Raw genomic sequence first — 144,179 nt, forward strand, 5'->3', positions numbered from 1 at the left:
GGTATTTTTTTTGTAAGATGAGGTTTTACTTCTATTAACAGTCCCAAGTCACCACTACAGCTGACAGCACTGTCAGTGGCCAGATGTCTGCACCACCCATTTTCCAAACTCTAGTCTCTCTCTGCCTCACTCCCTTTTTCTCTACTGCTCATCCTTTCTGGGTTATCTTTCTGTCACCAACTGTCTGCTTTTACAAGTTCATTGCACTTTTATGAAGCTACTGAAAACGATAATTGAAAAAACACATTACTATAATTTCTTTAATAATTTGAATTTTAAATCTGATTTGTATGGAAACCATTTTTTCTCCCTTCATAATCTAAAGAAGACAGTAAAGAAGAACCACATTTTACTTCAGTTCTTAATCTGGTGAGACTAGGTTTCCGTTTCATCTTCCAGGACAGTGAATTTTACAATGACATATTGGACATGCAGAATACTTTTCCAATTTAGGCTACTTCAGAATGGGTTTCTGCTACCTTTTCAATAGAGTACTTTTTGTATCAGATCTCTAAGATCTTCTTAGAAAAATTTTGTTACATAAAAACACATTGAATAATAACAGTAATGAGTAAGAGACTAAATGTTTGACGTGCTTAAAGGAGTTTGCTTTTTCAAGGTAATATTTTATATAAACTGGGATTTTCACGCAGTTTTCTGACTTAGCATTGTAAGGAGTAAGCTATAGTAGTCTAACAGAGAAATAAATATGTGCATACTGCAAATCAGTACTTCTTTTAAAGGAACAACAGAATTTTGGAATGAAAAGAGGTAGGGGTAGGAACAAACTTGGTACTATTTAGCAGGGATGATGAGAATGGTGTCTCTGATAGGAAAAAGAGTAAACATTCTTGCTAGTCCACTAGAGTTTTTTCCTTTTCAGCTAAGAACAAACCAGTTTCACATCTTTGAAGTATTTTGACATTAATGTGAGGATAATAAGGTTTCACAGAGTTACACTCTCTGGTATACTGACGGAAGAAGAACATGTGAAAGCTCAGAAGTTCTTTATAAACCTTTATGCATTTGCTGAGCATTGCAAAAATCGGTGTTACAGATTTTGTTTGTGCCCGATCCAAGAAAAGATTATATGCCATTACTCATCATACGTTTCAGAAATCTCTCACAGAAGAAAGAGTATAGAAGTTACTTGGATTTCCTGGCATACAGTAGGCATAGTGTCCTTAGACACCTAAATTTCTTGAAACTGAATGCTTCTCTAAAAGCATAACTTTCACTTACAAATTAAAAAATCCAAGTACAAATTTCATCATGGCTAAGCTTTGCGAATGAAGATTTGGGGGAGGGCTCAGATTGAAGCAATGTCTTATATAAAAAAGTTTTAAAAAAATAACACAGTCCTTACTGTTGACCTTACTGTCTGACAGACAGACATTCTTTTTAAAAATGTCAGCACATTCCAACTGAATGGTTATAAAATATTATCTACTAAGATGGTATTTTCACTGTTGGGCACCAGAGACTGCAGAGAACACTATTGTTTCTGATAAACTAAGAACATCACTTTAAAAGAAATAACATGGACTCCTAACTTTTGCTTACAGTCTTGTCTTTCATTTCGGGATATTTTCCCTAGTTCTATGTCATCTACACTTCAGCTCAGAAAAGAGAACTTGATTAAAGATTTTTCATTTAGAAAAGGTAGTTTTAAATTACACTGAATTCTTTCTGGCAACAAGTTTAAAAGCTTTATAAATTTCATTTGATAATATGACAATGCATATAATTTTGAGATATCTGAACTTCTGCATACTGGAAATTTGTATAAACTATTACACTACATACAAGAAATTTTACTAGAACTTCAAGATATGAATATGAATCTGTCTGTGTTTTGCGTCAAACCGGTGCAATGAAAATCAATAAAAGCAGGTTAGCCGATGCTTGGTGAACTGCTAAACTGCTGTAGCAAAGCTTTCTAGCTAAGCTTTTAGACTGGTTTAGCATTTTCATTTTACCACTGATCAGTCAACAGAAATTACATACAGTCAGAGAATAAAAGTAGTAAAAACTGTGCATTTACATCTGCATGCATAGTAGCCCAGAGGAGATTTTACATGCTTTTAATTTTTATTGGTGCATTATAGGTATATTGTTTTATTAATTTCTCCTGTATCTGGAAAATACTTAAAGGATGATGAAAGTACAAGAATATATGCATGAGATACAACATTGCAAAAGGGTCTGGCATCAAAAGGTATGGATTGGTATTGGATTTGCTGCATACTATATACACCAGATTTAACATAACATAAATATTTGTTTCTGCTGCTAAGAAAGCTGAATATGTTTAAGATAAATAATAAATGATGTTGAATAAGTTATAATCCATATTTACTATATGTAACATTTTTCATTTCAGAAAAGATCTTGAAGCACTACACAATGATATGCAGTAAACACAGGAGCACACTCATCTCCCTTATGCTGTAAATAAACCCAAAAAGTCAGTGGGAACACACCATGCCTCACAATGATAAAACCATGATACAACCGAAGATACATGATTATTTGCATGCTATTTCTCATTCTTTAAAGTGAGTTCTACTGAATAAAACATAGCATAAAATGTTTTTCAAGCGACAAGAAATTACAGAGTTTCTGGACTGCCTGTGAAGGAAGTCACTCTGTTTTCAAAGAGGAACTACTGAAAATACATTATACTTTCTGTACAACAGAGAATGTTTGTGGCAGTAAAGGAAAGGGAAACACTCTCTTCTTGATATAGCACATAATATTTTGTCATTATGCTCTGATGTCAGGTACTATGTAGACACAAAACCATTTAGTATATAATCATTACATTCTATAATTGTTCAGGCCATAACACAAGGCTTGTAGTACAGAATATAGTCTTAATGTACTCTTTTTTCTACATCTGCTGATTGTAGCCTTATACATCCTCCTTTGGAAAACTAACACATGTAAAATATTTTTTTGTCCCTCAGCAATTCTGTTCTTTGTGGGTCGTGACTGGAGTGCAGCCAGAAAACTCTTCCTAGGCAGATGGGTCTATGGACAGCTCTGGTGGTGCCACTTTTGAGATCTGTTGAAGCTTCTAGTAAAACCATGTATTTCATCCTCATGGAGCTGGAGAGTGTCTATCCAATATACAGCTGGACAACCAACTTCCAAATTGTGTTTTTATCTCTGTTATAACAAGCAAGTAAACTTGTTGCAATAAACTGGAGAGAAAGTAAAACATTGCTTTTCCTGTTCAGAAGATAGGCTTACATTCAGAGTGTTCAGTGACCTTGTACTCTCTGGGTGCAGTTGTGGCTCAGACCCCCTACATGCATTCAGAATCAACAGCACTTTTCTGCCACTTAAATAGGAAATTAAAACATTTTTTATTTGGTGGCATGTCATACCACAGTTAAAAGAGATAAGGAACCCGATTCTGTTTGCTCATAGTTGAAAACTTTGGCGGAAAACAAGCTGTAACAGCACAGTGGGGGATAGACAACTGAGAGCCTCTAATGACTTTCAAGTGAAAACAGTAGGCAAAAAATGCAATAACACATATGCATTGTCAAACCCCAGACTAAGTTTGTGTTTATATTTGATTCGGAAATAATTCTAAATTAATAAATATAGTCACATATTTATTTGCTATTCTGCAGTATCATTTTTGGAAGTGAAAATTCTTAACAGAAGTCTCTCTGAGAAAAAAACAATATTTGAAAAAAATAGAACAATAAGTTTATTTATCTATGTTCTTAAGCATTTATTAATAGTTCCATACTTCTTGGAGACAGTGGATAAAATCTATGTTAACATACAACAAAAAGATATTTTCTTGTCCTAAAGAGTGCTCAAGCTAGATCATATAATAAATATTTAGTGTGGTTACAGCTTCAACTGCTTCCCAGTCATCATTTTTTATTTTCCACAAAATTATTTGAAGTATATATCAGTACTGCCGCTCTAAAATATCAAGGAGGAACTAATTCAGTCTCATCCAAAATATTTAAATTCAGTTGTAGTTCCTTGACGTCAAACTCATAAATCGTCAATTGATCCAGAGGAATGATGGCATCACCTTGGCCAGTAGTTGAGTTCAGTGCAAATAGGCTAAGTGTGGTGAGTCAGGTTGAAGAGAAAATTACAAACAAGAGCAAAGAATAAGGAGCCTTGTTGTGGACCACATGTCGACAATTAACCAAAGACTTAAAACCAAAAATGCTGGAAAGGTAAATCACAGAATCACTGTGGACTGACCTGGCTGATGGCTTGTGCTGACACTTGCCTTGAAAGCCCCTCTGAGAAAGAAGCCAAAGGCATATGGTGACACAGATATGGAAGCACAAAGTGGGTGCTTGGGTGCTTGAGGTGGACCCATTGGGTGTCAGAGTCAGACATGGAGTCTGGTCAGGGTATCCCATGAGGTCACTGGAGTGGCCACTGGGGAGGTATCAGCAGATGGTGCACGCTTGTGTGGGACAGGAGTTGGTGGGGGGAAGCTTTTTGCTGATACAGACCCTGTCACCTAGTTGTCTACTTAGTAACAGTCATACTATTTGATCTTCAAATCTTCAACTCTAGCTCAGACAAAATTAATTCTACTTCATGTGTTTAAAATAACCTGGTTAATTTTTTTCCCATTCTTTGCGGTTTTTGAACACCTGTGAAATGAGAAGCAGAAATTATGAAACGCTTTGACATGTGGTAATTGTGTGTTGTTGATATTCTACAGCAACCAGATTCCTCCCCAATCAGAAAATTATTTCTAGATTAAAAACAACAGTTCTCAAATTATTCTTTTTCAAAAGGAATTGAAATCTTCTTTACAGTTTTAGAGAACTGTATCTTGTATTGGTGAAGTAAGACAAAATTTTACTATGAGCGTTACCAGAAACAGACTGAAATAGCCTCAAATGAAGTAGCTTACTTTTGTTAAACTTACACTTGAATATCGGACTATCATGCTAAATATGAGCATTCTTATCACAGCATCAAGACATTTGGAGCCTGATACAGTGCAATTTTCCTTGATTTTGAAAGGAAAATAACATCTGCTACTTCTTCATTAGGGTTTGCTGGGAATTGTTGTGTTAGCTTAAAGCATTTTGATTTCAATTAATTCATATTTTCTAGTTTAAAACAACAACAACAAACTTCTTGACTGTCTCACATAATTGAACACTGTGTAATACACAAATTTCAACTACACACTTGTGTAAGTACTGCTTGAAAAAAACATATGCTAGAAAATACAAGAAGTCTTCTGGAAGAGACTGTTCATACAGCATTAAAATTTATCATAGGTTTCAGAAAAAAACATTCAGATAATTTCACATCCATCACTGTGGCTGTGGCTGTTTTATGCTTTTTTGAGGTGATTAGTGTTTACAGAGATATCTCACTGGTCTATAAGCCTGTTTTGGATAGTGGTAGCAGGATATATCGTTTTGGAAAAGACACAACTCTTGATACCTAAAAGAGGTCTGTAGCAGTTGCACCTATCTGGCATTCACAATAGCTGAAATAAAACACTACAGAGTGAATTCTGCCAATTCCCTTTGAATAATTTAGTGTACCTCAATTCAGTGATATTTAAACTTGCAGAAATTTAGTTCTGAGCTATATTTTTTTCTAAAACTTACATTAGAAATGTTCATTTATTTATTTTATGCATATACATACGTATGTGGTAGCATTCTCCATGTCTTTTCCAGTGACAACTTGTACTATTTTGGATTTGCCTTCACCTGTCAGAACTTCTCTTATCTTCTCCTATTATAAGACATCAAACAGAAACAATATGAAGATTGTAGGGAAAAGAAAAGTGGGGTCTATGAAAATATTTGGCTCTTGTCAAGGATTATTATAGAGTAGAATTACTGTTTAGTGCTTTGTCTGGATGTCATGTCATGGTTTGGTTTCGTGAACAAAGATTTAGGGAGGTCTCTACTCACGTTTGTTACAAGTGCGCTTGTGGCTAAATAGGCCAATATGAGATAGACGTGACCGGTTGCAAAAGGCACAGCAGAAAGACTCCTTAGGTGGTATATTCTGCAAGACATGATTATTTCTGTGTTGTCTTTTCTCCTCAAGAGTGATCCTGCGTGCTTTCTCAAAGGCATCAGCAGTGTTATAGATTGTGTGTCTCCAGACCTTCCGATTGGAGGCCAGAGTAGACCAGTTGTGTTTGTCTGGATAACATTATGAATAAGTATATATTTTACAGTCTTTGCTTTATCTTATGAAACCATGTTTTGTATGTGGTTAGAACTACCTTTTGCAGCAGAAGACTTCTGTCTGTTCTTGCTTGCATGAACACAGCCCAACTGACATATGTTTGTACTGTTGCTATTCAGTGATGATGAAGAGATATGAAATCTTTCTTTGTAGATTGGAGTCAGTACAAAGATATCATTTTTTGGCCTCTGCATGCTGTTATCTTTTTGCACTCTTATCTTTTTCAAAGTTTCATTAAGTCAACAGGAGAAATATAATTATGTTACTTTATAGTTACTTTTGAAAAAGAAATATAAATAATATTTTAATTGAGCTTGTTCATTTGACAAGGTTTTTTGTTTGATTTTTTTTTCTTTCCATGTTTTGCAATAAAAGTGACATTTACATATATATGAAATCTTTGTTTGTAAATTTCCATGCCTTACTCTGGAAGATAACACAGTCAATCATACATATAACTGGTGATCTTAGAAGGGGTAAATTATGGTGCAAGAATATCCTGGTCTATGGTAGGATCTCCCACATAACAAATAAAAGTTGGTAATTAAAACCAATAATACAACCCTTAAACAACCCTATATTTTTTTTCCTGTATTTTAATAATGAAGAGAACACACAATAATACACACAGTTCTACAGATTTTTTTTTTCAAATCAGTGTGACTATACAATTCCCTTTGAGAAAAAGTAATTTTTCAGAAATATTCTTAGGTAATGTTATATATATATATATATAAAGGAACTATATGCTATGAATTAGGTTTATATGTTTTTAAATTGCAAAGAATATAATGTATATTTGGTATACAATTTGTATGATATGTAAAATATAATTTTAAGACAATGAAAAGCCTTCACAATGGAGCAAAATACAGAGCTGGATCTAAACCAAAATGCTGAACTTAAACCTTGAAAGCAGTTTGAATGCTTGAGAGGGATTTAAAATTTATACATTAAAAAATGTTAGCTTTTAGATATCTTAAACAATAAGATGGATATATTGTGATGAAAATGATTGAATTATGATCTTTTTCAAATTTCACTGGCTGGATGTAAACAGTAACCTAACACTGGTTGTAAACCTAACACTTTATCAGACATATAATTGACAAACACTGGTTGATTAGATTTATTATGAATTCTCTGATAGTCCATATTTACATATAATTTTTACCATATATGTAAAATAAAGGACTAGAAAAGTAATTTTTAAGACCCTAAGCAGGGTCTTAAACAAGCTTCTGAAATTTGTATATATTTATTTGTTTTTTTTTCGTCACTGTCAAGTTCAAACCAATCTTGGACATTGGATAGAAAAGTAAAGAAAACATTCTGTTTTCCAAAAGTTTACGGAGAAGTAAAGATTGAGAAGCTGGAAAAATCTCTTGTGTAGTACATAATCTATGTCAGGTATACTTTGTAAGCAACTACAAGCAAATGCATATATGTATACACATTTCAATGAGGTGAATTTTCAGCGTATTCTCTTTTTCTATTTATATGTAAATATCTATACACAAGAAAATTTGTAACTTACTATTTACCCTAAAAACTATTATTTATCTTAACTCCAGAACATGTTCTTAGAACTATGGATTTTTAAAATAGACAACATATAATATTATATCTTAAAAGACATTAGGATTGCTTTTTTATGAGGTTATTAGTTATTCCAAAGACTACTTTAAGGAACATGACATTACCTTGGTGCTCTAGAAATAACTTTCTCCCCTTTCACTGGTTTTTGCTGCCAGATAGGGAATAGAAAAACAAAAAAATTACAGTAAATGAAAAGAATGTAAGCAGACTGTCCTAAGAAAACATGGGAAAATCAACCTGAGTAGATCCCAAGACTGAAAATGAAGAATGCACCAAGGTCTTGGACCTTGCCCTAAAGGGAAGGAAAAAGTCCTCCTCCTTAGTGATGTCACAACTCTACTGGAAATCTTTCAGGGTGGTGCAGTAAATGTTTCTCAGCAGATACAGAGCGTCTCGGCAGTACACTACTGTAGTGCCAGTAGTCTTGGCACTACACTACTCCACAATGGAGCAGGTACTAGAAAAGCTTTTGTTCAATATTTTAAGCTGTTTCATCGAGGCCTGTCTGTGTTGATTTGGACTGTGAATATATGTTAGTGGTAAGTGGACTGATACGTCAGACTACAAGACTGATAAAACATTAATTGGACTAACAATAAATTTTTGGTTTCACATATGAGGTGTTTTTCTGTTTGTAGAAAGACTGTGTTTAACATTTTATATAAATAGAAGAACGTGATTTTTGTCTTTATATTATGCAGTAAAGAGGTCCAAATGAGCTATACTATAACATAAAAATATTTCTGCTGTTGTATTTTAAAGATCTGTGTTGAATTTTAGCTACTCCCTGCCATTTGGAAGGATTGTTCAATAAAACTTACTAACTCTGATTAGATGTGGTTGTGAGTTGGGCAGCTCTTTTAATGTTACTTGAACACCTTGTAGAAATGGACATTCAGGAGACGCACCAGTGTATAAAAGTATAGAAAAAAAGAAGTGTAATTTTTAAAAGGTTTGAAAAGATTAAGTGCTAAGAGTTTCCATTAAGCAGGAGAAGGATCCCAGAGATACTGAAACCCATTTGTTTTTAAACAAAACTTGAAGGTGGATTGCCAGATTTGCCAACTAAGCATTTGCACCTGGCTGACAGTATGTTGATGCAGATGGTAGTTAATGCAACATTTGGCCACGTTCTACATTGGCTGGAATAAAATATTTTTCTTTTGAACATCAAGTTAATATTTTAGCTTCAATATATTTAGGATATAGCCCATAATGTTAAAGAAATTAATTGACAAAAAAGATCCATCTATGCACATCTTTCCTTTACTGGAGATCACAAAGAATTCATCCAGCCAAGAAAAAGAAGATATTTGACTAAGGTTACCAAGGATGACTCCTTCATGTATGAGGAAAGCCTTTGTTTCCCATGCAATAAATGTATTAAATTATTATAAAATAGACAGAAAAACCAGCAGACTTGTGTGGGTTTTTTCTTCAGTTTACTAGGTCTGGCTGGTATGGAGTTAAATTTCTTCATAGCAGCCTGTGCTATGTTTTAGATTTATGACCAAAGTGGTGTTGATAACAAACTAGTGTTTTATCCATTGCTGAAGTGTGTTTGCACAGCACCAAGGGTTTCTCTGTTTCTTTCTCTATCTTGCCTTCTCCCCCTGCCTCTGCCAAGTGAGTAGGTTGAAGGAGGGCAGGAAGTTGAGAGGGGGCACAGCTGTGACAACTGACTCCATCTGACCAAAGGGATACTCCACACCATATGACACTGCATTGAGGGTACTGCTTTTCCTCAGTAACCTTTGCTCAGACACTGGCTGGGCATCAGCCTGCAAATGCAGGTGGTAAGCGATTCCTTTTGAATCTCTTTTTTTTTTTTTTTTAATTGTCTTTACTTATAAAACTGTCTTTATCTTGATCCATGTTTCTTTCTTGATTTTTACCCTTTTGATTCTCACCCTCTGTCCTGTTAAAGGCAGAGAGAGCGAAAGAGAGACTGGTTGGTACCTAGTTGTCAAGGTTCAAACCACCACACTAACCAGATATTTTTATATTTACTGCATATATATGTAAGATTTTTATGCAATTTTTCGATCTTTTATTTTAATAAATATGGATTTTCTTAACTCTAGGTTCATCATACTTAAACACGTTCTACTGTTATGTCAACTCCAGGTTTTTAATTGATCCATTTCTCTGAGGTCTTAAACCCAGCATAGCATTATCTGCCATTTGCTATACAGTTGTTCATACTGAATAAATTATATTAAATTACTGAAATTTCACCTACATATAGCAACAATTTAATGGTCCTACTGCAAAATGATTTAGCCTTCTCTCCCTTATGCAGATTCTTCTCCTGAAGTAAATCCAGTGGATCCATAACATACAGGGCCAATTTTTTGTCAATTGTTTGATATGTCAGATGTAAGATGAATTTTCTTTTATACATCAATTGTGGTGTCAACAGACAAGAATGTCAATAAATTAAGTTTTAGGTTTGCAACAGATAAATAAAATTACCAAGGAAGTGCTAATTTTTTTGAGTTTCTAGGACTTATTCTGGTTTGACAGGTGAGGTAGTTTGAATATTCAATTATATTGATGATAAATTCTTGGTGTGATATATAAGGTATGTTTTCCCTTGCCCAGAAAAAAGATTTTGAGTAAAGCAAATAGACCAGCTTAAAATACTGCTAAACTGATTTGCACCACAAGGTGTACTTGTGTGGGATGGACATCCGAAGAATAGCCTAACAATTGGTTGCTCACTACCTCTTTCTTGTTAGTTCATTTCTACTTGAATTTTCTTCTGATTTTCATTGAAAAGCATAGCTCAGATTCATTCAGTGAGACAAAGAGGCCATTTGGGAACTAAAGAGATTTTTTTTCTATTGTTGAAAATATTGATAAAGTCTATATACTGAGGTTTTACATGTACGTATCTGTGTAAATCACAGCTCTTTTCTATCACCCTCTTCTTCACTACTGCTGTATTCCTGCTGTTTCTGTATTCAGAAGTCTATTGTATTTTAAAGCTATGAAGTATATTGACAAAAGCAATCTAAATGTTTCTTTGGATAATTCAGAAAACTGAGTAAGGAGTGAGAAGAGACATAAACTACCTCCTTCAGATGTAGTGTGGCAGGACAGACGCATCCTGATAAGACCTAAAATCTAATCAAGTTATCATGTAAGATAATTGCTGGAGCCAAGGTGTTGTCTTGGTGTTAATTGTGCTAAAATCATCCTAGTTCACCAGACTTTGAATACACATCCTGCTTTTTGAAGTCTGATTTGACAGGTAAGCTGGTAGCGGGCCTGTAAAGGTATGACTAGCAAGTCCAGTCCCCTCTCATGCAGTCAGGTTCTTCTGACATAACCTTTCTTGGGCGGTCTGTGTGGAGATTCCTCCCTTGGCCGAGGTCACCCCTCAAGGTTACTCCTGGAGACTGAGAGAAAGAGATCTCCCCACGAGTATGGGTGAGTTACACCAGATCTCTACTTAATAATTATTTCTTTTCTCTAGCTTTAATATAACTGCTTCAATGATTGCCTTATTACAGCACACTATACTACTTTATGCTATATTATACTCAACTAGTACATTTTTAGTGTTTATATTGTGTAGTCAATAACTCTGATTAGGATCTGATCATTTGTATAAAATAAGTTCTTAATTTTATACAAATATTCTTTTTTTACCAATCATTAAAAACCTGCAGGACAAAGTGGTTTAATCACACCTCTATAATTCATTTAAATTTAAACTGTTAACACAGTCCAAGGTTAAGATAGGATTCAATCACACCTAAATCCTTCTCTGAGAAGGAGTTTAGAAAGCAAGGGAGTTCTTTCTGTACTTCAAGACTCACCAGCAAGGCTTTGCTTTTCAATAATTTCGTCTAAGCCTTCCACTCCCACCTGCGACATGTAGCAAGTGCTACCACTATGAAACTAATGAGCTAGCCAAATGCATTAGTCTGAAGAAAAACCTTGAAGACATATTTAGTATTTATGTTTGTTTCAGGATATTTCAGGAACTGACAAGCACTTCTATTAGAACTGGAAAAAAGTTAGCAGAAAGCAGGGAGCACTTCAAAGAACCTGTGCACTCAGAAGAGCTACAGCAGGAAGAATTAAAGTTTTGTTTTCCATTTCTTTACATAATGCATTGATAGAAAAAGAAACAGTTGTGTAACAGAAGTATAACTGCCCTCTCTGAACACAGTCAGTACAGCACCTGAGGCAGGAATCATCCTTCTATTTCAGTGCATGCATTTTTAAAATGTCTGGGTTAGATTCTACATTTGAAATATATTATCTTACTTTGAAGGAAATACTTCTTTTTAATTTCCACCTTTTTTAATGACAAAAATAGACATGCCTAGACTGGAGGGGAACTGTGTTATTTTCCCTATCACTCCTCCTCTCCTCAGGTAACAGTAAAAAACCGTTTGCCTTGTGTTTTAGTCTCTTCATATTCTAGTCTTCATATATGAACCACAATTTCTCATGATGTCAGGGGTAAAAAATGTTTACTTGAAAAAACAAACTGCAGAATCTGTCAGGTATGATACACGATATAAAGCATGAGACCTTATAGAGACCAAGATGAGGTTAATTGCAAAAGAAAAATTTCTGTGCTAATATAAATTTGAACATCTACAAAGATTTCCGTGGAACTGAATTCTCCACTGAAATTTTACTTACACATGGCAAGATTCCACAGAAGAGAAGATAAATTGATGTCTAAGCTAAACTCTGCACACAAGAGAATTTAAACAGCTCAGCAAAAGGAAAACCATTTAGTAGTATTTAATTCTCAACATGGCTCAGGCTAGAGATTGTTCCCAAGGTAGGTCAGTTGTGATAATCCTGTTTTAGAAGGTAAGAGAACTCAATAGGATGGGTAAGGCCTATTCTGTGTTCTTTTTTTCTAGACAGGTATTCTGGAATTGGTTATTAGATATCCTACTATGACATGTTCACATATGTGTCCTATACACTGTTCTCAAACCTCATCATATCCACTCTTTTCTGGTAATGAAATCTACACAATTAAAATCTAATTTTATTTTAGGAGAAGGAAGAAGGAAGAAAAGGATTTGGTTGTAATGTACTTATTGAAGATATTTACAGGTGTACAGAAATGTATTTTTAAAACATTTTAGAAAATTTGTCTCATGATAGATCAAATTCATTACTGGTGCAGTTACACGATGAATTTACTGACTAGGTCACCCCAATGTGCCAAGAGCATGACTAATTTTTCTCAGGAGAGGCCATGCAGTTAATTCAATTCATAGATGTGATATTTGAGATACTTGAAGGTATTTCAGGCATCCATGTGGGAGTGTCTCATTTAACACAAAATCTATGGGAGATTCTTACCTTGTGGGACTATCAAGCAGTTATGGGCTATGGCAAAACATCTTAGGTGGTACTAGATGTATGTGTTTGAGGTCTTGTCCTATGCCTTTTGATAATACTATCACTAAAGTGCAATTCAGTTGATCAAATCTTAGCATCTATTTAGTGAATTAACTCCTTAGACCCCATTGCATTGACTGTTTGATACTGATAGGAGCTTGGATACCATATACGGACACTTAATTGACTTGTCTTAATCTGGAGCCAAATAACTGGTAAAAGCAGAACTGTTTTACTTGTTCCTGAATATGGATTTAATTAACAGTGAATACAAGCTAATGTGATTTAATGTAAGGTATAGTTAAACAGTTTAAAGTTATGTCACCTTACACAAGTTAAGAGTAAAATAAATTAAAAGCTGTACATGAGACTCAGATTCAGCTTTTGAAGCTGTAACAACTTGAATGTGAGTCAGTACCCTCAATGTTCTCAAAATAATATGTAAGTAGCACTTCAGTGGTTTTACATTGACCTTCTGTGCACAGAAAAAAACCACACAGAAAATAGAAATACTCACTTTCACAGGAAAACAGCTTGTGCAAGAATCTTAAAATAATCACAAATACTAATTAATTAATAAACCAATACTTTTTTGCACACTTTTCATCTACCCACTAGTCAATACTTTCTTGTTTGGTTATATTTTGGTTTTGCTTTTTTTTTCTGTCTGTTTCTTAGGTAATTTTTAGTTAAGAAAGCAGCAGAAACAACTGAAGTTGGTGAATAAGTAGGATATCTAGTTGAAATAGAAGAGGTGTCCTTTATCTCTCATATACAGAATCACAGAATGGTTTGGGTTGGAAGGAACCTTAAAGACCATCTTGTTCCAACCCCCTGCCCTGGTCAGGTGCACCTTCCATTAGACCAGGTTGCTCAAAGTCCTGTCCAACCTGGCCTTGAACCCTTCCAGGCATGGAACAACCATATACATTCAATGCTATTTGTAAAGAAGACTTCTCAGAATCCTGAAATGTACTCTTCCAATCAATTAAAACTGTTATCTTAGGGTTTCAGCTTTGGTATAAACGTATGAAGTCATATAAGAGTGCACAGACATTCTTGGTGTGACATCTTTACCTATATTTCTGTACAGGTACAGTTTCTGTAAGGAATAAATTCATTCTATTTTGTCTTTCTATTTGTTAGCTCAAGACCTTTCCCAAATTTAAGTGCCTTAGGCTCTTAAACTTCATTAACTCCAGGAAAAATTGCTGAAATTTCCGTTTGTTATAAGCATCCTCTCATGTTTGTTAGCATTAATGAAGTTGTAGTCTAATAAACAAGTTTCCAGTGTGATAAACTATCTGTCATATATCTTTAAAATCCAAAGAAACTGAAGGTCTTGCAGAAATCCTTGCTTGTGAGGTGAGACTGTTTACTATCCTCTGTTCTATCTCATAATCTAAAATAGGATCTGTATGTTGTTTGTTTCTCAAACATCCTTTATAACTCTGACCTTATTTCTATCAGCTCTCAAACACAATAACATTTCAGAGGGGGTCTGGTTAATCAGTATTTTATCTGTATTTTTAGTGCCTTTGCAACAAGCAGCATCCCCAAGTCAGGGAGTAGATTCCCTTTATATAGCTAGAACTAAGAGTGAGAGCCTTCTTCCCACTGCTAAACTCAGGTTAATCTGAACCTGTTGTCCATAAAAGGACTTTCTGTATGTGTGCACAAAATTTTCTTTGTGCAAGAAAGAAGAAACTGTGCACACTTTATGACTCTATCGTGTGCTATTTCTTTCTTGGCACAGAAGTACTGATGTGAAAATATTATTCATGAGGTACCAATAATAGTCATGCTATCTTTTCAAATCATCATCAGAATGAATCACATAAATGAATTTTTCAGTCTCATAAGATAGAATAATTTTAGATGTGTTACTTGGACTGGATAGCTTGCTGCATTGCCAGTTGAAACCTCAAAACCAAGTACCAAGGCACACATGGATAAGCAAGCTGAACAGCTGTCCCTGCAGCATGGAAAAAGGGGAAAAGATCATTATTACCCTTTACCTTATTTTGTTATCATAACACATGCTACAGGATTATTGGATGATATTGGCGGCATTCTACATTACGAAACTTCATAATAGAACCAGAGGGTTTGAAAATTCTAACTATTTCAGTGGATTATAAAGGAGACAAACTATTTTTAAATAATCTGAACAAAGGATATGATTTTTACTTAAAAATTACAAGGGAAAAGTGGAATGAACTACATAAGCAGGGTGACAGAATAGGGTGAAAAGCCTGGAAAACAAAGAGAGAAAAAAAAATCCAATATGAATCAAAATCTAAAATGCCAGCAGAGAAAGAAATGAGAGATGAAGAAGTAGAAAGACCTGAAAAGGGAATGCAAAGAATGTAAAATGAAGTACCCATTATATATTAATCATAATACAAATTGTAATAATTTGGGATTTATGCAAAAATATTAGAAGAACGCCTGATCAAAATATTCAGAACTTTACAGTACAAGTCACCGAAGAACTTGATCTAACTGCACCAGCTCAGAAATGGGGATTTGACTAGATATTGCCTGGAGGTCAGTCCTAATCTCTATGATTCAATGATCTAATAGAAACATTCATAGAATCATAGAATGTTAAGGGGTTTTGTTGTTGATTTGTTTCTGTTATGAAAAGGTTGATACTTAAAATGTGATCCCTAAAAAACCTTGTCAATTCTACTTACTTTCTCCTTCCTCCATCACTTTTTATCTCTTCAGGTGTTAATCAAAGTATCTCCATGTGCTAGACCTGTTTATTCTCATTGACCTATGACAATTGCTTCATATTCCCTAATGACATCTAATTCTGTTTTTCTTAGTACTGATTTCCTGGGAAAAAAAAAATTGCACTTAGTTTTTTTAAAATTTTCTCCCAGATTTGGAATGATAGATAAAAGCCAATCCTGATCCAACACTGGCACGTTTCAGGACAGGATCCAATAATCACAGAAAAAAAATCATAGTTTTCATATAGAATTATTCCTTTGATATCATGCCTACTATTCTTGCTCCATCATGTTAACATTCTGATTTCTGCCTGGTTCCCATGAAACAGTTGTATATGAAACAACCTAAAAGTCAACCAAATACAGAACCAGAGGAAAACTCATCCTGAGAAAGTCAGATTTTGATTTTAATGTATTAATTTTTTAATGTATCCCTTATACATTCTTTTTTTCTTGGATCTTTCTAATAGTACTTTTCCTATTAAGCTTTATGCATACTGTGCCTCTCATACATAATTTTTAGATATCTAGTTTATTTAGTAATATATTATATTCTATTATATTGTAATAAATAATATTTTTATCTTTGTTTTGCCTTTGATCTCTAAGAAAATTTGATCTTGCCATTCAACAAGAGAATAAACTACATGTCTTCCAAAGATAGTTTCAATTTCTACTTTTATGGATCTCTAATTCTTTCCTACTAAGATGAAAGACAAGACAGAATTTTAAATAAATATTTTAGTAGTATTTATTTAAGATTTTTTAGTAGTTGTATTTTATTTTTTGGGGGAGGGAAAGTTTTTTTGTTTTTTGGAAAGTTTGGGTAGGGTTTTTCTTGTTAACCCATAATGAAACCTAAACCTGTCTAGTCTTACAGTTTATTGTGAGTTTTATATGATTAACTGGAGTCCCAGTCTGTGCTATGATTATGCTAAAATGTTTGGATCTTAAAGATTTCTTGACTGTACCCTTTACAAAAGAATTTAATGTGTGTTTAGAACACAGTCATGTTTTTCATGGCTGTGATTCATAAAATATAGAATGGACTACTCTCTTTTATTAAGATGATAATTACAGTGTACATTGACTTGTCATTCTTCTTGTACAAAATGCACCTCTTTAACACAGTCTAATATTAACTTTAATATTGCCCTTGTTTATTAGCATGGTAACAATCATTCTTACTCATATTCATCAATAATAAAACAAATTTTCTTACAGATCTGCTACACTCATTCCAAATGTTTCTGACTAAAATGGCTTAGTAATAATAAATCAGTGTTCTTGTTTATATTTTAATATGAAAAAGAATTAAAGAGCAATAAAAAGCAACCTACCATAAACACACTCTGTAAAGTTTAAAGACCATTTAGCTTAAAAATCTGATACAGCCATCCTGCACAAGCATTTGGAACATAAACTTAATGCAAAATATGTCTAGAACTCTCCTAGACTATAGATATGAGAATATGTCATGGGAAGTAATTCTGGTTTGAAATTTTTTCCCTATTTTTTTGAATGGTAAATCAGCAAGACTTCACGAAATCTAACAAACTAACCATAGTTTGGAAAAGAGAATTTTGAACAGGAAAAAGAAAGGGAAAAAGAACCAACTGTGTTCTACAGCGCATCACCAAGAGCACTGCCAGCTGGGAGGAGATTGCTTCATTTTACACTGCACTAGTGCTGCCCAGCTCAAGTACTGTGTTCAGTTTTGGGCACCTCAGTGTCTGAGGGACTTACTGTAAGCTATTGGGGTGTATTCAGAGGAGGATGACCAAGATGGTGAAACATGTCAGGGACAAGACTTATAAGGAATGGCTGAGGTCACTTGGCTTGTTCAGCTTGAAGAAGAGAAGGCTGAGGCATGATCTCGTCACAATTTACAACTTCTTTAAGGGGGTCAGCAGAGGAGCATGTGCTGATGTCCTCTCTCTGGCAACAAGCAACAGGACACTAGGAAATGGAATCAAGCTGTGTCAAGGGAAGTTCAGTTTGGCCATTAGAAAAAGTTTCTTCACTGAGAGGGTATTCAGTCACTGGAACAGGTTCCCCAGTGGAGTGGTCATAGCATCAAGCCTGTCAGATTTCAAGGAGTATGTGGACAATGCTCTCCGTCATATACTTTAGTTTTAGGTAGTTCTGCATTTGATTTCATCCGAACTAAAGAATTTACTTACAAAATATTTTATTGAAAAAAGAAAAGAAGAAAATAAAAAAAGAAAAAGGAGCTTGATTATAGCAGACTTGGATATCTGTCCCTTCATATGTTTGCTAAATCTATTTGAAGTATACTAGAAGTACACTACTTTCACATAAGTGTATTCAGGCATGAAATAGAATCATGCATTTTTAAGTAAATTGCTTTCTAACAAATTTATTTCAGAATATGCACATAATTAGAGTCACAGCTCTGCATAGTAGTCAGTCAGTGTTATATCACTATTTGCCAACCAGCACTTTGTAAACAGGATGTGCCATCTCAGGATGTGCATTCCATTTCTAAATTTTACTGGTGCTCACTCAGAGATAAGAGGTATTTCAAAGTGAGACATTTTATTGACTAACCTGCTGTCAGACTTTGATCAAGGAATCATGTTAACAGTAGGATGTTTATTTCTATGTAGCCTGATTAAAATAATAAAATTTTAGAAAAAATCGGAATTGTGTCATTGTGTATCAGATAAGATGGTGCATTTGTCTTGTTCTGGTGATGTGAACTTATCAAGACTTCAGTGTATTTTTTTTTTCCTGAAGCTCTGTTACACAGCAGATGGGATGTCTAACATCCTTCTCTATTTGAAACATGCAAGTTCTAATCAACAAGAGGGTTTAGAATGTTAAAGCAGCCAGCCATAAGAAATGTGTCACAGTTTGTTGTCATCCTAATTAATTAGATAGCATTATTTGTTGTCCCCAATGAACTCTGATGAGCTCAATGACTGATAATAGCCTCACTCTTTTCAGGGATTTTCTTTTAATTTTATTCACTTTGATTTAAGAAAGAATGTTTAAAGAGGGAAAAAACAACCTACCACTATGAAGGGTTATTCAGAAATACATACTTCTGACTTATTAATGTGAGGGAACATTTGGTCTGTTACTAAGGTCATTTTAATTTTAAATCTTTCAGGATAACATTTCTTGAATAATTACTAATTCTGTAATTATCTTGCATTTTCACAACACATTTCTGGACATATTTGGTAATAGAGTTCTTGCCCTTCAGACTGTACAAAGACTCAATAAAATTATGTGACCATCATTTATAAAGCAGGACAAATAAAATCTAAGGGTTAACACAACACACATATCTTCAAATCAATCTTAAATAGAAAAGTTAATGGGCTGTTTTCAGTCAGGAAAACATAATTATTTGTGATTTTTTTTAACTTTAACGTTCAGATTTACATTAGAACAAATAGTTTGATGAATACAGAATTTAATGACACAGTGTTGACATAACACAAAGGACTAATCTTGCAATATTTACCTTTCTCTGTGCCTGAAGAAAATTAAAAGTTGGTCAATATAAAAATCTATAGATAATAAAGGTAATAATAGAAAGTTAATAAAACAAATGGCAATTTTGTTATTTTTTTCTGGTAGAAATATTGCACTTAAGTAAGGTTATAAATTCCTCAGTAGAAGAGGAGACAAAGAATTGAATAAACTGATCCTGGAAAAGTACATGTCCACAAATGCAGATGATTCCTTCAAAATACATGTGCTGTTTCTGAATTTTTATGTGTTTAGATTTTATTATTTAGGTGCTATTATTTAGGTGTTATTTTTATTTTTGTCTGTATGACTTCAATAGCACCATTTTATCTGTTTTGCATTTATGATTTTTTTTAATTAATATGGCATATTTTTAAAATTTGTAAGTTTGCATGGCATTTAACTAACTAACGTACATTCTAGTGCACTCCTGAATGTTGACATGCAAATAGTTTTGCATAAACCATCAGAAACTCTAAAAAGGGTTAAACTAATTTATATCCTCTTCAGTTATACCTTTTACAACTATAGCAGTAAATGTGAAGAAAGAGAGTGCAAGAACAAATACCTTTCTGAGGGAGGTAACACTTCCTAGTCTTTAATAAATCACTCCTCTGTACAGGGTTCAGTCTTACGCATCATACCATAGCAATATGTTCTATTAAGCATCCATGGAGAAATGTTTTTTCAAGTTTAACATGCTTAATAGTTTCATTGGGTCTTGCTGTTAAGAGAAATACCTACTTCTCTAGGATTTATTGACAGTTATTTCAGTTTTTCCTTTTTTTTTTTTTTTTCAGACTGAAGAATCAGAGGAGTGTTTTTGCCTATTTCACAGGGTATTTTTTGCCTATTCTTCAGATACACAGTTATCCTTCCATGTACATTTATTCGTCTGTGTATGTTTATGGAATCACACAGCAAAAACTTTATAAAGGGTTGAATCTGAAGTTATATATCTTTAACAAATTTATTTTCAAACTCTTTCTTATAATTATTTTTTGAAAGCTCATTTTTTATGTTATATTTAACAACCTGACTGTCTCTTTCTTTTGCCTTTGTTTAGGCTCTTTATTTTTTTTTCAAGAGTGATTGAAAGCTTTCATTCTTTTATTCTGTGTCCTTATGTTCTCCCTGATTTTTTGGGGCAGTTGGTGGTCTATCACCATGGTCAGTGATGGCATAGCTCCAACAGCATGTGCTTTGCATCAGATAATAAATAAAAATCTATAGAGAGACTAAAGTTCTAATAATGCAATTAACTTCGACTCAATATATTTTTAAACCTATAACATCATTTGTCCATTGGCTCATTAAAATATGAATGAAATTTCAGTGGTAATTTGTGTGCTTTTATTCTAGCTTTTTACATTATGTTTTCTACTAAAGTGGGTACCTGAAATACACATAATTCTAAATTGTACTCGTCTTCATCTTCAGTCCTTTTCCCTGCTCCAGCTTACTCTATTTGAGCAAGTTTACCTTGGGTGCTACTTCCTTTCAAGTCCATAGATGCTTATTCAGAAAGTAAAATGCACCTGTGACTTTTATTAAAGAACTTCAGTGAATGAGTGGGCCATACATAAAAGTTAAAAAACAAGATTAAAGTATCTCACTTTATATAACTCTTTGTTTGTATCAGATATGAAAACTGATGTTGATATTGTCTTCATTTCACGTATAATGACACAACTTTTCTGGTTTTTAAGCATTACAAAACTGTTAGAGTAAAACAATCAGAACTTAAATATTTTTTTTCCAAAGAATAATTGTACATTCAGGGTACAGTTCAAAGTTTGGCTTAAGAGCTATGAGACATATTTTAAAAAAATAGAAACTCCACAGATAATTTTGTGAAAAGCTTAAGTAAGCTTCAGTCTGATGGAAAAGTTGTTTTCAGTATAAATCCTCATTAAATGTAAAAGCTCTGTAAATATTTTTATTATAGTTTACTAGGGAAGATCTCAGAAAAAGTGCGTTAAAAATATGAGGATATATGTCCTACATTTTTCATTAAAAATCGCTGATATAGGTCAACCAAAATATTTTATAATTTTCCAACAGGTGTTGGAACAGCTGTCTGTACCAGGGCACAGGCTTCAACCCAGACAGATCTTCAGATGATAGATAGAACCCTGCAAGTTGCAGTCTGCAGGGAGTGTCTGGGACCTCTCCCTGAGTAGAAGAGTTACAGGAGGAAGTCCACAGGATGTGCAGCATCAGCAAGAATGAAAGAAGGGCAGACAACACCTTCCTAAAGGCCTGTGGTTCCACATAACATCCTTTTTTCTAAATTGAAGAAGTATGTGTTTCATGGACAGACTGTTAAATGGAAATGTTGAACAGCTACATCCAGAGCTCAATGTCTAAATGGAGATCAATTGAGCTTCAATCTAAATGGAAATCAATTGAGTTCAATTGAGCTTCAATCAACAGCTCAATGTCTAAACGGAGATCTGTAGCAAGAACTGTCTCTCAGGGGTCCCTGTTGGATACAGTACTGCTGAGTATCTTAATCAGTGACACAGACAATGGGATTGAGTGTATCCTCAGTAAGCTGAGTGGTGCAGTTGATGCACTGTAGGGAAGGGATGCCATTCAGAGTGACTTTGACAGGAGTGGGACAATGTGAACCTTTATTTTTTCATATTGTGGGTCCACTTTCAACCACTACTTCATAGGAAGAGTTTTCATACCAAGTTAATTTCCATCTTTTATCTTAATGGTTCAGTGTTATGTCAAACATACAATGGCATGGCCTAAATTGAACTGCTAAATTAGATCTTTTAAAATGTTTATAATTTTCAGACAGTGGCATTTTCATTTTTTTATGATGAAAATATTTTAACTCCTACGATCAACAGCCTCAAAATTACTTCACTAATTCTAAAAATTGACAGAACAACATGCATTCTTTTAATTTTTTTAATCAACTTCAGCATATTACAAAATGATAAACATCTAGGTAATCTAGATAATTATTCCATAACTTTATTGAAGGCCTGAGAAACTTTCTGGGAAACATAAAAAAAAATTGTAAAAAGTATTCCTTAGACATTGCATGTCATAATGTTTTAATTTCTTCTTCTGGATCTGTACTTGGATGAAAGGACCTTATTAATTTGAAAAAACATTATTCTACAAATATATTGCTGCTAAAATGAAAGGAAAAACAAAAGTGGTAGAGGAACTGCAGAACATATAGAGGAGGTACTCAAGGGTCATAAAGCTAAAAAGGATAAGTTCTATGAATTCAGTGACCATTTTGGGAGGATCCAACACTTCACACATTCTCTATAGCAGACAAATTAAAAGAATGAAATCAGTTGGAATCAGGGAAATATAAGAGTAACTAAAGAAATTGGAAACCATTAATTTCACTAAATCCAGAGGCCATTCACACAGTATTTTAGATGGGATCTCACAGACTTGCCAGTCAAGATGCTAGAAATATAGCAAGAACTATGGCAGAGGACTAGTGGGTTCCCAGTTTAACTCCTATAGACATAAAAGGCTTTAGAAGACTGGGAACTGTGTATTAATATGGTAAGGTTTATAACAGAGTGAAATCACTGATGAAACAGGTAAACACAGTCTTTGTGAAGGTGTCAGCATGTTTTCTGAAAATCCTGTCTCATTAACCTGTATTATGATTGACAAGCATGTTTATGAAGGGAATCGTGTGGACTTAATATATATTTTCAAAGCTCTTTTGACCTAATTTCCACAACAGCCTACAGAAAAAACAAAATTGCCACACAATTGGATGAAAGGTTCTTCTATGGACTAAAACCTGGTTTAAAAATAGAAAGGAGATGATCAGGTTTAATGGTTTATCTTCAGATGGAAGTGATTGAGAAATACTTGCCAGTGTCAGAAATACCTTCTCACATTCGTAATACAAGGGTACCTGATACTGATAAAAAGTACAAGAGCAGTAGACTACATTCAGCAGCCCAAATAACACACTGTTCCTAAACAGTAGTACCTCTACTACTTTTGAAGACAGAAGACTGAATTAGATAAACCCCTGATTACAACCTATAGAGTATTTCTATTGTCAGAAATCTGAGTGGGTTCAGATAGGAAAAATGTTTGTTTACAGTTAAACCTTTCAGTTTCATAACAAAAAACATAATGCAACTTTATTTTCTAATTTCATTCAGTAATATATACACTTTTAAATCCATCTAATAGATCATATGGTAAAGATGTAAATGAAAAAAAGAGTTACTGTTAAAAATTAAATGTAAACACACTCCCTGTTGAGGAATACATTCAGGACAGGTATCTCGGGGTGCAGCTGCAGTGCGATCTGTGGCCAAAGCCCCAGGCAAGAGGCCATGAACTGTCACCCTTTGTGAAACAAAGAGCATGGACCCCTGTGGTCCAACCAGGTGAATAGACACCCAGAGACAGGGCAGGAGCTGAGAACTCAGGAGGGAAAGTTGAGACTTTTGTGCACTTGGACCGTGAGGGTACAAAAGCCCAGGGGTTCCTCTTTTGGGGGTCTCCTGGGAGGCACGAGCTTGAGCTGTTTCTGTTCCTGCGCCGTGAATAAATGGTTTTGTGGAACGAGACATATGAGACTCTGCCATGGGAAACTTAGCGTTGAACCAGTATGGAAACCTGGTCTGACTGTGTGAAAGTGGAGTGTGTGGGGAGTCAGGTGGGACACCCACCACTCACTGGAGCCGCCCGCTGTGGAGGGCCTTCGGTCCCAGCAGATAAAGGCCTTGGTGATGGGAGTGTGGCTGCCATAGTGGGCCCTCAATGGGCAGACAAGGAAATTTCCTTAACACTCACTGTAATATACAGAGTAAGATATATATTTTATTATTTTTAATTAAGGTTTAATTTTTCAGCTTTCCTTCCTTAATGAAAGGGATGTTTCAAAAATACTGTGAATATTTTAGCTGTTTTAAAAAGTCAACTAAGGTACAGTGTAAGATTTTTATTTAATTTAAAACTTTGTTTGAACATTTTTGAATTGTAAGCAAACTTTTACTGTGAGCTAGAATGAAGTAAGATGTTACTGTTTTTCTTTTCAAATGAAATAATATACCCATAGTCTACCTTGGAAATCTCTAGTGACATTCTCCTTTGAATGCTTTTGGATTGTTGCCTGGAATTTTGGATACAAGACTGCAGCTATTTATTCAGTTTCTTTGCATTGCTAATTTATCCAAATCTTAAGTGTGAACAACTGTTGAAACAGTAACCAGATGTTAGATAGCAGGGTACAACAAAAACACAGGGTCAAGGAGAAACACTTGATTCTTCCAATTTTTGCTGCTGGCAGTATCTTGGATGAAGAGTTATGGTCAGCCTAGTCAGACCTCTCTCATCTCAGCACATCATATCTCTCAGTGCCAAGCATACCTTTACATTAAACAGGAAAAAAAAAATAAAAATACATTTAAAACCCCCCACATAATATGGGTGATTACATAAAAATATTCCTTTTTTTCTGTAGTCAATTTCTTAAGGTATGTTATAGATGGCTTTTTTGACACCACAATTACCTCAGCCTCCCATAAAATAAGTTTTGACTTTATGAAACTAATAATGGTTACTCCTTGTTTTGGGGTAGAGTTCCATGCAAGTTTTTACATCAGAGGTGTAAAGGTATCCTCTTCACACTTCTTTACTAGACTGAAGCTATTTTCCTTCTAGCTGTCTTCCTCACTTTTCTTGTCTCATTCAGCTGGCTAAATATGAGCCAGTAGTGTGCCCAGGTGGCCAAGAAGGCCAATGGCATCCTGGATTGTATCAGAAATAATGTGGCCAGCAGGACTAAGGCAGTGATTTTCCCCCTGTACTTGGCACTGGTGAGGCTGCACCTCAAATTCTGTGTTCAGTTTTGGGCCCCTCACTACAGGAAAATGTTGGAACATGTCCAAAGAAGGGCAGCAAAGCTAGTGAAGGGTCTGGAGAACAAGTTGTATAAGGAGATGAGAGAGCTGGTGGTGTTTAGCGTAGAGGAAAGCAGGTTGAGGGAAGACTCTATTGCTCACTACAACTACCTGAAAGAAGATGGTAGGTAGATAGAAGTCAATCTCTTTTCCAAGTAACAAGTGATAGGTCAAGAAGAAAAGGTCTCAAGTCGTGCCAGGGGAGGTTTAGATTGGATATTAGAAAAAATATCTTTCCTGAAAGGGTTATCAAGCACTGGAAGGACTGTACAGAGGAGTAATTGAGTCACCATCCTTGGAGGTATTTGAAACCCAAGATGCTGTGCACTTAGGGACATGCTTTAGTGGTGGACTTGGCAGTGTCAGATTTATGATTAGACTTTATGATCTTGGAGGTATTTTCTAACATAAATGATTCTGTATTTCTATTAACCTTGAATTTTTAGTAGAAATTCAGTAAGGACAGTGGTTTCCACTTTGTCTAATTGGCAACAGTGAGAACATATTAGCAGTGTTTTTAAAGTCTTCAGGTTCTGAGGGAACTGGAGCCCACTTCCTCAGTAGAAGCCCTGTAAAATGCAGGAACAGTGAATCCTTCAAGTGATAGTGACTGCTGTGTTTTGGGGTGAGTTCGATAGCTGGTGTTTGCTAGACGGGCTTTATATATACCAGTGAGAGGCATCTTGAGAAACTAGAGAAACAGGGCATCTGGTCTGTGACTTCCAAATGGCTTCTGTTTGAGATAAATGCTGGACCTAAGTAGTAAAATTTCTGTGAATTAACAGATACAGGGTCTGATGTTCAGAATTAAGTCAAGATGGAGACAAATGCCAATCTTGAAAGTGCTCTACAAACCAGTTTCTGGAAAATATAGATAAATATGTTCTAGTATCAGAATTAAAAAAAAAAAAAACAACCAAACAAAAAACAACAAAGCCAAAACAAAACAAAAACCCAACCAAACAAAAAACCTCAAACCAAAACAAACAAAAACCCAAGCCCAACACACAAAAAAACCCCAATGAACTAAAACTGAAAGAAAAACAGAACAAAAATCCTAGCTTGGATTTCTCTGTGTTTTATTCTTTTTTTTACTTTATTATATTTCTGTGTTTAGAAAATACGTCACTATCTCATATATTTCATAAAACTTTTAAGGTTCTTTCCATGAGTCTGGAATGCATTTTTCAGTCATTTCAGTAAAATTTGAAATACTGCTTTATCACTGTCTTTATTATTTTATCTTGTAAACTCTAAGACAACTCTAAACATTGCTAAATCTCATTCTAAATCCAGGAAGAAAAAAAGAAAATAATTTTTCTACTGTCATTGAAAATTCAGGTCAAAGCTTCCTGACACATAGATTTTCTTTAAGGATATACAGTTAAGATCAATATAGTGCCATTAGAAAATACATTTCTGCTGAGTCATCTGAAAGTAGCTTGTGAGTCTTTGTTTTTAACAAACACACTTAATTATAGAGTCTGGACATACTCAGTGATCTGTGAAGGTTAATATCTATCCATAAAAGTGATGTGCTAAGTTTTATCTCTTTGCCCACATGTTAACAGGAATTTTCAAATAGAATTGAATACTTCACCTTATTATAAAACTAATATTGACTATAAACTTTTACTTGTGGTTCAATGGAAGGATACCTAATGATTTTCAGAAGCTACTTCAGCTTCCCTTGGATGTCCTTATGACACAAATCTGCACAGCTGACGCACTTAGAGACAGATTTTCAAAGGTGTTTCCTTTTTTTAAGAGCTATGGTAGTATTTTTGTAAATGGCTACCTGCTAGCTCTCAGTATAGATAGTCAATAATAATAAATAATAATAAATCTTTTTTTAATCATAGCAAAAAAATGTTATACATATGTATGTATATGCCTTCACACACATGTATATACATATATGCGTGTAATAAAATACATTTTATATATAAATTGAAGAATAACATGTGTGCAATTATTATTTTTTTTCCATGACTAATTCCTTTCCTTTAATATGTCCACACAGTTCTACCTGTACAACGTAGAAACAAAACACAGGGAAAAAACCCATACAAATCAACACTACCACACCTTCCTCCTTCCCTTGCAAAAAAAAAAAACAAACCCCCAAATCAAACCAAAAAGTGCTAGACTTTTGTCCTCAAAGGAATCTGCACTACAAATAATTATTATTTTACATATCTTAAAGAAACATACGACAAGGAAACTTCTTAGAGTCAACTGATACTTTTTCCTCCCTCTCCCTAAAGAGTGTATTATGTGAAAAAGACATGTTTTTAATAATCTGAAACTGTCATTGTTAATAGAATTTAGCTGATGTAGGAAAAATGCCAACTTTTACAGATTTCTTGGAGGAACACTGCCATTACAATTGAAAAATACACGGTTTAGAACAATTTTATAATGAATTTATCTATCTGTTTATGGATATGAAAGCTTACCAAAACACTAGTATTATCATAGAGACAAAAAGACTTTCCCTGGACAAACCTGAAAAGTGCTGTTAGAAAAATGCTTCAGGTTACATGAAGTAATAGTGATTTGCTACTGTGAAAGAAAGGGAATGAAAAAAGAAATAAACCACCAAAATTTCATAAAATTTGAGGAAAGAAAAAAAGGTTCAAAGATCCTTGCTGCATGAGACAAGTTTGTAAGAAAATAACAAGGACAGAAACAATCCTAAGAGAAAGTATTATACTGTATAAAATTATATTATGTTTTATATATATTACTCAAATTTAAGTATTTTTCATATTTTGAGTATAATTTAAAAGAATTAGCTTTGTTCTTATACCACCTCTAGGGCCATTATCATGAATTGAAAGAAAAACAAATTTATTTTGTCAATAAATAAATGTAATACAAATAAGAAATCTCAGAAGTCATCATTTTATTTTAGTATTGTCTCTTAAGTTAGGCTGTAGAGTGGTTGTCAGTACCAAATGACATTATTTGATGTACAGTCCATTAATATTTATCTATTGAGTAGAAACCATCATTAGTCATGGGTCAGTTTGGGTTGTTTGGGTGAAAACATGTCCAGAAGGACAAGAAAGACCTATCCCCAACATTAGAAGATTTTTTTGATAGGAAGACCTATTTACTATTCCAGCAATCAGGAAAGCTGATTTCTCTGAATATGGGATTAGATACGTGGGTAAGAGGAAACAGTCACTTAGCAGACTAAATTGAAAGTGAACACTTGGTCATTTTTATGTCAAGGAGACTTTTGCCGCTGAATTTAGAAGTTTGGTCTTTTCCAAACCTGGAGGAAAGGTGCAATAGTCAGATATAGTAGCATTAAAGTAAGAGAAAAATACATTTATGTTCTACATAAAATCTAACACAAACTCCAAAGAATATCTGAACTGAAGAATAGCCTCTCAATAGAAATTGAAATGTTCATGGTCTGGGTCTTTAAAATCTAGACTTGATTAGTTACATTTATTGTACTCATGTTGGCAAGGAGAGGGACAGATGACTTAAATAGATCCTTTTCAGCTCTAATATCTATTAGAGCATGGATGCATTCCAGGATTGAACTGACTGGGTTCAGAGAAGTTCAATAGCTCCCAACATGGAAGCACCTGCCTGCCTTGCTACCTCAGGGACATGCAGTTCAAAGTAATTTGCAAATCTGTTCTTCACAAAGCTGCTGATTAAATGAGCTAAGTCATTCATATCAATGCTTTCTTTTTTTCTGAAAGAGGAAGTCTGACAAAAATAATGTGAAAAAATAGACGCAGAGGCACATAATGAAATTAAAGTATTAGGAGTACTGCAGTGCTAGCATGTTTTCCACCTGCTCCTCTTGTGCATGTGCAGTTTTTTGCCAATACGTTCACTGGAAACGAGAGAGACTTTGTATATTAAAATAGAACCTTGTTTTGTGAAACAAATTGTCAATAAGATTTTAATCCAGGTTTATCTAAGGCTTGTACGCTTTCATGATTTTTAAAAGCAGATCTAGAACAGGCATAGTAGTGTTAGTGGATATTTCTCTCCAATATTTAGTATAACGGGCCAGGTTAAAATGAATTAATAAGTTCCTGTGACTGCCTCAGAGACCTTTTAACTTTAAAAGGTTAAATAAGCAGGCAAATCAGACATCAAGTAAATGATAGATATGCAAAATCTAGGTAAAGCTGCAGGGTGCTTTAATTTTCATTATGAACTTGCTTTAAACAGTGGAAAAAGGTTTTATAGAAGGTTGTAAATGAAAATAGTCTGGGCTGTTTGGGTAAACTCTGGAACTGTTTTTCCTTCCATAAGAAATTAAATAGGAGATAATTGCTGTGTGATTCCCCCTCTACTCTGCTCTTGTGAGACCCCACCTGGAATACTGCAACCATTCTGGTGCCCCAAGATAAAAAGGACATATAATTTTGCAGGAAGTCCAGAAGGTAACCACAAAGTTGATAAGGGGACTAGAACACCTTCCCTGTGAAGACAGGTTGAGAAAGTTGGAACTGTTCAACCTGGAGAAGAGAAGGCTGTGTGGAGACCTCGAAGTAACTTTCCAATATCTGAAGGGAGCCTACAAGGAAGCTGGAAAGAGACTCTTCATAAGGAACTGTAGTGATAGAACAAGGAGTAATGGGTTCAAACTGAAAGAAGGGACATTTAATTTAGATATATGGAAGAAATTTTACATTTTTTTTCATATGAAGGTGGTGAGACACTGGAATAGGTTACTCAGAGACACTGTGGATGAACCATCTCCGGCAGTGTTCAAGGCCAGTTGGGATGGGGTATTGAGTAACCTGGTGTAGTGGAAAGTGTCCCTGCCCATTGTAAGGGGCTTGGAACCAGATGATCTTCAAGGTCCCTTCCAACCCAAACCATTCTATGATTCTACATTGTAAGTGTACTAGAAAAATATTACAAAATTTAAACTTGTATTTTTTGTAAAGACCTGCCTTTCCACTTTGCTTTTTAATATTGAGAGTGTCTTCAAGGAGAATTATACTTTTTTTTTTTAAACAAGTAAACGCATATATTATTCCTTTAGTCTTCCTTAGTGATTGAAAAAACTTAATGCTCCACTTAATGAATACTTGTTCTCCTTAAATTGTGTTCCTTATTAAAAGAGACTGAAAAATACTAATGAAATGAATAGCTGCAAAGAGTAGGATAATACTAGAATTAAAATTATTTTGACCGATAGATTTTAAATGGTGATCGCCTGCATGTATAGTTAAATTACAAACTGTCAAAAGGAAGGTCACACCAGTTGACAATGCAGCGTGTAATAACACAGAATATGGAAAAGGTCCGTGTTTTATAATAGTGAATATAGGTGATTTTCAGAGTTTTTTAATGATAAACACTTGAATTCATAATTAAATCAGACACTGTTGAGGGAAAATGTCAAAACACCTGAAATTAATGTCCAGAGTACTACTTATAATGGAGCACAGAATTTTGGATATAGTTTTGAATTTCTCAGCCATCCTTTTACCATACTGGTGGAAACTCCAGACTGTACACCTTCATCTTTCAATAATCCCCCCTTTATGGTTAATTGATGTGGGTTATGATGTGAGTACTCCTCCAGAACCTCTAAAAAATCATATCACCTATTTTTGATCAATTGCAGTATCTAGTAATATTTATATATACATATATTTTATATACATCGCTGAAGAATGACAATTACCTGTTGTTGTCATCACTTTTGTTCTAATCCAGCAAGTAGGAGTTTTACTGCTGACTGAAGTGAGGTCAAATTATTTGATGTAGTCAAAACCAGTTTGCTTTTAACAAGTTGTCAGACAAGAGAAGAGCAGAGCAATGTTATGTGATTACATTTGTGCTGTCTACTCTATTTTACTTTACAACCGGTGTGCTAGGTGACTTTCACATACAGCTAAGGAAGATTCTACCTTTCAGCGAAGGAAATATGTTTGCTAACAATATTTTGATCATACTGTAGGTGATATGGAGAAGAATAGAGAATTTGCTCTGGGATGACCACAGAAAAGAAAAAAAAAATTAATTTCTGTCACAAAATAATTTTACAGTAACAGTCAAGTATTGACCTGGTAGTGAAATAAAAATGAAAGATGAGTTTAGATCTTTGTGATTAGAATGCTACCAAAAGTGAGAAATCTGAGACTTCTAAATATACTAACAGGTTTATATTTGCCTGCATATAATCAGCACTGTATTGAAATAATGCTTCTTGAAGAACTAAGAAAAAAATTAGTTTTGACTCCCTCCAGTCCTGAAAAATTCAAGATTAGCACATCAGAGGGTCAACTAAAAAGTCTGGTCTAGAACAATAAGTAAGCAAGAATCAGTCAGTCAGTCTTTGATGATTTCAATTTTCTTTGCTTATTCCTCCAATGGATATCACCTTTTGGTGTTACCATCTCCTGTGACTTTTTTTGCTGATTGCTGTGGTATAGAGAAGTGTTTTTGAGAAAATAATTTTCTTAATGGGGTGAAATAAAAACCAGTTAGCTCTGGCCTCTTCTCAGGAAAATGAGAATTCCAAAGTTAGTGTAGAGGTCAGTCACTTCTGGCAACGGGAACAGAGAAAAACATAGCAAGTAGTAATTTGGACAGTAAAATATCTTGTTTTCATGACTCTTTATGAAAGAAAGTTGAAGAGTTTGAAATCTCAGTCTGGGTTTTTCTGTTGACATGGTGAAATTGCCAGCAGATTTTGTGAAGGAGGGATTAAAGTCCATGAAATAAACACAACCAAAACTGGGCAGAAACCAATTTCAGACATCCTTACAACTTCATCAATTCATAGTGCCTCTTCTGTGATCGGTTACAAATGTGAAAATCCAAATATCAAAGAAAATATGGCTTATAAAATATAATAAATTTATAAAATATAAACCTATACTTTAAAGTGAAAATTGTAGACCATAATCAATAACAATATACTTGCTATTACTACAGAAAAAAAACCCCACATACAACAACAAAAAAATCAGAAACGTGGCAGAAATAATAAAAAATACTTTACAATTATTATCAGACACAACCTTAATGTACCTGTAGTTACTGGAGCTGAATTCATTATACAGTTTTTTTCAGTCATATTACAAAAGTTCTGCTCAGAACATACTTTCTTGGTTGCACTTTTCACCTCTAGATAACTTCCCCAACCCGTTACTTTAACAGTATCTTTCTTCAAAGATTCTGTACACTGCTTATGCCACTCTCAGAATTTTAATGCGAATTTCTGACAATATGGAGTGTTATGAAGCATTAACACTTAAACCCACTGCTAATCCCCACATGGTTTGCTTTATTCTTTTATATCTGTGTATTGTATGAGCTACAGAGAGCAATAAAGCTAAATAAGTACCTTGGAGAGAGAGCAAGAGCCTGTGTGTGAAACATGCTAAGTAATTATAGTGGTGTTATTTGAAGAACTATAGCCAAGGCTGTTTTAAATATAGAACATTTTCAATCAAATGATTAGTGACACTTCACTGTCAAAGTTTGCCTTGAGGCCTTCTGTTTCTCAGGGGTTAATTTGGATACAAAGTGAATATCAAGTTTGCTTCAAGAAGCAAAAATATGTAGGTTTTCAGCATATTCGCATGCAATTTTGAAATAGTAACACAGGCAAAGGAGTTTTATAGCAACTCACGTTTCCCAATCCTGTAACTCCAACTTGGAGTTTTTAAAAAAATTTAAAAGCTTTTCATTCATAATACACACTGAAACTTAATATTGCTTTTCTAAAACGAGAAATATGTATTTTAATAATTCAAACCTAATATGGGAAATAAAAATATAACCTGTTGAGGATATTTACACAGAAATTGCATATTTCTTCTGTTTAATTGTTCTTCTCTTTCTGTTCTGATGTGCGAATCTTCAGATTTTGTGAAGCGACCAGAAAGTGTCATAGTAGATTTTTCATATTCCCTTTATCTTAATGTCATAATTTTTTTAAGTTGATGACTAGAGATCATATCACTAAGAAGAAATAATAGCTATATGACATAAAAATTCATTAGGAGCAAAACAACACAGAATCCTTCTGCTATTATTGTCCCATTCTGAGTTTACACTACAATTCAGATAAATCCAAATCCAGTGCTGCAAATGTAACTGAAATGCTTTAGAATAAAGTGTGAAAAATGCTTATTTATATAACTTCTGGTACTAATGTGTTAATTTACACACATTGTGCATATAAATCTACACTCCTAACATGTATTTCATAATGCATTTTTTAGCTTTTCAACTCTGTTGACTGGTGGGGGTTTTAGCTTTCTCAAATGAAGAAGGAAAATTAACTTGGCTTTGTGCAAAAGAAGTACTTGCCTAAATATATTTTAAAAATTATACAAACAAATAAGTACTATCTTCAATAAAAAATGTACATTAATCATGTCCTAATTTCTCAATTTTAACTTCATCTTGAAAAGGAAGGAAATAATGTACGTAAGTCTTATAACTAGTGGAAGAAGGAGATCTCTAGTTTAATGATGGTAAGCAGAGTTTGGAAAAAAACACAAAGCAAAAAACAACAAAGCCATAAAAAAAATTAGTCAGCAAAGAGAAAGAAAAAAAATTTACAATTATAGAAAAGAAGCACTTTTAAAAGGATAATCAAATGAAAATTTGAGAGAAACCACATAACCTAGAAAAGCTGTCTCTACTGCAACCTATTAGTTATTTTTCCTTCTACATTTCCTAGTGCTTAAGAAGTATTTAAAATGCTTTTTTTTGTAGTGAAAAGCAAATAGTTTTAAATATGTACATATATACAGAGCAGACATAAACTGTAAAACATAAACTGTAAAAGACCTCTTAACAGCATAGATCTCAAAAAAAATGTAGACAAGAGATTGAGAAAAGCAAATTAATGTTGCTAGTTCTTTGTAGATCAGTACAGTACTGAGTATACAGGCTCACAGTAAGCTGTCTCATTTGAGTACAAAGTGTTACAGATAAATGAAGAAAAGAGCTCTAAGCAAATAATATGTGAATAATTTACATGAGCTGTTTAACTGAGCTTTTGACAAGAAATAAAAACAAAGGAGGATGAAGTTAACTTTCAGTAAGGTCATGGACTACCAGAGAAGTAGTTAGATAACACGAGATATTCCCCTGACACCAATCAGAGACATAACTTGTTATAAGTATTTTTAAAGGATGTCAATGCATAAAAGGTTAGTTAGGTTAAAGTTAAGGCCAGAAATTAACAAGGAGAAATCATGTTTGAAAAGGATATTTTATGTGTATCTTAAGTTTTTAGAGTTGAGGCTTTGTGTGCTACCTATTCTACATGGAATAGTACAGAAACTTTTTTATCTAATATTTCTAGGCATGAAGTCCTTTTTCAGACTATGGGGAAAGAAAACAAAATTTTCAACCTGAAAAAAAAGTTATTTAAAAAATTGAAATACTGAAGTAGAGCTGGCAAAACATCCAAACCATATTTGAGTCAAAACCAAAAGTACAACGTTATGATCTGTTGTGTATAAGCTAGCTTATTTTATACTATGTTATTTTAAAATCTATTTTAAACTTGATTTCATAGGCAATACAGAGGCTATGGAAGTCTTTCAGAGTTCTAGATACTTTGGCTTTTTTCACAGATACCTTACTTGAGTTTTAAATAGCAAGTCAAAATGTTGTTACAGTTCCTTTGTGTTATAAGTCCCTACAAGCGTGTTTTTCCAAGGAAAAGTAAAGAGAGTTCCCATCTCCCTGTAATGCCTTTCATTTACCAGGAAAGTATTTGCCATGAGTGAAACAGCTGCAGTCCTCATTTATATTTTTCAACACTGACAAAGAGGTTTTACCCATTTTGTAGAATTAGATCCTGCATATCTATAAAAAGATAAAAAAATACATATGCTGTCTTTCATAGAATTACTACTCAAGAACTCATACTAAGGGAATACATTAACAGATAATTTTTCTTCTATAAAATTTTCTTCTTTGCCATTGCAAGTACTTACAATCACTCAACTACCATAATGCCACCTTCCCTTTTCTAACTAGACTTCCTTATGCACGGGTGAATATTTAGAACTGTGACAAGCCATTACCTACTCGTTGTTTCTAACCTCATATACCTTTCTGGGTTCTGTCCTCTTAATTCTTGGCTGGTGTTTTTCAAGACACAGCCTCCAACATCACCAACATACTTAACCACTAGCTCATATTGATGATGTGTGAGGACTGCCCCTAAGTGTTCACCTGGGCTCCTAGGTGTTCTTCTCCAGTGAGCAAAGTTCTTTAACTTTGTCTGCAACACAGTACTGCTGATTGCAGTGTAGTTTAAGTGGTTCAGTGTAGAATTACAAAAACGCTTATCTTCAAACTTCTCTGCTGCTATGACATGCAATCCTTTTCTTACAGACTGGCATTTCCTACCAATTCACAGTCACATGTAATCATTAAAGCCCCTGATTGAACCTCAAATCTTTAATTGGGCTGTTGAAGTGCAGGCAGCTCAAGCCTCAAGTGACTATTTCTTTTATAATTTTGGCATCTGTTGTAGAGATATCTGACTGCACAGAATGTTAAAGGACATCCTGACAGGATCTGTGTATAGTTAATCCACTCAATCACAGTTATCTTATCTTTTATAACTGTAATTACTTTTGTTCATTAAACCAGATGAAAATTTGTAAGCTTGAAATGGGATTCAACTTGTGAAATGGAATTTGAGTCTATATTCTCAATTTAAAAGTCATTAAGTATACAACAAAAAATGATGCAATATGCAAACCCTCACAAAAACTGAAGTTTTCCAACTTGTTCCTACTTTCCAGAAGTATGAGCGTAGCTAAATATCTACTTGTGAAGGGACATATCCTTGATAACTCTGATATTTAATTACTCTTGCCTTCTGACTATAAGCTTCCAAGGAGTGAACTTCTACAGAATAGAAAATAAATTAATTAAGGGCATGGTTTCTGAAGTTATTAAATGCTTTGCTAGATCAGGATCTGAATTATCTTCCTTGCCTGAAGCATGCTTATTCTAATTGATAGATGTATCTCTTAGAACCTGAAAGTTCCTTTTATTTTACAGTCGTGTTATCCAAGCGAATCCAGAGGTAATGGCAGAAATTACAACTGTAGAGGGAGGAAATAATTGCAGATCAGTCTGCATTCCTGCTAATTTATAGATGTGTTCTGGGAAGTCTTTGTGAAAATATGTCCTTAAAATCATATTGTATCGGCCAAGAGAACTCCTACTTATTCTTAAATCTGTTCCAAAGAGAAGGTGAAGCAGTGGTTATGGACTAGAATGTGGGAAATAAAAGTTAGTGTCGGTCTTTCTAAGGAGTTTGTTATTTTAATAACTTGTTATTTTAATAACAAGTGATTACATCTACATTTTCTCCCTGATAGGATCTGATAAACTTAGATGACTTTAGATGTTCACCTCTTAAATTATTGTTTATAAGAGTAATCCTGAGCATCTACCACTTCTGAATATCTCACAACATGCTTATGATCTGAAAGCTTACAGTACTCCAGTACTTTCCAGATTGTTCTAGTTTACCCTAATCAACAAGATATCTAGCTCCCAAATTCCACAGATGAACAAAGGAATGACTGAGTCATGTTTAAACCACTTCAGCTAATATTTTGTAGCAAAACTGTCACATCACAAAATTAATTTACATTTTAAACAGAAGAAGGAAAAAATTTCAGATTACACCCATTATTAGGTCTCTGTTTTCTAACTGCACTTAACAATGCACTCATATATAGTCTGAGGAGTAAAGATCTCCAGTTCTCAAATACATGCATTAATTATTGTGTTTTAGTTTCATATAATTCCTGTCTGGCTTTCTGTTTAAAAAAGCCTCTTTCAACTCTTGTAAAAGCGCTGAAAGAGGTTCCACCATAAATAACTCATTGCTTGGTGTACAGGAAATGTATGTGAAAGTTGAGGGTATTATGGTTTTTTTTCTAGAAATTAAATATTGTTTTTCTTTGGCGTGTGTGAGTGAATGCAACATCAATAGCAATCAGTGAGTTAACCTCAGTAAATGCTGTATATTTCTGAGGCTGTGTATGGAGTTGTTTTTCTTTGAACATAATTCCCTGTATTGTATATACAGCAAAATTCAGATCTATATGCTTAGTGTTCCCTGACTGTTTTACTCAAATTTCATTAATTTATGTGTTTTATAGATCAGATTTCTAAGGCACACTGTGGGCTGCTCCTGAAATGTAGATACTTATCTGATATTTTTGGAACTTTCTTGGTGACAAGGAACTTGGGACTTAAGTAGGTGTTGCACCTACTACATTTTTAGTTATAGTTTTTAATTTATTTTTGTTTTCACTAATTAGTTCACTTTTAATTTATAGTTCTTTAATTTTTGCCTCCGTGCATCTCTAAGGCAACATAGGACTTAATAAAGCTATTTGTTGCTATAGGCAACAGAATTGTTTTTCAACATATTGTCAGATTGATGGTATCATTTGAATTTTGATGGTTTGCTGCAATAATATTTTTATGATTGTTGTCATGAAAGGAAATAAAAATATTTTGATTGGTTGGCGCACTATACATGTGAGCTATCACTGCTTCCTGTACTGCTTTCTAAGATGGAAATGATAAATAATGAACTAGTCCAATCTCAGACGATCTCTGGGGAGAGATAATCTTTCAGTTTGATGAAAAATGGTCCTGTTTAGAAGAACTTCATGGGACTTTAAAATGCCAGTGGTCATGCTGTATTTTATAACATGAGTGCATGCAAACACTAGCATATTTCACTGATTTAAGTAGTGAGAATACGGAGTAAAACCCTAGGATTTATTTTTCAAGTTGTTATTTGTATGTACAGTTATCAACAGAAATATCACTCTGAGTATTATTAATACATATTTGGGTTAGTTGCAAGAATAGATGTGTAAAAGCATGTCATAAAATTAAAAAGGATGTTACTGATGTGAAATTTTTTACTCCTTTTGTACCTCAAACCTTTGTTTTCTCAAATTGTACCATCAATGACAAGTATGATCACTGACAAAACCTCAGTACTAACCATTCAGTGAATTTTTTTTTCACTTTGAGTAGGGCTCATATATACTAGAACTGTTTCTCTGTTTGCTCTTCTATTGCATGCATTTTATTTTTTTTAATTTTCCCCCTGAGATGTAAATTAATGTTACCTTATCAATGGCTGTTGCTAACAGTAGTATAGAAAATAATCATAATATGGAAAGTAAATTGAGTGTTAGATAAGTATCTCTCCTTTTGCATCAAATCAGTGAATTGCAAATCATTAATACTATCTGTAAAACCAGATTAATGGAGAAGGCTTGGAATCACAGAATCAGAGAATCATTAAAGTTGAAAAAGACCTCTAAGTCTCTAGTACCTCCATGTTCACCACTAAACAGTGTCCCCAGGTGCCACATTCATGTGCCTTCTGAACACTTCCAGGAATGCTGTTTCTACCACTTCCCTGGGCAGCCTGTTCCAATACTCTCCCTTTCAATGAAGATATTTTTCCTAATATCCAATCTAAACCTACCCTGGGGCAACTTGAGACCATTTCCTCTGATCCTGTTAGTTGTTAGCTGGGAGAAGAGATTGGTCCCCATCTGGCTACAGTTTCCTTTCAGGTAATTGTGGAGAGTGATGAGGTCACCCCTGAGCCACCTTCTTTCTGGGCTGAACAACTCCAGCTCCCTCAGTTACCCTTAAAAAAGTCTTGAGCTTCAGATATTCCATCAGTTTCTTTGCCCCTCTCTTGACATGCTCCAGCACCTCAATGTCTTTCTTGAACTGAGGAACCCAAAACTGGGCACGGGATCCAAAGTGGGCCTCAAGAGTGTCCAGTACAACAAGATGATCACTACCTAGTCCTGCTGGCTACACTATTGCTGATACAAGGATGCCATTGTCATTCTTGGGCACCAAGGTACACTACTGGCTCACGTTCAGCCATCTGTTGGCTGACACTGCCAGGTCCCTTTCCTCAAGGCAGTTTTCCAGCCACTCTTTCCCATCCCTGCATGGGATTTTTGGAACCTAAATGCAGGAACTGGAGTTTTATACAACTGGTCTCAGCCCACGCATCCAGTCTGTCCAGATCTCTCTGCAGATCTTTTCTACCCTGCAGCAGATCAACACTCCTTCCCAGCTTATTTGACTTCATGGACTTCCACTGGAGGTTCCATTTCTTTCATCTGCATTTACAGTTACTAATGAAATAAATTATTCTTGTGTCTTTGCTCAACCAAATACAAATGGGGAATTATAGTAAAAAATTTTAACCTAATTTTTACAATAACTATAAATTTACTTTTCTTCCCATAGTAAGTAAAGTAATTCCAAGTATTCACTTTATAATTTAACTTTCTGAATTTTCTAGGGTTAGAAACTTACAATTCTGATAAATACAATTTAAGCAATCCATTTCTTAATAATGTGATTTCAGCAATAATTCCTTTATAATTTATTTTTTTGATTCCCCTAGAGTTCGCATAGTTATTGAAGTGATAGTATCTTGGGGTAGAGTCTTCTGCTGAATAAAGTCAAAGTATAATTTCTTATTAATCTAGAGTTGCATTATAAATAATGTAGGTATGTATTAAAATCAAAACAGTTTTTATGGTTTTGGTAGATTTAGCCAGAATGTGTAAAGAGAGTAATAGATAGAGTTCAGTTTACTAAACAAATCCATCTAAAGTATAATGACAAGATTGGGTGATTTAACTCTTGTTTTAAAGCTCGTTACTGTCTTAGTTGCTAAATGTGAATGATTTGCTGGCTATGGTGAAACTGGGCCGCCAAAAGCCTCAAGAAATCAAAGCCTTCATTAAAAAATAAAACGGACTACAGAAAGTTATAACTCTTTTTTTCCTTGCAGATATAAATTATAATAATCAAAAAGCACTCATTACGAGGAGCTTGTAAATGATAAATAAATCAGTGAACCAAAACTGAAGCACCCAAATGTTCCTTTTGTAAATTACACTGTGATAGACTGGAAGGAAATAAAAGAAGGTCCAAACAACTACATTATTTTCATTTTTCTCTAGTTTCAACAAAGAAGGAGAGAATTAGGATTTTAGGAATTGCTCAGTGAATTGTGAAGCTCAGCAACTAGGTTGAAGCAGCATTGTGCTCAACAGATGTTACAAAGGGGGAATGGAAAGGCTAGAACAAAAACTATCAGTGTAGCCTCTTAAAATTGAAGACGTTAATCTGTGATCTCCAATTGAAAAGACTGGGTTTGTAATGAGTTTTCCTAGAGATTATAGTACATATCAGAGGGAAATTATCATTACACACCATTTCTAAGGTTTGGGATGAGAAGATAACTCTAGTTTCTAAGGAAATCAGTAAAAAATGAGTTTTCCCCTGAACTATCCACCTGTGCTATGTTATTAAGAAAGCTTAAAGAAATTCAAAAGCAGAATGCATCAGTTACTCAAAGCTGAGAGTTAATATATATATAAATATTAGATAGATATATATAAACACACACATATATTGAAAACAAATGTTTACAAGTATTAAGAAATTGTCTAAAGAGGAAAACGTAAATAAAACTGTGAAATCCAAAAATATAAAATTTAGCACAACAATCTTGCTACGTGGAGATCTTACATCCATAAGGAAGCGGATATATATCCGGGTAACTTCTCTTTACTCGTTATTTGGGGTAATAACAAGTAAAACCAATAAGGTCAAAATGGGATTTAGATCTTTTATTCTCAAAAATAATCTATCATCCACACGTTCCAAATGAAATTAAAAAAAAATCAATATTGACTAAAAAGGTATGGTGAGAAAAAAGTTGATCAAAGGCATGAAAAGTAATAATGCCAAGAATCATTAGAAGATAAAAATGGACTTTTGTATAAACAAATTGTGAGCTCCATATTCATTAGCAGAGAGATCAGATAGGTTTCTCAGACCTCACCTTCTCAGAGCTTTTTACTTTTTTTTTGTAATTTCCTGTTTATTTATTGTCTTAAGTGTACCTGTAACACTAGATGCTCCTGATACCTTTTTTACTATTGATCTGCAATCAAATCTGAGCAAATTGAAGTAGTGATTTCCACAAATTTTTCTAGAATAATACTGAACTGTGAGGTCTCAAAAATGCCTGAGAATTATAAACTACTCTGAATAATAAACTTTACCTCTATGCATGGTCAGCATAACAAGGCAATAGAACTATCTTTTTTCACCTCTTTATGTCATCTGTGGAAAGTCACCAGGAGTAGATAATACTTAACTGCAAGAATAATAATTGTGTTTGTTCACAAAATAAGAACAGTCTCTATGTATTCTCCTTGAGCATCTGTTCAAGAAAGGCCAGAAGCAAGTCTTTCATTAATCACTGAATGTCATGTGCAATAAATCTACCTAAACTCAGTATGATATAGTTTTCCCAAGTACTCAATTCATTTGTAAATGTTATGGGTGCGTCAATCCAATTTGTGGTAGCTCTTTCCTTCATCGTGCTGCTTAAGACTTTATTCAGCTCTGCCAGAGTTGCCAGAACACTATCAAGACATTATTAACAAGCTAATTAGTAGTGACCGTGCTATGTTTACATACCAGTAACTATTTTGTAGATATACCCCTTATATCTGCCATCCACAACTTGGCACCTATAAGAAAATAATGTGGGTTTCCTCTTTCCTTCTTTTTTCCTTCTTGCTTTTTTTTTTTTCCTCTCTAGATACAATTAGTAAGAATATCTTGTATTGTGAGCTGAAAAACTGTGGAAAAAACCAAAAGGATTGTCATGTTTTCCATAATGTTAGGCGTAACAGATGAATAACTGAAATGAGCAAGATAACATAGGACTACAAGAATCTCTCTTTCCTCTCCGCTTTTCAATTTCCTTGTGCTGAATTCAGTGAATAATTAACAACCTTTGAACTTCATGGTACGAAACCACAACAAAAAGAAATTATTAAAGCAATCTGGGAGCTAGATTACATTTTAAATGATAGAACTTCAAGTACAGACTTCTTCAAATTCTAAATGTAGACCTTTCTCAACCCAGACACAGCAGACAACAACCAATTTTATCAAGTTGTAGAGTATCATATAGCTGCCACACAATATTCAAACACAGGGAAAAGCCTTGCTCAGTAGAGCTAATACCCTATGCTTCTCCCCAACTAAAGCACGAGGTCTTGTACTGCCAAATCCTTGAGGATCATAAATTTGAACATGAGGTTTATCTGACCAAAAACTCAAGATTCTGTAGGGATCCTCAGTGGGCATCTTTGACTCCTGTAAAATCTGCAGTATAGTACTGCTGAGGTCAAGTTACCCCTTATTATCACAGGTTACCTAATAAACTAGATTTAGAAAGTTTATGATAACACAATAAAGAGAAAATAATAATTATGAATAGAACTCTTCTCTTTACAACAAAAATTTGTTTTTGTGATTGCCAAAAAAAATAAAAATATTATAATGAAGTTTTTGTAGATCTTCTGTCTACATCTGATTTGAAACTTAAAACTATATTCTAGACTTCCCATTACTATGAAAAGGAGTCATCAAAATAAATTAAAAACAGGATAACACAATAAAAATTATATGGATATTATAGAATCTTTTACTATTACAACAGCTAGTAATATGTTCCAGCATCATGCCTCTGTTTTATTTGGAAGAGTTGTTGGTGGTCGAGAAAATATAATGACAAAATTTATTTGCATTTGTATTTTTTTTTTATTTGTATTTGTGTTGGATTTAGCTTAAATAATTCTTCTCTGATCTGAAAGCTCATTTATACATTTTTTTTTGAATTCAGAGGTTATTAGAGAATAAGGTAGGGTGTCATATGGTAAAACATTACAGTTATGAGTAAAATAAATAAATAGTTTCAATATTTTTCATGGTTTTACTTGGTTTTTCTGGTTAAAAAAAAAGTTTCCTACATAATTTACTCCTTGGGAAAAGAATGGTATTTGAATTTCAAAAGGCATTTTCATTTTTCTTTAAAGTTTTGTGATCTCCTGAGTTATTACAATTCCCTCACTTGCCTAGAGTTAGAGATGTTTGTGGTGTCCTTGTCCCTTTTAACTTTGGTCAGTGTTAGCTGGAGTCAAACACAAATTACATCCTGTTCTGTGTTCAATAAAATCTTATACATAACCTCTCTAATTGTAAAACTGAGCTTTTTCTTAGTTAATTTCTAAGGCTCATATTAAACATTCTGATATTTCTGTTATTCTGATAAATTTTAATTATTTATATGGTTTATTTTTGTTCTGTTAAGCAGTTACAACTCAGCTACTGCATGTTGTACTGCAATGTAACTGTAAATAAGTCACAAAAACATTTGCTGAGAAAAATGCTTGATGCGTTAAGATAGATTTGTAGAAATCCATCATACACTCACATCTGGATTTGTAAAGTAGTGAAACTAATACCTGAAACCTTGACTGTAAGTTAAATCCATTGATATATTTTAAAAAAAAAATTGTTGCTTTCCAAACAAAATAATAAGTTCATCTGCTTTCTACCCATAATAAATTACATGGGGGGAAGACATCTTTAGAAAACTAAGAGTTTCACTATGCATATTAATACCTACTTCCACTGGACTTGTACTGTTCCTGCTTGCAATACTCTATTATGCGCATTCCCTGCTAACACAATAATGTTAACAGAGTTACACTGATACTAGAATTTACCCTATTTGTTAAATGACCCAAAAAATGAATCTTATAACATAAATTACAAGCAATGAAATTACCTTCCCTCTTTGAGAAATGTAAACACGCAGGTATTACTTATATTTTCAGTGTATTGTGATCATTACTAAAATTTCAGAAATAGCAGCTTGTCCAGATTTTAATATCTCTTTAATTAACAACTGGATCTGGAATGTCAGATCTTCAGTGTATGAGTGATGGATATTAAATGCTAATTACCAAATGCTACTTTAAGATTATTAATTTATTTATTTATTTATTCTGGTAAGTCTGAAATTTAAGGATATTATTTGAGTGATAAAATGACAGCACAACAAGGAATCATTCAAATTCAATTTAAATAACAGAGTAGGATATTTCTTGTCAATATCAAACTAGATTTATAAACTAAAAATTTCTCCTCCTATTTTTCAAAATCTCCATTCCAAAATTACAGAGGTTGTGTTTTTTGCTTTGAAAAAGAGTAACTTAATGAACAGAAAATTTTACTTGTAAGCTGAAATTGTGCAAAAATTGTGCTCTACTGCTGCCAATCTTGCATTCCTTGAATATAATAATACTTGCCTGGTAACAATAGGAGTGGGTACAGTTTTATGTATACAGTATTCCACAACAAAAAAAGACTCAAACAAATTGTTATTTTTTGAATTGTGAAAGTCCTTAACTTTTTAATTATGTGCACTACATAAAAGGTTATACTTCTAATAAAATACACATTATATTTTTCTGACTAAACATTGGGACTTTTTTTTAATCAGTCTATCTCTTCATAAATATGCCCATGGCTTGGTCATCTCTTAGACTATATACATGTGTTTTGCATATGTCTAATGGAACCTGACATAATTGCAAATAGTTTAGAATCCAGTCTCTAAATCCTTATTTAATCCTAACTTTGTAGCTTAGATAGTAACTTCTGTACTTCTGGACATAGTTTTCACAGAGTTATTAACAAATCAACTGATAAACAAGTTTTCAACCTCTTGTGATTATTGAAAAAAAAGACCACCACAAAAGAGAAGAATTATTGCTCATCCCGTTTTATTGGACTTGTTCCTTTTCAGAAAATCTCATGCATATAGTATCAATATCTACTCATTATCTGTTTTTGTCCAGTTAAATTTCCTGATGGTACACAAAAAGCTTTATCCTTGAACTCATGTTGTGGACAGGAAGATATTTTCTGAATAATCTCAAGTCTTCTCATCATTGAAGGAAAGGAAAAAAAAAGGGAAACAGCTCCCCAGGATGAAAAGCTGAAATGAGATAGTGTTATGGCAGAAGACATTAGGTAAAAGGAAAGGCTGATGACGGGAAAGGTGGCTCAGATTTCATGATGTGGAACAGACTGGAAATATTCTCTTAGCAGTAGCTGTCAACTGATACATCTCAATTGACACCTTTGGTAGGATCCTAATAACACAAGTCTTATCTCTTCAGTGCTTCAAACCCTCCAGACCATAAAAAATAGATGATAAGAAAACATTATCAATATCTTCAGAATCTAAGCCCTAAATACTTATTTTCGAATAAGATATTTACTGCAAGGAAAAGACTGGAGTGAAATAAAGTATAGGGATAAAAGATACAATATAATGACAATATGTCTTAATCCAAGTATTTAACTCATTGGTTTTAACTTTACTATTAATTTTGGTGAGTTTTTGTCTTTTGAGATAGTTAGCAGCACCATTGTCTATATTATGTGTTTTTTATTTTTTTTTAAAATATATATCATACATACTGAGCCATGACATTTTTTACAAAATTGAAAAGTAAAGTTATTAACATGACTATTTATTTATTTATTTATTTATTTATTTATTTATCGTTTTCCTTTTGGCTTCTGAATCATTCTTCTTCATGTTCTTCATGTCTTCAAGTTCCTTTATGAGAACTGGAAGTACACTTTTTGTGAAAGTTGAGATTCTGATATATTTGGTTTTCTTCAAGCACTGGACTTTGTGAAAAATAACCAATATTATATTTGTGAAGAATAGGAAGAATCAACAGCAGTGATGGGAGAATCTTCTGAGTGGTTTTTCTTCTCCTTCTATTGTGCCAGTTAAATGGATGAATTAAAAAAAGAGGGAACATAATATTTTAGTTGTGGCTGACATGACCTAGTTAAATCTTGTATCCTCAATAAGATAGATGAAACATTTCATCAACATGAGCTGGAAATTTCTCTAGACTTTAAAATATTTTTAAGAAGATCCTGACCAGTGCCAGTGTGCTGCTGACCAGATGTAGTTAGCATCAACTCCAAAGGTATTATAGCTGCTGCAATATAGAGTTATGTAAGTTATTTAGTTTTTATAGAAGCAAAGTAAAGCAACATACAGGATGCAGTGAACTGCAGCAGTTATGTTGTATGATGTACTGAAACATGTTTGAAGTAGCCTATGATTTATTACACTAGATTAGAATTGGAGGCAAGCTTATACCATATTTCCTATTCCACATGTAGAAAAAAAAATGAAATGGTACAAAGACACAGTACTTTGGGTTTACCTCAAAAACGTTACTTAGAAACATCACTCAGATGTTTCGTTAGAGATTCAGGCATAAAAGTGGAAATCTGCTATGAAACATAGTGAATATAATGGTATACAGGAAAATGAAGTTATGGAGTTTGCATACTTCTTAAATAGGTGGGGAAAAATTAAAAATTCTATCAATTAAATTAAAATACAATATTTTTTCCTTCACATTTTGAGAGGATTCCCAAGACCTTTAGGCTTCCATCAACATCTTGCATGTGGTATTTTGTGCCAACCTTGTGGCTTGTTTCTCAAGACAGGCGACAATCTGAACACCTGTGAAGGTGAATGTCTGTATATTTATCTTCATGGTTTGGAAATTATTCTCAGACACACCTTTTCTTGCTTTCTTGACTCAGAATCTTTTCTGATGCCCACAGATTCTCCTGTTTTAAAAATCCTATGTGATATCCTGCCTGAATTTTGTGTTTCTCTGTCAAATTATTAAGTATACACAAGAACTACAAAATGGCTGGTTAGATGTTATCTTTGTTAAAAATTCATTTTTCGTTCCATAGAGACATAAAAAAAAATGAACAAAACTGAAACACTTTTCATCCTTTTCACTCATGTTTTGGTTTTTAAACCTTAAGGTGATGCATTCACTATCACATAAGGTATCTGTTGCTGATGTTATGTAAAGGTAAACCATACAATATATTTTGTACGAGGTTTATCCATATAGTATTATAGTAGTACAATGTCTACAACGTTCTATACAATATGCTATTAGTTTGATTCATTGCCTGGTATAAAGTGAATTAAGTAGTGTGAAAATTTTTATGCCTGAATATGTCCCGAGTTATCTGTTAGCAAATATGTCTTTATTGGTAAAAGAGTGCTAATGGTTCCTACTAATACCTTGTGTTTTCTTGAGATTACATTGCCATTGTCATTTAGACCAACACTTACAATATGCCTTATATGGCTTGTACCTTAATAAAATTATCTAATAGGTTTCATTTTACCAGATTTAATTACTATAAACTCACAAGAGTTTTAATACTATTATTTTTTTAATTAGTTCTGGACAATTACATGGAAAACAAAAGCTGAAAAACACAACAAAAAAAATCTTCAGTTAGACTTACCCAATTTTCTTTTCCATTGCTTGTTGTTTCCATCATTTTCATTATTATTAACCTTTAAACTCTGCATAAAAATAATGTCACACAACTGGCAACTAATTTCTCTGACTGTTCATTACTAAAAAAATTGGTATTTTTCTTCAACTTAAATTTTATAGATTAATTCCAAGTTTCTCTGAATCTAAGGAATACTATTGAATACTAAGGAACAAACATTGATAATAAAAAAGTATTTACACCATATTTTTTCTCTAAATGTTTTATACCACAATTACTTGGATTACAGGAGTGAATTTTAGTGCAAACAAGAATATTTTTTTTATTTAATTTTGAGTTCATTTTGGTAGAGTGAAAATGCAGTCACAAGTTACACTTATTAAAATGAAGATAGACCTGAAATATTGCATCAAAAAAGTATGTAATGAGTGACATCTTTCCAGGTAAACCTGCAGATCAAGACATTATCTGAAAAATAACTTCAGTCTCTCCATTTAATATTAATTTGCATGTTATTCTCTTCCACACAAAATTGGATTGTTCCTTGAGGCAATAGCCACAAGAATTCACAATTGCATTTTCAGTACAGGAATATCAAAGGTATTATGAAAAAGTTGTTTAAAATATTGACATTTTTTAGAAAAACATAAATGATTGTCCTTGGAATCAGTCATGTAATGTGAATTACTTAATATTTCTTATTATATTATTTCTTATCACTTATTATCATTTATTCTCCAGAGAAATGGTTCTATATTCCCCAGACAGATGAAATCCGGAATTTTTGGTGCAATTATATGTACTAAATAGTTTTAAAATGTGTATGAGAAGAAGAAGAAGAGCATGAGTTCAAGTAAATCACTGGTCAAGACAGATCTGTATGTGAAATAGTTCAGAAGAAAGTGTAGATGTCTAACAGCGGTTACAATGGCAGTATTTGAACACACTGTCCTTCAAATCAAGATACTAGCAATTATCCAAAGTCAAGAAATTAATTAATGAGATTGAGATAAAAAACCAAAGTAGTTACTGAAAAACGACACAAGCTGCTCTTTTTTTTGTTTGTTTTTTCTCATTCATCCCCTGTGAAAAGATTCTGAGCTGTAGTTTTTCCAAAACTCAAGTTTGAGAAAAAACATTCACCGTTCACACCTGTTAGGGCACTACCAAGCCTAACCATCCCTACCCAGCCTCCCCAGGGCTCTGCCCAGCTCTGTCCACAGCTTAGGATCCCATTGCAGCCCTGCTGAAGTCCATCAGTCCTTATTCCAGTGATGTCATAGGAGTGCTTGATTCCATTCCTGTCCCTGAACTGTTTCCTGGCTGGGCCTCAAACCTGACTTGTGATTTTGCTTTTACCTAACAATCTCTGGGCTTTTGACAGGAGGTCACCAGGTCTGTGGTGTCCTGGTCTGTGCACCTCCATCTCTTCCCAACTCTCTTGGGGAGTAGTCCAGCTCACACTGGTTTTTCACTCAGAAAATTAGAGATAGTGACCTATCCAGTGATTACTATGACTGGCAGTCATGTAAGTATCTAAAAACAAACAAATAAGAAAAACACACAAAAAAAATCCCCAACTCTACTGCCCCAAACTGGAATGCTGAATATATAGTTAATAGCAGATGTCTTGGTTTTCCTTCCACATAAACATAGTATATCATAACTAGCTCTATGAGAAGCACTGTAGTTCTAACAACGTGGGTATATGCAGGTTACACTTAAAATAGCACATAAATCTCATGCCTGCCTTAAAAATATACACAGTTCATTGATATGGCTAAATACACTCGATTCGTTACATTGTCCTTGTTCATTATTATTTCTAAGTTTTAGAGACACAGTATCCCAGCTGAAGGCTTTAGAGCACAAGTGACCTGCACAATAAGTGATGCCCTCTCTTCATAGTCCACCCACTACTCTGAATCATGAGGTGTTCAGTCAATCTAGTTCCAGGTCCACTTCAGTTCTTTCGTGTTGTTTTCATTGATGTCAGATGTTGTGTAAGCAAACAAACATATTTCAGACTGATGGTGCAGAGTTCGGGAGCTTGTATACTCAAAAAATTGAGCAGGAGATGAGTATCATTATACTTCCTAATTATTTTACCATAGCTTCTTAATTGCTGCTAGATAGGTGGAAAATCCCTAATGACTTCTTGAGTGGGGGCCTTTCATCTTCCTCTAAACTTTATTTTTAACCTAGTGGTTGATTAGAAAAAAAAGTAAATAATGTGACAAAATCAGGCATTGTCGAGGATTTTTTTCTGTTTGCATTCACATTTCTTCAGGTCACTGTGACTCTGCTGTGAAATGACAAGGTGCATTCTAAAGCTGAAAACCAGAAGAAAGATAAAACAGGACATCCAGAGGGGCATGGGAACTAGCTGAGATAGTGCATACTGTTATATTTGAACTTTACATTTGGCTCCAGTTTCTTTTTCTCTGAACTACAATGTTCAGCTGAAATATTCTTTGGCACCAAGGCAGTCTTTTTTTTTCATTGTTTGTGTGATGCCTAGTACAGTGGGGTGTTGGCTTGTGACACTGGCTGTCAGGCAGCCCACAACACAATAAAAACAATAAAGCTAATTTAGCATTGCTTCTGGCTCAGGGTATAGACAGAAGTGGCACATTTTTGGGGTTTAATTATGAGTATTAGGAGGAAAGAATCTTTACTTCTTTAAAATAAAATCTGTTGTTCTCAACATTTTTAGTGTAAGATCCTGAGGAGAAACTCAAATTCTAAGGACAAACAAGAACTGTCATCTCCCCCTCCTCTCTCTCTACATTGTGCAGGGCTGCCAAAGTAAAAGTATTTTCCATTTTCCTTCAAGATCTGTGATGTTAACACAAGCAGAGAAGAACAGCAGGTAGACTTAGAGCTGCCTCTGCCACTGGTCACGTATCCAAACACCTAAGCCATCACTTCTGGAGAATAGGGTTGATCATTCTTTCCTACATTTAAGAATCCTGTCTAGACACACACACTAGGTTTTGTGTGTTTCTGTCTTCTTATGAGTGTAGTATTTTCCCAGTGCTTTTATTGAGAAACATTTGTGCTGCAAAAATGAAGAATTATATAATAGTTCTGTATTGTGCTTAATAGTACACGCCTGTGTAATGACAAGGCTGTAGGTTTTGAATAGATAAGCAGGGTGGTGATGCAGATAGCAGAAGCACATCACCAAAGGAGAGCTCCAGTACTCAAATTTAATCATCCCTAATGCCTCTGGTCTGCTGTGGGGGTTGCACACTGTAATTAGTTGCAAAGCACTTTACTGCAGGGACATAGTGTGGGAGCCAAGGATTAACATCACTACAGAAGCATTTGGCTCCATTTTTCTATTGACTGTTTGGAAGTATTGCTTCTAACAACTAGTTCATCAGAGGAAAAAGCTTTTCTGATTAAGCAATTGCAGCACCGGATTTAAACAGTTTTTAGAGCTAATGTATTTTCATCTCACAGAAAGGAAAGCACAAAGGGTCAAATTAATCTGTTCTTCTTTACCCCTTAAGTGTGCAAAGACAGAGGCTGTAGATCAGAATTTGCCCCTAACAAAGCACAAAGTGTGCCATAAGGATGAAGGTAAGTGTTTCTGCAAAATCATCCTTTGACCTCGTTGCAGGTAGTATTATTTGTATCTTCTTCTCTATCTGTATTTTCAGTATCACAGTAGTGTCCAATGTGTGCTCAATAGTGTTGTACAAATAGTGTTCTAAAAACACGTCCTAATCTGATGAAATACTTTTAGCTTCAAGTTCATATTGGTTTGTCCAATACAATTTTTTTCTTCTACCACTCAGTCCTGTGACTTAGTATAAGCTACTTCATGACCTTGGTTCATTTATCTCTTCTACTACCCTTCTAAGTTCACTTTTTCCCTTTTGGCTAGAATGGCACACAATCTAAAGTTCTGTAAATAATATATGAATATCATCAAAATTCTGTAGTGTCTGGACTTACTAATGTCTGTGAGACTAGATCCTAAGGACCTGTCCCCTTTATTTAACAGAGAATTTTGTGTATCCCTACATGGATTTCCAGAGGGCAGATTTTGACCTATTCAGAAGTCTAGTCCAGAGCATACCCTGGGAAACAACCCTTAAAAACAAGGGGGTCCAGGAGGGATGGACGTGCTTCAAGCAAGAAGTTTTGAGTGCACAGGAACAGGTCGTACCAGTGTGCCGAAAGGCAAGCCGGCGGGGAAGACAACCAGCTTGGTTAAACTGGGAGATTCTGAAGGAAATCAGGGATAAAAAGAGAACTTACCGACTGTGGAAGAAAGGGCTGGCTACTTACGAAGAATTCAGGAAGACAGCTAGATCATGCAGAAAGAAAATCAGGGATACAAAAGCGCAATTTGAAGTTAAATTAGCCACTTCTGTTAGGGATAACAAAAAGTCCTTCTATAAATACATTAATAACAAAAGGAGGAGCAAAGAAAACCTTCATTCTTTGAGGGACTTGGAGGGAAACATAGTTAATAGAGATGAGGAGAAGGCTGAGGTACTTAACATTTACTTTGCCTCAGTTTTTACCAGTAGGACAGGTGGCCCTCAAGGCAACCGGCCTCTGGAGCTGGTAGACAGAGATAGGAAACCAAATAGCCCCCTTGTATTCCAGGAGGAAATTGTTAGTGACTTACTGAGTCATCTGGATCCTCACAAGTCTATGGGACCAGATGGGATCCATCCTAGGGTAATGAGGGAGCTGGCAGAAGAGCTTGCCAAGCCGCTCTCCATCATCTTCCAACAATCCTGGCTCACTGGGGAGGTCCCATATGACTGGAAGTTGGCAAATATCACCCCAATCCATAAAAAAGGCTGCAAGGCTGACCCTGGTAACTACAGGCCTGTCAGCCTGACCTCGGTGCCTGGCAGAGTTATGGAGCAGATCATCCTGTGTGAAATCACACAGCAGCTACAGGATGGACAAGGGATCAGACCCAGCCAACATGGGTTTAGGAAGGGCAGATCCTGTTTGACCAACCTGATCTCCTTTTACGATCAGGTGACCCACCTGGTGGATGAGGGAAAGGCTGTGGATGTGGTCTATCTGGACTTCAGCAAAGCCTTTGACACTGTCTCCCATAGCATACTCCTGGAAAAGCTGGTAGCCCACGGCTTGGACAGGGGCACTCTGTGCTGGGTCAGGAACTGGCTCAAGGGCCGGGCCCAGAGAGTGCTGGTGAACGGAGCTGCATCCAATTGGCGACCGGTCACCAGTGGTGTTCCCCAGGGGTCAGTGCTGGGCCCAGTCCTTTTTAACATCTTTATCGATGATTTAGATGAGGGGATTGAGTCCATCATCAGCAAATTTGCTGATGACACCAAATTGGGAGGGAGTGTCGACCTGCCGGAAGGCAGGAGGGCTCTGCAGAGGGATCTGGATAGACTGGAGAGATGGGCTGACTCCAATGGAATGAAGTTCAACAAGGCCAAGTGCCGGGTCCTGCACTTTGGCCACAACAACCCCCTGCAGCGCTATAGGCTGGGCACAGAGTGGCTAGAGAGCAGCCAGGCGGAAAGGGACCTGGGGGTGCTGATCGACAGGAGGCTGAACATGAGCCAGCAGTGTGCTCAGGTGGCCAAGAAGGCCAATGGCATCCTGGCCTGCATCAAGAACAGTGTGGCCAGCAGGAGCAGGGAAGTGATCCTTCCCCTGTACTCTGCATTGGTGAGGCCACACCTGGAGTATTGTGTTCAGCTCTGGGCCCCTCAGTTCAGGAAGGATATTGAGGTGCTGGAGCGGGTCCAAAGAAGAGCAACGAGGCTGGTGAAGGGACTGGAGCACAAGTCCTATGAGGAGAGGCTGAGAGAGCTGGGGTTGTTCAGTCTGGAGAAGAGAAGGCTTAGAGGCGACCTCATCACTCTCTTCAACTACCTGAAGGGAGGTTATAGCCAGGTGGGGGTTGGTCTCTTCTCCCAGGCAACCAACAATAGGACAAGGGGACATGGGCTCAAGCTCTACCAGGGGAGGTTTAGGTTAGATGTTAGGAAGAAATTCTTTACAGAGAGGGTTATCAGGCATTGGAACGGCCTACCCAGAGAGGTGGTGGATTCACCATCCCTGGAGGTTTTTAAGAAGAGATTGGACGTGGCCCTTAGTGCCATGATATAGTAACTGGAGTTGGATCAGGGGTTGGACTTGATGATCTTGGAGGTCTTTTCCAACCCAATCTATTCTATGATTCTATGATTCTATGATTCTATGTGATTAAGAGTCCTTGGATGTGGGGTGAAAAAAGCAGAAATAAAAAGTCCTGCTACTCACCATCGCACTGCAGTAGGCTTTTGACACCTTCTTAAAGGCATATGGTCAGAACCTAATGGTGTGGAGTGCTTCTTACAGTCTCCTCATATAATTTGAAAGGGCATTTCAAGTCTTCAGTATCTTTCAGAAGGTGGTACTTTTCAAGATTGGTTTCAACACTACACTTGTTTTAAACTGAAATAGTCTATACTCAAATTTTAGTTCTTTACACTTGCTCTTCATGGTTCAAAACAGCAAGTCTGTACTTGGGTACATCTTACACAGTTCCAAGGTGTTCATTCAATGTAACTATACACCTAAGAAAGTAGTTCCCATGCATTTTAAGGTACTGTAAAACAACACTGCAACCGGTGGAATGACCAGTCCTGTTTCCTCCCTGGTCTGTCCCTCGTGTCTTTGCAAGTTTTCATTAGGAGAACCTAAGGAATAGCTGCAAATTAAACTACCACAGATAAAAAAATTATTTCTGATCAATTTCCTACTCTGAAGAAAATAAAATGGGTAGGGTAGGATGGAGCACAGGGAGTAAAGAACTGCATCTCTCAGAGGGAATTATGAATTCATTTTGAAAGATCAGCTTTTTAAAGTGAACTAGACAGAAAAGTGAGTAAAACCAATTTTACACTACCATGGATTTATGATATTCAACAGAATTGTTTTTCTTCCTGTATGTATCTCTAATATCTAAGTGCCACAGCTCGTGGGGAAAGGGGATAGGATAGGGCACTGCAGAAAGGACTAGGACACAGTTGAGGGCGAGGAAGCAATGCCAGCTTTATTGAGGGGAACACGGGCTTATATAGGATAGGATCAGGGGCTGGGCTCAGGCAAGGGGAGGAGAGAAGGATTGACAGGTCAGGGAAAGCAGGGATTGGACTTAAGGAGGAGAATGGGTGGTAACTTTTGGGTATCTAGGGGAAAGGACCAATAACAGCTGCCTCTGTACTGCACCAAACAGCGGCCAATCACAGGCAGAGGAGCGGGAAAGCAAGGGAGAGCAACAGGCTCTGGCGGGAAAATCATGAGGGGAGATAAAGGCAATATGGAGAATGGGATTTTTAAAACAACAACCAGGGGTACACTTAACATCAGAACTGTATAAGCACAAACTGGGGGTAACTGGGGATAACAGGGGTGAACTGTCCATTCGGTATAATGTCCTTTTCAGTGTTTGATGTTCATCTTAGTAATAAAAGTCTTTATCAGGGATTATATATTCTTCTCCAAGCCTCATATCTTTCCCAGTCATCTCTATTTTCCGCAACATCTAAGACTTTATTTTTATTTTAAAGTATATTAGAATATTAGCAACACTAAATGGAAGAAAACCGTGTGAACATTGTTTATACCTTAATAAATAAATAAGTGGTTAATATCTGTATGACTAAAACTAGGAAAGTCTCTACAAGTATGTATTTCATCTGCTAAATACTGCTGCAATTTGAATTTGAAAAGGATCTTTAGAAAAATAAAGACTCTTCCCCACGTGATCAATTTAATACATCCTCTTGAAAATATTATGCAGAAACAAACTTTCAGATATAGAAAGGTCATTTTAGTTTTCTCAAGGAATTTAAAAATTAGGAAACTTTCTTTTTTTACAGCCTACAGTGGTAAAATTACATAAGGTGCAGACTTCATAACAAAGCTGGATGAAGGACTGACTTTGATGGAGTATACTATCATGTGCTACTGAGAACATACTGAGAAACAGAATTAGTGCTTCCATGAAATTAATAGTGGCTTAAAGGAATGAAAAACTCCCTTTTGTCCCTTATCAAACACACTTGTAGCCAATAAAAGAACACTACCTCTATTTTCCACCCATGTGATCTCTTCTCTTCATCATCTTCTTAAGTAGACAATACTGAGATAACACTAGGACAACAAATCTTATGTCATTTTCAGTTAGCTGATGCCATTGGATTATTTTACTTTAGCATCCTGTCTCCCTCTGTTCAAAATATAATTTCTGAAATTTTACTAACATCTACAATTTAATAGTCTACATTTCTTGTAGAAACGTAACATTGTTGTTGGTTTTATTAAATATAACTGAAATTGTTCCCTGGATTAAGTAATTTACTTTCAGTATACTTACTATATTGTTTATAATGAAATACATGCTTTCTGGTGTGATAATTTTTAGAAAAATGTCATAATTCATCACAGCATTCTACCACATTTGGTCTGTCCTCCTGTATCTTTGATGTAGATAGGCCTAGCCATTTGTAATTTGGGGATGTGGTTGCTTTTCCTTGTAATGAGTGAATTGTCTTTTTTCTTCTACTTCCCACACAAAATCCATGGAGATTCATAAGAAGGAACTTTTAGATGGCATGAGATGTGACTTCAGGTAAAATCCAGGGATTATTTACACCAAACCAGCAAGTTGTATTGTATTTTATGGTGGTTTAGGACTGGGAATCACCATATTGAAGCTATTGTAAAAGGAAACTACTTGTCGTCATTGCACTACTAGAGATCCAGTCTTCCACTGTATTAGCTGTACAGACAAATCCATCTGCACTGGGCTGAATATTTCCTTTTAACATCTGTGTGATGTTCATAGACCATTTACAGGTTTATTTTATTTGAGTAAACGTACCATCATTTATCTCATCTTGTGTAAGACTTGCATGTCCTGTGACAGTTTCCATTTAGATGGTTATTATTCACTTCTTTTTTGACTCCCTGTTCTTTGTAGTCCAGTCTGGTGATGGAATTTCTCCATATAGTCGTACCTTTCCCTTTTGTAGAGATTCTATTCCTCTGCATGGCTGAATTCATTCTGTTTATATCCAGACTAATCTTGGCAGGTTAACTCCTTGATTACTTGTATCTGTAGACACCCAAAGTCTGCAAGCTTTTGCTTGTTATCCATTTCCAAACACTTTATTGGGTATGTGAAAAGGGAAATATTGCCATTTTTATTCTGGACAGGTATAACTTACAAACACAGAACATTAAAACTGATGACCCTCCTTGTTAGTTTTGGAAATTAAATGACTATTTTCTGACAGCGTTTTTTCTTTTGAGATGCACCACTAGCTCCTTTATATATGGGCAGTGCATTTAAATTATTGAGCTTCATATAACTTTTACAATTCTTGTGTTTATATGCAACTAGGAAGTAAAGTAATTAAAACATCCACCTCTGAAATAAGAGACATCATAGTCTTTTACATTTGATTCAAACTTTTAAGCCTTAATTTTTTGTTTTTATTCTGTTTGTTTTCTTTAAGTTCCTGGCTTAGTTTTGTTTATGTAACCTGAGATAAACTTACTCTTTTTTTCAAATACTCTTGTAAAAACACAGCAAGTCTTTCCTTTCACTGTGAATTTACTTGATGTTATACCAGTAGCACTTTCAAAATGCTGTTGGTATTATTATTTTTCTTGTGTGAATTCATCCATATGGTAGGTGGTCAGAACAGGTTCTCCATAAGATTTGGACCACTTACCTGCAAGGTAAACTGTGAGCAAGTTGGTAAACAGAGGAAAGTGACTCAGCTTTGGCTCTGTAAAGAGACTGGATAAATCAATGAAGAGGTGCTGTAGATGTATGAAAGCATGGGATGGGCTTCACTCCATGCTTTCTCTTTTGCTATTTCTCAAAACTGATTTTTCCTCACCCCACTTCCATCTATCCCTGCACTATAATGCATTAATTGAACTCTGTTATGAATAGCTCTAATTTTGCATATTAAGCAAACCTTGTGGTCTTCTTATCTAAGTTTTCTATTCTCTTAGCAGTTATGTAACTGCTTGCTACTTCCCCCTTTGCTGAGGACACTTGGCATGGTTACCAGGTGTTAGGATCTAAATCTTCCCTGTGTTTTACTATATTTCCCTTTTCTGCTTTCTCATATTTATGAGATGCAGCAAAGGATGAAGTTCTTTACTGAAAAATCCTTTTTATTGTCCTGAGTACTTGTATTCCATTCCTTACTTCTCTCATCTGGCACATGAATTTCTTAGCCAATGCACATTTAGCACTTCTAAATCTGTTCCCAAATGTCCAGACGTTATTAATTAGATCTGGAAAATATGATGCAAAATCCTCTTTCTGAATATTAGCTGGAATTTAAATATGAATGAGGATCCCTACTTGACCTTACTGAGGAAAAGTGTGTCAGGAATTCTGCTAGACCATCTTACAACTGTATTTAAGGACTCTTCTGCTGACTGATGATTGTGCTAATTTTTGAATGAAAGCTTTTTAATTGCATATGAAATTTTTAAAATTCAAAAAGTAGTGTGTTTTCAGTGAATAATCATAATATTTTGGTTGAAAAGACCAGGTAAAAGTGAATTTGGAAAAGATATCAAAAAGCTTTATGGAAGTTATAATTTGTTCAACCTTGGCCTAATTACTACAAACCTATTTTTAAAGTGAAAGTCTGAGAAAAAGTACATAACTTTCAGGCTTTGTTTTTTTGTTTTGGTTTGGGTTTTTTTAGACAGGTATGAACAATTTTTTATTAAATTAGATGGAAATTTTCAATCCACATTACTTTGGAGAAGTACTGTTGTTCCAGTGCTAGGTAGGGAATTAATTTACAGAGTCTGGAAGTTATCGTGAACCAGAACATTTGTAATGAGGAAAGAAGATGTCATGAATATCTCCAGTCTTCAGGATTGTTGTCTCTTTACTCCATCCAAATCACCAGTGATGTGTTTGTTGCCAACTGAACTAGGTAACAAGTGAGTAACACAGCTCATAAAGGAACTCTGTATTTAGAGTACAAATGTTTATTTCCTTTTTTTAATCTGAAGTGCTCTCTGTCATGTATCCTAAACAGGGGAAACACTTTTTTTCTGTCATTAGTAGAGCGAGATATACTGTGGTTTGTGAAGTAGTTAATTCTAAGGCTTTGGAGTCATTCAACATATATGAGCAGGATACTGATCACCTTATTTATGATAAGGAACAGTTCTCTTTCAGTACTATTATCAAGACTGTGAGTTTTTGTTTTCTTCTAAGGACAATCTATTTGGAATAATCTTGTTACAGATTGAAGCGTGCAAGAGTATCAAGTGCACATCCTGAAGATGAACTTTAAGAAGTTTAATTGTAGGGGGAGAGTGTTGGAAAGTGTTGAATAATTCAGGTTAGGCTCCTCTTCATAATGTTTAAGGTTTTGTTAAAAAAAATTCAGTATAATATACAGAGTAATTTTTAATACAAAATCCAATATATGTATATTAAATTAAAAATATAATATGTACATTAAGGTACATATCTACTGAGTCATTGAGAGAAATCTTGTTATTTCCTAATGTAGACTAGGTATTGAAACTAATTTGGTGAATCACATCTCCCTGGTACCAAAAGCAGGAAATGGGCCCTCCCTGACCTTGTTTAAAACTGCAAAAGCAATTAACTCCCAAAAATTTCTGCAGTTCAGTTTGTAGCATGTCAGTTTGGGTACGATTTTGCAAACCTTATTGGATACACCGGATGTGTGTGCACTTGAGATCTTATTTTTTTTCCCCTTGCTCAGAATAATTCAGCAATAAACTCTTCATATAATCTTTTATTGTCTTCATTTGCTGTGAGTTCTGTGAGTACTCAAATTCTCATGATTAACAAAAATTTAAAGTTGTCATCAATAGTTCTGTTACTTATTAAGTACTGGGACACATTTCTTGTAAGTGACAGCTTTTGGGTGTCACCTCTGATATTTTAGGCAGTGGTATTAGAGTAAGCAACTTTGCTAACACATAACTGTTTTCAGGAGCTTTGTAATCTAAGCTTTTAGCAATGCAGTGAAAGCACTATTAATTGGAGGATTTCATTAACATGAAAATATCTTATTTTTTCTCTCAGAAATATGTTAATCTAGAAGTAATCGAGAGAAATTCCCTTAAAACCTTCAGAGAACGGGTGAAATTGATATTTTTTGCATTCCATTACATCATATGTTATAATTTTAAACTTATTAAAAGTCAGTTCAATTCTTCAGCGTAATGTTATTCTCCTACTTCAAAGCTTCTGTTATCCGTGTTTCAAGACTGCACATTTTTAATATTCTTTTTGCTATATCGGTGTTAGAATCTTGCCCTGATCTTTTCTTAATACTCTCCAATTGTCCTTTTTGCATGTAAGTGCATTTAGTCTTAATCTAAATGGTCATATATAGACTTTTATACTTACAATATCAATATTGAACACCTATGTACATAATGGTTTGAGATTTCTCTTTTCTATCTGTGCATTTCTATCGGTAAAATAATTAAAATATACATAGCTTTGCATATACTCATGCCTCATGATGATTCTTTCCTTTCTTATCAGGTTCACAAGTCACAACTCAGCTTTTAAACTATATTATGAATGTTACTTCAGATATGACATTGACTAAGATCTCTTAAGAGTAAATGGCTATATTATGCATTAGGTATTATTATATGTATTATTATTATTATATTAAGGTATTATTATTAATAATGTAATATTATTATTATATTAATTTATTATTATACATTACAATTATGTCCTTAGATCTGTACTTTTATATCTTTAGCTCCGATTGTCATTATTTCAACACAGTCGAATTAAGAATAATGTGCATAGGAACATACAACCGTTATTTTAGTTGGAATGGACCTGTGGAGACCTTCTAATCCAGACCTGTACTCAGAAAGTTCTCATTTGATTACTGGCTCAGTGTTTTGCCCAAAGATGGAAATTTCAGATCTTTGAGAATTTAATCACCTTTCTGATTAAAAACAAACAAACAAAAAAACAAACAAACAAACAAACAAAAAACCACCTTACTACCTAATCAGTATTTTCCAGAAATTAATTATCTCAGGAAAAAGGAACGGTGCACCTTTCAGGGGAGTATAGCCCCATTTTTTCTGTATTCTCTGATCAACTGTAGAAATCTGTAGCAGATCTCCTGAGCCTTTTCTTCTTCAAGCTAAACAGACTCAGTTCTCTCAGCCTGTCCTTATAAACCCTGTGCTCCAGCACTTGAACATCTTGCTGCCCTCTGATGGACTTGCTCTACTATGCCGGTATCGTTGTGGCAGTCAGGAGCCCAAAACTGGACATAGCATTTCAGATGCAGTCTTAGAAGTCCTGAATAGAGGGGGGAAATCACTTTCCTGATTCTACTGATTACACTCTTAATAATACAATCTGGGATGTGTTTGGCTTCCCTCACTGCAGGGGCACAATCCTGGCTCATTTTCAACTTACTTTCTACCTGGATCCCAGAATTCTTTCTTCAGAACTGCCTTCTAGATAACTCACCCCTGGCCTACACTGTTTGCCTGAGGTTATTCCAACCCAGATAAAGAACATTGCATGTGTTATTATTTGATTTCAAGGGATTCCTGTCAGATCATGGCTCCAGCCTGACCAACCAGGTCCCTCTGAAGAGCAGCCTTGCCCCCAGAAAATTTCTTGCTCTTCTCAATCTCATGTTGTACACAAACATGTTGAGAGTGCACTTCACACACCAATCACTGAATCACAGACTAGGTGACTGTGGGATGTAAGATAAATTTGTTCCTCAATGTGAGTTGAGTTCTATGTTCTAAAAGCAGTATAGATATTTCACTGCCTTTTAGGAATAATATAAATTCAGTAAAAAAAGGTCTCCCATCCATGATTAAAAGCCACCAATATGTTATTAGATATAAATTGCTGTAAATTTGACATTTCATTGCTTTTTTTAAACAGAAATATTTTAAGAAATTCAGATTTTGTTGCAATTAGAAAATATTTTTAAGTTATTCCTCTACAGCATGAAAATCCCTCAAGAATTTATCCTCACTAAACAGTTCCATTGATCCACAATGATTAGTTGACCAAGTATGTTTTAGTGTATCAAATGGGAGCAAATGACAATATTGTAGGGTTTGGATTTTTCTTGTGAGTTCATTGTTTTTTTGTAGTCTGTTGATTGTTGTGGGGTTTTTTTAAATATTTACCCCAAACTTTTAGACTACTATTATTTTACCCCTTTTGGCTCTCAGAGTCTCAAGGGCACTAACAGACCTTAATGGCTCCAGTCAGGTGCACCCTGTCCTGTGCACCCCAGATGCCCAGCTGAGTTCAGTCCTGGGCAGTCAGTTCTCAGTGAGCTCTGCCCAAGGCATGCCTGTCCTCAACCCTGTCTCTGTATGCTGTATGACTTCATGCCCAGCTTACAGGTACCTTCTTTCCTGGATACCCCTCTCTGAGGTATGTTGTGACTTGTTTCCACACTTATCTTTGGACCTGTCTCCTGATGCTCCTGCCTGGATCGTAAGAAATGGATCCCATGAATTGGACCTCAGATTTTTTTTCATCTTCCCTTGTCTGGAAATGTTGCTGGACACTGCTGTCAGCAGCTGTCTGTGGTCAGAACCTGTACTGAGGTCACCCTGTTCATGGCTAATGTTCCCTTAGGGAGCGGCTTCACTTCTGTGGTCTCTGACATAAGCATGCTAAAAGTCTATCCCAAATTAATCCTGAACAGATGTTCTTTTTGGCCAAATTTTAATTCTATTTGGTCTCTTGCATTTTAGTCTCCAAATAATTTTCCACTTAACATAATTGATATTTCTCCTTTCACTGTAAAGGCTTACTGGCAGATCACAAGCAGAACACTTAACTAACACAGTAAAACACAATAATGAGACTATTTTTTCTGAAGAAAATCATCTCTATTTTTCCATAAGTCCCCATGACTAGTGTTTTAAAGACAGCAAAAATGAAAATAAATGATCACTAAAAAAAAATAAATATCTTTTTTTCAACAACTCCACATAGAAGAGAGGAAGGTGCCTTGTTGTGGTCAGTTGAGCTAAAGCAGAATGAATGTACAGTAGGTATAAAGAGCCATGTCTGATTTGGTTGCACTTTATATCCAATTAACATAAATTTTGCACTGGTAGAGAAAGACATAAACAGAAAGCTGAGACTGAATCGAGGCTACTATACAAAAACAGCTTCAGCGGAAGCTTAGAGAAAACTTCATCTGTGGTTCTTGGAGTATTTTAAAAAACTTTAAATCCCTATTCCCCAATCTTTTATGCACTCCATTTGAAAAATGGATTGCTTTGTATTATGATGACTATATGAAAGCAATATTGCAATTTCTCTTCTTTCTTATCTAAAACAAGAGAATTCTAAGTTTCTTTTTCCCATGTGCATTATAAAGAACACAGCATAACAAGAAGTTAATCTGTTTCCCCATTCTATGGAATGTGTTCCTATTTTACATTGCACCGAGGGTTATGAAAGAGTTAGGGAACAGACCTGTTTTCGAGAAGTAAACTCTAACTAGGTCAACAGGAAAGAGTGATTTGTTCTCTGAAGCAGCCACTCCTCCCTGCTTTACCTTGTGCTAATCTCAAAGGACTCGTTATCTTCTCACAAACTAACAGAAGGCAACAATGGAATTTGTAAAGAGTATTTCAAACCCATTCCATTACAAATATTTACTGATGTTTATAGATATTGCTTTATGAAATGTTGTAGCAGTATTTATGGTAACTTTCTTACTTTTTAGTATTTCTAAGAACATGCTTAATCTGTTACATAATTTTTATTTATCCTTTTAAATGTTTTTAACAACTGGATATGAGTGTTAGGAATTAATTTTTTCAACTTTCTACTAGACTTCTTGACAGTCCTAACACCTTATTACTTGATAGCGATTTTAATGGTTATCCTCTTATTATCTAGTACTGCTTTTGTACTCTTTATTCAGGAAGTATTTAAGCTTCACATTATTGTATGGTTGATTCATGTAAAACATTAAAATATTAATCCTGAAGGTCACAAGAAACACTTGAAGATAATAGAAAAATAGAAATACAAGGTTTTTGGAGGGTTTTTTTGTCTTGTTCTCCTATTTTAAAAAGCTGACCAGAAGAATCACTTTATTTTTAGGACATATTTTTTCAAGTTGTTCTTAATGTGATTGTAATATTAGTTTAAAACATGTCCCTTCTCTCCAACAATTTGGCTAAGAGAGAGGAGATATGGCTATAATTTCTCTCTTCTAACCAATGTTACTTAGAACCCTAGTTTTGCTAAATACACATATTTTGGAATGAGACAGATAGAAAGATACTGTAATACTCCTGATTATCTGTAGCTAATGACCAAAATATATTTGAGATGAAGAATACTTTTTTCCTATAGTGAGACTTACCTCCTTGCAACTGAGCGCAAAGTAACTTAAGTTTATTGTACTTCGTCAGTTAGAGGATCTAAAGTTATTTCAAGGCAGGAAAAATGTCATAGTTTATAACAAGGCAAAAGGTGGAAACAAATTATATTCTCTCTATTGCTGTAGTTTTTCTTGTACTGAGCATGTCAGGCAAACTACAAAAATTTCCTGGAAACTGGATTGTGTTTTTAGTTATAAAAGGACATTATAAAAAATACCTCATTGCATTGTTGCTGAATACTACATTTGTGCTTTTTAAAAACAATATATCTTTTTGCTCTCAGTGCGAATAATTGTCCGTGATTCTACATCATGTGTTACTTTGTGTGAATAACAGTCAAATTTATCATCATTACAGAAAGAAAGTCTGGAGGGGAATTGATACTTATAAAAAACCAACTAGACAAAAACTCACATTGTGCTTATGCAACATATAAGTGCCACTGGTTATTGAAAAGCAGGTTGTCCTTGTTCTTTGAAAGGTGGTGAGACTTGCCTCTTGCCATGCTATTGCCTCTCCTTTCTGACTATGTTTTCTTGTTGTGCTCCTCTGCAATGTTTGTAGAAACTGAGGGCACCAGCACTAACACGTGGGTGCAGCTCAGTCATTCCTCTGCAAGAAGACTAAGCTTGTATTAGTATACTACTTGTAGTAAACACCTGTTATTCAAAAGAGAAATCAAACAGTGCAACTGTATTTTGGTTTCTGACTTCTATTTTCATCCTGTTTCATGTATCCCAACTCCATGTGCCTTGGCATCTAAAGTTTTCAGACTCTGCAAACACTACAAGCCCAGTACAGAAATCCTTTCCACCCTACTCTGCAGCCCAGGCCTTGCAGTCTTTTTATATCCCAGCTTTTCAAGATGTGACAGTCTGCGTTCTTTTACCCTTTTTTATTATAGACATACAAGCCTTGGCAGCCAAATTCCCTGCACACTTAAGAGAGCACAGCCACAGAATAAGTTTCAACTCACATTATGTAAACAGAAAAGTGAAAAGATTTATCGAAAATGAAATTCAGAGGGTTAAAAAAAGAAACAAAATCATGAACAGAGGAGGGGGACCAGAGTACCTGGAGAGTTGCTATGCTGGATTAACTCCCCACAGAAATCAATAAACTCTGTCTACATCTTCCTGTCTAGTCAGGAAAGAGGAGGAGGCTGGAAGGCCTGTTTCCCAGACCTCACCCAGAAGTATGAATAGAAGGCTGCAAGCGTGAAGCGGGTAAAGAAATAATTGAAGGTTGCCTGTCCTGTCTCCTTCATCTCAGTTCAGGAAATCCTAGGTGGAGAGCAATAATCCTGAACTTTCCAGGAGGCAAAGACTATGTGAGTTGCAACAGGATTGAGGGAGGATACTAGAAGCTGTGCAAGTCAGTGGAAGAGTAGGGCTCTGCTGGTGATGTATTTGACTCCTCTCAAGCACCTGAACCCCAGGTGAGACACACTAAAACAGGAATACACAGTTTTAGTCCCTAAATTAATCCTAATAATTTTAAACGTGCACCAAGAATGAAAAATTAAGGACTATTTAGTCAATTTTTATCACACATATATAAATATAATTCTCTATTAAGAAATGGATTTTTATTTTATAAGGACTGCTATCAAAATACCAATTTTAGAAAATGATGAAAATGTAGTACATTTGCTTGTATACCAACAGTGAGCAAGGATCCCTGAGGTGAGCCAAGCAAGAACAGAATCAGACAGAGAGATATGTTCTGTGTGTACACTTTAGACACTTACCTGCCCCCAAAATGCTATTTTCATGCTAGTTGTAACTAACACTACAAAGAAAGATACAACTGAAGTACAGTCTTTGTTTACTAAAGCACATAAGCCATTATGACACGTAGAAATCTAACCCTTAAACCTGTTTCACCACCTGGTTTGGACAACAGTGCTGAAACTCTAGGCGACATTACAAATGAAGGAGGTGTTGTGGAAGTATGTAGGCTCAGTACTTTGGTGTCATTAGTATCAACACAGTTTATTTAGTTTTATTCTTCAGAGTCATCTGATTGTGAGCCTACTAAAATCTCTGTGAACTGTTGCTGTTTTTAGAACAGTTTAACTAAAGGGAGAAGTTAGCATATCAGTTTTCTTGAATATAATTATAGGACTAACATTCTGATATTTAATAGTCAGAATACTATTGAAAAGCAAATTAATTGAAGTATAGAAGTAATTATGGTACTTCTTATCTTTGTTCATTTTAAATTTGAAAATCGTGCATCATTTTAGTGCAATTTATGTGACTTATCATATATTTACAAATGCAAGGGTACCACTAAAAGTAACCTAGATAATATAGTAGTTGCATGTGTTAATGATAATTCTTGAATGAGTGGAAACTGCATGAACTATTTGGAAAATTCTTCAACTGTTCAATGAATATATCCAAACTGTAATAAGAACTAGGTTGCTTTTTCCCCCCCCTTTCTTATAAGGCTTATTGTTTTTGTTCCCTTATGGTTAGACACGAAACATAAAAAGGGCAAAAGTTATCCCATGATAGTTGTATCTATAAGTCAGAACAAGAAGGGACTTCCAGTTGTGCAGACTTGAATGATTAGAAAAAGTAATTAAGTCCAATTATTGATATTTTTGGAAAATTTACTAAAAACATAGAGAGTAAACTATCTTTTTTAACAGCTTTATAAGTTAATCAAAATTCTAGGCAGACCAGAAAACACAGATGTTTTCACAAAACATTTGTCTACAGACAAAATGAGGCAGCTCGGAACACATTTTATCTATTTGTTAGGTATACTGCAGGAAAACACACAAAGTCATTCAACAACATGAAACAAAACCATTTTATTTTTCCTGTGTGAGAAGTGGTTAGTAAGCCCTCTAAGTCACCGATTTCAGATTTCATTTTTCTTTGTTTAGGACTGACCTTGATGGATACCATATATTTTCACAATCTTTTCCACAGACCAAGTGATTGTTCATCAGGACACCTTTTAGAAAATTCTAAAGCAGTTCTCCAAAGATCTCAAATAACACATATGATTTGGCTATCAAAAGTAAATGAGGATCAATTTGATTGAAGAAAAAAATTCAATACATGTAAAGTAAATCTGGTTGGATGGGGGGCATGTTGTTGTTTTTCTTTGTTTGAGGTTGGGGCAGTCATTTGTTTGGGAGTTTTGCTTTACTTTGTTTTTATTTATAGAAGCCTGGAATTGAGAAAAATAGGAAAGTATCATATTTATTTAAGAAGTGGAAATTCATTTTCCTGTAGATGTCTTTTATGGTTTTTTGGAAAGGAAGATATTTTTTAGCCAGTAACTTTATTTTGCATTTTCTGTCTTTTCTTTTTGTTCTTTACATGAAAGCCATGTAACAATTTGAAACAAGTTTCCTTACTTTAAAACTAGATTCTTAAATTTAGTACATAGCTACCTAAACCAGGTTCATTTTGGCTGTGAAATGTCACTGAGATCTTAAAAGTAAAATAAAAAAACCCCAAAGCCCTATCCTTCTAGCTGTCATTTAGCCTTGGAAAATACATGCTACCTAGATAATGTCCAGCTTCAGTTTTAGGGTATCTGGTACTTTTGTGCCTGTGAACATCCCTAGACTTCCAGACATCTTCAGAATTCCACAGTCCAATTAGTTCAAAGTCAGTTTGGACACAGACTTCCTTTGGACACAGAAATTAGGCATTCCTTTACCAAATCTTCTTGAAACAGTAGAGTTCAGAGATAAACTGCTCCTGAGCACATAACTGTTGGTGGTTATACGTGAACTCTACTCAACTGGAAAAGCTCATGAGTGGTGATCTAGCTGTTGGAATTTTACATTAATACTTTGACAATGAGCTCTAAATTTAAACACATACACTCAGGAGAATACTGAATAATGACAGTATGAATACTACCTTCTCAAAATTTCAGTGAAATATTCTGTCTTTAGAAAGGGAAGAATTTTGCATCCTCTCCTATCCTCAATATTCTTTTACCAGCTAACTCTGCTTTACAGGCAGGCGTCCTTGGTCTCATTCTGATGTAACATGCTGATTATGTTCATATAACTGGTAGTTGGTGCATGTTCTTGATACCTTTCTGAGAACTGAAATATATAAAACCTTCTGGTATTAATTACCAATTTACTTTGCTTTACATACCTTAGACATTCAAATATGTGGAACATTAGGTCTGATATAATTAAAGCCTAATAATGGAGCAAATGTATGAATATATTATCTACCAAGACATATTACAGCTATAGTTTCCTTCTGTTTAGAGAAATACTTTTTTTAAAGCAGTTCCTTGTAAGATCCTAAGGGTATATAAAAACTAACTCATTTCAGAAATCATCTCAAACTCTTTGAGCATCTTAAATTATAAACAAACACACTGGGTTGTATTTACTTCACAGAGGGATATAAAAAAAAATTACTGCTGATAAAAGCAATGAAAATGCAAATAATTTTTGTTGTTTGTTTCTGTCTTAAGTTCTTAATAGAAGCAAAACAACTATTTGCATATGAAAATAGACTGAAATGAGTGGTCTAGCACTCGCTTTTGAAAAAGAATTTTCATATGGCCTAAATTTCGTCTGAGTTCCTTTGAAGAGCATTTTGCAGTTTACTACTAACAATTTTTGTAGAGACAACTATTCAGAAATACTGGACATAAGTATTTAAGTGGTATATAATCTCTTTGACTATAATGCTGTGTGTGTGTTTGTCTATTTGGAGTTTTGTCCTTTGTTTAAATATGAATGTTTGCCCTACAAAGGCTTTTGACAGATGAAAGTTGTTCTTTTTTTAACAGAGTCAAATTTGTAAATGCACATGTTCCCCTCCCCGGCCACCTCCATAACAAATTTATGTAATTCCCTTGTCTGATAGATCATATTGAAGGATAGAACTGTAAATTCCTTAGCTCTGTATCTCACCTACACCTACAATGAATAGGCTAGCTGACATCAAGAGACAATGAACAGATCCATAATAATAGGTACTTCACAGCATAGGAGACTGAAGTTTAGGTTAAAATGAAAGGGGGGAAAAGTGGACAATTTTGTTCACTCTGTAATAACAGTAGATTTGTAACTGTACTTCAAATGTGCCCTTATAGCACTTTTTTTTCACCAGAAAGCCCCAGTACAGCGATGTTAGCTTTTATTCAAGTGTTCTAACAAAGCCAACTTTTGAGTTTACACAGCTCTTTTAAAGGACTTACTCCACATTCTAGTGTATGACTGTAGAGCTTACAAAGCCCTCATCAATGTCTTGTCCTAATCTCCCAAGGGTCCTTAATTTTTCTTGACTTACTGCAACAAGAATTATAAATGTCAGTTGTAGATGACACTGAAGCTGTAAGACTCTTTACTTGTTCCATCTTCCTACTCACAGATAGTCTTAGTTATTCAGAGTTCAATCTGGCATTCACAGAAAGGTTGTCAAATAACTGATAGAATGATGTTTCTTTTGGACAGAAGAGATAGTGCAAAATTCTCAGTAATTTAGACTGAAAACATAGAATAGTGTTGGATTTAAAGGTAAATTATCTTGAATTGTTTTAAATACAGAGGAAGCAGCTATAGTACTCATTCATTTTTTCTCCTAACTAGAATTTGTCTTCAAAAAATACAAATATTTTCCTATAAGATGTGGAGCAAAATCTGTAAATGTTCAATTTATTTTTATTTCTAGGTATCTTTACACTATAGTTCCTTATTGATCTTTATTTATTTCTCCTTTTTCCGACAAAAGCAAAACAAGAAGCCACTGTTTTCAATTTTATGAGAAGTTCAAAAGGTGTAAAATTTCATTTTAATGAAGTTTGAATGCATATTTGAACTTTCCACTCCTGCACTGAATACAGTTAATGAAGAACATTCTAAACTGCAGTTATGCTATGTATCATATAGATTAAATTCTGATTTCCTAGTGAAAACTATACTAAAGATGCACAGTGTGAACTGCACCATACGAAAAAGCAGCAAAAATGAAAGCATTCAAGGTCAATGGGCATGACAAATGGGAAATAAGGTAATATTAACATCGAATATTAATAGGAATTCAGACAGAATATTCAAAGACCAGAACAGAAAAGACCAGTTTTGAAATAAGATGTCAAGAGAATAGTGAGTGTCATTATGCACAAAGAGATGAGGAATATACATAAACAAGTTGAAGAACCTTGAGAAAATAGGGCAAAGAGGTGATGTTCTTCCATTTGGCTGTATTTCATAATGTAAGCATTCCCAACAAGTGTAGTGGATATTCACAAAGATGTGCATGAGTATTGTATGTTTGAGTAGTGGTAAGATACCAAGTCCTTCCAACTGCAGAGGTTAAACATCTGTCTGGATTATTTCAGCACCTCAAGAGAGTTTAAGCTATGTATCTTACTCAGCAACTCCCGTTCCTTGTAATGTGGTAGCTCAGTTTAAGCGCCTAAAGAACAGTGGTAATTCTGAGAATTTATTAGAGTTAAGAACCAAGTGAGGGTTAAGCACCTTCATAAATGAGCTTTTCCAGATAATTTTTTTTTTGTACATAGGCAACTGACCTTCAAGCTACAGATCCCATAGCAAGTACCTATAGTATATAGGCTGACACATCCTTAAAGATATGTCAAAAAAACCTATACCAAGTAGTATTGATGTAAAATGGGAGATCAGTGTACGGTAGAAAATTCTGGAATTTTCAATTGAGATGTACTTTTGGTTTAGGAGTAGGGTTCTGTATATTAAAGAATATTATATTCCTTTTAATTATTGGTGTAGCACAATGCATCACAGTAAAAAAAATTGGTCTATAAAGTATTACTTTAAACACAATTTTCATTCCTTATAATATTCTTGTGTTTTCTAATGCAACTAATAAAAGCCCAAGAAACTTATCATAAGTTGTTGCTTTTGTTGATTTTTTTAATTTGATTTTTCCTTTTTTTTTTTTCCCCCACTGAAGAAATATATAGTTTTCCAGAGCAAAAACATGTATCACTGCAGTGGTCCCATTGTTAGTTTTCTTAAAAGGTGAATATTGTAGAACTTCAGTAAAGAAATCTTGGAACTGTTTAGTTAATGGAGAGAAAAAGAAAAGAGTGAAAGGAAGGGAGAGAGAGAATGATAGATAAAGAAACAGAGAGATTCTGAAAGTCTTAATAGAAATTACTGTGACAGAGAGAATTTGTTTCTCTTCCTGAGAATGTAATCACAAAATCTGGAGGAAAATCAATGAACAAAATGATAAAAGAAATTGTCAGGAGAGGGTTTTTGTGTGCGTGCAACAAAACAGAAAATGCTGGCTGAAAGTGACTTCCTTGGCAAGTGAAAGCACTGTCATTACTCCCTTTTTCTCCCCAGAAGAGAGAAAAGTGCTGCATACCAGTAGGTTGAGCTGGATTCCTAATGAGCAAATCCTGAACTAGGTTTTCAGCATCATTTTTGTCCTTGCTTGTCTGGTTTCAATTCTAGTTAAAACAATTCAGTTTCTCCTTCTTTACACTCTAAAACAGAAGGTTTCAAATCCTCCTCTTCATCCTGAGTCCAGCAATTGAATGGTATTCAGCATGCAATCTATGCTGAAACAATCTGTGGGTAAATTTATTTAACTCAAGTTTTGCTCTCTAGTCATCCTGGTTAGGCTTCGTGAATGAAGATTTGGGAAGGGCTCTACACACATTTGCTACAAGTGTGTTTGTGGCTAAAAGGGCCAATGTGAGATAGACAAGTTTTACTCCCTAATAAACTGCTTATATTGCTCCAGGTTTTACAATATGTGTAGCAATTTTACTTACTGACTGATAAAAGGCTTATCTTGCATTCTGGAGCATAGCTAGAAGAATATGAAACTGCTAAACTTAATAAAGGTTCTGTATCAGCCAGTTTTACATTTAAAAAATATAAATTAATCAATACATTGGGCTCTAAAATGGTGAGATGCTAAATTTTATTACGTGTGTAAATGTTATTAAACCACTTCCTACTCTCTTTCTATTGTTAAGAAAACAATTTGGGGCTCAAACCACCACAAGTACTTTTAAAAAAGTGATTTGAAAACAAAAAAACCACAAATGTTACAAGTAAAATTTATATCTTCTTGACAATGTAAAATGAATAAGATCATTTAATGAGATGGTGTAACTGTCAACCATTTTTTTATTAAACCTGAAAATAAAAGTTAACAGTATTCTTTTTTTTTTTGCTAGAGTAAGACTTGGTGATAAAGTCCCAGTGCGACAATAACACTTCATGTGTGTGTCTGTAAATACAAAAACAAATAGAAATTATTTTTGTTTGTGTTCACTGTTTTTGTGAACAACCACAGTAATGTTGCTCTACTTACTGTAGTGAATTGTGTAATACATTTATGATTTCATCATCAACATAATGGATTTTTATTGCCACTATTTTTAGAAATCAATTATAATAGGTTTTATTAAGATCTTTGCTTAGACCTAATAACTAAAATCTGTGTAATAAAAATTACTCTTAGCTGTTATTTAATAAAATGTCTCCTATATGAGCTGATTATTTGCATTTGCTGACCTTGAATATAATCCAGGCAAATGAGATATTGCTGGTTTCTTAAGTTAGTTATATATATACAAGGAGACAACAGTAATGAATTCACCTGCTGACATTTTTGGCATTGGTAAACCTTAGTAACCTCAAATACATTCAAAATTCCAGTAGACTAAATCAATAATAGTATATATGAATTCATGGGGGAATACTTGGAAGAAATAGAAATATGCTATTTACTATTCTGTTATCAAAGATTTCCACTTTAGCCGGGATCCTTTATTTGTTTTGGTGATGAAATGTAATTCACTTTACACCTCTCATACTCTTTTGCACGAGAAAAACAGTCCAAACCGTATTCTTGGTATCTTGCAGCAAAGCCTTATTGCATGTCCAGCAAGTGGCCAAGGAAGAGGTTAGTGCTCAGCCCTTTACTCTTTGTGGTATTTTGTATCCTACCTTACACATAGAGAGGGATGGATGTTTGCAGGATAATTGGTTTCACTTAAGTATATTTCAAACCAACTGTAATGTTGGAGTGAAAAACATTAATTTTTTCTCCCAAGTAAATACTAGGAAGCTAATTAGTTCTCATCAGCATGCAAATGTCACTAATTTTCACTAACACACAATGCTCTATAATGGTTATTAGGACCCATTTTATCATTGAAGAGAAAAACATTATGCCTTGGGATATATCTTGGTCTTCTAATGGAGTTACTCGTCACCTGTTAAGTCACAGATAGAGTCGTGATCATGGAGGTAGTCGAAAGTGGAAATATAGGGAAGGAAGGTACAGTAAAAACATGTCTGGTAGGTCTATTTGTTATGGTTAGCTTAACTTCATCTTGGATAGCATAAACCAGTGAAATACGAATGAAAAAATTAATAGCAACAAAGTGGATTTCTGAAATTTTTAGCGGGATACAAGCTAAGAATTAGGAAGGATAACACTTATTCCTTTCTAAAATGATGTTCACTACTTCCAGTGTGCTCACACAGTCTCATTTTATAGTTGCAATCTTGCCTGAACTTTTTCATATGATATTATCTTATGCTGTATTTTGAAAAAAAAAAAGTATAAACCATATTTGTTGTAATACATTCTTTACATCCTTTAGTGGTAAGATACAGATACACTCCAAGCAGTATGTTGTAAATTCAGATATTCTACCTCCACGCAGAGTAACAAACAGCAGTCTTACAAAAAAGCAAGACACATATTGAAAAAAAAAAGGTTGATTTTAATATGATCTTACTGCTAGAAGGATGATGGTGTGGAAAACTTTTATATTTATAAGATATTTATGTTACAGAACAGTCCTGACTTTAAATGGAAGAGGCCTTGTTCATGTTACTTTAAACAGAAGATCCTACATAAGAGATTTAATCAGAAACCCTAAAGCAGAGCTGTAAAAGCAGATTTCTTTTGTCAGAAATGAAGTATCTTCTCAAATCAGCATTAAAAAAGAAAAAGTAATAGAATTAATTTGTTACTTTTATCATGACTTTAAGGCCTTCAACCATTAAGTGAAAGATTAACAACTAGAAAATGCTTTATGGAAAATATTGGTTCTTTCAGCAAGGAAATCTTGATAATTTCTTAAATCGAGATGAATGTAAATCTTCTCATTGAATAAATTTCAGTGTAAAAATCTAGTTTGTTGAGCACAAAATATTCTATTCCAAATACCTTAACTTCTGCATTTGCTAAGTGTAAGGCAGAGTTATCTCACATCATTCATGTTTTCAGTTTCAGATAAGTTTGTCACAGAAGTGAAGGATAGTTGTATGGGGCTTCAGTCAGGCTGGTCTACTGGAAGACATCTCTGCTCGTGATAGAGGGTTGGAACTAAGCGATCATTCTGGTTCCTTCCAATCCAAGCCATTGGGTCCTGATAGGTTTATTTGAGAGTGGTGACAATGAGGCAGGGTATTCAGGTCAGAGAACACTAATAATAACACTAATTGCCCACTCAGAGAGATTTGGAAGCCTGCTAAATTCACACTAACACTTAGTCCTCAAGGGAATTTGGTTTTATTCAGTATGAGAATTTATCACAACTGACTACCAGTATATGAACTCAACTATTATGAAAAAGTTATGAAAGTCATAAAAGAAAGAATTCACACTTTTAAATATTTAGGGAACTTCTAGTCATGAAGGTAAAACTAGTCCAGAAAACTACAATGCTACTCTTTACTTGCTGTTCATGAACTGAAACTGTTAAAACAAAGGCAACTCATGATAATACTGAAGTATTGAGAAGGTAACAGCAGCATTTAAAATCTAGGCAAGCCTTCAGATAAAGGCTTTCAATTAAGTTGGAGGAAAGATGGTAACTTTTTGAAATGTAAATACCACTTACTTTATCAACCTCACAGCACTCCTCAGCTTCTCAGTTTTGTTCAGTTTGCTTCTCTACCTGTTTGTACTCAATTTTGCCAAGGCTTTATCAATAGTATCTTGAATCACATCTCATTACATGTCATTCCTACCTACTTTGAGTTCTTCTGTTTCTTACAACTGTCACTCCTACGCTTCTTTACCTGAGCCTAACCTTCAGCTTCTTCTTCTGGCTGTTGACATTGGACTTGTTATTCCCTGCTCCACAAGGCAGTGCTGGCTACTCCTCATCTGTCTGTAATATCTTTTATAAGCTTATAATATCTTTTATAAGCTTATGAAAGTACCAGTGATAAATACTATGTAATTAACTGTTGTATTGTATATGAAAGATAAAGAGAATACTCACTTTTTTTCTGTGTGTATGACTAAAATATTTTAGGCCTCACTTAGAGTAAATCTCAAAGACATAATGTTTTGCAAAAGTTTCCTACAGAGGAATGTAAAGAAAGGATTGTTATTGAAATGGCAACTATTGTTAAATGTGTTCTGACACATTGTCTTTGATTTGTTCCCTTGTCTTAATAATCAAATAATCACTGTTGATAGTTCTGATTTTTTTTTTTTTTGGGGGGTGGGAAGGGTGTTGCCTTTAAACGTGGTATCCTATGAAGTATGGAGAATAAATCTTCTGCGAGGAGGTAGAATTTTTGGGAAGAGAAAGGAGTTCTCTTCAAAGTCAATTCAAATTTTCTACTGCAAAAGGATCTCAGATTTTTGCTGCTGATATACAGCACCTGTCATATACAAATACTTACCCTTGCTTGAGCCTTCAGCTCTAGTAATAAGAAAGACTTCTAATACTGTCCACACTTATGCAGAGAAGTTTTAATATAAGCGACCTGACCATAGTCTATTAACAGTCCATGTCTTTTTCTATCATTATTTACTCAGTATCAATATTCAGTTGCCTTCTATCCTTACTGCAAATTCTTCACACTTCTAAGCCATTCTTTGGAATGCCTTTAGATGTCAGAATTTGAATTAACTGAACAAATTAAAAATATGATAATAGAAGTATTGTGCAGTAGAACTCAGGTAGGCTAATGTCAAGTACACACCATGGCAGATTTTCTCCTTTACTGCTACTTTTCTTCATGGCATAGCTTTATTTTTAAACCAGAAATAGGGACAAAGAAATTCAGTTAAAATTTTATAGTAAACACATTCGTAAGATACTGACCCAATGGTTCCTGTATTTGCTCTGAATCATTTCTAATTGCAACAAATTACTTTGATGTGTCACTTCAGATTTTGTGTTGCTGCATTACAGCTATTACTTTAAAAAAAGAAAGCTTCGCCTTTCTTCAAATTCCTCGAATATCAAAATGATTGCTTCTTAGTTGTGGGGTTGTTTTGTTTTAATTTGAGAAGTTCTTCTTATAGTTTCCTTTAAATTATAAAAAAAGAAAAAAGATAAATCCAATGGCATGTAAAAAATACTGTATACGGGTGCAAGTCAAGTCAGATATTTATAACTGGCACACCTCAAGTTCATTGCTGAAGTCATCTCCAGCTAGAATCTAGGTCTCTATATATATTTAATGAACATTTTGCCCATTCTTGAATGTAATAAATAATTTATTGTCTTTGAACTTCCTATAGAAATGGTGCTAAGAGGTAGTCTTTGCCTACAAAATGGCACTGCTATACCATTAAGAGAGATGCTCAAAACAACACTATTTATGGGAGAAACCCAAGTTCCAGACATTTAAAGATCTTTGATGTTTTAGAGAATATTCAAAAGTAGGGAAAGAAGCAGATGGTTTTACTACTAAATATAGTGTGTAACAGTGTGATCTCATGACAGAAAAAAAAAATAGAGACACCCCTCTCCACCCTATCTTTATTCCTCACTCGCAGTTTCAAGCTCCTTTCCCTATGAAAAAAGATCTTAATCTAATTAAAAAATGGTCTAGGAGGTAGAGAAGTACAATAACTATTCATTATATTTTTTTAGATATAGAGGAATAAACAATATGTAAATTCATGATGGTGTGGATCAAATCTTACAAGAATGTTGAAGCACTGTCAGAAAGAATGAGGACAGATATGTACTCAGAGGAAGTTAGGTAGTGTAAGTGCACTGATCAAAGTAATTTCAGCATCTGCTGTAGCACACTGTATGTTCCTCATCTATCCAGACTGTGGATGATAGGAGGAGAGAGATTAAAGATTAATGTGACATCATGGAAAATATAAAGAAAATTTTTACTTGCCCCGTACTCTATTAGGTGTAAAATATAAGTTTATAGAAATAGTAGAAGACATACAAACAGCTCAGAAAATATGCTGAAGAATTTAAAGAAGGTAACTTGTATAATAGAGAATTAAGAACAAAATGTCAAAAATTATTAAAAAAAACCCCAACAAAGTGTACTCTATAGGGTGTCTCCTCAGATGTATTTTTTTTTCCTAATACTTTGTGAAATATATACTACTGTGTAAACCCTTTACTTTTCAGTTGTGTGCCACTGCTCCTGACTCAGCAGCAGGACAAGAGAATCATAGAATCATAGAATCATCCGGGTTGGAAAGTGTCTTTTCTCTCCATTACTTACACAGAGCAATGGCTCTTCTGTGGCCTGCTGTAGTTTACCTCTTATATGGGCACTCTGGGCAAGAAGATTCATCTCATGTTCTTGTAGTGGGTTATAGACCTGAAAGGAGTCATGTGTAAACTGACATATAATTTTTTTTCCCATATTTTACAAATAGAATCAACTATCTGGGTCCAGTGAATTAGTAAGACTACTCAAAGTTATACCTTTCAAAGACTAACAGATGGTGAACACATTTTGATATAAAGAAAAAAATCAGATTAATGGTTCCTATAGCAAAGGGAAGGAAAACATGTTAAATAAAGAAAAAAAAAATGCTGCATACTGACCAGAAAAACTGTTTGGGAGCTCATCTACCAGAACCCAAGGTCCTTGTCAGCAGGTCTGCTGATCAATCTACTCATCCTCCAGCCTGTACAGATAATGGGAGTTGCCCCGACCCAGGTGTAGCACCTTGCACTTGGCTTTGTTGAACTTCATGAGGTTCCTGTAGGTCCACTTCTTGAGCTTGTCCAGGTTCCTTCTTCAGACGTGTTACCTATCCTGACAGTCAGTAAAGAAAACACATTACAATGCTGTGTAAAGTGTCATACAGCAGAAACAACTTCTCTTTTAGAAGAGTATGACAATTCTGTGCAGTCACATAACAAGCACAGTGGGAAGGGAAGAAGTGTTGCAGCAGCAGCATGGTGCTCTGCTAACCTGAGAGGAAGGAAACAACAAAATGAAAAAGATGAGTGGGCAAGTGATGAGCACACAGGGGGCGACAGACAGTGTAGCTTTGGACACAAACTGTGAATGGAAACTGACAGACAATGGAGTCTAGACATGGCTCACAAGGCACACTGTTTGGATGTTAATTATTGTGGGTGCTCTCAGCTAGCTGTTTAAGTAAGGCTGCTGAAAGTATGTAGATGTTAAAAAACCTATCCTGAATAAGACACTTGAGATACCATAGTTTAGGATGAAACTCATTATCTTTCTTGGTATATTATGAGATGTTTATTTATACAAGCATTGTACAGCTAGAATAGGAGTAAGGCACAGCTCCTTTAAGCAGCAACAAAAAATTGCTGCCTGGTAACAGGAAGGAAACTGAAAGGGAAAAAAAACAAACCAAATACCAAACCACGAAAGACCCCCAAAACCTCACAAATGAGAGGGACAGTGAACTATAATACATCGCTTTAGTAAGAGTTTATAGAGATAAAAAAAAGTGTCAACATTAATTCAAATTTCAATTAAATTTCATCTAATGGAATTTTTGTTGACAGAGGAGCTTGATTTGTTTAAGCAATAGCTGCTATGCATACTTTTTATTAATATTTTTGTTGTTCTGTTTCCTGTATCTTCAAATGGCTATTAGGAAGCCAGCAGCTATGACAGAGTTGCAGGAAAGCAGAGTTCATATTATGTGGGTAATATTTTTAGTAAAAATACTGTGTCTCTTAAATAAATATTGTTTATTATCCAATTAAAAAAAAGTACTTCTATGATGTTTTACTTGGTCTAGGGCATTTAGTTTGATTCAATATAAATAAAAGGTAACTAAAATATCAGAGATTAAATACAACAATGTATAGAAGATTAACATCTTTTTATAGAGAAAGACAGTGAAATATGTGCAAGATCATTAAATTAATCCGTCGAGGTGAAGCCAGAAATAGTTTTCATTTGCCTTTTTTTATTCTAGAAAAATACCAACTGTTGGATCTCTCAGAGAAGCCTGATGAGCATTTCCTGCAGTTAAAGGTAAAATACACACAGTAAAATTTCTATTAGTGGTGTGAGACCTTATGACCTTACGAGTCAACGCAATAATAGATCAAACACATCCAAAACCATTCTTAACATGTCCAAGTCCATGAAAATAAAAATGTTTTCGTGTTGAAAATATCATGTCTTCCTGAAAATTGTCTACTGGAAGTTGTTACCACATCATTTTAACTAAATATTGATACATATTTTTTCTGTGGGAGTGTAAGATAGATTGAAACAAATAGTCATAGCAACTGTTTACTAAGGTGTGCTGTAAGTTTGGTCAGGTATAAGTTCATTAATAGAAGCACAGTCTATGTAATAGTCTATAGCTCAGACTTTTTTTTTTTTTATGCAGATCTACTTCATAATTTGGAAAGAGAACATGGATGAGATTTATGAATTTTTCTCAAAAACAGTGGTTTACAAGAATGTTTTTTGGATTGATTAAAATGTGTTATCTCCTGTGCAGCATGAAAATAAGAAAATTTATACCTGCTGTTAACTTCCTTCAGAAATTCTGTGTCTTAAGGGATGTGAATTTATTTCATTTTTTTATGTTGGTTTTGTAAGGTTTCTGTTATTTGCTGATTTTTTTCAAGAAATTAAGTAAAGTTTTGAATATTCTATTTAAACAAAAGAGAGTATTTACATAAGCAACTTCTAACAATGGCATAGTTAAGCTTAATACTTAAGGACATATATAATGAAGACAGAGACATAAGCATGTACACACACACACATATATATATATAAAATGGTTTACATTATAATAGCTTTTATCAAATTTACCTTTAAAAAACCCTTATGAAGGTTACAAAAACACGAGAACAGAATTATTCCTTCAGTGCAGATAAAAATCAAGGGTTACAAATAAGAACTGTGACATGAGGTTCTGGTTCAGGCAATTATTTCTCTCCTGAACAACCTGTGTTCAAAAGTGCATCTCTTTTTATATTTAGTTAGCAAAGAATCAAGTAAACTTCAGGAACACCTCTTCTCTTGCTCAGAATTCCTTTCTATTTTATTCCCATTTGTTTTCCTCTCCTTTTTTTTCCTTTTTTTTTTTTATTTTTCCTTTTTCTTTTTCCTTTTTTCCCTTCCTCTTTCCTTTCCTCTTCTCTTTCTCCTCCACCATTCTGGGGAACAGTTTTTCTGTTTATAATAAATACAGAACCATGTTTCTCCAAGTGATTTTACGATTCTCACATCTGCAACTGGTTGACCTCCAATTCTGTATGATAGCAACTTCAGGGTAAATTGTTCACATATGAAAAAGTAAGTTCAAAGTACAGGTGAAAGGTTATTGTAAAGGATCTTTAGCTAAACAGGAAGGTCGGTTTACCTTTGCACGCTTTGGGAATTTGTTAGGTACTTTTATTGATTTCTCTCTCTCCTTCACCATAAAACCACTTGCAATAAAAAGGTTATTGAAGTCTTCTAGATCAAAGACACCACTAGAAACTTAAGACAAACCGGAGGAAATGTTTCCAACCATCTTGATATCAATAGTAACAAAACATGATAGATATAAATCTTAGTATGATCTCTTTAAGCAAGCTATATTTTCCTTACTCTGCCCTTTTTTGTACTTAGCTTAAGAATTAGAAGACCTGTATTGTTTCTATTCTCTTTTAATAGATATGAAGGACTGTATTAGAATAGATAACATTTTTCTGCATATCATAATGTTTCATTTTCCCCTATTTTCATCTTAGTTTATAGAGCTATGAATTGTGCTCTGATTGTAACAACAATTCATCAGACAATAGTCTATGAAGTATACAAATTTCACTGCATATTTTAGCACACCTGTAATGGTGTTGAAGGAACTAATAACTACTTTAGTGGAATTTTGTAAAAATGCAAAACAACGGTTGGGCAAAAATTGTAATGTAATCTTTAGAAGTGTGTCTATGGTCTTTCACGGTGATTGAGGACTTTTGGGGTTGTATTACAATCTGTCAGAAAGTAGTTTTATAAACAGCTACGCAGTAGAGTATGGGAGCCTATATAGTATAGCACATAAAAAAACATTTAACAGGAACACCTTATCTGAAACTGACAGCTTTCCTCCTCCAACAAGGTGGAACTTCTGACAATATAGGTAAAGCTCATTATACATAAGACAGAACCTCTACAGGGGAAATTTTAAGACTGTGAAATGCATACTCATAGGACCAGCACAAGCCCAATGAACTCCTGCTTAAAATACAAGCTATTTCAATAAATATAATAGAGTACATTCTGTTTGAATTAACTAAGAAAGTTCACATATAAAAAATACTTCATACAAAAAACTTAAATATATGGGAAGAAAGTTACCTCTTACCTCAAAAGCAGTCCACCTGGACATATAAGAAACAAAGAAGAGTTTGAAGGAGGCCTGTATGGATGAAGAACAAGCTCCTGACAAAATTCAAAAAGGGAAGCTCGCAAGAGGTGGAGGTAAGCACAAGGGGGTTGACTTTTTATCTATGTCAGAGTTGTTTCTGCTGTTAGAGAACCTGCCAAAACCCTTCTCCAGTCTTCATATCAGCACTGTCTCATTTCCATTCAACTCAAAGCAGGCTCAGAGCACGATTTCTTGTCAACAGACCACATAAATATGCTTACAATATAAACATCAATATATATCATCTAACTCTGTTTAATGCTTTTTTATATGATTTACCTATATAAAGAACTTGTTACATGAAATAACCTTTGTTATCTGCCATGAAATATCCATGTCTTTTGGATGACAACTTTTAACGTTATTTATATTAGTATTTCCTTAAAAAAAACCCTATTTTTAACATTTACCAGACCTACAAGGCAAATAAACATCCATTACAGAAGTCATATTAGAACAAAATTCCATTAGAACTTCATTTTCTTAAATTTATTTTCCATTATCATGACATAATTCATTCTCTTAATTAAATTTTGTACTTATTCTCAACTGCTAACAAGAAAATATCAATTTAATGTGTGATAATGAATTTAATCTTATTGTTACGAAGGAATAACCTGATGCTATTCATGTTTTTCAGCTAGACAAAACTGATATACAACATGCAGATCTTAAAAGTAGGACTAAGTTCTTCCGGTAGAATGGGGGGAAAAAAAAACACAACAAAAAACCAAACAAACCCAACCAGTATAGTTTTTCCCTAGTTTTATGTAAATTATTATGGGTATAAGTTAAATTCATGGATTCTGAAAGATACACACCAGAATAATTACATTTTGATTTCTGTGTATGGGGTGTTCCTGAGATAAATTTTTTCACATCATAAATTTGATCTACAGGACACCTATACATTCCTGAGGCAAATAAAACTTTGAAATTTGTTGAAAGAATATCCTAAGGGTTGTTCATGAGCACAGAATGCCTTTAAGGCCAGTAGAAACATCTAGTTATGTACTTCTTACTGTTATTGCCAATGGCATTCTAATGAACAGCTTGTCTTATCAGCAACCCGTTCTTTATTATAACCATAAATGGTACCGTACTAGGCATCATTCTTCCCTGCAATAAGCATTAGGATAATATATTCCTTTTGTTCAGAATCTGCAGGAACAAGGAATTCTTTTCTTCTTTTATGTTTCAATCTAGGTTGTTGACTATGCATAGAGAGCTGTAACAGCATTTAATGAAAGCTTTCTTGGAAAAAGAAAGAATCCCATAAATTCTAAAGCAGAGCTATGCCAGAAGCAGAACACCTGCCACTGACTCCTTCCCATGGATAACAGTAAAAGACTCACTGCTTGTAGGTAACAACCCACTGGCAGTGAGTGTTCAAAAATAGCTTTTGAATTTGATTGCTTTGTGTAACATGACCTGATACAGCCAGTAGTACATGCTACATTGTACCACCAGTTAAAAAGAAACGTGGTACTTTGGGGCTTTGTTGTTTTTACTGTTTCACATACACAAGGTTGTTGTTTCCTGAATAACGAAGCAATTCCTGATACTCACTTTTTAAATAAGAATTTTGGCACATCAGTGTCCTATGGACCATAGATTTAAAGATCCAATAACAGTATTTCAAAGCCCTAAATCAATTCCAAAAAGAAAATGCTTGATACAGACCAAACACTTTTCTGTACTTTCTTGAATTATTTGAATAGTTTATTTCCCAATTTATTCAATTATACTTGATTCTAGTAATGTTCTGCTTACAATGATACTTTGAATCTTTCCACTTCACAGCAGTATTTTCTGCAGTGTACCTAATATGTGAAAGACAATTACTGAAATGTAAAAGACATATACCCACTGCCTCAGCACGCTTAATGATACTTTTCAATTTTTGCTTTTCAAAGTGTATCAAGTACATTCAAATCTGATTGCGTAAATTTTCTCTAAAATATAACTCCATACACATACACAAACACATCTTTTTTAAAAAAAAAAAAAAAGAAAATAATTAGCACAGAGTCTAGAAAACTGTTTCAAGGAATATACAGGCTTCTTTTTAAAATTAGTACTATGTGATTGGATAAAACATTAACATAGATACATATGAAACAAATTGCAAGCCATAGGATTACAAGAAGATATCAAGTTGGGACTGTTTACAAAACATGAAAGAGAAACCAGAGAACTTGCAGTTCAGAAATCTCTGGTTGGGTTACCTTGTGTTACTTTTTTTTTCTCTTTTAGCTGCATACCACAGATAAAATTCACATTTGAACCCATGTTAAATGAACAATACACTCTTCTTTCCGAGCTCCAACTCTTAACATTTGCAGTCTTTTCCCTCATCTTCAAGTCTTCTATATATTTTTTTCCCCTTCTGATCCTCCCACATCCAATCTGCCTCCTCATGGATGCTGAATTTCTTCTTTCCAACAAAATTTCCTCTGATTCCTCCACTTTTCACATATTTTAATTTTTTTTCTCTCCATTATTGATTCTTCCTTCTGGTCAGTTGATCCTAGCCACTGCATTTTTCTTAATTTTTATGAAACAGTTTTGTCATGCATTAACCTGTGACTGTTTTCTACAGGGAGTATAGCAACTTTGTTCTTGATCCTAACATCATATACAGACATACTAAGATATTTCTCCTTCAGTGTCTTCATTTAATTCAGTTTCCTCAAACATCTCTGCTTGTAATTTACCTAAAAGGTGTCATGAGTACTAATTACCAATCCTGTCACTTGTAGTCTGAGGACATAATGCCACGAAGGCATAAAATCTTGTATATTACCTCAACTAATATACCACAAGGGTAAAATTCTACTCTATTACCTTTTAATTGCCTGCTTAACTGGTAATTACCTGGTTAATTGTTTGCTGGTACAATTTATATTGAAAGTAAAATTTGATCTTAGTGTCTTTCCAGTGTACACTGTAACATATATTAGGAAATTAACAGATTACAAATGTTACAAAAATTTTTCTTGACAGTACCCATTGTTTGAAGACAGCAAAAAAGTCAGCAAAGTCTGTAGGTATGTAAATTGCTATAGTAGAAACTACATAAATTTTCATCTGCAAATCTAGTCCCTAAGTGAATGAATAGTCTATGGTTGCTCTGTGCTAGTTGCTTTTATTCCCCTGTTATAATATTGACACCTTTTTCTTTTCCTCTTTCTCCCTCGCACTGACGAAAGAGATGTATAAAGAATCCGTGATTGCCCTCCCACAAAACTGAGCATTCCATCATGCATAAGGATATGTAGTTAAAAACTTTATACACAACTGTAAGTCATGGAAATCTGTTTTCCTGTTATCTATACATATTCCTTATTGCTGAGAACGTGATAAATTTGAGCATGAGAGAGAGATTATCACAAGGGTGTCCAGATTAAACTGATTTTCAGAGTGACAGGACCTCAGAGGTAAAGTTAGCAATGAGTCAGGGAGGGTAGGAAAACCTAAAAAGCTTGGTTTTGTTTGTTTGTTTATCTTTTAATTTAGTTTTCTTAGGTGTAGAGTGGACAGAAAAAATGTTGGAAATTGACTAGTTACTTGTTAGTGACATAGCAATCTGGCATAATACTATTCATTGATTGTAACTTTAAAGGAAACATTAAGGGAAATCCTTTTTTAACAAAATTCCGTAGTGTCTAAGTATGTGTCTACCTGTGTAGTTATACTATACACAACATCTTAAATGGCAATTTATTTTTATGTGTTTGTTCTAATTTGTAAGCTTTGTAAGCCTTGTGTGGTGACTCAGATAATCTTATTAGATAGTATATCAATAATTGTTGTTAATGTGAGTATTCAAACATGAGGTTATGTGTCATTGTGTGAGAGTTGTGCTGTATTTCCTCACTAAACTTATTTGCCATGCGTGTTTTCAAAAGCTTCCTCATATGGCTAGCAGATCTCTAAGAAAATTAATGTGTAAGTGGATGCATTGAGGGTGTGGAAAGTAAATTTCCTCATCACAGAGATTCAAGACTTAGAAACTAATAGAGCTTCAGAAATTTCTGTACAAAATTCTTTTTCCGTATGGTTCACTTTCATTTTATCAATTTAGGGAATCTTGCTGAAGGACTTTCAGAATTCTCACACTGTCTGTTTGATTTTTCACTAACTCCCCTGTGCTGAACATTTTCTAGGTACAAAGTAATGTTCCTCACTAGCTGTATTTCCCATGCTTCAAGATTACTTGACTAGCAAGGACTCAGATTTGGACACATCTTACTGTTGTGTAACATGGCAGAAAAAGCAATTAATAATCAACTATCCAAAAAGTCAGAACTGGTGTCAGCATTTACTGTAGAAAACAATTTATTGTTTCCAATTAATATAAAGATATTTAAATTATTTTGCAATAGCTATTTCTTAGGAATGAAAAGTGGGTGATTGAAAGATTTCCATAGAAATTAGGTGTACCAGTCACACTTAATTTCCTTGTTGAAAGGTTCCTCGGAGTCTTTGGCGTCCTTCAAAAGAATTATAAGTACACATGAAGTTTAAGAATTGATTGACATAAGGATGTGTTCTGTCCGGCTAATTTACATGCATACTTTGAGAACTAAATTTCATATAGAGGAACCAGAGATTCAACCAAAACAAAAAAGTTGGCCTACTTTGCAAACTAGGCAAGTAAATGAGTATGGGGATCAGAAACTAAGACAAAAAAAGAACTGGGCAGAAGTTAAGGTCAAATGAACTGAATAGATCTGATTGAAATACTTCTGGCTTTAATAGTCTCAGAGAAACTGTTGTTTCTGGTAGAAGTGAGCACACAGTCAAAATGTTAGAATGTGTGTTCCTGGAACTGAATGGCAGTTTCATTTAAGTTTTTTTCCAGTTACTCTGGGCTATAGTTTTCTCAAAATTTTGTTCTGGAAATATAATCATCAATGTTTTGCATATGCAATCAAGCACACAGAATACTGATGAATGTGAATATTTGAAAATGTGTAGGAGTTACTTGTGTAAAAATTCTTTTAAAAGACAGCAGATTTTTCCTTTTTTGTGTGTGTGCCTTTTTTTTTTTTTTTCTGTTTTTAAATAATATGCAATAATAATCATGATAAGAAGTGTTTCATTTTGCCATCTTTTTTACATTATTTTACAACAGGAGACTTAAAAACTGATGCAGGAAAGGTCACATAATATAATTCAAATAGTAATGACCAGAGATGTTTTATTTGCAGGAAGTATAATATTAGAGAATCTAATATCTACTGCTGCGTGGATATAGCTCAGGGTGACTTTGCCAGTGCACAGAGGTGAGTTGAGTCATAGCCAAGTTCCATCTCTGATAGTTAATGTTCGATAATCCTGCTGGAGACACTTTCAGACTGCTTTTGCAATGTGTTTCTGAGAGCCTTTAGATGGATCACAGCTTTTCTCTTTTTCTAAAACACTGTCAAGTTTTAATATCTCATTAATGCATGCATCAAGGCTAACAATAAATTGGCCCAAACCTTGGAGAACAAAATTAATGAATTCATTTGAGAAATTCAGTTAATAATGATGAACTGAATGAATGAATAGCACGTGGGAACTTGCCACAAGTTACCAGAAAAGAGGAAATGCTGGTGGGTCTTTTCCTTCTAGCACTACAGATATTCCTTTATAAGGAGCTTAGGACAGGCAGGTATTTCAAGGCTCTGAGATAGAATTTTCCACTGATGTTAAATCAGGAATGGATAGAATTTAAACAGATTGGAAAGGACATGATCTTAGCATTGATATCAGAAAGGTGAAAGCAATTGCATTAACAAGCAAATTCCCCAAAAATTCCCAAAATACAATGAGAAATTATTTTCTCAAATGGGTGCAGTATTTCTGCATTACTATACTGTAAAGTTTTCTGTGTTTCATGCACAGTGTTTTACTTTAGACTGTACTTGCAAGTGAGGATGAATTGCCTATAGAAGACATCCAAGGAAGGCATTTATTTTTAGAGATCTCAAGAAAATCTGATGTGGGGCTATATCTAATGGTATTTAATTTAAAGAAGGACTTACAACTTTTGAACTTTGCTCTTATTGCAGGTAATAGATAATAGATAGGATGATTAAATAATAGCAAGAAACCTTCTTTTCATTCCATGTAGCAGCTATAATTCCTCTGGAGGTTTGGATTAGAGGTGAATGGAGGAGTATTCTTCACAATGCAACTCCACATAATCAAAAATCTATAAAATAACTATTCTACTATGACTCCAAAGATGAACAATATTTCAATAGCAATATTAAAATACGTTATTCAGAGACCTTTTATATGTGAGATTCTCAAGATGGATTCTTTACATGGTTTATTTTTTAATCAAAAATATTCATCAGGAGTGATTTCAGCTATTTTACTGAAAGATTTTGAGAAAATTTACCTGCAACTGCAAGAAAATATGGAATTCAGTAACAATAATAATACTTTAATTTTATGAAATAATCACTTCTTTTCATAGGATACCATGGCAAGTTTCTAGCTGAAACTACACAATTACGCAAATTATTTCTTAGATGCTAGTGTGTTCAGGTGAAGGCATTCTATGTCAAATTCCAAGACTTTTTCTTTCTGTCATTTTACAGTAACAGGAACTAATAGCTGGATGCCTGTGCTGCTGGTCTGATACAATACGGGAAAATACAATTCTATGTAAATTTCTAAAAAAAAAATTGACAATTTTCTTGAATTCAATTCAAGAATTTTTCATTCTAGACTTAATATCAGAACTCAAAGCCAAATAGTAGTTCAGAGGAAGAACAGGACACAATACCTCTATGTGGAAGCAGTTTGAAAGACTTTATAAGTTTTGGATAGCAAGTCTGATTTGTCTTAATAAATTGAAAATAAGATATTACAAGTTTCCTGTAACAGAAATGCATTTTTCTTTCAATATTATATAATATAATGTTGGGTATTAACATAATTATAATAATTTAATATATAGTAAAATATTTTTATAATTTTTTTCAGGAAATTTTCTTTAAATAATAGCTTTGTTGGTAGTCTCATGCATGTTAGTGAGTCTTGGTCATTTTCTCTCTGTTGAAACTGCAGAAATTTTTAACCGTAACCTATTTGACCACACCTTATGGTGAAAATTGTGTAAGATACAATGAAAAAATACTGGTAGGCAAGTTTTTCCATTGAGGTTGAAATGATCAAGCATAATTTTGTGTTATGTCCATGTATTTCTGAAGGACTACCATTTCCCCAGAATGGTTGTTTCTCATGCTTAATTAAGTTGTTTTCCCAGTCTTACATCATATTTCTTACACTGAGACTAGGACTAGTACCTTAAATCCAGCCTTATCACAACACCTGTTGATAAAAATAGATTCAAGGACTGACATATAATTTAGACTCTTACACCAATACCTTTTATTCTTCAAGACCTTTTGCTTTTGGATTCAATTATCCTCTTCAGATTGTTATTATGAGTTTTTTTCATGATCATTCAGAGATAAAACTAGATGGACTTGAGCCAATTTTATTAAAAAGAACTTCCTTCAGTTAAATTTGAACTCTAATTAAATTTGAAAAAAAGACATCTTAATTCACTTGAATCCAAGTATGACAAGCAATTGGATAGCACAATGTTGTCAAAGTTCTTTTTTCTCTTTTTCGGCTAGGTGATCCAAAATTCTTAGAAGTAGAGACTTTTTGAGAGGCGATTTTGGTTTGGTTGTTTAGGGGTTTTTTTGGTTTCCTAATGAATTTCCAGAACTTATTTAGTCATGGATGATTTATGCTAAAACTTGTCAGAGAGCCACAAGATCATTTACATTGAAAGGAATCTCTAGAAATCATCTAGTCCAATTCCCCTAATCAAGAAAGTCAGTTACATCAAGTTGTTCAGGATCATGTTAAGTTGGATTTGGATTGGTATGGAAACTCCACAACATCTCTGGGCAACCTGTTCCACTCTTTGACCACCCTCATAGTAAATCTTTAAGTGGAGTGACTTGCATTTTACCTTGTGTTTGGTGTCTCTTTTCCTTTCACTGGACACCACTGAGAAGAAACTGTCTTGGTCTTCTGTTCTTCCTGCCATCAGGTCTTTATGCACATTGCTAAGACTCCTTTGACCCGCAGGCAATCCTCTTACATATACAGACCAGAATTTATCTGTTCTTTGTTTTGTCCACCAAAGAAAAACAAACTCTTTTAAGGGGTAACCGTGAGCCACACATCAGTGCAACAATAAGATCCTCAAACCAGTACGATTTCAAACCAGAATGATTACAGAACACAGGCAGCTACACGGAAAAAAAAATGAAATCTGACCATACTATCTTTGATCTGGAAAGATGGACCTTTTGCAGATTGTTCCTGAGCTTTAAGAACTACCTTTCAACAGGTCTAGTAACTTGAGCTCATTGTAGATGTGAAACAGGCTGCTTCCTTTCTCCTGTAGGGATGTTCAATATGATTTCAAGACTCTTTAAATGATGAATATAAGTTTCAGTGCCCTCTCATCAAGAAATCTCCTTCCTGCTGCAATTACCCTAATAGTCTGTCATTGTACCTTTTCTTTCAAATTTTCTTTCTTGAGTAGTGTCTGTTAACATAAACTTGTCACTTTTCCAACTGATAGAGAAGTTTAGTCCTAAACTGTCTAGTAAACACAACATATCTTTCATCTCCATATTGCATACTGAGTTTCCACCATGGGTACCAAATGCTTGTGAAGAAACTGAATAATTAACTAACTCATGTTCAAAGAGCTATTTTTACAAAGTGTGATGACTTTTATATGCTTCTTTGTCTGTGTGAGAGATATATGTTGGCTTTTACAAATCTAGTACAAAATGACTTGACAGAAAGACTTACCTGCATACTTTTAAAAATTAAACTTACTATTTTATCTATGTATTTATTTAATAAAGTCATAAGTAATAAGCATTCATAAGAACTGAAATAATAATCTAGAATGCAACTGTTGTATAACCAACTGATTTGGCCCTAGATTCTGAAAATTAAATTTAATTAAAAGTAATGAAATTTATTCTAGATCTCCTAATCTGTTTGTTTGTTTGTTTGTTTGTTTTGGATTTGGTTTTGTTTAGTGGGTCATTTTACTACAAGAGAAGTGTGCTCACTTCTGTATACTTATCACTGAAATTCAGATTGCTCATGGAAACACAAATCATCCCTTTCCCATATACCCAATCTTTCCTAGCACTGCCTTTCATAAGTGTAAGGAGTAATCAAAGAGATTCCAGAAAGAATACTTTTTTCTTTTGTCATTCAAAACAGAGAGGGAAATGAATTATAAGTGAACTTTTCAATAATTTAAATAACACAAAGCAATTAGGATTTTGAGTTTGATGTTTTGTATTGGTTTTGTTTTTTTCTTTTTTTTTTTTATGACAGTGACAACCTTAAGATTTAGGTTAAAAGGATCTGTAATGGCAGTATTTGGAAGCTGATATCTAAGGACACCTCCTAATAGACTTGCATAGGGACTTCTGTGTTTAAGAATGTTTGCATAGAGATTGTGAAAAAGAAACAATATAGTTAGATATACAGGGTTCCTTGTTTGTTTGGTTTTTTTTCCCTGAGTTATTTTTATTAACTCAGAAGTAGAATGATGATGCCCAAACTCCATTTTATTGTCTGTGCAATATATTTTCACCTGTACAATCATGTATGTTTTACCAAGTTCTCAACACAGAAGGTTTCAAACACTGAACTTATTTTTTAGCTAACATTACGATACCAAATTCAGGGAAATATTTCCCTGAGGTGGTGGCCTCTCTAATACAGAACTTCACATTCAGTACTATAGGATGTAGGTAAAGACACTGTGTACTTCTATTATACCATGACCTCACTCTTAACAATCACAGGAATATTAAAAAAAATAATTGGTGTTGATTTTACATACACTTACTTCCAGTGGTAGCATAGTCTACTAAATTATTCATTCCATTCATGGCTAGGCTTTGCAAACGAAGATTTGGGAAGGGCTCTACCCAATTTTGTTGCAGGTGCATTGGTGGCTAAAAAGGTCGATATGAGATAGGCACGTTCAGTTGCAAAAGGCACAGCAGAAAGACTCCTTAGGTGGTAAATTCTGCAAGACACGATTCTTTCTGCGTTGTCTTTTCTCCTCAAGGGCAATCCTGCGTGCTTTCTCAAAGGTATCAGCAGTGTTATAGATGGTGTGTCTCCAGGCCTCCCGATTGGAGGCCAGAGTAGACCAGTTATGATGATCAATATGGCCAAGGGTGAGATGTTGTTTCAGGGAGTCCTTGTATCTTTTCTTCAGGCCTCCTCTCTTGCTTCACCATAAAGTAAGATCTTAGAGAGGCGGTGGTCCTTCATCCTGGAGACGTGCCCTGCCCAACGCAGCTGTGTTCTCAGCAACATGGTCTCTATACTTGTGACTGCTGCTTGTTCTAGAACAGATGTATTAGTCACATAATCTGACCAGTGGATATTTAGGAGACAGCGTTGATAGAAGAGTTCTAGGAGTTACAGGTGGTGGCAGTAGATGATCCATGATTCAGATCTGTATAAGAGAGTAGGCAGCACAGTGGTTCTGTAAATACTGATCTTGGTACTTTTCTTCAGGTGTTTATTTTGCCAAACTCTTTTATGAAGCTTTCCGAAGGCACTATATGCCTTTGCTAACCTGTTGTCTATCTCTCTGTCAATCTTACCATCCAAGGAGATGAGGTTACCTGGGTAATTAAACTGCTGAACTGATTTGAGCTCTAAATTATAGATCGGTATTAAAACCACAAAGACACCAGATTCCCTGTCATATACCTGCCTGGTAGGACTCCTCTTAAGAATCACTTTCCCAACAGGTAGTCATAGTGCTATTGCAAACTTATGTAAATTTGCTTGTTTTGTGGAGCACTGAAATGAAAATGAGATTTCTTCTTTTCACTTTAGTGGATGTAGAATCACAGATAAAGAATTAATCTTGCCTTTTCTGGAATTCATACCAGAAATGCAAGCAAGAAAGTTTAGTTGTCAAAAATACAGTAGATACTGTGAAATAACCATCAACAGAGCAAATAAAACCCTCAGTAAGAGCATGTTTTTCCTCCCAGAGGACCATGTGAAAGCCATGTTACCATGAAAAACCCGCAGTGCTGTGAGCTCATTACTGTACCTGGGCAGCCTGCTTTCACTGACACAATAATCTTTACTATATCTGAACTATAAGATAGATAAAAGAAAGATGCACTGTGCAATAACGAACCTGAAGACCTAAAGAGAAAGAAATTTATAAGACCATTTCTCACTGTTTTCTAAATAAAAATGTATGCTGAAATCTAGTCATTGTTCTAGTGACTATATGGAATATATAATTCAGAAATCCACTAAAGTAAGTCAGTAGTCATTAATAAAATTATAAAGGTAAATTACCTGTTTATCCTGGATTCTTCAATGATTGATACCAGAGACGACTTTCAGAAAATAGCAGACTAATAGATGCAAGTCCTATATATGCCTTGCAATTTCACCTGCAGAGTCCTCTTACTGTGTCATACTGTTAAACCAGATTACCTTAATTATTAGTTGGCATAAATACCTTCTCAGGAAAGAAAGTAATGAAAAGAGCAGGGTTGAATGATTGTTATCTCCAATATGACCTGATGTGCTCTCCACTGTTTCTCAATGAAACAACTTGCCAACTTTAAGTATACAGTATAGATGTAAGTATGATTGCAGATAACCTAATTTTAACCAGAAGGAACAAAACTTCATGCGCATCTGAACCACACTGAAGACAAGGCTTCTTTGGAAACAGACAGAAATAATATACTAGCAAACATGCTAAACTAACCTCTTCCAAACACCAGGACAGTTTTTAAAATATTGTCCTGTTTACATACTTTAACAAAATGTGCTGGAGTATCTTTACCCCTGAGTGTAAATGATTTATGGATTTTTTTTTCCATTCCCTTATTAATTTTTACCACTTTTAATTATTTTACATCTTTTATCAGACTAACAATAAATGCAACCAGATTTGTAAATCCCTATAAAGGAGTCGAATTCAGTATCATGTTTAGACTATCAGCATTCTCACTGTATCTTCTGTAAGTTGCAAACTCCTTGAAACCTTTCAAGGTCTGCAAGTGCTGCTCTGTCTCGTATTTATGGTTCTATGACCTTCATAATATACCTAATGGCAAATTTTGCTTAATCTTACTCTATGTGTGTTATTAACCCATCTGTGAAAAAAAATAACTTCACGTAAATCTATATCTGTAGTCCCTAGTTACTTCTCTTGATTTCAGGTAGGTGGTGATTCTTGCCTTGTGAGAAATAACTGATTTTCTTTGAACCCACTTAGGGATGCCAAAAGTGTTCTAGTGAAGTACATGTTACTATATCAACTGACATATCCTGGCTTTTTTTGAGGTTTATTGAAGATAAATCATAGATAAGAATACAGCTGTGAGACTGCTATGAAACAAAGTGGGACTGATTGATTTCTCTGCAAATGGAGTTTCTGTTGATACCATGATATAATCAAGTGATTGGTGGGGTTGTCTGACAACTGCAGGTCTTCTTTTCTATCTTTTATTCCCCTGGTAGCCTTTCATTTACCTTGTTATAGTTCATTATTGTATTTTGCTATAGCTCCTATTTATTTCAGTATTATCTTTCTTTGTATGGTAATTACAACACCATAGATACAATTTTATTATGCAGTCCTTTTATTTTATTACATGCCCCTGAGGACATGCTAGGCTCTCAGATAAAAATGGCAACTGTTGTCAGTTATGCTAAGTTAAAAAATGGTAGAATAGGTCATGTCGTTTTCTAGTAATCCATCTTTTTTTTTTTTTAGTGGAGATTTTTGACAACAACAAATCTGGCTACTGGAATTTAAATCCTATATCTATGATAATGAAACCACATAGGAAATTTCATATTTGAAATTATTTTCACACGTCAAATTACTTCTGTATCTGCTGGTAATTTAGGTACATGAAAATGAACATTTAACAACCATTCTGAAAAGTGTATACTAGAATAGGCAATGTTTTTGGAACCTTGTTACAGCATAACATTACAATAAAGACACACTTCATATTTGCAACTGATATAATTTGGTGTTTGTGTCTTGAAAGAAAGATGGATGAGACCTTTTGTACAACAACATGGTAGGCAACAGATTAACTGTTGTTATTGGATGAAAAAAAAACAAAGCACATTTTCTAATTATTTCAGTAGTTTTCAGTAGTTTTTGAAGATGAACAAAAGTATTTACCTTTTCAGTATTGAAATAGAATACTGAAAATACTGAAATTGAAATTGATTAGTGAAACTCTTCATACTCCTTGGAAAAAGGCAACTTGAAAAAAAAATATACAGTGTCTGAAAACCAGTTTTGTTCATTTGTGAAACAAATAGATCAAATTTGCAGCTTATTTACTTCAAGAAAAAGAAAATGTCTGAACAGGTAATTCCAGAGGTTTCCAGTTTCTGTAGTGACCTAGGATATGATTGCTGAAGGTCTGTAATAGTGAGCAATTTTGAAATTCTTAGTGAGTTCCCAGCTTACTTCAGTGTCCTCTGTATATATTTGCTTAAGTCATTGCATTCTTAATGTAAATTTAAATGCATTAAAACTGCAGCAACCAAGTCACTTGCTTAAGTGATTGCATGTATAATTGGTTAATTCAGGATGATACAGCAGAAATATGTAAATATTACCTAAAGAAAAAATTCCCTAAGAGTTGGATGAATTTAAACTAGTATTTCTTTGGAAATTTTATAGTGTCAAAAAAAGGAAAACATTCAAAGTCCAATCTAATACTATCTTCCTTAGAAAGGGTTACAGAGAATCTCATTTCATGACTTCTGCATGATGCTTAAGAATATGAAGAAGGCATCACCTTCTGTAATAATTCACATGAGCTTCCAGTAAAAAAGGACATGAAAATTTTCATGGATTTTGACACATATTAACTTTATTTATTAGCTGTATGTGTTTACACTGATTACCTTGACCTTGATTGATTACATAGATGTTGAATATGAATTAATGAATATGTCAGTTGAAGGTACTGACAATTTGGAATATTAAATTATTACATAACTGCTAAGTATTATGACCTAAGTAAGTTGTAAGTCACTCACTTGCTAAATGTTACATATTAATTCGATTTGTGTACATATATATGAACATATATATGGATATATGAGAAAAATAAATGTTTCATGAAATTTATGCAATTCAATTTCAAGTATTAATCCAGATCTCTCCTCAGATGGTAAGATTGATGGGGAGATAGACAACAGGTTAGTAAAGGCATATAGTGCCTTCGGAAAGCTTCATAAAAGAGTTTGGCAAAATAAACACCTGAAGAAAAGTACCAAGATCAGTGTTTACAGAGCCATTGTGCTGTCTACTCTCTTATACGGATCTGAATCATGGATCATCTACTGCCACCACCTGCAACTCCTAGAACTCTTCCATCAGCGCTACCTCTGTACAATCCTAAACATCCACTGGTCAGATTATGTGACCAATACATCTGTTCTAGAACAAGCAGCAGTCACAAGTATTGAGGCCGTGTTACTGAGAACACAACTGCGTTGGGCAGGACACGTCTCTGAGATGAAAGACCACCGCCTCCCTAAGGTCTTGCTTTATCGTGAACTTGCCACCGGCTGCCGCAAGAGAGGAGGCCCGAAGAAAAGATACAAGGACTCCCTGAAACAACATCTCAGCCTTGGTCATATTGACCAACATAACTGGTCTACTCTGGTCTCCAATTGGGAGGTCTGGAGACACACCATCTATAATGCTGCGGATGCCTTTGAGAAAGCACGCAGGATCACCCTTGAGGAGAAAAGACATCACAGAAAGAATCGTGCCTTGCAGAATTTACCATCTAAGGAGTCTTTCTGTTGTGCCTTTTGCAACCGGACATGCCTGTCTCATATTGGCCTTTTTAGCCACCAATGCACCTGCAACAAAATTGGGTAGAGCCCTTCCCAAATCTTCTTTCGCGAAGCCCAGCCATGATTAATCCAAACCAAAGACAAAGTAGCAGTAGCACATTGTCTGAGTAATAGTTACAGGAGCAGCGAAAGGGCAACCATTCCAATGTAGCCAGCTGGATTTACAGCCTTTAAAAATATATTACATCCGCAATGATTTTTTTTGGCTGCTTGAACCTAGGACCATCTGTTTGGATGGCAGGGTGCCCATTCAGAAGTTGGTAGAGCCTTTGCCATTAAACAGAGATGCCAGGTATCAATAGGATTGAGATAGGAAGGCCTGCAGAACACTGCAAAGGACATCTGTTCTCCAGGAAAAGAGGAGAGAAGTCCATCTTCTGTGACAGCCCCGCTACACTGACACCACATGCTTCCCTGCACCTATTGACACCTGTTCATAGTTATATGCCAAATTAACAAGAAAAATATGAACCATCTCTTGACAATGGAAAATGGGTAGTACGGGCTGTTAAAGGCCTCTCTGGCTGCCAGGAAAATAGGTTTCACTGTGGTAGGCATTTGGGAAACCAAGGCAGACCATATGGGATATCAGAATGAACGTCCAGGTATTTTGTATACCAACAAGCCCCTGGCAAACAATATTTCTGGGAATCAACCAAAATGACAAAAACAGTAAATAAGGAAGATCCAGACACAGCCTTTTTGCCCTTATCATTAAAAGCAGACAACAAATTAAAGATACTAACCAATCACTAGTGGCATGTGTTATTCCTCTGAGTGTCTTACAAAGAAACTTCTAACTCTCTGAGTTCATGAAAATTGTGTTTTACATACTATAAAATAGGCAAATACAAGATAAACCTGTTTTATCTTGTCTCTCAGACTATTGTTGTAACTGAACAAATGACCAAATTGATCCTTCTTCCAGATGAAATGGCAATATGACACTTATATAGAGGTGTTGAAATTGTTGTACAGCCCTGTATATTTTAAGTATGGTATCAGATTTTATATACAGCTACAAGTTTGAGTTTTACATCATCTCCAGCTTCAAAGAACAAGTACATTCAAATTTTTTTTGCAATTTTGTCAGTGAGACTGAAAAGTCTCTTTGAGACAAAGCTGTGGGTTCTGTGTATGTACATGTAAGAACTGTCTTTCTAATTCATAAAAAAGGTGCTTTTAGTCTGGTGCCCAACCTTGACAGTTGTCAATAAAAATGCTTTATGGTGAGTATGAGAACTAGTGGTTCTTCTACAAAGTGATGCATGTACAGCAAAAAAATATTTTTATTTAGAGATATTTCTATATAGAGGCAGCTGAAAACTTGCCTCAAGAATAAATTAAAAGATTTATTATACATTCAAGAAGAACACCCTTAGTTTGTGTTTTCACTTGAAAACTAAGTATACCTTCATTTTAAAAGGCAAGTACTAATAGTTCAATACGTGTTTTGCAGAATTATCTCCTTTACGATCCTTTCTTACTGAATAATGGAGTACCGCATGTTTAGGACGTACTTCGGAATCACAGGAAGCAATTAATATAAAACCATCAGCTGAAGACAACAACAACATTTATTTTTATGGGTCCAAGATTTAAGTCTACATCTTATTATAATGGATTGCACTCAGGTCTGTCTTAGGAGGTGCCAGGAGTCAATTGAGAGCTTATAGGTGAACATTAGAGGGCAGACCTGCATTGGCACTGTTGCAGTGTGCACTTGCTATGGACCTCTTGATCAGGAACAAACTGGAGGAAACTACACATTATTTGTCTTCACAGTGATTTTAACCACTCTGGTGTCTGTTGGGAGGCTAATATAAGAGGACTCAAGTTATATAAGAGATTACTGATGACGATTTCATGGCACAGGTAATTGAGGAGTCAACAAAGAAAGGTGTTTTACCAAATGATGCTTATGAACAAGGATGAACTGATTAGGGATGTGAAAGTTGGAGATAACCTTGTCTTCAGTGAATGTAAGATGGTGGAGCTCAAGAACAGTGCATTTGAAAAAGTAGGAAATCAAACAAAGGTGGTAGGGATCTGTATGGATGAGCAAGGATCTCCTGTCTGAATTCAAACTTAAATGAGGTGTACAACAGATAAAAACAGGGGCAGTGGACCCAGAAAGAGCACAGAGTTTCTGTCCAATCATTCATGGATACGGGGTTAGAAAAGCCAGGTGAACCTGGAGATGAATTTTCCAAGGCTTGTGAAGGGTGACAGGAAAGTATTCTACAAGTGAAAAAAGTGAAAAGGAAGACTATGGAAAACATGAGTTCACTGCTGAATGAATAGGGAATCTGATGACAACGGACACCAGAAAATTCTGAGGCCATTAATAACCTGAATGATGGGACAAAGTGCACTCTCAGCAAGTTTACAGGTGATAGAAAGCTTGGATTAGTTACTAATACACCAGATTCTGCTGCTTCTGGAGGGACAAAAAAAGCCTGGAGAAATGAGGGCAGAGGGCCCCCATTCAGTTAAATAGAGGGAACACTAAGTCCTGAATTTGGGGAGGAACAACCCCATGCACCTACATATGATGGTGACCGACCAGCTAGAAAATAGCTTTGCAGAAAGGGACCTGGGGGTCCTGGTGGTGACCATAAACCAGCAACGTCTTCCTGTGGTAAGGAAGGCTAACAGACTGGGCTACATTAGGAGGACTGTTGCCAGCAGGTCAATGGAGGTGATCCTTAACCTCTACTCAGTACTGATAAAACCACACCTGAAATGTGTGCCCAGTTCTGGACACTCCAGTAAAAAGTAGATATAGACTTACCGAAGTGAGTTTTCACAGGGTCACAAAGATGATTAAAGGACTGGAGCATCTTTTCTGTGAGGAGAGGTGGAGAAAGCTGAGATTCTTTACCCCAGAGAAGAGAAAGGTCAGGTAGGGTCTTATCAAGATGTATAAATTTTCTGAAGGAAGTGTGCAAAGAAGGTGGAACCAGGCTGTTTTCAGTGGTACTCAAGGACACAAATTCAAATGCATGCAATTCCACCTGAAAATAAAAGTCACTTTTCTGCTATGAGGGTGGTCAAATTCTGGAACAGGTTTCCAAGAGAGGTTGTGGAGTCTCCACTCTGGAGACACTCAAAAGCCAACTGGACATAGTCCTGGGTAACTTTCTCTACCTGACCATTCTTGTGCAGATGGTTTGGGATAGATGATCTTGTCAAGGGGCCTCTTCCAACCTAAAAACTTCTATGAATTTTGTGATTCTGTGATTATTACATTTTATGAATGGAATAAATAATTAAGTGGTATGTTAGACAAAAATGGACTAATCATCTGACTTTCATGCCATAATTTTTTAATAACTTTTTCTTTTGCTTAAAATAATTGATATAATTATTTAAGGCTATCTAAAAGATAACACACTCCTAATATTTATTATTCACTAGAAATATTCATAAATAGGACACTATTATAATTATTAATAATAAAGATTACATTATATATTATTATTATTTTTCTCTTTTAAGAAAAGAGATTTCCAATTGGTTGACTGAAACATCTTACAAGGGAAACTATTAAAAGGCATATGGTATTCTGACAGAGATTTCCAGATGAATTTTACTTTGTATTATTGTTTTTGAAAATGAAATATGAAAGAAATGCATGAACTCTTTTTCCCTCATTTTTAAACAACAAATACTGTGATTTTCTTTGGAATACACAAAACTGAAGTTTTCCAGCGAATAGCAATATTTAGTACTCTATAAACCGTTAATATGTATTGCAATGAAGTATTAATGTTGATATTTAACTATATATAGTATGAAAACAAACATTTTTAAGGTCATGAAAATGAGTTTCTGATAAAAGTGTGAAAATTTCTGCAGAACTGCAGAAGTGACTACTAACTTAGTAGCGATCAAGTTGTCAAGCAGAGTTTAAATCTTGCATGCATGTGGTTATTGTGCTTCAATGAGTCCTTCTGACTTTATCAGATTAGACAAACTTCCACGTTTCAGAAAAACATAGATTCTTGTAGTGTCAGTAAGATTCGTGAGAAGTTCTTTACCTAATTACTACTTTTTTCCTCATATTATGTTTCAAACTGACAGAGATGGTTTCATGAACTGTAGATCTTTACGCATATTTATTATGTGGAAATGAGCTCAAATGACAGCTGTACATTCAGTTGTTCATGTTGATAGCCTTTGTGGGTTAACTGGTCTCTCTTGATTCCAATTTTTTATCTCAGAAACAAATAACCTCTAAAGGATACTTGTAGGAGATTGAAGATGACAGGCAATGTAGTAAAGACATTTTCAACTGCCTGAAAAGCAGATGTATTTCTCATTCCCGTGAGTTCCTATATAGAAGTTGCATCTCCCAACTGAAAAGCTAAATTTGGTATACAGTGCATCTCTATTAAGTTTTTATATCATATTCCACAAAGTTCATGTGAAAAAATGAGTTTTCAAGCAATAGTATGATCACTTTTGTAAGTAATGTGGATTTTTTGCTGTTGATGTCAATGATATTTGAAATGTAAATACTAATTAAGTCTATTTCAAACATAAGACCGTTTTATTGAATAGAAATGCTCCTATTTTCATATAGTAAGCCTTTTAAATGATATTTTTCACTGCATAGTACATAATTTACTAGAACTGGTCAGAAAATATTGATTGTTCAGCATAGGGTTCTTGTTCTGGAACAAAAGCTACATCTTGAAAAGATTAAAACATAGGTAATAAAGAATTATTATCTCTACTACACTCAACATTGTGTAAATTGCTTGTCATTTTATTTCATTCTTTACACTAGAAACTCAACACTGCATTCAAGAAATATTCCACTGAAACTTATGCAGAGAGAATTAAAAATCTGTAAAGAACTTCTTTGGCAAATCAATCTGTTCATAGGAATGAAATAACCCCCCATATCTCTAGAAAGAAACATAAAGCTTCCAGAGAAATCTTACTCTTCATTCTGACTCAAATGTTAATTTATATCTGTGTAGGATTTTTTATTTTTTCTTTTACAAAGGAGAGACTATACAGAAATATTTAACATCAAGAGTAATATTATTTCTATAAATACAATATACAGGAAGGAACTTAAAGTGGAGAGGAACATATTTCTAAGTGCCCAAAATGAACTAAGCATAGAATATTTACCTCTTTCATTATACAGCTGATATATGAACATGCTAAAACCAAAATTATAATTATAAATTAATCAATTACATTTTAAGTTGATCAATGAGGTAGAAGAAATAATAAAGTTTAATATATGTAATAAATTGCTATCACAGTATTAAATAATGTTACATAATTTTTTCCATAACACATCTACAAGAAAATTCAAAGTTATACTATGTTTACAAAAAATTTTATTTACCATCTATTTTTGGTCTACTTTTAATTAAAGATATAAATTATAAGATTCATGGATAAGATTACCTCATCTTAAGTTTAATTGGTGATCTACTGCTTTCCTGTGGTGGAACAAAAAAGTAGATCAAAATTCTCAAGCATGTGGACCAGACAGCAGGAAAATACACCCACAATGATTGTGCATTAATTGTACATAGAGAAAAAATATAAAAAGGACCATTTAATTAGCTATTTTTTTAAAGATGGTGTGTCTAATGTGTCTGTTGTATATTACATATGCAGATAATGAGAACAGCAGTTGAGCATTAGTAATTGAGAATTAACTAGTAGGAGGTTTTACAAATTCATACATTAAACAAAAGTTATATGTGATTTTGATTTCCAGGAGAGGACTACATCTTCTCTCACTTCTCACTTCTTTGTCACTTTGGATACAGAGAGGACCTGGAACCCTGAAAATATTCCTTCTGTAAGTTATACTTCTTTGCAGTTAGATTTCTATCTTTAGTTAGTAGCGGGTTAGGAAACGGGACTTTGAAATGTGACCTCCATATTTGATTCCTCACATACTCCTCCCTTGAAATTCTATCTTATAAGAAAAGGAGTCAGATATCAGTAATTTAACTGACATCCTTCTGAATAACACCCACCAGTTTTTCTCTTACTTGGCATACGCATTTTTAGTGTACATGTATCTCCTTATTATGCATAAAGAAATTCTTTTTACGTTAATTTTTTATCATAATAAAAAGAAAAAGTACAGATGAAGGTTTTTTCTCCCTGTGGATTGTTTTAAAATTTCCTGCTTTATTTAAACAGGGGAGTTTGACCAAAATAATACCTACTTTTTTTGTCGAATTTCTAATTACATTATAAAGGGTGTCCTTTATTTTCATGATCAGAAGTATCATTAGAAAACATATTTTTTAAGTTAGGAGTTTGGGATTTTTTTTTAAGAATGACATTGATTTTTTAATTACAGTGGTAGATTTCAGACTCCAGGTACTCGTTTAAGATAAAGAATTCTTAAAATATATATTTTTAGTTGCCAATTTTAAAATATATTATTTTATTATTACTTTTGTGTGTACAACATACTTATATGAATGTAGGAATAATCTAAGATCAACACAACTATCAAACTTCTTAACTATATCAGCTATACTCCTGAAAATAATCTCTCTGCAACTGAAACCATGAACAGAGTAAAACCTAAGAACATTGTGGTCGCAAGTCTGGTATACTGCATAAAGCATTAGTGTGTTAGATTAAATTGCTTAGGTTTCTGATAAATATTTTTTGGCTTTTTTAGGGTCAGCAAATAATGAACACAGATAACCCAGACCATAACAGAAGGTAAAGATAAGTTTGACTTTTCAAAATTCAAGGGGTAAAATAGTAAATTCTTGCAGTTTTGGCAAATTTCAGTAATATCCAGTACTTAGCAACAGTAAGATATATCTTAGAAAACAATTTTACATTGCTTTAAATATTCAGGAATGAAATAAAATTCTTAATTACAATACCTGTTTGTTAAAGTTCATATCACAATTTGAGTAGCTCTTCAGATAGTCCTTGGAGAAAGAAAAGTGTCTTTCCACCAAGTGAATACTCATTTTTCCCTCTTGACTCTTAAAGTAATTTAGAAAAGCTTTTCTCCTGGTTGAGACATAACAGGTGCCAAACATTTGATAAAGAAATCCAAATATCAGTGGCTTTCTATATTACTCATAAATTACAATTTCTCTTTCCAGGAAACAAACTGGTTTTTATTTCTTTGGGGGAAAGTGAGGTGGTGGTTTACTTCAGCTACATAAGGTTAAAAAGTAGCATGATTAGTAGAATAAACACACATTTTTATTATAAAATAACTAATAAGTATCTTATTTACATGTTCTTAAATATCTCTGTGGTAAGTTATTGTAGAAAAACAAAAAAATTACTATGGGAAAAAAATGTATTGGGTATCAAATCTTTATTTCATCTGATAAGTACTTGTCAGAGTTATGAATGATGGAAAAGGTGGTGTAGTAAAAAAAGTATATGTACACAAACATCCATCTGACAGAGAGTAGCAAAGGACAGAAATCAAAGTCTTCTAAAAGTTATTGTAAGAAATGTCCATTCTAAAAAAACCATTAACATACTGAAAAAACATAATGTCAATTAACAGAATAAATGTTTTTTTTCGTTATGTCCCCAAATATAGTGAGAAAATGCTAGATTGAGCCTTGGGGAACAAAATTTATTATGAGCATGAAAAATATTACAGTTCTAATGCAGTTTTTAAATGACAACATAATATGTTATGGATCATTTGATTTTTTGTATGAAAACGCTATCCAGAGCCCAAAAAGGCATATGCTGCTAACGGCATTTATTGCAGTCCTTTCCTTATGACAGCTGGCAACTAGCAAATGCCAGTCAAAACACAAAATGTCAAGCAGAAATTTTTCTCGATAAATGTATTAGTTTAGATAATAGTATGTATATAAACTTTACAAAAATGGTTTTATTATTCTTGGATGCTGCACGCAAATGATGGACTACGTTAACCCTTTAATAGTATACAAAATATGTAATTAAAAACCTGGGAAATATATATATTCCCTTACATTATTTCCTATTCTTTGAATTATTATTATTTTAAAATAAACACACCTTGAACTTTTGCAGCCAAAGTACTTAAGGTGACAGAAGAATTGTCTTTCTTTACGTGATTAAAAAAAATCTTTTTTAAGAAAAGATTATGACATATATATATATAATATATATATAATATTGATATTAATATTGGTTACTTTCTTTGAACGCAGTGAATTATGAGATATTTAGTTTTACAATAGTTTGTACAGAAGTCACCGTTATCTCCATCAACAATGACAAACTACTCATTCTGATTTGCTTCCTACAAGGTAACTTGTCATGGTAAAATCCATTGTTTAGGAAACTCCATTCCCCCCATAGTTTTCTACATTATTTTTCACTTGTGAGCAACATTTCAATATTCTCTTTTTTATGCTGTTGCATTACATAGTTGCCTTGTCAGTTCAGTATTGCTTGTTTGTTTTTAAATCAAGATTCTTAATTTTTATAATTTATTAGGTGTAGAACAAAACAGGACTATCTTTGTTAAAAAAAGAATGTTCACCTTTTTAAGGAGATTTCACATCAAATCACTTAATTAAAATGTTAGGTGATTTTCAAAACAAATGGAGAAAAAAAGTTGACAACTAAAGAGCAAAGATGTAGAATGCCATCGACTTAATTTAAATTTTATTTGTGTACATATATACTCCTCACTTTCAGCTTCCTGACTTATGCTGGTGAAAATTTTCAGAACAGACCCCTGTTCAGAACTGAGCAAGTGTTTCAGTGATGTTTTTTATTTAGTGTGAATGGAAACTGATTAGCACCTTTTGAGAGTCTGTGAGAAATGTTTGTGTCAAAGATATCTAAACTAAACTATGCAAAAACTACAGTAATGGACTTAAATGAATGACTGGGTTTCAAACTTCATAAGCAGAATTCATCACATGGAGAAGGTAGCCTTGAGCACAATGAGCCACTCTCGTATGTAATTGAGGTGGATTAATCTCAGTAGGTAGCTAAGCTCCACACAGCCCCTTGCTCACTCCTTCACAGTGTAATGAGGGAGAGAATAGATGGGCAAAAGGGAGAAATACTTTTGGGTTGAGATAAGAACAATTTATTACGTAAAGTAGAGCTTTTTCTACAAGTAAACTAAAATAAGGAATCCATTTCCTACTTCCCATCGTCAGGTGGAATTCATCATATGTAATAGTTACTTGAGACAACAAACACCATAATCTCAAACATACCACCTTCCTCCTCCTTTTCCCCAGGTTTCAGTGCTGAGTACAATGTCATATGGTATGGAACATCCTTTTGGTCAGTTGGAGTCAACTGTTCTGGCTGTGTACCCACCTAACTTCTTGCACACCTTTGATGCTGTTTAATAACTGTTCATCACTGCCTAAAAAATTGATGTGTTATGAACACTGTTTTGGTCACAAATCCAAAACACAAGGCCACACAGGTTACTACAAATGAGAACAATTATATGCCAGATTCTAGTACTCCAGTGAAATGACAAGAAACAATGGACACAAACTAAAACACAGGAGTTGCAGGAAATATAAGGGAAATTGTTGGAGAGATTGTGGATTCTCCATCCATTGAGATGTTCAAAACACAACTGGGCAACATCCTGAGCAACCTGTTCTAAATGACTCTACATTAAGCAGAGAAATTGGACTAGGTGAGAGGATCTTTCCTACTTGAATTGCAGTATGATTCTGGGATTGTACTGAGCTATACCTAGTGCAAGAGAAGAATGAACAAAAGGCAGTTTAATTATTTTTTACAGGATATTTTCAAAAATTTATTTTAAAAGTTAAAAATTATAATTTGAATGTGGGGGTTTTAAATATTATTTAAAAGTATAAAGTATTTTATAAGTATGTTTGCTATGTGACATGACAGTAATAACTACAAGTAGTTTAGTTCTGTACGGGTTTTATTCAATGACGCATTTATTTTTAAAATCAAACTACTTGACTTGTGAAAGTAGAAAATTTTCCAAAAAGGGCAATAAAGCGGGTGAAGGGTCTGGAGCACAAGTCTTATGAGAAGCAGCTGAGGGAGTTGAGGTTGTTTAGCCTGGAGAAAAGGAGGTTCAGGGGAGACATTATTGCTCTCTACAACTACCTGAAAGGAGGTTGCAGTGAGGTGGGGATTAGTCTCTTCTCTCATGTAGCAAGTAATAGGTGAAAGAATGAGACAAAGTAGCATCGTGTTATGCTAAGGGAGGTTTAGGTTAGATATTAGGTAAAATTTCTTCCCAGAAAGGGTTGTAAAGCATTGGAACAAACTTCTCAGGAAAGTGGTTGAGTCACTATTCCTGAGAGGTAGGAATAAATTTGAAAATATATGAAATATATTTAGTAGTCATTCTATTTATTTTTTCAAAATATTATGAAGTTATTCATAGTTTCAACTGAATGAATTTTTTATTTTTTTATTTTTTTAAAACCTCATTTCCAAACTACAATCATTGGAAAAATCATAGCTGAAACTTTTAAATTTATGATTAGTAATGATTATCCCTTTCTGAGGTATAATGATGCACGTTTTCCCTGATACCAATTGATTTTCATCTGCTTAGTTAAATATCAGTCAATCCTTAGAATGTATAAACTATAAAAAAATCCCAAACAACCCTAAATCCAACAAAACCAGTTACAATTTGATTCCTAATGTAAAATTGTTCTGGTTTCAACTGGGATGGAGGTAATTTCTTCTTAGTAGCTGGTACAGGGCTGTGTTTTGGATTCAATATGAGAATAACGTTGATAACACACTGATGTTTCAGTTGCTGCTAAGTAGTTCTTATCATAATTCAAAGACTTTTTAGTGTCTCATACTCTACCAGTGAGGAAGTGCACAAAAAAAAAGCTGGGAGGGAGAGGGAGGAAAGGAGACCTGAATTGCCCCAAAAGATATTCCACACCATAGAACATCATACCCAGTATATAAACTGGGAGAGTTACCTGGAAGGGGAACAATGGGAGTGCAGCGACAAGGTCTGGCATTGGTCAGAGGGTGGTGAGCTACTCTCCCTATGGAAATGGAGCTGAAGAAATGGTAAATGTTAGAATCATAGAATCATAGAATAGATTGGGTTGGAAAAGACCTCCAAGATCATCAAGTTCCTTTTACATTAAATCTGACCACTAGACTACATTCTTAAGTAGTGAGTAGGCCCCTGTAAACTAAGGATAATAAGGGGATTTGACTTGTAGCACAGTGTTATCGCTTGTGAAGGTATCAGAACTGTATTATAGCTAAGTAAGCATCATAGAAGAGATTATGTTTGATTTGAACCAATGAGTCTATTTTGGAACATTAAGGGAACAAATCCTTAAAATGAGCATATGACATTATACAGAAAACTCAGAAAGAGATCACAGAAATTGACCTGTGATGAAGCACTTAAAATTTCCCAAGCAGAGGTCATCAGGTCCAGACAGAATCTGATGGAAAAGAAGAAGTAATCTGACACAGAGAACAGGACTGAGAATAGAGAGCTGAGGGATAAAACCAAGTGAACTAAAAATCATTCAGATCAAGTACAAAAAACTTCATACTTTGTGTTAGCAAGTAGATTATCTGTAATACATAGAAAAAGATATGAGAATGTGATTAATTAAATAATATTGTTTGTAAGAAGCTCCAAAAAGCAACAGAATGCAACGGTGTTCGTTCTAGTCATATTATAAATTAAAGCTTCTGATTGCTGAGTTAAACTTGGTTGATGCTTAGACAACTTCCACATCATAAGTACCTTTAATCTCACATACTTTGAGCACACAGTCTGGCAGTACAGTGAGCTAGTCTGCAGTCATCTCCTTCCTCTGTCTTACACGGATTACTGCTCAAGGAATGTTGTTTAAAATGGTTTGTTATTATGGTATTTTGGAGTGAGTCAATAAGTCAACACTATCCCAGTTTGGAGGTGAGAAACTGGAATACTTTATTGGACTCACAACTTCATATATAAAGGGTTTAGGGTTTACATATTTAACAGGGGTTTGCATATTCATTTGATTTCAACTGGGGACTTTCCAGAGATGAGGTAAAGAGGAAATCCTAAATTACAAAACTTTGGGTCTTACAATTACATCACAGGAAAAACCCTACTTTATCTTGAGGGATTTTACAGGGGAGAACAGGTACTGGATTTTTAGAGGGGGAATATGCAAAGGGTTACAGAGTATACACATGCAAGGGGGGAACACGGTGGGTTTTATGCAGAGGTCTGATGAGACTAGGATGCGGATTCTCTGGCTTGGTCAGGACATGTGATAACATCATGCAAGGAGTCTCTTCCATTCTGTTGGAGAAGGCAGGGAGAATCCAGAGTGATGAGGTCATTGAAAAGGGTTTTTCCCCAGCTTTCCTAGTTCATGGTTTTTTGAGAGACTGTTCAAATCCCTCTCTGCAGATATTATATTTTTGAATCCTACAGTATTTCAGTCTTGTTTACCTGAAGGTAGGATATCAAAATCTCTGGTACTAAACCAAGCATGATCAAAACTATTCTCAAAGTGTCTTTATGGGTAGATTGCTGTGTTTTTTTCTATACCCAATTTCACCATATAAGAATTACTTGGGCATTTATCTTCTATCATTTATGCTAATTATGTAACCAGCCCATCACAACTAGGTATTCATTATTAACATCTTGACAGATATGCAGTCAGTAGATCTTAAGAACTGGCCATCTTGCCACTTCATCTCACACAGAGAGCACAGCAGAATGGATATAAAGTTTATAGAGGTGAATTATTTGTTGGAGAAATAGACAAGACTGTAACATGGGATGAATAGAGTACCTTCATAAAAACAAATGGAGCAAAAGAAATAAACTTGGACTCCTGTGTACAAAACAATGTCTTGTTAGAAATACTGAAAACCCACAGATTAGAGAAGGCAAATGGGCAAATCTTGGGGTTTACAGTGATGTGCTTTTGTCCTTGTTAAAAGAATATATAAAACACATGGGCAGAGAATGTGTTTTAAATAGCTACTTGAGAAAAGAGTCTGAGAGTATTACCATGAAAAATTGCATAATGGACAAAAGGGTAGGTTTAAGAAAACAGATTCAAGGAGTCCAATCCTGAGACTGCAGAGGCAACACAAAGGTAACTTTATCCTGATGACTTCAAGCAACAAAGTTCTTCCTAAGAAATGACCAAATATTTAGATATTCAGAAAAACTAAATGTGTATGTTTTTATCTAAACATTAAAAAAAACCAACAATTAAAGTGGTATTAGCTCATGAAACTGATCATGAACATCTATCATTCAAAGGCTAGGTAGAAAACATAATTCCCATCCTGAAACTGTGGCTTTATAATCTGTTTGGAAATGAAATAGAGCTCCTGTATATAGCAGAAGCTACTGATATAAAGACATGAACTGAAAAAATCTCTGACCAGCTCCTTACTCTAGAATAATTAGTGAATAACTTGTTCTGCAAAATTTAAATAAGTGGTGGCATTTGCATTAATTTAAACTACAAAAGGCATAATCAAGCTTACTTAGCATATATAAAGTATGCCATACCTTCAAAATCATAGAATCATAGAATGGTTTGGGTTGGAAGGATCCTTAAAGATCATCTAGTTCCAAACCACCTTCCATGGACATGGACACGTTCAACTAGACCACATTGCTCAAAGACCCATCCAACCTGGCCTTGAACACTACCAGGGATGGGGCATCCACAACTTCTCTGAGCAACCTGTTCCAGTGCCTCACTACCCTCATAGTAAAGAATTTTTTCCTAATATCTTGTCTAAACCTAGTCTCAGTTTGAATCCATTTCCCCTTGTTCTCTCACTATATGCTCTCGTAAAAGTCCCTCTGCATCTTCCCTGTAGGCTCCCTTCAGGTAATGGAAGGCTGTACTTAGGTCAAGCCTAAGCCATTTCTTCTCCAGGTTGAACAAACCTAGTTCTCTAAGCCTTTCCTCTTAGGAGAGGCGCTCCATCCCTCTAATCATATTGGTGACCCTCCTCTGGACTTGCTCCAACAGGTCCATGTGTTTTTTTGTGCTGAGGGTCCCAGAGATGGTTGCAGCATTCCAGGTGGAGTCTCACCAGAGCAGAGCAGAGTGTCAGAATCATCTCCCTTGACCTTCTGGCCACACTTATTTTGATGTAGCCCAGGATATGGTTGGCTTTTGGGTCTGCAAGCACACATTGCCAGCTCATGTTCAGACTGTCATCCACCAGCACCCCCAAGTTCTCAGCAGAGCTGCTCTTGATCTGATCATTTTCATCCTTACTGATATCTGGGGTTGCTCTGTCCTAGGTGTGGCACATTGCAGTGAAGGTCAATGGGTACTTACATTTTTCACTAGTCATCATCCTTTATTTGTAGATACTGTTAAGTACAGGCAAGGGTTGGCTGCTTCTCAGGGAATGGTAAGCCATCAGTCAAGAGTCACAACAAGTCAGGCTGGGGAAGAAGTCTCACCTGCAAGACAGGATGCTAAGCCAAAAAGTCAGGGTCAGGATCAAGCTCAGAAAAAAGAAACTAAGGTCAGTTATGGTCCAGTGACCATCCAGCAAGTCATTAGTTACGAGCACATTCAAGATCAATTAGAAAGTCATATCAACAGATCAGGATCAGTCATATATGACACTACATCCAGATACAACTGCAGTGAAGCTGCTGTAACAGTGATAATCGCCAAAGCTGGCTGAAACATGCCAGTGGGTCATATGGAAGGCTTGGACTTCCCAAATTGTCTTTCTTTAAAACATTATTTAACCTTTACACTGAAAATGAACAAAGAATCTGTAGAAGTTGAACACACCGATGATGGAAATCAAATGTTTTGTCAACATAGAATAGGATTATTAGTGTACTGCTTTAAGAACGAATTAGTAGAAGCGGCAGTAAGTTTGACAGTAGTAAGTTAGAGAAACTGATGAAAATACAACAATAAATTAGCAAAACAAAATCTACGGACATGTTTGGAAACTAATTAGGGGTAAGAAATGGGTATAAGAGAAGAATTATTTCTTTTGAAAAATTATGTGAGTACAAAAGTAAATGAATGAATGAACTGCAGTGGAATTTACTCTAAAAAACTAAGTTGTGTTTCTAAACGTCAGAGGAAGAAGGTCCAATAACAGTAGCAGCTAAAGCAAGACTAATTATTTTTAAAATAGATTTTGAACAGTAACATTTCAAAATCTGCAAGAGCAAGAGTATCACATTTCTATTCATATAACACTATTCTTTATGTATAAATAAGTAATACGTAGGTTACAGATGCATATATATTAAAACATTTGTCTGTAGCTCATGCTAAATATCTCCTAGATGGCAATATTTCATTTAACTGTAGATCATATTTTAATGTTTTCATATCTTGTTACACATCTTACAGTCAAAGTCTGATTTTTTTTTCATAGCTTACAAACTTAATATTTACTTTTTTCTATGGAAATTTGAAATTTTTTATTGACTTAAGTGAGGTTTGGATCTTATGATAATATTCTTTTGTCCAGTTTATTATTGGATGGTATATAATGAATTACTAGGAATACAAATCTCAAGTTATACGTGAAGACATGGAATTCTAAATGTACCATTCATAGTATAAAAGTTTTTTAAGAATTATACAATGAAAAAAATTCTTACCTTTCATTTCATCAGTCTGAAGAGGAGAAAAGTATTTTATGTGATTCTATCTAGTTGCTCTTTATATATTTCCAGAGTCCTATAACATTTCTGGGGTTTTTTTTCTTTTTCTTTTCTTTTTTTTTTTTTTTTTTTTAATGCTAATACCAAATTTAGTCTTACCTTCCTCACAGAAATGAAATCATAGCATTAAATCAATTTTGGCTCTTATCCAGGGCAGACTATTGAAATCTTCACCTATTAATTCATAAACCTGAGTGACTCCAAGCCTCGTTTTTCCATTTTAATTGAATGTAACTGTGCAAAAGGTATACTAGTTTTCAGAAACAAAAAGCCCTTTGGAACAGAGGAAAAACTCATTCAATATATCTGAATTCCATTGTGTGTGGTGACATAGCATGTCCCCTTCTTTCTTCAGTAAATGATTATTCTTAAAGACATGGAAGAAAAGGAAAAAGTTTAATGATCTTTGTCAATTCTCTTGTGATCAATATTGGTTTGTCTCTTGTATTATTTATCCCCTCCTTAATTGGTTTCGACTCCCTGTACAGCAAGGTCCTGTGATAAAATGTGAAAAACATCAGGAATACATCTTTCCTCTCCAACCCCCCTTCCTGCTTATTAATAATTTTGAAGATTTATAGGTAGAATATCTGTCAGAATGAAGTCAATATTCAAGTTCCTGTGTTAGCCAAAATTTGCTATTTTTCCGTTGTATGTTGATTCTGTATCACTGCATGCATTTAAAAACACTGAAATAAAGTAACTACTTATATAAATGAAGTGATGCAGTATAATGCTTCTGCAAGCTATTTAACAGCTGGAAGCCTTATTTTTGAACCACTGTTACTAAACAGAGATCTTGTTTACTATTATTGTTTTTCATCTGAAAAGAGGTTAAATCTTTCTACATTTCCCTGACATCCCCGAAGTTTTCTACATAAAAATATATAAATATTTAATTGCAGTGGCTCACTTTTAGGTATTCTGATATCTAAAATATGGGGACAAAAAGAAAAGACTTGTACTATTTTACATCATGCTCAAGTATAGTTTACTCTGTAAGTCGCATTATCCTGTTGAATTACATCATGTCATGTTGCTTTCACTTGATTTGGTCTATCTTTAGCTTCTCTAATGTTGGCATTTTTTGTTGGTATGCATAGCAGTTCTTAAAATTCTGTGCCAAAATTCTAGTTGAATATGCAAATTAACTGTATGTCTGCCATAATATTTTCCTCTAGGGTACCTTTGAATGAAACAAGACAAAAATATCTTGTTCATTTTGGCCAGGAACAAATATAACCAAAAGAAAGAATTTAAATGTGTATTTCCACTGGCTACAGAAAGAAAATAGGAGTTGTGCAGCCCTACACTTGCATTTGGGTATACATCTTGGGAATATATCTTTAAAACACTCTGAAAGGCCGTTTTAGTTTGCAATGGAGTGTTTGTTTTGATATAAGGCATGTAATACTTACCATGATGCATATCATTCTTAATGTAATGATGTTAAATTTAGTCAGAATTTGTAATCAGTCTTTGGTAAGTTACGGTATCTCCTTCTAATACAGTTTCTCTAGGGTTATGGTTTTATGACAAAGTAATATTTGCCAATTATTGACAAAAAAGTCATTAGAAATACTGCATTTGTGTCTCTTGCATATTACATTCCCAAATATAAAACTAAGATAAGAAATGCACTTATTTAATATTATTAAACATACTGCCAACACACAGACTTTAATACCCCACAGTATTTCCAGTTTTATATTTTCCATATTTATTCTCTGAAGTATACCAGCACTCACTTCTTGAACTGCACAGTTAGTTGTTCCCTCCATTTGTCCAGGATGGCCTAGAAGCCAAAAGTACAGCAGTGGGAGAGAAGCTGGTGAGAGGTTAGAAGAGTAAGAGATGCAGTAGACTGTGGAAAATGAGGTAAAAGAATTAATATTGAAAAATAGACACTTTTTGAAAGATAAGAAAATAAAGAATCTGTTTAACAAGAGAATGAAGCCATATCCTCTAAGGACAAAGTGCTATAATGTGACAGATACAGTACAATAAAGTCCAACAAAAAGTAAATCACTTGGATATTTTTCATAGAGTTTTTCTGCATCAAGCACTACTCAGTCTTTCAGCACAAACCAGACAAGCAATCTATGTGACAAACGGCACCAGAGGCAACTGTAAATTTTCGTAGCTCTTGATGATGGAGAAACAGAAAACTCCAGTACTTTCTACTCAGGAGAAAAAAACCAACAAACAACCCCCAACATTTTTATTGAACATTGTATATCATTATTTATCTTCATGAAGAGTAACCAGATGAAGAAGGTTGTATAGCTACATATATCCTCTGAGAAGCCCTGGCTGGCAAAGAATATGTGAAGGGAGGTTGTAGACTAATTAACCTCTATTATTCATTGTACACAGGAACAAAGATGTATTCGTACAGAAAAGCTTAAAAATGTATAATAGCTGGGAAAAGAATGTTGGAATGACAAGATGGACTCTTAACTTGTCTCTGTACAACAGGGCATTCAGAGCGTTGAGATAGATCTGAAAAGGTTTTTGAACGCTGATATTAGTCCCCTATGCCCACACTCCAGTTTGACCTGAGCTCCCAGCAGAAGAGAGTAACTGCTGTGTTATCACAATACAGAGTGCAGCCTAATGTACTTGTCTCTCCCCAGGGATTACTAGATCATGTATGATAACATGCTGAGGAGACCTATGGCTCTCCATCCAGAAAGAGTAAGGCAGAACAAGTTTTTATTTGCCTTTCAGAAAACCATGTGAACATACCCATAATAGATTTTAAAAAAAATAAATTGATAAATCCCAACAATTTCTGAAGGAATCTGACTGTTTGAAATTTCCAGGTTAAATGATCCATATAGACCTACCTACTGTTAAGTTTTGGTAATTACAGATCACTGTTTACATACAAAGGACAAGCCTGATATCAAATATATCAGTTAATTAGCTTTCAAAGGAGTTGTATATATAAATAAAGATTTGCTAGGTGTTTTTAGGACTTCCTCATTGGACTTTAAAACCATATCCTACTCTATTTCTCATCATTAGTGTTAATATTAGTACTAGTACCACATTCTTTATCTTCCTAATGTTTTAGAATAGAGTTAAACGTTCTTTCTATTTTTTGTGGATTTCTATCAGGTATTTTTAAGGTAAAGAATATTGTATTGCAGGTTTCAGTGTTAGTTATTTGGACTGCTCTTACTTCTTTCTTGAAATTGTTGACAGGGTGTAACAGGGAGTGACTTTTTAATATACTATTATTGAATAGAATCTGAACATTAACACAAATGTACTATTTAATTCAATAACAAATATAAAAACTTAGAGTAGAGGATTGATACTTTGCAGAAATGGAAGATAAATGAATAGACTTAGTAACAGACAACATAGAGGGAAATGTTGCAAAGCTGATTTTGTTAGTTCAAACAAGATTATATCTTGTTATCATTTAAACAAAAATTATCAGATGGAAACCAAGAGAAAATCAAAAATTCAGAAAATAATCATAAAAAAAAATCCTCAACTGAAAGGAAAGTGTTCAGTTAAGGCATTTGCTATAAACATCCTGATCTCCTCCCTGTTTTCAGGAAAAAGTTCAACTGGTAATGACTAATTACATTGTATAGAAGACAATAAGGAAGGATAGCATTTGTTTCATGCAATCTTCATATGCACGTCCATGTACGTGACATGCACAGATGAGCTAGACCACTCCCATCCTACCTTCATTCAAGAAGCTAACTATTTCATTCTTATGCAAAATATATAAAAATAAAACTCCATGGACTAATGAACAGAGATACTGTGAGATGGTTGTGGTTGGCACATGTCCCCTAAATAGCTTTATGTACTCAATCTCCGGTGGCCTAAGGAATGTTCCTTGCATGCAGAGATCACCTCCTGCACAGAAAACTGTATTAATATGCAGAAACTGTGCCAAGGGGATGGCTCTTCTTTATTAATTTAAACATTTTAATATTCTCTATATGAAAAACATAATTAGAATTAATGGACTTTAGCGCTAATGCAGTGCCTGAAGCTAGCTAGAGCATCTATCTTCTGTATATGATAAACATGAATTTTGAATACCTTACCACCAGCAAGGCTAGAAGCTCAGCTCAGTCTGCTGATGTAGTTTGTGTTCGGATAAAGATCATATCAACTGACAGACAGAGGGAATTATCATCCTTTTGATGAGATAAGCAATTGGTCCTCCAGGGAGGAAGTAAACCATGACTGAGTTGCACTGATTTTTAAACAGGATCTCATTATTAATCTATAAAGACAGTGTAGTTGGGCTACAGTAGCATATATCAGAGAATAAATGTCAGATTTTAGTCTGTTGTGTCCAAATTGTTGATAGTTTCCTAGCAAAAAATCACATTCCACATGTGACAGAATAGGAAATAGAATTTACGTGCTGACTGGTATTTCACATTCACTTAAGAAACAAAAAGATATCAAGGAAAATAACAGAATATTTTAATTGAAGGTAGCATGAAATAATGTTGCATACAGAAGAAGAAATTCTTCTGTATGTGCTGGATACAAATGTTGAAAAATTACAGTGACTATTATTAAAAAGCCAGAACAACTCATGTACTCTTTTTATTGTTTTTCAGAACTGAAAATAACAGTAAAGTATAAGATTTTATGTTTTGACAGTATCACAGAATATGCTAAGTTGGAAGAGATCCACAAGGATCACCAAGTCCAACTCCTGGCCTGGCACAGGACCTTCCCCAAGAGTCACACCACGTGCCTGAGACTATCATCCAAACTCTGTCAGGTTTGGTGCTGTGACCACTTCCCTGGGGAGCCTGTTCCAGTGCCCAACCACCCTCTGAGTGAAGAATCTTTTCCTAATATCCAATATAAACCTCCCCTGACACAATTTCAGGCTATTCCCTCAGGTCCTGTCACTGGTCACCACAGAGAAGAGATCAGTGCCTGTCCCTTCTTTTCCCCTCACGAGGAAGTCATAACCTGCGATGAGGTCTCCCCTCAGTCTCCTCTTCTCCAGACTGAACAGACTTAGTGACCTCAGCCACTCCTCATACGGTTTCCCCTCAAGGCCATTCACCATCTTTGCTGCCCTCCTTGGGACATTCTCCAAGAGCTTAATATCCTGAGAATGAATGAAAGAGTCTTGAATCTCTCATAGTTACTTGCTTTCCCAAATGGGTTCTTTTATGGGATTGGTGGGAAAAAACACCAAAGCAAAGGTCTGAATTCAAGAGCTATTCACAAATACCTTAATCTACCGTAGGTCTTCCTTTATTGATGTCATAGTTTAACCCCAGTATGAAGTTTAGCCCAATACATCTGCTCACTCCTTCCCCCTCAGTGAGATGCGGAAACAGGGTAAATGTCTGAAAACTCATGGGTTGAGATAAATACAATTTAGTACAGAAAGCAAAAGCTGTATGCACAGAGAAAACAAAATAAGAATTAATTCACTGTTTCCTATCAGTAAGCATCTGTTTAGCCATTTGCAGAAAAGCAGACCTCCATCATGCATAACAGTTTCTTGCAAAGACACGTGTCATCATTCCAAAACTTTTTGTTCAGGATTCCTCCTTTCCCTTCCTCTTCCTTTTTCCCAGCTTTTATTGCTTATCACAGCTTCATATAATATGGAATATCTCTTTGGTCAGTTGGAGTCAGCTCTGCTGATTGTATTCTTTCCTAAGGTCTTGTAAACTCCCAGCCTACCCACTGGTTGGGCAGCATGTGAGGGATGGGCTTGACATTGTGCACACATTGTTCAGGAAGACTAAAAACATTGGTGTGTTAACAACACTGATTGGTCACAAATTCAAATGATAATACCATACCAGCTGCTAAGAATACAATTAACTCTATCCCAGCCAAACCCAAAAATCATCATTTTTGTTATGACCTGCAATAAGAGACCTAGTCTCTTTTTCTTGTGTTGTTATTCATACAGTGAATTTCTGATGTTTGTTATCATTTTCCCTGTCCGCTATGGTATTTGGAGCATAAATGTAAAAAATACATTGTTCATATGAATGCTTTTATCTCTTTATTGTAGAACCACGCTAGACAATGGACTAATTATAATCTGTCCCTGTACATGTCTCCAAAAACATCCTATTTCTTTCTGTAATTAAAGGTTTTGGCATCCAGCGGCTTATCTTTTTATATGCCGTTGTCCTCAAATCTTTATTGAATATACTCATGAATTTATGTCAACATTAAACACCTAGGTTGACATTTCCATAACTAAATCTAAGCTACAAATATGCTCAATATAACAGTGATTTTAAATAATAACACTGATTTCCTCCAAAGTTATTGGGGTAGTGAATATGAATTCTCCCAAATTATAGGAAACACATTTTACTCATACCTTTTAAATAACCATCAACAGGCCCAGATAGATATGTAGAGCAGCATAAGGAAATTATACTGCTGAGCATTTATGCTTATTAAGCCTCATACAACCAGAAAATGAGGCAAGTGAAAAGGCTTTATCAATAAGATAGAAATTCCGTGCTCGTCAGTGTCCATGGTAGAAACTTGGTGTTTGTCTGCAACTCACATTGCTAAATAAAGTATAATAATGGTCCCTGCAAAAAATAAGAAATCCAAACTTGATTAAGAAGCCAGGATCTCTGCTGCAAAAACTGTTTGCTGTTGCTTCTCAAGAAAGAAATCTGTAGATCTGCTGTAGTAAACTGTTGCCATTGCCAGTTCTAGAATTATAACTCTCTCACATATACATCCCTATTTGATACATGGTAATAACCATGTGAATTAAAAATATGACATTTAAAAATTATATACCTCTGTCACGAATGAGTAGTTTGGCTGCTTAAAGAATAACCATTATACTTGTGTTGTGAATGAGTGGTTTGGCTGCTTAAAGAAACACTGTCAAAGATAAAAAGCAGGGTTTAATATGAATTCGTGAAAATGTGACTTTACAGAGTTTGAGGCAAGGTTCCCTCTGTTACTGACTACACAGGTTAAAACATACAAAGGAAGATCAAACTAGGAGTGATTTGGAATCATACACACAGAAGCATGAAATGCGGATGAGGCTGAGAGTGGGATGCAAAGATAAGGGTGAAAAATGACTTAACAGCACTTAATCATTGAATACGTTAGCATTTACAAAGCTATCCAATAGGGTTTACTAGAATTATAACAATGACTTAACTATAGATTTGAGGTAATAACATTCATACCATAATCAATTTACATACACGGGTAAAATGATGTGTACACCTCTTTCTACGCGTGTAAAGGTACCTATCAAAAATTCCCCTTGGGCTCAGTGAAATACAACAAATCTCTTTGCATTTCCCAGTAGTCAAGAGCTGCACCTCGAGGAATGTGGAGATAGATGTCTGGGGGAGTGTTTCAGCCTAAACTTCACCATTAGTGATGGTTCTTTGCGTATCTCAAGCTTAAGGTTTTGTGAGCTCTGAGAGGTGTACAATTCAGAGACAGGTGGTGGCACAGCCTTCTGCAGTCCAGGGTAGCTCAAAGGGCCTCACTTAGGACTGCTCTTTATAAAATCACAAGATGATTGAATTTGATCATCAGCAAGATACTTGAGAAACGATCCCAACCTGTAAGTCTAACAGAAATAAAAGAAGAACTGATAAAAAAGTAATAAGAAACATTGTCTTAAAGATATTGTAAGAGTGGTAAGACCTCTCACAAAGATCTGTGACTTTATCAGGTTGAGAATTATCTAGCAATATTTGATACAGTACATGTTAGTATTAATTCCTCAGTCATGAAGTCAGTCTGGGGAGGTGGTCCAACATTTTTTTCCTTCCTTTTCTACCACACTCATTTTTACTGGTGGTCCATTTTTACTTTGTCCAAATAGAAGATGTAAGAGTTTATGTTCCTGCTAATCAAAAGCTTTGATCTGTTTTCCTATTTCTCAGCTTCTGCAGGTAATATTTTCAATGATAATTCACTTTTCAGCATCGCTCAGGCTCGCACTCATTCTCACAGGATGAAATCTTTCCCAAAACATCTGTTCCCAGAAAGTGCCATCTACAGTAAGCTTGGATGCTTGCCAGTTTTCCAGAAAGTTATCTTTGTGCTGTCTAAAGTATTATATTTCCCATTTGACTAAGTGAAAAAACCTCATTACTCAGTATAATAATTTTGTGGATAATTAGTAACTCTCCCATTCCCTATAATTCATTCTCCTCCTTGCATTGTTAATATTGCCAGCTATAACATCTACTGCAATAGATTATAATATTGAGGACAGATTTTGGATCTGATTTAAATTCTCAGTACCCTGATGATTAAGTGAACCCTTTTACAAGATTCTTAATATTTTTCAGGTAGAAATACAATTGTATTTATAATATCAAGTGGCAGATTCCTGGATCTCTCCCTGTTCCAAGTTCAATTCTCTTCAATAACCACACTCAGTTTTATATCTTAAAAGGTGCTTTCCCAGAGCATCAATTCAGATCCAATTATAGCTCTGATGACAGTTTTTCTTGCTCACAGCCATGACCACTCAACACTGAGTTGCACCATCTTTGACACCAGTATTTATTCCGTGACCAAAACACTGTCTGTATATCAGCAACTGTTTTCCTGTGTTACTTATAGTGAAGGAAAGGCTGACAGTTTCCTTCCCACATATAAGACTGTAATCTATGCTTCCAACAGGAACATTTGAATTTAGTCAAATGGCATCACCACTCATATTTAATGAATTCCCATTCAGAACACCAGAAATGCTCCAGAAATAGAAGTCCTGTGACATTGCCATGACTGCAAATGTCTTACTCTGAGATAATTCCAAATGTCGAATTTTTGGCTAGGAAATAAAGAATACTGATTGACACAGACAAGGAACTGCAACAGTAGGTGACTCTGTACTGTTTTGTCTCGAAAATGCTCTGTAAAAGTATCTTTTTATGTATCTATTTTTTTATTGTTCTCTTTGACACTCAAAAAGCTTGACTTTGATTTTTTTGTACTTTACATTACAGATCACTAAATTCCAAAAACCTACTAAATCACTTTCTTATACAATTATTAATGCGGTTAATAGATCTTACCTTCTCAGTAATAATTATCCCATAGATTTTAGTGTCAAGTTATAAGAGTTTCATTCCTGGTCTCACATACAAGTGTCTAACTCTCTTTGCACTTTCAGATATATTTCAATGTAGTAACTGTTTCTGACCTCCTCTACTGCTCATCTTTATTTCTGCAAGTAATATCTACCATGGAGACAGGAAAGATCTTCTGCACAGTTTTACTCTTATCTCCTTTGATCCAGTAAGCCTGCAGGATCCCCAGTGAATGTCTGTCAATCACCTAGTCTGAATCTAGCATCCCATCTTTTCCACTGAATGGAAGACTATTACACTAACTGAAGATTTGCACAGTACTCAGTATCACTTTTTGATTTTAATTAGACTTTGATAATAAATTGAGAAAGAAGGAAGTAGATTGATAGCTGCAAAATATCCACTCTGATGGCACCATTCCAGTTATGAAATTGAAGATTTTTAAATTCATGAAAAAATAATAATTCTCCATCTTTTTTCATTAGCTCCCTAATTGCTTAATAATCCTGCTGGTTTATTAACGGTAACTTGTGATCTAATATTCTGTTTAGACATTTCAGACATGAAAAAGGGTCTTATACTTTTTGTTAGTTGGAGTACTTCCAACTTACCACCCCACCTGCAGCAAACAGGCCTATATTTTTCTAAATTAACTTGTGCTGCAAATGAAATTGTATACTAGTGTCATGCTACCTGAAAAGACAATATTAACTAGGATATTAATAATGCTGAAATACACAATGGACATGAGCTCTAATATTTTCTAATGTTGCAGACAGCCTAAACTTTGTCCCTTTAGCTCAAAGAGTTTTTTCTTAAGTTATTCAAAACTCATTTTTGCTAGCAGTGTCTGCATATCCACAGAAGGTTAGAAAACAAAGACAGACTTTTAAGGAAGTGATGCTAAACAATTAAAATTCTAGATGTTGTAGGATATATTGTAAGCAGTAGATGGCCATACCTGGACAGTATTTAATGATGAGTACAATTTTTTTTTTCTAGTGCTTTGAATTCTTCAAATTATTTATTTTAAATAGGGATAACTGGTCTTTAGAAAACTCATGTTGTTGAAGGTCAAAAAACAGGATAGATAATAATAAAATACAAGAGGGTTTTTTATCCTCTTAGAAAAGTGACAAGGAAGACCACTATCATTTTTCTTAATGGTCTCTTCAACCTTGGTACATAATGACCACGAATCATTATAACCAATACAGACTAAAAAAAATTAATAATTTTAAACAGGAAAGTATAATTGGCTACATGGTTTTAGATAGTGGCATCAAAAATATTCTGTTGAAAATAACTTTCATATATTCAAACAAATTAATTTCATAATTCTTACCTTTACAGAACCTTTTCTTAATTCTTTATGTATTATTTTTATTTGAATAGTTTACAAACACAATGTCTTTTCTGAAAGATGTTAGTATTTTCCATTTTCCCGCATTTGAACTCCTCATAAAAACTACAGTGAATCTAGAGCACATGATATTCATTGTTTCAGAGACCACTTATCCTTTTCTTACAGTTGTTACATGGCCATTTGCCACTTTTTCTCAATGATATACAAGCAGGATTGGAGACTCTTCTAATTATAAATATAATATATCCTCTTAATTAGTCTGAAATTAATTGTATGTGTTGGTCTTTCAAGAGAATCTGAGAAAAAATAAATTTCTCCTTTTTAGACTAATTAAACAATAATAATTTGGGAGCTTCTTTTTTTACATACCGTAAATGTGAGCCTCTATATAAACTAGAACATATATGAATCTATAATTATAACATTATATATGTATATATGGATTGAGGTTAAGTAAGGTAACTTGTTAAAAAACAACTTTATTAAGTGTTAGTCAGAGAAGGTTTCTTCATATGCCTTAAAATCTAGGTTTATATACGTTGAAAATATATATATACATTTCAGATTCAAAAGACTGAATGCAAAAAACAACTAGAGAAATTTATCAAGTACAGAACATAAGTAATATAATTAATATTGCTTAATAAATCTAATGGAGAACTTCTTTTTTGATTTCATATATTTCTTGCACAACAATTTTAAGAAACATCAAACATTCAGTCTGTATTTATGGAAAAAGGCACTGACTGTAATTATGGAAAAAGTCTTTTCAATGACTTCCTACAAGCACAGATGTGGGTGGTTTTTTAAGGGTGTTATGAAACTGAAAAAAAAAGCTAAAAAAACAAACCAAAAGAGTAGAATAAATAATTGATGGACAAATTTTCTGTTTTATTCAAAATCACAGGTAGAATATTAATACATATGTTACAGCTACAATTTAACACTTAGAATTTGTTTGGTGCAAAACATTATAAAATTATGATCACATTAACATAATATAGAATTGTTTTTGGTAATGTTTCTGCATGTATGATAGGTACTTAAAGAATGAGGTAGAAAAATAATTATAAGAAAGATTTTTTATGCCATTGCAACCCAAACCCCACCATGTATTTTAGGGTGTAAGTTCTCATTTATGAAACAACTGCTATTCCACAGTATGTGTGTGGCTGGTTGAGTTTTGTCTGATTTTTTTTTGGTGTTCTTTTTTCTTTGATATATAATATATGCTCTGTGTAAGATCCAAACAATTATTCAATGATAATCAGTCTCAGTAAACATTGCAACACTTCTTTTAAACATCTATTTGATTTATTTAGAGGAAGCTTTTATTCTTCTAATTGTTGTTTTTAACAAGTCCATGGAAATGATTAATTTTTTAAAAAGAATTATGATGGCACTGTAGAACATCTGGACTACTTTTCTGAGTGACAGATAAGACCATTCCAATGGGTGTTTATCATATTTTGAATGTCAACACCAACACCTAAAATGATACTATTTTAAGAAAGTTTAATTTCTAATGGCTTTAAAAGATAAGTATAGCTGATATTTGAGGTAATATTTTTAATCCATTTTCATATTTCATACAGTTTTACTAAATTCTGCAAAATTTTTGAAAGTAATCAAATTATATCAGTATCTAAGATTCTTGACTTTATGTTGAGTCTTCTTATGAGCTTTTTGGAACAACCTACACATGAATTCACAGACTTATTCATTCCTACATTTTATTTTGGTAAGGATCAAAGCATATCTAATTTGCTTCTTTGAACCAAGTGTTTTCCCAGATCACCAGAAACATATATGAATAAATGGGAATATTATAGATCTAAGTAATTAAAAATTATATAATCAGACCACAGTTTATTACAGATGGGCAATAATGCAACAAACCAATTATTTTGTTTCTTCACTTGTTAGTTAAGTGTGATTCATAAATGGCAACGGAAAACAGGTATACTACAAAGAAACCCATTGTTCCATCCTGCCCCCTCGTCACTTCAAATGATGTTGATTAAAGAAGTTGTTTTAGAAATTATATGTTAGTAAAATTTTAGAAATCATAGATAACATTAATAAAATTTAAACATGTAAGTGCAAACTCTTACAATAAAAGGAAGAGCAAAGTTAGTTCCAAATAAACATAGTCCTACTCTAATTATAAAGAACAGGTGAGGATATATTACTGCAATCTTTATATTAATAGGACTGTGTATATGCACATGCACACAAAATGATCTGGAGAGGTATCTATGCTATCTTATAACAGCATAATAGTAGGTATAGGATATAGCTGGAAGATAGAAATTTAAAATCCGCTCATATATTGCAGGAATCAGCACTGTACCATGGTAGGAATTATGGTAGTGTGATTTGGGAAAAAAAAACCACAAAGATAATGGAGAGAAAGGTACCTGAAAGTAGTGCTGTAATCATCTGGACGGATTTGGGACGTTGTTGCAGAGAGTGTTGGATTTTTCTTTCTGATTCTTCGGACGGCAGATGTAATGGATTGATTAAAAGATGGAGTCTGCTTTACAATTGCCTCGAGTGTGGAGCTAAAATGCCTTGATGCCACAGCTAGGCTGTTGCAGGAGTTGAACTGCTTGCAAAAGCTCCAGGAGCTACCTAGCAAGCCATCAAAGGCAGGTAAATGAGCAAAAAAGATAAAAAGTTGTTACAGTCAAGAACATGGCAAAGACTTCCTCTCCCAAATAAGGTATGCCAGGCAGATCTTGCTTGGATACTGGTAAATTTGCCAATGGGCATCCAGGGGCTACCACGGCAAGGGTATTTAAGGTTGTGCCAGGGTCAGCTGGGGGAGTTGGTGCTACCGTGTTACCCTGCTTGCCAGTTTGTTCCTCAGAGTCTACAACTTAACCAGGAAAGAATCCTGACTGAGACCTACCGGCTTGCAAGCCAATGGCACTTCATGGTGGTGGTAACTCCTGTCCTGTGCTTTTAACAGTTACCTTTAGCTCTTCCTACTTTTCTGTCTTCCTTCTTTCTCTCTGCTCTTTTGTACAAAATGAATTTGAATTATCATTTTGGGATCCAGCATCTGGCATCGTTTGTGCCTTAATCTCACTTATGGGAATGTTTGAGAACCTGGTTCCCCTCTGCATCTAAGTGGATTGGAACAGTAGATTATTCAGCGACTTTTTAACTCTGTAGGAGAATGCTGTAGACCTTACAGACTCTCTACTGATGACAATCTAAGCAGGCCTGAACTTTTCAGGTTATTATGTCTACAGTAGTCAAAATAGCTCTTTAATAAGTACATTCTTTTTCTCACAGGAAAACTTTTTATCTGGCTACTGATTTCTTCTTCCTTCTCCTTGATCAAACCACTTTAGTAGCTGAAGAAAATGTGTTTAAGTTAAATTATTAGCTGTAAACTTGCCTAGTAAAAATTCCTAAGTGATTTTAGTAGATCTTGCTAGGTAATGTAATTTCATTTTGCCTTTTCAACTGATTCTAGCCTTTATACTTCAAAACTTCTCAATAACCACATCAAAACCAACAATAAATTTTACTACTAAAAGTTCACATCTATTAGAGGAGAAATGAGAAAATATGTTCACAGGATGCTATATTTTTACAAACTTTCATGCACCTTTCTTAATCCATTCATTCTCTCACATCATATAGAAGCAATGACAAATAAGAACATTCCTACATCAGCCAATTATTGCTTTTATTTGCAAAGCTTTTTATGACGTTCTACTAGATTTCTCAAGTAAAAAAGGGTTGATGTGAAAGTAATGAATTTGCTTTTACTGCTGATTTTTATCTGTGAAATAATTACTGCAGGCATCGGATATACTGGGCCACCAAGTACTAACTGTTTTTACATTCCACGTTTAAATGTTGAGTCTTTTACAAAAATAAGCTAATATAATATGGATGCAGGAAAAGAAGAAAAAAAATCAGGATGCTAATGACATAGAATCTTGAAGGTATGATCTAAAATACAAGAAATAATATTTTTTAAAAAAACCAGCCAAACTTTTGTGGTATTGCCAATATTATGTCAGAAATATTTATATCAATTGCATCTGATACAGTAGAATCCTTGGAAATGTTGTTTTTTTAAACATATTGGTTCAGTCTATTGGTTTTGACTGTGGCAGAGCCTTCTGAAGTAATTTTAAAGATACCAGGTGGGCAAACAAGCAGGGAACTCTATATCTGTCTAAATAGGTCAAATGAGAAAAGGAACAGATGAAGGAGTGCAGTATAATTTCTAAAATGAGCTCTATGGTTGTTTGAAATATAAGGTTTTTTCTGCACTTTTAAGGACACACTGACAAATACTGCCCTGACTGCTATTTCTTTCAAGGTAAAGACGTGAATAAAATTACAGAGTATAAAAAATGAGATGGAATTTGTCCCTGTCTTTGCATTCTGATACTTTTATTTTCCCCTTATCAAAACCTGTGAATGGCTACGTTTGAGCATAATACCACTTCAATAACACTGAAAGTGCATACTTTAAAGTAAGGTGCAATTTTGGGTACATTTTAGAGAACAGCAACTGAGACCTGGGCACAGTTCCAGTGCTGACATTGCAGTGCAATTGAAAGACATTGAACTATCACAGATGTTGTTTCTTTTCTAACAATGACTAGTAGAAGATCTAGGTTCCAGGGAACTTCTTTGGGTGAGGTGTCCTAATAACATTCTCTTTCTTAATAAAGCAGGTTGTACTCTTTCAAGGCATGTCTGAACCCTTGTTGAATATTTAATGACTGTAGCATTTGATAATGTAATTACATTCAAAACCTTACCTAATTCATTGCTTTGTGTAGCATGAAACTTTATACTTACAGTAAAACAAAACTTGTCCTATTATAAATAACTTTCTGCAACAAATCTTAACCTATCACAGTTCAACATTTTTGTTATGGCTTTTTGAATCTGTGTTTATTTCACTACATATGCAAAACTACATATCAGTCAAGAAAAAAACCCACAAAACATAATGAAAATAAGTAGTTTATTTGATGGATGTCAATGATGGCCATGTAGAGAACAAATAGAGAATTAAAAGTTCTAAAAGCAAGTATCAAAACTGACAGGAATTATCATAGATTTCCTCCTCTTTTTACTGTATCTTGGATATTTTACAGTATGTGTTAAAGTTACACTGGCTTAAGAACTGTAGAAAAAGTTATATAGACATAAAGAGTAATTTATACATGATTCATTTACTTTATGCTATTAATACTCATTATTATTTAGATAATACTGTTATTCATAACAAGACTCAATAATTTCAGCTGTCTCAAATATGTTTCATATAGGAATGGAAGTGTTCAAAATAATCTCAGTCTGTCATACTTTGGACTTAATTTTCCAAAATATTGTCCCACTTGGGTCTGTGCTATGATGAACTATTACTTGAATGAAAGAGCCTACACAATTTTCTCTGGAAAAGAATCAGTCAAATCATTCAACAATCTTTATAAATATTAAATACACAGAAATTCAGAAATGCATAGTTACTTCTAAAAAATATTTTTATTTCTAAAATATTTTTCACATCTAGGTCAACTTTTCATGCACAGGTATCCCCAAGTCCTTCTTTATAGGGCTGGTCTCAGGCTGTTCATCCCCCGGTCTGTATTTATATTGGAGATTGCCTCAACCTACATGCAAGCCCTTGCACTTAGCCTTGTTGATCTTCTTGAGGAGAAAGAAAATTTACAAAGGAATGGTAACACTATGGATTTGTTTGTTTGTTTATTATTTTCCTTCTTACCTTTTGCATTTTAAAAACTCTATGTAGATTATAGGCATTGTTGACATTTACATAATTTAAGACTTTATAACACCTTGCAATCACTTTAATCCACCTGGTCATGATACGTAATTTCCTAATACAAAGCTCTAGAGAGACATTTGAATTGCATGTTATTCCAAGGTCAGTGAATAGTTCAAGTCTAAAAGTTCCACTGTTGCTACCATGGTCAGTCAGTAGTGTCATTAGAAAACAAGGGTCAAACTGCGGGAAATATTCCAAGAAAATAATGTTGAGTGGTTTCCAGAAAGTATTTTGCAAAAGACATTAGTTACTCCATCTCCTCTGGGACTGGCAGCTATCCAGAGAATATTCTATACTCTGTATGGTGTTTCATAGTGACTAACTCTTTCTTATCTGCACCCACTGCATCATAGATTGTCCTTGCTCTCTGATAACAATCAACTAGAAATCTCATAATGATTTTGTTATATATTCTTTTGCCATATTTGTCTACCCTCAGCTATGTGAGAGGGTTGGCTGAAGATTGTATTTCTATCACATGCAGATTTAGAGTGGGATTCCATGACTCTCACTGTTGCCTGCAGGTCATGATTTGGGTAATGAAAGAGTTTTCTCGAGGTTTAAAATTATAACACAACAATTCCTCACTGACTTAATAATAAGAAATAATATCAGAGAAAGATTTAAAGAGAAGAGGTGGAGATAACTGTGAAAAAGACTAAAATAGTCCCACTTGTATTCATGAAATGAGATAGAGCTTAATTGACTGTCTGCATGAAAGTACTGAAATCCTGAACCCACTCTTATTTTAAGAGAAACTGGATTTTGTGAGCTTTATTGTACGTCCTTTACTTGGATAATATGAGTGGACAACTGGCACGTAAATCTTCAAATAATTGTTCTCTTTATTTAGGGCATTTTTTGTCATTGTGAATGAGTATTTTTACCTAAATGATGACTCAGGAATAAAAGTTACATATTTAAACTGATGAAATTTATAGCAATCAGCATAATAGCTTTTTTACTGGAACTGCATCAGAAGTAAATTGCTCTCATGATTCTCTCTGAACTAAATCCAAGAACAAATTCATTTTCTGTTGCGTTCCAAAAAATCCGTCCCTCTGCAGGGTACAGTACAGTGTGTAAAATTACATGGTGGGGTTTTGCACATTTTTTTCTTCAGACAGTGATTTAGAAAATTTATTTTTTTTTCATTCCTTTTCCTTATCTCCTACGTTGTCTTTTAATTTCTCAAATGTATTTTCTCTCCTTTTTCCAAATTACAGAGTAAGGGATTCTGTGATCCTTGAAAAGAGTAACATATTTCGCAGGTTTCCCTAATTTTCTTGTTCTTATAGGTTATATACACTTTTAAAAATACCATTTTCACCACTGAGGTAAAATAACCTGATTTTATTTTAAAGAACAAGACTTAGTGTATATATACTACATAACAATTTTTAATTTAATTAAAAGAATGCAAATAAAAATATTATAAATTTATACAATATATTTATGAAAGCAAAGGTAAAATTATTATGATCAACTGGAGTGTACAAATTCAAATTCAGGTAAAACAAACTCACCAGCCAGTTTAGAAAATGCAAAAGAAATCAACTAATGTTCTAGATGACAAAGAATCAAGTGTATTTCTTTGAAGTCAACTAATGTTCTTGATGACAAAGAATCAAGTGTATTTCTTTGAAGTTTATTATGTCTACTGACCGTCATTTCAAGACATACCTAATTTTCCTCATGTGTAGTTGTCTAATGTGGCAACATAAATATGCAAATGAGCGCTACAGAAATACCTTCAAACAATCTGGATGTGACAGAATCAAAGACTACTTCTGATACTTTGATTTCTGTGAAAGGTAATAATTTACAGCTGTATGCTTTCTTAATCAATCTGACCTTATAGACAAAACATAGTTGGTTAGCTCTTAGCATAGCTATTTTTGTTGGGCTAAAACATCTGAATAGGTGAACTGTACATAGCACTAGCAAAGCCATGTTATGTCTAAGGTAATTATTACTGTGATACTTACTCACATGACTGTGCTTGGTGGTCACATTGATGAAACTGTTCCTTATTTAAAAATTCTGTGTTTGGTTGGTTTTCTTTACAAACTACTGAAATGAACATTTTTGCTTGGTTCAAATATTAGAATCATAAAATCTTTGGCTACTTTTTTTTCTTTTTTTTTTAATTCATTAGAGGGGGACATTTTAATCTGAATAAAATACAGGCTGTTTTAGCAATGGTACACTGCAAGCTGAATTCAGATCTTCTTTTCATTTAATCAGGAATGGTTCTCAGTAATAATGACAATAGGTGAAAAATTCCCTTCCCTCTCTCTCCCTCTTCATCTCTCCCTCCTGGGATCTACCTACACCATGTGAAGTTGGATTTCCTTAGGACTCTTTGGCAGTAGCTATTTTTGTCTTATTCTTCTTAATCTCTTCTCTCTCTCTTTTTTTACTCCTTTTTCTTTTCTTAATCTCTTTCTTTCTTTACTTAATATTTTGTATAATTTAAAACTACTCGATTGTATGTTACCCCTTTCAAAGTTTTGCTAAGATCCTTATTTTCTCCCATATGTTGTCAGTAAAAGTATCTCCTGAGAAAAAGTGTGCAGTGTTTCTCTTCATGCTGTTTCAAGGTAGTAAAGAACCAAAGGCTCTACAAAGTTTGGTGGGCAAACTTTTGTAACCTTGTATATTTTTAAAAGTAAAATTCCTGTAAGGAAAAGAAGTCTCTCGGGTGTCATAAGCTTAAAAAGATGTTCACATTTAAGACGCTCAAGGGAAAAAGAAAATCCTCTGTGACTATCACCTCCATAGGACTGTGAAAGAATTCTGCAAATACTTAGGCAAAAAATTTGGTAAGATTAGTTAACAGAATTTTGCATCAGTATTCATCTGAGTGTTCTGTCTGACATAGGACAAACTATAGATACCTAGTTTTTACCACTACTATTACAATTTTACTGTAAGTAAATATGAATAGTGCAAAATATCTGTTCAACTACTTAAAATACTTTTTGAATGCGCTAGGTAACGTGAGTTATATTTTACTGCTATAATTGCATAATTTCAAAACTTAAGATTATTAGGTCAACTATGTTTCCTGATGAAAGTGTGTACCTTTTGACAGATATATGTAAGTTAAATTTGTGATAGAAATAAGAACATGTTTTTTGCTGTTATTTCCTCTGGAAATAGCACCACTGTGGTAACAGAATCATAGAATAATTTAGGTTGGAAAAGATCTTTAAGATCATTGAGTCAATTGTAAACTAGTATGGAAAGCCCATCACCAGACCAATTTTGTGGCACTTGGGGACATGTGTCTGTCTTTTAAATAACTTCAGAGATGGTGACTCAACCACTTCCCTGGGAAGTCTGTTTCAATATTTGACAAGCCTTGTTGTGAACAATCGTTTCATCATATCCAGTCTAAACTTCCCCTGGTGCAAATTGAGGTCATTTCTTCTGGTTCTATCACTTGTTACTTGAGAGAGAGAAAGCTGTTCAATCCCCACCTAACTACAACTCCCTTTCAGGTGGTGGTAGAGAGTGGTAAGGTGTCCTCTGAACCTCCTTTTCTTCAGACTACACAGCCCCAGCCCCCTCAGTTTCTCCTCATAAGACTTGTGCTCTGATTTTTTTCACCAGAGTCACTGATGTTGCTGTTATATCAGTCTATTATATTTTGGTACATTCTAAACTATTTATAATATCTGTTTCAAGATGTGTACTTAACTTTCTGAGATCTGAGAAGGATGATGAGAGAGAGTAGCTTGTCCTGCAGCATTTTGCTTATTAAAGCAGTGTTCCAATGTTTGCAGTGTGTTAGGGAGAGAACTCACACGGATTGCTGTTACCAAAATGTATTTTTTCCTTTTAAATACTTCATTGTTTCTAAAGTCTGTAAATAGCATAAAAACTAGATCTTCTGTCAGTCACTGATACCACTGTGTCTCACTGCTTTCAAATTCATTTTACACTTCTCTAGACCTGATGTGCAGATGTCTTTTAATTGACAGTACCTGGTCTATCATGTATTTTTAATTTTGATTATGAATGGGAAATTGAAAGATCTTTGAGGTATCACCATTCTAATCAATAAGTGAAATAGTAACTGGAAAATTCCTTTGCAAAGCTTACTAATATATTTAGAAAGTGTCTTACTGTTTTAAAGAATCTCAGAAACCTAGTAGCAAGGAAAATAATATTTTTTTTGTGTATAAAGTCTTTCATCTTCAGACATCTCCAAATGCTTCATACATTAAAAATATTATACACACTGTCACATAAATGCTAAAGTATTTAGATGACAAGACTGCAGATGTTGTCACACTGTACATGCGAAAGAGGCATTTGGTCAAGGGCAAACATCCATGTTAAAGACAAGACTATGGAAGAGATACTTTTAATTCAATCAGTACAAGATCTTGGATTTCAAAGCTGAATCTAACAGTGCATCTGAAATCCTTCCCAGCAACTGGTTAATACTTTTTTTTTTTAATTTTTATTCCTACTATTTTATTTTTTTCACTTTTACCATGGAAATCTCTTCCCTTTGGTCTTTTAATCAAAGATGCATTTAAATGATATTTTTACTGGTATCTGCATAATTTAATTCTATGCTTCTATAAATTAATTATATGATTTTCACCATGAACAGCTTCACATATACCTTGAGAACTGCAGATTTTACCCTTTGAGGCTTTCTACTTAGGATATCACAAACTTCTCCAGAATCACTTCTTTTCAAAGACAGTGAGAGAGGTATCTATCAAATCATTAGATATCTGGCCATCTTTTTATGGAACAGGTAAAACTAACAATATTTAAATTAATCAAAGAATAAGGAAGTAGTGGTAAGCATAACAACTTTACATATTCTTGTAAATAATTTGTCTACTTTTCAAGTTGCTAAAAATATTTTCAAAAATGTTATACTATTTTAATGCACTTGAGAACATTCCTCTTCATTCTGTAGTTAACATTTTAATTTCTTTTTTTTAGGTCAATTTTTCTAAGACTGTTGGAAGATTGCTTTTAAGGTTTTGAAAAAAAAAAACACCTTTTAATTAAAAGTTGGACAACATATATTGGTGTCCCTTTAGTTCTTTTGATTAAGATCAAAATACCAGTCATTTACAAAGAATGACTGAATATTAAAATAAGCATTATTATTAAAAGTCATATTTACACTTGTTTAATGCTGAAATTCTAGAAAACAGCATACCTGCCATAATTAAAACATTTAAATTTAACTCACAAAGGATACCATAAAAGATTCAATGTTCTATATTACAAAACCAGTGAATGTTGGCATACTAACTTGCCGCTACAGCCTTGTAGTACGAGATGCTAATCAGTGCTGTAGTCATACTACCTTCTAGCTGAAGACACTTGCTGTGGAAAATTCATTGTTATCAACAAATAGTAACATTCCTAGAAGGAAAATATGTGAAATATTCTTTGGGTTTTCCTTTAAGAGAATGTTCTATGACACAGAAAATAGCAGCTTATAGCTAGACTAAATAAAAATTAAAAGAAAATAAACTATTTTATCCATGGGGCATTTCTTTTCTTGAAATCTGTGAAAGTATATGGCCACATCAGTTTATTGTTCTAAGGTGGGGTACATTTGGATTAATCAAAGCACCAGTTTTTCCTACATCAGAAATACTCTTTTGCCAAAAGAAAAATGCAGAAAGGAGATGTTACATAAAGAAGCTAAAAAAGTTGAGTTTTACTGAAATTTTAAACAGTTCTGACATTATTCACAGATTAATCTAGTCCTTTGTGTCTATTTACAACCTGTCTCTCCCAGGCAAGAAGTTAGAAGGAATATTGTTAGAAGGCAAATTGATTTGCAATAACATTGCATTGACCGTAAATCTGCTTGAATAATTATATATATATTTTTTTTAATCAAAAACAAAGTTATTTTGAAGTCCTTGCCAAACCAAAATCAGAACCCAACATAACACCCTTGTCCAGTTACTGATTCAACTGCAAACTGACATCTCCTGGCAAGATGTGAATCAGCATGAAGTCTCTGCATTTACTAAAGCCTGCAGGGCAGCCTCATGTTCCACCTGTCTTTTCATCCAAACATCATTCTCTCTGCTTCACTGTCAGATTTGCCATCATGTGCAGTGTGAACCCTCTCTTTCCTTACCTTAGCCTGGTGTTGTGTTGGTTTTGTTTCTAAGATGACCAAGTGAGTTTTTATTCTTCCACAGTGGACACCTACTTCTGTTTCTAGCAGAAAATCTTGCAGAGACCTGATAAATCCAAGGTCTGTCCTAGATCTCACAGCAGTGAACATCACTCTGTGTGTGTGTATGCATTGCCAAATTCATGTACTGTGGGAAATGCGGAGTGTGAAAAGAGATTTGCCGCCTCTCTCACCCCCTTCTCTCCCACCCCCCATTCTGTTGATGACATTATGGGGTTGATAGATACTTAGCACTGCAGTTCAGCTTTGTTTATATTCCAAATACTTGTGGACTGAAAAGATGTTGAAATATTATTCTGAGAAATACAGAGTGCTTGTACTCCAGCATTGATGATTCCCACATAGGTTTATCCAAGTAATTAAAAGAAATGTTATTGATGTGAATTAGAATTCAGTCAGGCCAGTTTCAATAAGAACTACCTTAAACCAGTACTGAAATAAAAAACTATAAAACTTTTTGAAAAAAATCCCTAAAATTCACAAAAAGGTGGGAGGAAATCTGTTGGAGAAAATCACTTAGAATTAGTCTGCTGTTTATATTATTAGTAAGCCAGCAGGGTACCTGCTACCAAATGTCTAGGGCATACTAGCAAATTTAAATTGACTGTTGTTTACTTAATGAGGATGTAGGCATCTAAACCTCATTTGAAGTCCAAAGAAAGTTCTCAGTTTGATTTAACAGAATTTTCTACTTCCAAATCCATTAGCCAGTCCTCTTAGCTTTCTAGTTTCCAAAGTTTCTAGGTGCCACGTGTGTCTTGAGTAGCTTGTTCTTCAAACTAGATTTACATTACAACTCAGATTTAGACAGACAACTGCCTAAATTCTGTCTTAAAAAGTTATTAAAAAATTAGAAAATTTCATAATTAGTTTTAGTTTTTATATTATGCATATATTATAGTTTTGATGAAAGTGTAAGCATAAAGTCAAACATATAGGGAGAGGTAAATAAGATGATATTGGCATATACTTCAGGCAATTTTTTTAATTGTCAGTCAACATTAAACCTACCTTCTAAATAAGGGTATGTATCTTTGATTGTATTTGGTGTAAAAAATGCAGATAAATTTAAGATGTCTATCTTTGCAGTTAAGCCCATGACCTGTGGCCTGTACTGTACTGACATATGACTGGTTCTGTGCCACCAGCTTGGTTGGTACAGGCTGGGAAAACTATTTGAATGTTACCTGTTTCCTTTATGCCTCGTCCTTTTCCTCCTTTATGCTACCTCATTCCATTCCAACTGAATGAAATTTCACTGGCTACTTTTTAAATGTATATTGTGTTAAATTAATTTATTGAAGGTAGTCATGAAAAGCAAACACAATTTTGAGAGTGAATTTGAGCATAATTTTCTGGGTGATTCACTATAAATATAAGAACAAAAAAAAGGCACATAAAATTTTTTTTAGCTCAACAGTTGTTTTTATGGGAATATTTCTTCCTGCTTGATTATTTTTTCTTAAGATGTTATTAATTTGTTTTTATAGATGCTAAATTGCACTGTACATATCAAGGACATTTTATTTTTTAATGCAGTTGTAATAATGGTTTTCACTGAATTTATTAAAATGAAATGAGAAATTAATAATTTTCTGCAAAATATTATTTTTTGTTAAAAAACAAGTAAAAGGAGCACATGGTAATGCCGTCATGAAATTAGTAGCCTTAATTAGCCAATGACAAAACTTTCAAAGTAGCTATGATCACTGAACAAAATTAAGACATTTGATTCCTCAGAAGATAATTCTTGCAGTGTTAGATCTCTCTGAAGGAAAAGGTAAGAAATAACAGAAAAACAGAAAACCTGAACATTTCTTATCTACTCATGCATTTTTTGCCATCTCCAATCTCCTGCTCACACAACTGTGTAATAATAGAAAAATTTGTACATACTCTAAGCAAACACATTGGCAGATTCTACAGGAAATGTCTTTTGATCAAGCTTTACTGTATCCAGGAAACTGAGTGTGTTTTACAGGAGATCAATGATAGTTATTGCATGTTCTAGCTTAACAACGACAACAACGGCAAAAGGAAAAGAAAGGTCAGAGTCAGCCTCTCAGAGCCTAGAGCACTCAGCACTCCTCAGGTACGAACACTACATAACTTATTGTTGTGAACTGTGTTGAAAATCTCACCTGAAGAATTTGCGGTCTCACATTGCTTAAGACCAGTTCAAACTCAGGCCACCCACTCATTCAAGTAAAGCCAGTTACATGGTGATATTAAGCCTGAAAACAAGAAAGTTCCAGAACAGTTCCGGAAATTAAAAAATACTATCAATACCACCAAAAAACCATCAGTAAAACTCATCATGGTCTTCTTAACTCATAATAAGAAAAAAAAAAAAAGAACATGGATTTAAGAATGGAAATAGAGTGATATATAATGTAAATAGTTCCTTCACAGTTAGTTTTTAATGATTTACAATTGTATTTTAATTATTTCCTTTCTTGTAACACCTCTAGATTTTCCCCCTTCTCTCTAACTCAGTATGATGAGTTAAGGACCACTTGTTTTCTTTTTACTATTCCTTTAGTAGTTGTTCTGCTTATAGACACAAATGAATCTAATTGGATGTCTGACTTAAGACTACGCAAGAACTGTTACCATTCAATATCTTACTCCTATTTTTTTTGTAATTATTATATACATTCCCTATTCTCCTTATTCTTATTGAAGCCCAGGAACTTGGACTGGAGTCCAGTGACAAGGAAATTTTTATTAATTCCAGCATTTTACAGTTAAACTCTGATTACTGTATCTTTGTGGATTCAACACCATTCTTGTCCTTATTTAATCATTTCCCTCCACATCTTTATTGATGCATTGCTACATGTGACTTATGTCAGTGAAATTGTAATTCACTGTAGAATATTTTCCTCAAAAGGTAACAAATACTTGGGAATTATTTTTTTTTCTTAAAATATAAATGTAGGCTTTTTTAATACTCCAAGAAAAAATTCCCATTTCAGAATTCACCTGTAGAGATAGTCTGACATTAAACCAAAAGTACACTTTTCAACTGAAGCAAGAGTGTCAAATGTATGGTTTTACTAGTAGAATTATATTCGTCTGCTCACGGGCTACTGGTTTATCCAGATTTTCTATGTAGACAATGCCTAATTGATCATATGCTGTAATATGATTGTAATATCAATCAGTGGTCAAATAGACATGTTGACTAAATTACCATGACAAAGCAAGCAAACTGCTGTAGCTTCTCATTTCTTTTTTTAGGAAAATAGGGGAGCAGAGGTTTATCAAGTAAATTGAATGGTAAATGCAGGATTTAATTTAATTTTAATCTGTGAAAGAAGTTGCAAATGCCTATTTTCTGCTCTCATCTTCTGGGCATTTAACCAGTTCTAATACAATGATACTGGGTTCTGAAAATACAGTACCAACTCAGTGGTTGATCCTTGTTAGCTTGTATCACTCAATTGGTGTGACTAACTTACATGCTATAAGATTTCACTGATTTCTGATGGAATTTAGAGCAATTCCTCTATATTTACATTGCAACCTCCCAATTTCTGAAGTATCCTACTGATTTCATCCCTTTTAAACTCTGTAGATTTTTTCCAGTTTACAAATGCTCTTTTGTCTTCAGGTGTTCTGAACGACAAAATATTACTAGTGATTAGTTTTCTTTTTGACAGTGGTTTGATCTAAACTTTTGGATGGCTCATTAACCTAAGAATCTTATTAAAATATTCCAGGTAAGCAAATGGAACATTTTCTAATGACACTGTCTCCTTGTTCTAGTAAAAAAAAAAAAATCATTCTACTAAATCTTATGTTATAAACAAGTAAATAAAGAGGACTTTAGGAATTTAGGTTCCTATTTCTCCCAGAAACTTACAAAAATTAGTCACTTCCACACTGTTTCTAAGTTTTTCTTAAGATTATGTCCAGATGGATTCTCTGAGGATACCAGAAATTATCTGGGATCGAAAAGAAAAGAGCCATAAGCTAGAATCACTAAACATGATCAATGTAGAAGTACAATATCTCCCTTGTAATCAGTTGAAACATAATTAAAAGTTATCATCAGCAGGGAATCTTGGTTATAAGGCTCTTGGCAACTTTTTAGAAGTGAGAGCACTTACATATTGCACTAGAGACACTGGTTGTTCACCACCTGGTCAGAGACAGATGATCTGGTCTTCAAATCCTGCAGTATGTTGCTGGTCTGTGGAGGTTTTCTTTAGCAATCCATAAAAAAGGATTTTTAATGATTTTTAAGTGTTAGCATTATTAGTGGTTAGACTGCATTGAAGATTTATGTCATAATTCAAAGTATTTAGGATGAAAACTTGGCAAAATATCTGTAAAGGTTAGTAAGCTTCTACAAAAAAACAATGATTACAGAATCATGAAGTAAGAAAAAGGGAAAACTTTTTCAGTAGGCATGTAGGTAATTGGTCTCTACAACTACTTGAAAGGAGGTTGCAGGGAGTTGGGTTTTGGTCTCATTAAGTAACAAGTCCTAGGACAAGAGGAGATGGTCTTAAATTGTGCCAGGGGAGATTTAGATTGAATATTAAGAAAAATTCCTTCACCAAAGGGGTTATCAAGCACTGGAACAGGTTACTCAAGGAAGTGGTTGAGTCAGCAGCCCTTGGAAGTATTTAAAAAACTTGTAGATGTGGCACTTAGGGACATGTTTTAGTGTTGTACTTGCCAGTGTTAGGTTTATGATTGAACTCAAAGACTCTAAGGTCTTTTCCAATCTAAATGATTCTATGATTCTACTTTACTATAAGGGCTTTTCTATCCAATATATTCCTAAAATTATGGGGATCATACTGTGGTGATCTCTCTCTATCTTTGAGTCACCATATATTAATAAAACACTTTTCAATGTATAATGCATGATTGTTTTGGCCTTTCCCCCCACTCCCACTAAAAACATCTTCTAAGCAAAGCTGTGAAACACAATATGGTAATGAAGTATATGGGTGATAATTTGTTTCATCAGGTGGGATCTGATCTACATGAGAGAAATTTTAATTTAATTTTCTCTAAAATTTCTTACATCCACATGTTCTCATCAGAGATTAAACCAGTACAACTTGACCGGAATTGCGTATCATTTACGGGAAGATAATAAAACTACAAACAGTTTAGGTAGATTGAATAAATACTGAAATATGAACACTTTTCCCAACTGAAAGAACAGACCTACTAGGCGAATGACTTTTGCTCATTGTCATAGTCCTGCAAAGTAACCGCTTAAATTGGTTAATAAAAAGTTTCCACCATTAAAAATGTTATATCCATAAATATAATCTATAAGAAAAAAATCTACTTAATTTCTGTTGATATATATTAATAAAACTATAATTGCTTTCTGTTTGCTTTTTAGTTTTATTTAAAAGGCAAATAAACTTGATCTTATTCAATATGGTTTTTTATCTTTCTTAAAACTGAAGAATGTTGCAAATTACAAATAGAGATGAAATTATGAACATTTTTTCCTTAACTCCTGCTGAATACCATTTCCTGTGTTACTGCACTTCTGAATAGCCGAGTGATACTCTACTGCTGTAAAGAAAATGTGCTGACACAATTATTTTGGACTCAGTTTCAGCAACTGGCCTCTAATTTTTTAAAAAATAACCAATGTAATTGTTAATCTTTTGGCATCTTCTCAGATGATTTCTGTAATTTTGTACAAAAATCCACTCTATTTAAGCCTGTTACATTGCTCAGCAGATTCAATGTAAGTATTCTATCTTGGTATTATTTAATGTGTTATGAAGGTTTTGTCAGAAAAGGACTAGGAAGATAATATATTAGCATTATATTTCCTGACAGAATATTAAAATTAAAACATTCTTGTATTGCTGATCTTGTTATAAACATTGCATGAATACCCATAGAGTAGTACCACCCAATCAAACTTAATATGCTTCTTGGACAGTGGGAAAATAAAGCTGTTCCCAGGGAAAGCTGTAGCAGTTTACTTTGTGGATGAATTAAAAAAAAAAAATCCGACCTAACGTAATTCCTAAGGAATTAATGAGTAGCTTTGCTTCAAGCAGCTAGCTCTTCCAAATGGAGCTTAGTTCATTAATCCTCAGGAAATGCCCTAGGTAGACACTCTTGACTATGTAAGCATTTCTAACTAACATGAGGAGCAAAAGCAGTCTCATTTCATAGGGTTAACATGATTTCCATCATTGTTAATCTATGACTGCTTAAAATAAGTGTGTATACAGTGCTAACAAAATATTATTTCACAATGTATACATACAGAAATAAACCCCCCTACTTCTTATACATGAAAATTTCTATATTGTATAAAGAGTAGAAAATAATGAAAATAATGGTATGATTAACTTTTATTTTATATCTTCAGAGTACTTTGCAGACATTAATTAGTAAGAGTAATGTCCTGGTGACACTGATGATAAAATGAAGTGGTTTATTCGAAGACAAATATCAACTCACTTGAAAAATTCATCTTGTTACCAAAGTAATTCTCTTATTGAAGAGGTACTGGGTTTGTCTTTAGAATTAATATTAATTTCTTCACAATGTTAGGGTAATTTCACAGAAACATTGCACTTCAAACCTTTTCCAGCTTTCATTCTTGCTTCTCAGTATCATAGGTTCAATAAAATTCTATTTCCTAGAAAATTCCAGTGAAAAGTTATCTGTGAGAATCACCAGTTTCTCCTTCAGAGTTTCTCAGCTCGGAAAGGGCCTGGTAAACAGTTAATACAGTCTCAATATCCACCTTATATAGAGAAATTTAACTTTCGACATGTGTATTGAATATGTCATCCAGCGTTTTTCCATTGGAAATCCATTTGCATTCATCAGTAGATAGTTTTATTATTTTATATTCTAAAATTACCTTTATCTAGAAACCTACATGGGATTTGAGTTTAAAGATGTTCAGATGAAGAACTTTCTTTCTTTCTGATTCTAAGGAGAATGCATTTAGTCCTAGTGATTTCTTCTTCAAATTCATTGTGTTAGCCAAGAGACAATCCATTATGGATGAGCTCCCAGTGTGTCTTCTTAACCAGACTCAGGTAGAGTGAAAAACATCTCAGAGAATATTGGGTTTGAGGTATAAAGGTATCAGTGGGAGTTTAGTCATGCAATTTTAAGACATGAACTGATTTGAGGGTGTCCAAAGATGCAAAATTTATTCTAATATTACTGTGCAATTATTGTATATGCTTCAAATCAGCAGCATATCTTTGCTTATACACTATGCTGATTATTCATTTCTGCATGTTTTCTCATTGGACTGTAAAACTTGGTTGATTGTTGCCCTATTAATCCAGGCATTTTTAAAGCCTAAAACTTTTGAATGTCTGCCAAATTGAAGCTCTATTCTCTTGATGCCTTTTGCTAGCAGAAGAGACAAAAGACCTAATCTCCTTTTTCAAAGCTGGATTGAACATGTAGACTCTCAAAAATTAAAGATGACAAACCAGAAGGGGGTTTTCTCTGAACAATGTTGATGAGACTCATGGTACAGGACTCAGAAAGTGAATCATTCTATTCTCTCATTTGATAAAACAAGCCAATTCATAACATAAATTGTATGTTATACAATACAAACTGATGGTATTCTCCTGTTTGGATTTGATGCTATATTGTTCTCACCTCATCTAAATTCACCAATCAGCAACACGTACACATATATGTTTTACCTATGCATATATATCTTCCTCCAATGACCAGAACTAAGGGAAAAATCAAAATTAAACAGACTGCTGAACTGAATGTAGCATTCTAAAAATGCTAAAAAACTATAGTATAGGCAGAAAAACAAAAGACAGCTGTAAACTGGTTTTTTTTTAGCATTGTACTTGTTGAATAAATACTATTTAACTGCAAATTGCTGTGAATCACAAAGATACCGAGTCTCTTGTGAGAATTTGAGGTATTTTTATTTCTTCTTTCAGAAACAATGTGTACTTTTTTCTGCTTGTTGATTTAGCCATTTCCTCTAAACCATTAAATGAACTTCTCAGGATCCAGGTTTTACAATGTACAGTCTGAAAAGAGTCAATTATACCTTTCAGTTATTCTAGAATATACCCAGAGTAATTACAGTATAACTTAGAGCAGAATTTAGTCTTGAAATCCCATGATTGTGAGTAAAATATTCTTATTTTTTGAAAGTTGAATAGATTTTACAAACATCCCTGCTGTTTCTGAAAACACTACTTTTTAAAACAGATGTGTGTTGACCATTAGAAGTTCATATCAACAAAACCAGTATGAATTATTATTATTATTAAAAAATATTATGTAATTATAAGTTATTCCATAAATGAAAATGCATGCTGTAAAGCATTAGAATAGAATAAATGAAATCAGTGTGTTCATGTTTCCTTGAATCATTAACCAAACATTGCTATTAACTTCCCTGACAGAAACTGTTGATGAAAGGTTTGCAATTTCTGCTGCTGAGCTACACAGGCAAACTTAAATGCCAACAAATTCCATTACAGAGGGATAGAACATTATTTTATTTTTCCCATGACTGGATCAAAGCTGTGATTATAGATTGCAAATTTTATCCACCACAAGAAGATTCAAAGGCATGTATTACAAAATCAAACCTCAGTACAACCAGTAACCTTTCATTGTTAGAAAATTAACAGTCACTTTATCAAAAAAAACTAAAAAAATCTTAAGAATGGAAACAAAAAGTTTAAACATTTTTCCTTATACGCGTAAGTAAACAAAAAGATATGTAATTGTAACAGTTCTAGGAAGAAACTTCTTGTATCCCTTCATATATTTGTGAGTGTCACTTTAAATGCAGTAAGATCTCAACAATAGTATGATTTTTTATTTCTTTCTAGAATCAGCACAGATCTACTAAATGGATGCTCTATCTTTAGATGTTCTCAGAAGAAGTATAGAGCAACAAATGCTTAAAGGGTGTAGGTTTAGCTTTGTGGGGGAAAAAATAATCAGTGATCATAAAAGACATATAGTGATCCACTTTAGGAAGGCTCTTACTTCTGTCACTCTAATGACCGGTTTCTATACATATTTTGATATTTCACAGTAAATTATGTCATATTATCTATACCAATTTATAATTTATTACATAGAATTAAGAGACACCAGTTTTCAAAAAAGTATCTAAAGTGTGAAGACAAAATTATGCTACATATCAATTGTAAATGAGCAAATATTGAAATACTTCTAACTTTAACCCAATCCTTTTGTCAGTGACTGGAGTAATTCTCAGACTGAGAATTCAATATTCAAAGAGGTGTCAGAAGCCTGCTTTGGCTACAAGCACCTCTACCCCCGGTATTTCTTCAAAGATTCAACACGAA

This window comes from Corapipo altera, unplaced genomic scaffold, assembly GCF_003945725.1.
Source record: "Corapipo altera isolate COAL_440 unplaced genomic scaffold, ASM394572v1 22, whole genome shotgun sequence".
NCBI classification, from domain to species: domain Eukaryota; kingdom Metazoa; phylum Chordata; class Aves; order Passeriformes; family Pipridae; genus Corapipo; species Corapipo altera.